The 137,263-nt window shown below is 47.4% G+C and overlaps 3 protein-coding genes across 4 annotated transcripts; 2 read left to right on the top strand and 1 right to left on the bottom strand.

Moving 5' to 3' along the window:
- Positions 1-5,094: 5,094 nt before the first annotated feature.
- On the bottom strand, positions 5,095-10,512 carry PLK2 (polo like kinase 2). The gene is made up of 14 exons (XM_081131651.1): positions 10,238-10,512; positions 9,927-10,034; positions 9,729-9,845; positions 9,474-9,603; positions 9,063-9,150; positions 8,509-8,604; positions 8,203-8,401; positions 7,968-8,115; positions 7,524-7,621; positions 7,076-7,205; positions 6,591-6,831; positions 6,344-6,473; positions 5,978-6,088; positions 5,095-5,849 (listed from the first exon to the last, which is right to left on the bottom strand). The coding sequence occupies exons 1-14, from the start codon at positions 10,484-10,486 to the stop codon at positions 5,658-5,660; spliced, it is 2,037 nt and encodes a 678-aa protein (XP_080987777.1). The 5' UTR covers positions 10,487-10,512; the 3' UTR covers positions 5,095-5,657.
- A 17,835-nt stretch (positions 10,513-28,347) lies between these two features.
- On the top strand, positions 28,348-33,178 carry GAPT (GRB2 binding adaptor protein, transmembrane). 2 transcript variants are annotated; one of them, XM_081132561.1, is made up of 4 exons: positions 28,348-28,416; positions 28,574-28,591; positions 30,776-30,840; positions 31,468-33,178. In XM_081132561.1, the coding sequence occupies exon 4, from the start codon at positions 31,479-31,481 to the stop codon at positions 32,328-32,330; it is 852 nt and encodes a 283-aa protein (XP_080988687.1). In that variant the 5' UTR covers positions 28,348-28,416; positions 28,574-28,591; positions 30,776-30,840; positions 31,468-31,478; the 3' UTR covers positions 32,331-33,178. The 2 variants fall into 2 exon arrangements, with proteins under 2 accessions (XP_080988687.1, XP_080988688.1); XM_081132562.1 differs by lacking the exons at positions 28,574-28,591; positions 30,776-30,840 and having other exon boundaries at positions 28,375-28,416; positions 31,471-33,178.
- Positions 33,179-51,626: 18,448 nt separating this feature from the next.
- Positions 51,627-119,245, top strand: RAB3C (RAB3C, member RAS oncogene family). The gene is made up of 5 exons (XM_081131924.1): positions 51,627-51,762; positions 62,862-63,089; positions 94,340-94,458; positions 108,695-108,819; positions 118,476-119,245. The coding sequence occupies exons 1-5, from the start codon at positions 51,739-51,741 to the stop codon at positions 118,664-118,666; spliced, it is 687 nt and encodes a 228-aa protein (XP_080988050.1). The 5' UTR covers positions 51,627-51,738; the 3' UTR covers positions 118,667-119,245.
- The last annotated feature ends 18,018 nt before the right edge of the window (positions 119,246-137,263 follow it).

Raw genomic sequence — 137,263 nt, forward strand, 5'->3', positions numbered from 1 at the left:
AAAGTTAACTTAGCTACCTGGCCAGTCAGTTGATTGGGGGCCATAGATTTCTCCTTCTAGGGGAATTGTTTTTACTGCATGAGGTTATGGATAAGATACCTGAGGGCTCTGGAACTGTGACGTCAAAGACGGTGTTCAAGTCCCTATTTACCTAAATAGTGTCCTGCTGTAAAGAACTGGGCTTTTGTCCCAACCTATCTGGGAGGTTCAAGATCTTTTAAGAGTAAATTTGGGTTATCAAGGACAATTACTACATATATTGGTAAACTATATTCCAAGGAACATTCCTTGTGATCTTAAAAGTTAATCCAAGAAAAACAGTGCACCAGGGCAAATAACTGTGGAAAAACCTCACACTTTCTTCCTTTCTTTGAGACTCACAGTCCAGATACAGCACATGGAGTTTCCTGATAAGTCTCGACTCAAAGAAATGCTTACTTTCATTTAACCCAGCATTTCCCCAAATAGTTTGCCAGTGAATATATTTTTTAGGGAATATTTTATAATATCAGAGAAATTTTATATACTTTAGAACACAGTTGGGGATTTTTCTGAATGTAGTTGAGAGGGGAACTGTAACAAGAAAAAGCCACAAAGGCAAACTCAGATGTGGGAAGTGCTCGTGGGACCGGCCTTCACTGGTCCGTCATAAGAAAGTAAACTGCTCTCACTCTGGGGCCTGCCAGACTTGGAGCAACTGCTAAGGAAAAGTGCTAAGAAAGGTTAGATAGTTAAACTGTCCTCTTTACTGAGTGACTGCAACATGATAGGGGATATAGGCAGCCACTGAGGCCCGTGTGAAACAGACAGGTAACAGGCACAGGGAAATATTAATAAAGACAATATTAAAATGGGGGGAATCTTACATTGTCATTTCTCTTCTTTGTTATTATTTTGAATGACAAGAAATGGCTTTTGTTCTAGGTCAAAAATGGTCAAATATTGGCAATGTAATATCCCTCGACGTAATAGATTCTAATATAATTTTTATTATTATCATTGCTTCAGAGCAGAGAACACTCAGAATCCAACAGTGTCTATTCATAATTAGTGAGCACTGGCCCAGGTCCATCGAGCTTGAGATCCGACTAAAATTCTAAGCTTTTCCTGCTACATCATATATTTTCATAATTTGTTTGCTTTTTGTTTTCACCACAAATGTTTATTTGGGGAACTGATTTTTTTGCCGTAAGTTTTGTATTTTAAACAAAAATATAGCTTGCATATTTTCTTTGAGGTTAACTAATTTTTTTACACACTAGGACTTTGAAAATGTGTCAGTTTACATTCTTATATTCAGATCAAACACTCATGTTTTCCTTGCTCTGAATGCATTTATAAAAGTCTACTTGCAATATTTTCTAATTTAGCTTTTGAATTACTGTATTAAAGTAAAAAATATTTCTGTACTGTCAAGTATATTGTTTTAACTTGAGCAGCATTAAGACAAATATTTGTGTGTCGGGGGAAAACCTAAGAGCAATATGTCAGAATGCACAAAAGTCTTAAGTTGTTCTATTTTTTCTAATAGTCTAGGTACAAAAGTTGTATTTGGAGAGAGATTTAACTGCTTCGACTCCAAGTATATTATTTAGATAAAACCGAAAAGCCTGGCGCTTTTCTTGGGCCAGTTGAGTCACTCGCCCGTCCCTGTGACTAATCCCCACGGAGAACATTCTTCAGGGTTTAATCCTTAATCTCTCCGCAGCAAAACCGTAGCCTGGCGGAGGGAACGGGGGCAGGGAGGCTGGTCTGCAGAGCTCTCGGGGTCAGGCCCACGTGGGGCAGGTGCCTCACCTCTGAGGATCCCGTCCCCTCCATCGCCGTGGCAGAGAAACGACAGGATCAGCCACACACGGTCCAGGCATCTCAGAGTCAGTAGCCGGGTCTGTCAACAACCCTGAAGAGGGAAGGAGGAGAGACCATGTAGCTGCTGATAAAGCTCATGTTTGAGCCAGCATTTCAAACCTTCTTCATCGTCTTCAAAACTTCCAAATTCACCTTTATCCTGAGTTTCATCATGAGTTAAGAGACGAATTCATCACCTGCCAGTCAGGTAGAAACCCCGAAGGAAAGACGTCATCCCGCTTTGGTGCAGCCCCTGGCGCCGAGGCTTTGCTAGGTCTTCACCCGCCTGTGCCGGGACCTACTGCTTCATTCCCCTCAGCTCCACCTGACCTTTGACATCGCAAACCAATCACCTTCAACACCTGAGAAAGCAGCTTTGGGTGAAACCCACACTTTCCCCCAAATCATCCACAACACACTTTACAGACATGAAACCAGCTTTTGTGATCAGAACTTGAAAACAGACAAGTTCCCCAAGGTCTCCCCGGCTCTGTGACAGAGGTTCCCGCTCAAGGGTCGGGGGGGCCGCGTGAGTGAAGCCTGGGGTCAGGGCCCTGGGCCTGTCCCTCCCGCAGGGGGCAGGGCGTCTTGGCTCCAGCTGACTGGCCTTAAGCAGAAATGCAAACCCAATTTTGCCTGATCCTGAAGTTTCCCAAAAGAAGTTGGAAGTGTTCGTTTCTCTCTGAAAGCTCCATGATGGTGATGATCCGACAACGTGTTCCAGGCGAGAGCCTACGCGCCGGCTCCAATCTGGGCTCTACACACTGCCTGGCCCCGGGTATAGATTTCACTTCCCTCTCATTTCATTACTATGCACTGAAACTAGAACACCTTTAAATGTCGGCTTTTATCTCAGCCTGTGCACTTCCAGGATCTGGGAAGACTGGTAAACATTCCTGAGGACCGAAGGTGTTCGTGAAGCACAGCTGTTACTCTGGCCCTGCTGTTCTGGACTCCAGGCTCCCTTGGTTTGGAAGAGTAGAATTTATTGGGGAATTTATACCCTCCTCCCCCCACTTCAGAGGCTTTTCAGCACTGCTGGGTTTATGTGTCTGTCCTCAGTACCAGGAGAAGGCTGCTGTGAGGGGGGTGACAGGACCTGTCCTTCCACGCTCTCGCCCACTCCTGCGATGTTACCCCAAACCTGGTTTTCCCCAAGTCTTGCTCTCCCAAGACACAGATATGTATATTCAACTGTTCTCTCTCCTCACGCAGGTCTGATTCAACATGTCCTAAACTCACAGTATTTCCCTGAATATCAGGCTCTTCCTTCTGTATTCCTAATTTATTTCTGTTCCTGGCCCCACAAAACAGGACCGCTCCAGACCCCCCCAGCCAGTCACCCCCAAGCCCCACCCTCTTCCTCAGGCTTCAAACAGGCGCAAACGCTCTCCAAGTCCACTTTCTGAGTCCCTCCCTCATCTACTGCCATTCTTTCATTCCCTCAGTGTCCGGCTGCCTCACGCCGGCCCTGGTACCAGCTCTAGGGACACTGGCATGAAGCAGACGGGCAAAGGAGACTCTGTGAGTCTAACTCTCCACGCTCGTCAGCAAGTCCCTTCTCTCCTGGAGCAAAGCACTGCCGCCCTTCACCTTCTTTCCCACTCCTCTTGCCCCCAGAATGAATTCTGCAAAACTGAAATAGATGCTCACTTTCTTCCTGAAGACCTCTCAGCGGCTGCACATAACCTGCAGTGCAGCCCACATGCCTTGGGCGGACATAGGGAAGGCATGACATCTGCTTCTTCCAGCCCTTACCTGCCGGAGCTACACGCCCACTTGTCCTGTGAACTCTCTCACCCGCGGGCATCGTGCATGTAATTCCCACTGCTTTTAACTCCCTTCCCTGCCTCATACTTCTACTTAACCCCACTCATCTTTCAAAACTCAATAAAAAAGAATTTCCTTCTCTGGAATCTATTCTCTGAGTCCACCCCATGCCTGGGGCTCTTTCCTCATGATTCCTGGTGTCAGGTTGGTTCCCAGAACACCCAGTGCATACCTTTATCATAACATCATAGCATTTATCAGACTAGTAAGTAAATACACTGTCTCCTCCACTCAACTGGGACTTCCTTGCGGCCAGGGAGAGGCTCGGGCTTACTCCAGGCCTCAGTGCCGGCCGGCCCAGCACACAGTAGACCCTCAATACACACAAGGATAGGTAAGTGCATGTTTTGAAACTATGAAGTAATCTGCAGTCTTACACAGTGCAACTCAAAATGAAAGAGCATTTTTTACCATTTGCAAACTCCTATTTTTTATTCTCTGCTCATAAGAATAGTCTACTTTTGTACATCCAGGGAGTAGTATAATTATCTCTTTTTTCTCAGCTATTACTCTAAGCCATTTAACAAAGACTGGCGCTGTACACACAGCCAGAGAATTCCAGCCAGCAATCTAGGACCTGCGGGATATCCAATACAAATTCTCCAGATGTGGTTTTTATTAAGAAAACATATCAGGTGCAGTTTGTAATAATTTTAGAGACACGTAGAATTGCAGCAACCATCTCTGCACCACACTGTACAGGATCCCAAGACGCCTAAGGCACCAGAGTGCTGCCTTTCTCAGCACAGGACCTTCCTCCCAGTAGGGTTGCCATCCAACAAAAAGCATCGGCATTTCACACAGGTCACCAAGTTCAGATACTAGGATGAGCAGCTTTCTGGCCTGTCCAAGAGCAGATTCCACTGAAAGAGGAAAATCTCGGATTTGCCTCTTGGATAATTTGATAGTTTGAAACCAGAGCTTGGTTCCCATACCATCCTCAGCCACTGCGCACCAGAAGGAAAACAAAACAACTCTGTGCGAAGTCCTTCCCCCACTGGGACGGGTGCTGGTCCTGCCGGCGGCAGGGGAGGTGTCCAGGCAGGTCTGAGCTGAGTAATACCTTGCTCTACGAGCATGTACAGCAGTGTTTTGCCCATATTAAGATAAACTTCCTGCACCTACTGACACTTAATAACAGAGGTCTGTTTATACGGTCACACAGCTCTCAGCTCCATGCTGGGTGAGTTTGGAGGACACCCTCCGAGAGAAGCTGGGTTTGGGTTTAGTTGGAGGCCTGCTCCTGTTGTAACAGAGCAGGGTCTTCATTACACCCTCATCGAGCGACATCGGCCCTGACCTCCCAGAAACTATTGAAGATCTAACTCTCTAGGATGCGAGTCCAGATCAAAGGCAGCTGTGCCCAGTGATGCGCCACGACAGACCGACAGACGGACAGACCACTGTACAAGGAAGTGTTGCTGATTTTCCATTTGCTTTATTGCCAACAGTTTAAAATGGTCAACATAAAAAAAAAGAACATTTGATAATAAATACTGCTCTTTGGGCTGTAATAAATAAAAAGTTTATTAACAAGGAATGCACTTTTCCAGCCACAAGTGTCTTCAAAAATTAACCAAAAAAATCACATATGGCCATAGTTCACAGTTAGGCAGCCACACGCTGCGGATTACAGCCGCTCATGATGCCGGAGCTTCCTCCCGGCTCCTCCCCTGCAGGAAGTAGGTTCACAGTTCCAAGTCCTCTGTCTGAAATGCTCTCAACAGAGAGAAGTCAAGAGTCAATGCACCTTTCTGTGAAATTGTCCAAAAAAAACCTTTTAAAACAGGTACGCCAAGGAAAACTGCACTCTGGCTCCCTCTCCGACTGTCCAGGTCAAGAACAGCATCCTCAGCCAGTCCAGCCGGCCGGAGGAACGGTCTTCGTGCCACCACATCCGTCTCTTCAAAGTGCCGGAGACCACTCTCCTGCGTCTTGCCCATCTCAGTGAAGAGGAGCCCCTGGGCCCCCAGAGCCCGCTAGTTACACCTCTGCAGGAGCATGTTCAGGGCGTACTCCATCCGATGCTTCAGCTCCAGCGAGCAGCCCGACATCAGCAGGGTGGTCAGTCTGAACGTGGTGGATATCCGGTCCTCGTTGATGTACGTGAGGAGGTATTCTTCATTCTGGCTGCAGATGATTATTTTCGTGTGGTCGTGGTAGAAGTTCACCTTTAAAAAGTAAACAAAGATATCAGATCTCTTTAAATATTAAGAATGAGAAAAGTTGAGTCATGGACTAAATTGGTGAGGTACAAATAATTTTAGGACCGAAACATGCACTTAAAAAGGGTGTTTACCTGGAAGGTGCCATCATTGAAGAGCATCATTAAGGCCTTATCAGATTTTAGCCACTGAAGGAGGTAGAGCCGAGGTCTTCGAATATCAGTAACACTAGGAAGATCTCCACCCTGGAAGAGATTGGCAGAGTTGGCGCCTACAGAGACTGTGCAATGTGCACTCAATTCCTCTCAGAGCAAATGCCTCTCAAAATGAAGCAAACATTGCATGGCCTGGAGATCCCTGGCCCCACCTCCGAAGCTTCTGATTCAGCAGACGGAGGGCAGGACATGCAACCTGCCCTCTAACAAGCTCCCAGGCCACGCAGATGCTCCTGGCCTGGGACTACACTCGGAAGATCTCTGCTCCAGAGCCCCAGTACTCACATCCATGAGGTTCTCCTCCATGTAATGGGAGAAGTACTTCAGCACCGTCACTTGACTAATGAACTGTTCGGGGGCATCTGTTGCTGTGAAGACAGAGCACTGGCCGAGCTCCGCATAGTAGTGGACGGTCCTAACGGACAGGAGCAAGAAGGAAAGAAAAGAACGGAAGCAGTTAAGTCACTGTTTCCAGGTGTCTTTAGAGCAGGACTAAAGCACTGGCAGGATGTCATTAACTGGAGACACTCACTTTTTGTCTGGAAGGAGGCTCATGTGGGCACCGTTGTTGAAGAGGACACCCACAGTGTGGTCTGAGAGCTGGTACCCAAAGCCGTATTTGTTCGAGTAATCGACCCACTTGGTGACCCACTGAAAGGAAGTGCTCAGCTGCTCTTTGGGAATGCAGTCGGCTTCCGGCATGTTCTCTAGACACCCTCGGAGGACTCTTGCCACTGTGTCAGCAACACTCCCCATGGTGCTGTCTTCAAGGCCTGAAAAATTAGAGAAAGTTGTGGAATAATTAACAAAACACCGTAAGCTTTTATAGATGCCAAGTTTTCCTGCACTAATTCTCCTAAGCACAGGGAACTCAAAATCCTTCCTAGACTTCTTCCAACTCCTCTGATTTTGCTCCTTCTGTTACATTAGTTACTTGACTGCAGAAGTGCTTGTCGCTTAGTGCTGAGTGCTGGCACTGACAGCCCCACTCCCTGAAACACTGTGACAAGCACTTACACTCACTGCTGCTGCTGCAGCTGCCAAGCGTCCCTCTGACGATCATCCGGATCACGTCGCCAACCTGCTGCCTGTTCTCCACCACGGCCGTGCCAGATCCAGCCACCGTGGCGGGCGGGGGCTGGAGCTCCTGGGAAGAGGAGAATCAGGCAACGAGTCAAGCATCTAAAATCCATTTAAGCCTGAGAAGTCTAGATTAAGAGGCGGCTGTGGCCATTGCTGGGAAAGCTTATCAACAGCACTGGACACCAGCCAGGTAAAAACTATTGTGTTAACTCGATTGCATGTATTGTTCAACTAAAAGACAGGAATCTTTTCTTTCAAAGGGTTGGAAGAAAATTAAGCAAATGTGACATGCTTGAACTGTGACAGTCACAGAGCAAGGGACAGTTAACAGAGAATGAAATGACACAAAGTGCTGGCATCTGCGGTGGTCCTTCCAGCATACCTCATCTGTCCTGTGCTTGCTGGGCTGCTGCGTTATTGTAGTCTTCTTCAAATCGTGCCTGAGCTTGTAAATGTCTTCATCTTCTTTAGACACTCTATCTGCAAATCCAGGAAAAGGATTACAAGCTTTATTCCATCCTGATCAGGTAGGCACAGAGTAGCACAGTTCCTCACTTTGCATTAATAACTAGCCGGGAGCTTCCAAGGCAAAACCAGCATTTTTATCATTGCCAGTAGCTGCAATTATGCAAGCAGCACACCTTAACGCATATGCCACAGAACGCTACCGATCCCATTTGTAGTGTGAACTTACTACACTGTGAAAAGTCCACAGCACACAAACATTCTGACTACACTACACGCACGCAAAAGCCTTTTTAAACTAAAACCTATCATACTTAAATGTAATACAAGATACAGAACAGTGAGAGGTCTTAAAACTTACTGTGTGTGTCAATGTATCTTGCTTTGTCTTTTTTGCCGCCAAAAAGAGCAGCAGCAGCTTTCTTAAAGAAATTCTTCGCTGGGCTCGACAGGTGGAAGTCTGGAACCGTGTGGCAGCAGCTGGAAGAAAGCCTGTCTGGGGTGAAGCCCTGGGGAGCACGAGAGAGACTGTCAGTAACCTGCCGGCTCACCAGGACCAACAGCATGCAATCCGGAGACTGAAGAAACACACCAACCTGCAAAAAAAATTCGTGTCGAATGATGTCATCCAAACTGGGCCGGTCCTCCGGGTTTTTGGACAACATGCTCGCGATCAAGTGCTTGGCGGGGGCCAGCAGAGACGAGGGCAGGGTATACCTCGCTTCTCTTATGCACCTGTACGTTTCTTTCAGATTCGTAGTTTCAAACGGGGGTCTTCCCAGTAACATTGTATACCTGCGTGGAGAAGGCACTTCTTTGGGAATGCTCATAAAGCAGCTCTTTCCAACCGTTAACATCAAAATCCCAGTCCGCGGTTTCACCATTTTGGTGCAGTTACTTACATTACACAGCCCAACGCCCAAATGTCGGATTCACAGCCGTGTCCTTGTTTGTTGAGGACTTCAGGGGAGAGATAATTCGGTGTACCACATATTGTTCTGCAAAGAAAAACGGAAGAGCTCATTAGGAACTGCTCTATTGTTTGAACTTCGCTCCCTGCATAAAACCTTGAAAGCACTGTGTTGAATTTCCACTTGGAAACATTTGACTTTTGGTTTTGGCACTTGAACAACTGGCACCTGACCAAGTGATTCTTGGTAACTTTTTAAATGCATGTAGAGTTTCCTCAGTCTCTGTGGCAAAGTGTTTTAACCAACTGAGACCAGGCATTTGATACACATCAGGCAACTGTAAGTCAGGTTTCTTTCACAATCAACATATAGACATAAGGCGCTCCAGCCTGGCCCGGCCCAGGGAGCACTTAGTGTTTCCTCCACATCCTTGTGCTTTATAGATTTAGCATCCACTGATCTCCTCTGAAACATTAACTGGAAAGTAAGGAGGGCCTATTCGGTCTGCACAACACCCCAGGAGGATGTGTCTTTCTGTCTCTTACCTCCTCCTGTGTTCCAAGGGCTCCAGCCTGGCTGCCAAACCGAAGTCCCCGACTTTCAGCTCCATGGCCTCGTTAATAAAAAAATTCCCTGGATGACAAACGACACAAGCCTGAATCCCTTGGAAAGGCCTCCCGGGCAAGGGCACAAGCGCACACACGTCGCCCCGGAGGCAAGCGGCCCGAGCGGAACCTTAAAGCCTGGAGCGCAGCGAGGCTGCCGGGCCGCCGGGAGCGTGGGGAGCGCGGGGCAGAGCGGGGAGCGCGGGGCAGAGCGCGGGGCAGAGCGCGGGGCAGAGCGCGGGGCAGAGCGGGGGGCGCGGGGCAGAGCGCGGGGCAGAGCGGGGGGCGCGGGGCAGAGCGCGGGGCAGAGCGCGGGGCAGAGCGCGGGGCAGAGCGCGGGGCGCGGCTCACCCAGCTTGAGGTCCCGGTGCAGGATCTCCTGCTCGTGCAGGTACTTCAGCCCCGACACGATCTGCCGCAGGTAGTAGCGCACCTCGGGCTCCGTCAGCACCTTGCGCGCCTTCAGGATGTGGGCCATGGACTAGGGAGAGGAGGGGCGGTCAGGCCGGGCGCGGCGGAGGAGCGAGGTCCGCGTCCCGGCCCCGCCGCGGCCCAGCCCCGGCCCCCCCCGCGCCCCCCGCCCCCCCCGCCCAGCCCCCCGCGCACCCGGCGGCTGCAGTACTCCAGCAGGATGTAGATGTTCTCCTGGTCCTCGAAGTCGCGGTAGAAGCGGACCACGTGCCGGTGGTGCAGCAGCCGGTGCAGCTCGATCTCCTTGTCGATCTGGGGGAAAGGGGACAGGGCTCAGCGCCGGCAGGCGCGCGCAGCCCCGCGCGGGGGGCGCCCCGCACCCGCGCCACGCACCTTCTCCCTCTGGTGCGGCTTCGACACCCGGCTGTGCGGGATGATCTTCGCGGCGTAGACCTTGTTGTTGGTCAGGTCGGTCATCTCGTAGCACTTGGCGAAGCCGCCCTGCGGAGACAAAGCCGAGGCGGGCTGAGCGGGCGGCGCGGCGCTGAGCGAGCGAAGGAGCGAGAACGGCCGGGGCCGGGCCGGGCCGCTGCCCGACGCCTCCCGACGGGGGCCGGGCCGCGGGAGCTGCGGGCGGCGGCGGGGGGCGGGCGGCGGCGGGGGGCGGGCAGGGCAGGGCAGGGCAGGGCAGGGCAGCGCCTCACCTTGCCCAGCACCCGGCCGCGGCAGTAGCGCCTCCCCGTCGTGGGGTCCACGACGACCCGCGACACCTCGGCGCCCGCGTGGTGGCGGTGCTGCTGCGGGGCGGCCGGCGGCTCCTGCGCGCGGGGCGGCGGCTCCTCGGGGGGCGGCGGGCGCCGGCGCCGCTGGTCCCCGGCGCCGGCCTTGCCCGGCTGCTCGCTGGCCTTGGCGCCCGCGGCCGGCGGGTAGGCGATGGTGCGGAGCAGCTCCATCCGCGGCGCGCGCTGCCGTCCACTCGTGCGAGGGCGAGCGCGAGCGCGGCGCTTTTATACGGCCCCGGGGGGCGGGGCTGCGCCGGAGACGTCACGACGGCGCCCCGCCCGCCGGCGGCGCGGGGCTGAGCGCGGCTCGGGGGTCGGGGCCGCGCGGGGGCAGCGGAGGGGGCAGCGCCCGCCCCCAGAGGGTCGTCCACTCTGGGTTCCAAGCGCAGCCCCGGGCCCGCGCCGTTCCCGCCCGCGCCCGAGGGCCCTCCCCGCGCCCTGCGGGTATCCAGGGGTGACGCGCCGCGAGCGCACCGCAAGGCCGCCCGGCGCCGCCTTTCACGCGGCCAACGCAGGGCAAGGGCGCCACCTCGCGGAACGTTGCCGAAGCGCAGCGAGCGCGCGGCGGCCGGACCCCGGGGCGCCCGGGAAGGTGAGCGGTGCGGGCGCCCCGCGCCAGGTGCGGGCCGCGGCGCACGTCAGGTGGACGTCCCCGCCACCTGTCCCTCCCGAGGGGACGCGCGCGTCCCTGGTGCCGGGACGTCACCGAGGCCGTCTCGGGCGCCCCACTCCCAGGTGTCACCGTTCACTCGCTGACCTAGGACATCGGGTTTCCTGCCCAGCGACAGGTGACAGTCACGGAGCCCTCGGCGAGGCGCCAGGGGCAGAGTTTGAGATGCCTGATTTCATCCCGCGTGGGGGTGCTGATGTCCCCGTTTTACAGACGGGACACGGGGTGACGGCTTAGGGAGCCCTCTGTCCGTGGGCTTCAGCAGCTCGCCAGGTGGGGCCCCCGGCTGCGCGCCGGCCTTTGCGCGGACAGTGACGGGAGGCGGTCAGCGGGGCTTGGACTGTGAGTTCCAGCGCTACTAGAACCCGGATTAATGACCCTGGGAGGTCCTTAGAGAAAGGCTCGCCTGCTGCCCACTGCCGAGGGCCGGTCTGCGTGGAGCGGGGACGCTTCCGAGGACGTTGTGCGTGGACGCTCCGCGCAGCGCAGAAAGGAGGCTCCACGGAGGGTCGGGGCCGGGACTGGACGGCCGGCGGCCCGGGCGCGTCCGTCTCGGAGGGAAGGGGGAGGGAGGGGAGGGGACCCCCGACGGGACCGCGCGGGCGGGAGGGGACCCCCGACGGGACCCTGCGGGCGGGAGGGGAGGGGACCCCCGACGGGACCCTGCGGGCTGGCGGGAGGGGAGGGGACCCCGACGGGACCGCGCGGGAGGGAGGGGGCGGGGCGCGGCCGAGGCCGAGGTCACGTGGCCCCGCCCTCCTCGCGTGCACCTGGGGGACCCTCGCTCCCCAGCCGGTGCTGGGCTCGCAGGTGTAGAAAATGCTGCCTTCATTTCCAGACCTAATTTTACACCGTGTCTTTGTTTTATTGGCTGGTAATGAATTTTTCATCTATAATCGGTTGTGGTCTTTTAAGGTTAAAGGACCGTGGAGAATAGATTGTATTATTTCAGTTCTTTATCACATACTAATGTATTTATTCTTCCCAAACGTACTTAAGAATTTGATAGGCAGCTGAACACTTCATATGAAATTCAGGTCTGCCGTCCAAAACACTTGGGCATTTAATTGATACCGAATGCGCGTTATGGGGTCTCCTGTGCAACTGTAGAAATTTGATTTTTTTTGTCGGTGGTTCCGTCATGTGGACAGAACCAAAACTGCGGTCCATAGAACAAAAAAGGAAATGGAGGCAAATGTTTAATTACAAAATATTTCTCTTTGGTGCGATAGATTTAATGCTAATACAGTTAAAATACAAATAGGATTTTTCACTGAAACTTGAAAAGCTGATTTGTAAACTTTATATGAAATTGTAAGTGATCAAAAACAGCGAGGTCACTTTAAAGGAGAATTACGGGGTGGCCTGCCTTTACCAGCCAGCACGACTGTAACGAAGCCGTAGCCGTTAGGGGAGCCTGGTCCTCTCTGGGGGTAGACTGACCAGTGGACTAGACCAGAGGGCCTGGAAATAGGTCCATATCCATGTAGAATGTTGAGAGGTGACGGGGGTGCCAGGGATTGGTGACGAAAGGAGGCACTCACCACTAAATGGGACCGGAAACAAATGGTTTTATTAGCAAAGTGAAATCCACGTCTCACATTGTATTCCTTTTCTAGGCCGCCATTGCAAATACCACAGACTGGGTGCCTTCAACAACAGAAATGTATTTTCTCACAGTTCTGCAGCTGAAGTCCAAGATCAAAGGGTAGGCAGGGCTGGCTCCTCCTGAGACCTCCCTCCCTGGCTGGCGGAGGGCCACCCCCTCCGTCCCTCACGTGGCCTTTTCTCTGTGCTCCAGCATCACTGGTGTCCCTGTGTATGTCCACCTTCCTGTTATAAGAACACTACTTAGATTGTATTAGGATGCACCCACATGACCTCATTTCACCTCAGTTACCTCTTTAAGGCGTTATATCCAAATACAGTCACATTCTGGGGTATTAGGAGTTAGGACTGTAATATATGAATTGCCAGGGGACACTGTTCAGCCCGTAACATAACACCACATACGAAAAACCTACTCAAGGCAGAGTAAGAATTTAAAGATCAAGAACAAAACAAAATATTAGTAGAAAATGTAGGCAACCAACTTTTTGAGCATAGGGTAGGGAAAGATTTTTTTAATTGAGATATGATTGACATATAACATTTACAGGTTTTAGGTATACAACAGAATGATTTGATATTTGTATATATTGTGAAATGGTCAACACAGTAAGTTTACATCACTATGCATAGTTATAAATGGTTTTTCTTGTGATGAGAACTTTTAAGATCTACTCTCTTAGTGACATTCAAATATGCAGAACGGCATTGTTAATACAGTCACCATGCTGTACATTACATTCCAGGACTAATTAATCTTATAATAGGAAGGTTGACCACCTTCACCCATTTTGCCCATCCTACCCCCACCTCTGGCAGCCGCCAGTCTGTCCTCTGGATTCCACACTAAAGTGGGAGCACACGGTATATATTTGCCTCTCTGTGTCTGACTTATTTCAGTTAGCATAATGCCTCAGGGCCCATCCATGTTCTCTCAAGTGGCAGGATTTCCTTCTTTTTTAAGGCTGAATAATGTTCCACAGTTTCTTTATTCGTTGATCCATCGAGGGCCTTAGGAGGATTTCATACCTTGGCTGTCATGCATAATGCTGCAGTGAACATGGGAGTGCAGATATCTCTTGGAGATTATTATTTTGTTTCCTTTGGCTATATACCCAGGAGAGGAATTGCTGGATCATATGGTTTTTCTATTTTTAATTTTTGGCGGGACCTCCATACTGGTTTCCACAGTGGCTGCACCAGTTCACGTTCCCACCAACAGTGTACAGGGTTCCCTTTTCTCCACACCCTTGCCAGCACTGTTGTTTATTGTCTTTTTGATGATTCCATTCTGACGGTTATGAGGTGATATTTTGTGGTTTTGATTTTCATTTCCCTGGTGACGGATGATGTTGAGAATCTTTTCATGTACCTGTTGGATGTCTGTGTATCTTCTTTGGAAAATGTTATTTAAGTCCTCTGCCCATTTTTAAATCAAACTGTCTTTTTATATTCAGCTGTATGAGTTTATGTATTTCGGATGCTGTCTATTTATCAGGTACATAGTTTGTAATGTTTTCTCCCGTTCTGTACATTGCCTTTTCATTCTGTCTATTTCCACTGCTGTGCAGAAGCTTTTTAATTCAATACAGTCCCACTTGTTTATTTTGTTTTTGTTGCCAAATCCAAAAAATTATTGCCAGAACTGACATCCAGGAGCTACCCCTGTGTTTTCTTCTATTACGTTTATGGTTTCAGGTCTTTTATTCAAGTCTTTAATCTATTTTGAGTTGATTTTTGTTCATGGCATAAAGATAGTGGCCCAGCTTCATTCTCTTCCATGTGGCTATCCAGTTGTCCCAACAGCATTTACCAAAAAGGCCATCCTTTATATGTATATCCAAGAATATACTATGGGGAAAGGATGGTCTCTTCAATAAAGGGAGAGGTTTCTTAGCATGCAAAAAGCATTAACTCTGTAACAAAAGATTGATAAATTTGGTTAAATTAAAGTTAAGAAATATGATTCATCAAAAGATACCATAAAGTTAAGAGAAAGGTTATAAATTGGTAGAGAGATCTGCATACAAATAACCAACAAAGAATTGGTACAAGGATGGATACATAAAGGGCTCTTACAAAGTGATAAGAAAAACAACCCAACAGAAAAATGAGTGAAAGACACAAGCAAGCATTTCATAGAAAAGAAGTTATTTCTAGCCAGTTAACAAGATGAGATTCTCAAAGTCATTAATCAGGAAAATACAAATTAGGACCATTTAAAATTATTTAACAGATTACAGAAATTAGGAAGCCTAAAAATATTAAGTGTTGGAGGAGATGTAGATCAACAATTCACTTATAATTACTGTGGTGGAGTGAAGTGGTCACTCTGTGCCCTACCACCCAGCAAGAGAATGCCTGCACCAAGCATGGGGACCCATAGAGACATAGTCCTGGCAACACCTTGGTAATAGCAAAGACCTACCAAACAAACAAAAAACAGACTAAAACCAAATGCCCATTGGATAGGAGAGTGATACATACCCACAATGGGGTATTATGTGAAAACCAGCAAATTACAGGTATCCACATCAGTATGAATAAATCTTAATGTTGAGTTTTTAAAAATGGCAAATTAAAGATCACTCTTTTTAAAATTCAAGAACTAAATCTAAATATGGTCATACATGCATATATATTGACTTATTTTTAAAAATAAGGAAATGTTAAAAACCCAAAATGTTAAAACTATTTTAAAAAACAAGGAAATGCTAAACACAAAATTTAGGGTAATGGTTACCGTGTATGAGGGAGGCAGAGATACAGGAGAGAAAGACGTGTGGGTTTGTGTAGCTATTAAGAGTGATGTAGTTCTTGGGTTCCATTTGGGGGCTCAAAAGGAACAACCAGGCAGAGATCAGTGTAACTATGTCATGAGCCAAGGAGCATGGTTAGTCCAATTATGAGCACCTTAAAATCAAGTTAAAAAAATTCTGATGAGCCCGGCTGGCGTGGCTCAGCGGTTGAGCCTCGACCTAGGATCCAGGAGCTTGCCCTTGGATTCTGGGTCAGGGCACAGGTCCCGGCTGCGGGCTCCATCCCCAGTGGGGGGCGAGCAGGAGGCAGCTGATCAATGACTCTCATCATTGATGTTTCTCTCTCTCTCTCTCTTCCTCTCTCTAAAATCAATAAAGACATATTAAGCACTGACTTTATAAAAAAAAAATTCCAATGAGCATAATGACGTGAGGGAAGTAAAGCAAAGAGAACAGCGTTATGTGAGTGTGTGGCCAGGATGCTGCAGGGCGTGGCTGGGCATGTTAAGTCCAAGTTAAAATATCCTGGGCACCTAAGGCTTCAATCTGGAACGTGCAAAGAGCCCAAACCTCGTTTTATACTCATCATAATATATTTAATTGATTGGGTGTAAGTTTAATATCTAACATAGTGAATATAAAATAAAAGGTTCATTTTAGTACTTAAATATTATGTCCCATGTCCTTTATGTTATGTTCGTTTCGGCATATTGGCATTTTGTAAATGAAGAAAACAGTGGCGAATTCTCCCACTAACCTTTGAAGAAGTATGTATTATACATTTATCAAATTATTTGACTAAAAATTTTATTTATTCACCTGTCTGTCTACCTGCCTACCTGCCGTCCTTGTACCTGTTTTCTGGACACAGTGATAACAGTGTTTGAGAGTGTGAGGGCTAAAAAAATAACTTTTCCTCCACCTTCTGAGCTCTTCTGTGTGAGCTAGTGATGGACCTGAAGAGGGGTCAGCAGGAGAGAACGCGCAGAGCGCTCCCGCGAATTCCCGCAGGGCTGCCCGAGCTCGGAGACCCAGGGGGCCCGAGCCCCTGAGGTCTGTGCTCATTGCGTTTCGGGCTCCAGAGGCAGAAGGTCAGCGTCCATGGAGGCGGAAAAGCCAGGGTTTGGCGAAGGAGCGTATCTGCTGCCGCCCTGAAGAGCGGGGCGCAGAGCGCTTTGAACGCAGGGCCCCCCGGTTCCTCCCTGCGCGTCGCGCGTTAGTTCAATCAAACTGTAGGAAACTGAGTGTCCCCCTTCCTGGGGCGGTCCTCTGTCTGAATTAGGCAGTTAGGGGGAGTTCAAAGGTTTTCTCCAGAGACTTTTGTTCCTTAACCAGCTTAAAATTAATGTTCCAAAAGTCATATTTTGGGCAACTGCTTCCCGTCAAGAGCACCCCGCCCCATTCACTGTCGCGCAAACCGCACTTACTGTCATTGCGGTGGACTTAGTGCTCCCTCTGCTGGTACAGAGCGGTAATGCCAGTCAGTGCAAGCGCTCCCTCTGCTGGCACAGAGCGATAATGCCAGCCAGTGCTGCCAAGTGTAAGAGCGCCCTCTGCTGGCACAGAGCGATAATGCCAGTCAGTGCTGTCAAGTCCAAGGTCCTGAGAAGTCACACCCACTTGGTCACTGTACTATGTGGCATCAGCATAAGACGTCATCTCACTTTTGAATCTATTTTAAAGGGCACAATTGTTTTCTAAAGTCAATTTATTTAAATATAAATAAAAACATTAAGAGAATATAGCACAAATAAAACAAGCTGAAGATGTTTTAGCTTTTCCTCATTCTTGGAAGTGAAAACATTTTATATTGACATGAAAAACCTGTGTTATTGACATCTTAAAATTTTTTTAGAGAGCATCCCTCTCTCCTCCCATTTTGGATTCTTGCAGTTTGCATATCCTCCATGCATGTACTTCTGAACTTCCTGTGCATTTAAGACCATTTCTTAGAATGTGTTCTTAGAATGTGTTCTTAGAATGTGTTTCTTCCTCATACTCTCCAGTCTGCTTGAGTTTAGATTCTTGGAGCGTTCGTCAAAAACTTCATAATGAAACCCATTCAATTGGGACTTTATGAGTGGACCAACATCAACCTGCAGCCCCTTGAAAACATTTTCTTGAGTGTGAAGAGCCTCTTTTGCCATTGTATTTTAATACTGTCATCTTCTGAGATCCAGTTTTACTAGTTTAAAAATTATTTGAAAAAACTGGTCCCTTATTGTTCATTAACCTTGAAATTTATTATACTGTGAAGTCTCTGGGCACTGCAAGTGGGAAATCAAAAACCAGCAAGAAAATTCTGACTAGATTAGTTTTAGCTACACTGCCCCCCCCCCAAGCTTGTTAGAGCTATTCCAAAACACTGCTCTTAATCCAGAAGAAAGAGTTAAAGTTATTCAACTTGCACAAGTAGAGAGTAAACAAAGGATATTTAGCGGCAATGATGAAGGGACTTCTTCCCCTGGGGAGGAATCTCAGTGTCATCAGAAGGGCGGCATCAGATAGACAGGCACGGAGCTGTTCCTTGTCAGACATCCTGACCTCTGGTGCCTTTCCCTCTCAGCGAGGCCCCTCCCACAGACTGAGCTCTGGAACAGCCATTTCGCACAGGGTCGCACCTGGGTTTGCTTTGTCCAGTAGAGATGGGCCTGATGTTTTCTTAATCCCTCTCAGAACTGAGCTGTTTCCTCAATAACTAAAGGCCTTATGGGAACTATTTACACTCTACTTATTAGCTACAAGATCTTTGAGAGTCAGACTCCCGATCTAGAAACTGGAAATAACAATACCTACCAAACGATATTGTGAGAATTAAATGAAGTAGTCTACACAACATTCTTGGAACATGCTTGGAATATATTATGTTCAGTTAATGTTGACTATGCAGAACTTCTATAGCAATGACTGTGGCAATTCAACACTTTTCCTTTGTAATCCAGGAAACCATCTGGAAAAAGCCTGGGTAATAAAACAAACTCCATTTTTAGTAACACTGTGGTGAAAGACTCCAAAATAGTTGTAAGGTATGTAAGAAATAACCATAGTTTTTCAGAATTTGAATTTAAAAACCAATCTTAAAAAACAACTGCATCACCTAAAAAATGCAAACCTAAATTTTAGAATATGTAGAAAAAGTGAAACAACACTAGCTATCAGGACTTACAGAATACAGCTAAAGTGTTGGCTCTGAGCTGGGACAATCTGCTTTCTACAAGAGGATCTTTCACAATATCCAAAGACATTTGGTGTCACAAGTGGGGAGGTGGGGCTACTGGCATCTAGTAGGTGGAGACCAGGGATGTTGCCAGACATCCTGGAATGTCAAGGAAGCCCTCCACAATGAAGGAACCATGAGCTAAATAGTGCTCAGAGGCAAAGTCATAGCTTTAAATATTTATGTCAATAAATGGAAGAATGAAATCTGTTTAAAAAGTAATAAAATAGTCATGGCCAGTGTGGCTCAGTTGGTTGAGTGCCAGTCACCTGTTCGGTCCCAGTTGCGGTGTGTACACAAGGCAACCAATCGATGTTTCTCATGTTGATATTTCTCTCTCTCTCTCCCTTCCTCTCTCTCTAAAATCAATAAAAACATTTTTTTAAATAAAGAAGTAATAAAACATAAATTGTTAGCTAGCCCAGACTCTATCCTTTCCATCAGAAAAGATGGTGACAGAGAGAGAGAAAATGTACTTAAAATAACCACAGAGGAAATTTAAAGAATTGGAGACTACTTAGTTCCATATAAATAACTTAAATCTATGATGAGATGGATACTTTTCTAAGAAAATACTTATTAAATCTGATGCCAGAAAAATTTTAAAAATTAATGAGACCAGTTTCCACAGAAGTAGAGAAAATTGTCAAAAACTGCTCTGTCAAAAGGCATCAGGCCTAGATGGTTTCACGGGGCAATTCTGTGAAACCATTTAAGTTCAATAATTCCAATACTATTTAAGCTGTTCCAGATCCTAGGATAAAATAGAAACTTAGAATTTATTTTTATGAAGCAACCATAACATCGACATCAAACCTGACAAAGATTAAACAAACAAGATTGTAGATAATCTCACTTTTGAATATTTATGGACATTTTAAAGTAAGACATTAGCAAACAAACCCCCAGTGTCTGCTTTCATAAATGAGGTCTCCTTGTAAAGCAGCCAGGCCCGTTTGCTCACACGTGGCTGGAGCTGCCTGTATCCTGCAGCCGCAGCTCTGAGCAGTCGTGACGGAGACCGTCATGGAAACGGTGCCGGCCCCAGCTGGGTGAGACTAGTCTCTGGAGCACTGTCTGTAGCAGCTAAAGACGAGGGAAAACCTAGAGGACAGTTCAGTGAATGCTGGTGCACCAGGGGATGGAGCTGGAGGCCATCGTAAAGCAAAGTGGAGAAGCCTCTGTGTGGATGTGCTGAGATCCCCACAGTAATGTGAGAAGCAAGAGGGCTGCGTGTGGTTAGGAAAGCAGGTTTCCTCGGAGTGAAAACAGAAGGGGAAATAATGCTTATTTTAGTCTTAAATATGCATAAAGCACAAAATTCCGGAAGGATTAATAGGAAACTAATAACAATTGTTTTTCCCCCCATTTACTTGTTCATACATTTATTTCTGCAGGTGGATTACTTACTTTTCTGATCATTTTTTTATAGATTTTAATGTTTGAACCAAAATACATATAAAATATTTTTTAATGGCAGGGTTCAGCCCCCCAGAGTCTCTGGCCCCACCTCCCGTCCCCGGTTGTCGTCCACTGTCTGGTCAGGTTTCTGAAGTGGACCTGGCTCTGTTATTTTTCAGTGGTGGTTTCTCTCCCAACAGGAATGAACGCTTCCTGAGGACAGGCACGTTGCTTCTTAGGTGCTATCTTCCCCATACCTACAACAGTACATGGCACACAGTAGGAGCTCCGTCGTGTCTTGGATAAACAAATTTATAAATAAAAGTATGGAGAAGACTGGACACGTCCTAGATATGATCTTAGAAGTCACGGGACGGCTCTGGGCCTCAGTGCCCTCTTCCTCGTAACGTGGGGATTACAATATTGTGTGAGGCTGGGATTACATAAACCAGGGCCTAGAATGTGCTTACCCTGTGCCTGACACATAGTAGGTCAGTAATGTCGGCTCCTGGTCAGTGTCCAGGGGCCAGAAGGGGTGAGACAGAGCCAGGAGGGGCAGGACAGCGGGCGCGGAGGGCGTAGCCCAGGCAGGGAGACTCTGTTTATGGAGGGACTTGAGCAAAACTGAACTGAGCGAACCAGAAGGAAGTGAGCAGATGAGCTCTGTGTGTTTGGCTTTTTGGTCACTTTTGACTTGGGGAAGTGGGAAGAGAAAGAAGCAGCACATAGTAGGTCATTACCACCAGCCCGGGAGTTGGTGAGGAGACAGCCCAGCTCCAGACCTGGCTGCTCCAGGCTCCTTCAGCTCTGCTGGGGACGCGCGCCCCGCCGACCGCCCCAACGCCTCGTTTCCCAAACAGTGCCCCACTCACCCTCCCACCCGGCCCCCACGTCCACACCTAACTCGGTTCTGGGGATGCAGCGCTGCAAACGGTGAGTCTGGCTCTGAGGGCTCGCGTGGTGCCTGCGACTAGGACCTCCAGCCTCTGGGGGAGGGGAAGCTGGGTGGAGAGGGAGGGATGGCTGTGGGCTCCTCCCTGTGGAGCGTCACGGCCGGTTGGCCATATGGAGCCGGTTGGCCATATGGAGCAGGTTTGTTCAACATAATTATGAAAATATTCAAACATAGAATTGTGGAAACAAGGGTACAGTGAACACCTCTGTATCCAACAGCAAAGTCAACAATTGTTTACACGTATTCCCTCTTTCTTGCATTTAAAAGTATGTTACCAACATAGCAGGCTGTCCTTAAATCCTGCAGCATGAGCTCTTAAAATGAGGAAAGCCTCACATATAGAGAGCGGTAATGCTTTTATCACAAATAAACAATATTACAAATAAACAATAATTCTTTCATATCTAACAGTTCATATTCACATTTTCTCACTTGTTCCCAAAATGCAGCATCATTTGTGATGACCAAGGTATGGAAACCGCCCAAGAGCTTGTTAAAGATGAGCGCAGAAACCGTGGTGCCACGTAAACCACGGACGTTCAGCCTCCCGGGCAGCACGAGCGAGCCTGGAGGGCATCAGGCTGATGGAAATAAGCCAGGCAGAGAAAGACACCCGCTGCATGGTGTTCTCACCAAAAAAAGGTGAACGTGTGGGGTGATGGAGTGTTAATTAACTCGATTCTGGGAATCCTTCCACAGCGCATACGTGTATCAAACCATCGGACTGTAATTTGTCAATTACATTTCTGTAAAGCTTAAAACACTTTAAAAATATTTTAAAATTGATTTCAGAGAGAGGAAGGGAGAGGGAGGGGGAGAGAGAGAAACACCAGTGATGAGAGTCACTGATCGGCTGCCTCCCGCACGCCCCCTGCTGGGGATGGAGCCTGAAACCCGGGCCTGTGCCCTGACCGGGACTTGAACTGTGACCTCCTGGTTCATAGGTCGACGCTCGGCCACTGAGCCATGCTGACCAGGCTTTTTAAAAACAGCGTTATCACCAGACGCTCTTGGTGCTGTGGCACTGTCCTGTGCGGCTGAGTTGTTGATTTGTGTGGACGGCTGGGTGGTTCTGAGTGTTTTGTCCGCCGAAGCCTATTGCAGCGCTTTCTGGCATGTACCTACCTCTGAGCAGATCGCCAGATCTTGTCAGCCCCGAGTATGGTGGTTTCTAATGATCAGTTGCATAAAGTTGTGTTTATAACAGACTGTGGTTGGTCAACGTGGACACAGGAATCGGGTGTGAGAAAAGACGTTGCCAAACCAAGTTTTCAGCAGGAGAGGGCAGTGTTCGCTAGGTTCTGGCTCTGGAGCATTTGCTCCCAGGGCACGGGGTCCTTTCCGGGTGTCAAAGGTAAACAAAGCGGCGCTAGGTCAGGTGTTAGGGACAATTACAGGCAGGCCTCGGAGGTGCTGTGGGTTTGGTTCTGGGCTCGGTAAAGCAGCGATTGCGATAAAGCAAGTCCTGATCTCTGTGCTGGTGCAGGGTCTGCCTTCAGTTTGTAAAAAATGCAAGTCTGTGAAGCCCAGTAAAATGAAGAGCAGTGAACCGAGCTGGGCTTATAATCATCAGCGAGCTGCTGCAACAGGGAGAGGTCCGTGGGGCCTGGACTGACTTTATTTATACAGAGGTGACTCTGTATTAAAGGGGAGAAGGGGGGTGAGTGGAGGCTCAGTAGAGCCAGAAAATAAAAAACTTACAAAAAGTGGGAGGGGGAGGCCGGTCCATGGGAAACCCGTGAGGCTGGTTACCTGCTCTGTCCTCGCACGGAGGCTCTGTCCTCAGGCGCTGGCCCAAGCGGACCAGGCCTTGCCTTTGCAGGATTGGGTTTCCTCAGGCAGGTACTGTAGGGGGGTCATCTGAGGGGTGCCGCGGCCCTGAGCTGTTGCAGACCTCGTTAGTGTTTGTCAGGACAAATGTACAATGTCGCTTATCCATCCTATGGTCTCGAACCGAGCGCTTCACTGCCCTGTGAACACTCTGCGCTCTGTCCGCCCCTCCCCCAGCCCCTGGCAGCCGCTGGCCGCTTCACTGGCTCCATGGCTTTGCCTTTTCCAGATGTCATGTAGTTGGAGTCCTATGGGGTGTAGCCTTTCAGGCTGGCGTTTTTCACTAAGTGATATTCGTTTAAGGTCCCTCCGTGTCTTTCCTGGCTTGATGGCTCGTTTCTTTTCAGCGATGAATATTCCACTGTCTGGGGCACCAGTTTGTCTTTTCATTCAGCTACGGAAGGACAGCTTGGCTGCTTCCACGTTTTGGCAATTCTGTTTGACAAAGCTGCTCTCAACATCCATGTGCAGGATTTTGTGTGGACATAAGTTTTTAACTGCTTTGGGTAAATACCAAGGGGTGTGATTCCTGGCTTACATGGTAAGGTTATGTTTAGTTTTATAAGAAAATGCCTAGATGAAGCCTAAGGAGAGGAGGTCTCAGTGAGCCCAGCCTTGATCTTTTCCAGACTTGGCTTATTTATCCTGACATCATGCCGTCAGAATACATGAAGGCCCCTTCCACCCCCAGAAAGGCTCTTGTTTGACCTACACTAAAGGCCGTACTTAGAACATACAGAGTGCACCCCGGCTCTGACCCCGTTTGGACTGGACGCCCCTGCCTGTGTGCAGCAGAGCCCCCAGCCGCCGATGGGGAGCCCTGTGGTCTCGAGGCTGTGGCAGCCCGGCCCCGCAGAGGTGCCCTGTGCTCTCAGGGCGGCTGGGCAGCCTGTGGTCCTGGGCGAGCTTCGCCCAGAGAGGGGGTCTTGCCCCTTCTGCACTGGCGGAGCCTGTGCTTGCTCTGAAGTTCCCCCAGACTTCAGAGACGCAACATAGGTGGTAAAACTGTAAAGAAAACAAGGAATGAACAAGAAAGCCTGGATGGTGGTCACTCCAGAGCTGAGGGAGGGTAATGTCGGGGGGGGGGGGATTAGGGCTCACAAAGTACTGACACATGGGGGCTTATTTTATCACTACTCTATAAACTCTGTGTGTGTGTAACTGTGGTCTACAGATACGTGTGTATAAATGTTCTCTGTACTCTTTGATGTGTACTTATGTTTAACACCCAAAACATCTGTCATTATAGCCCAGAATAACCCCCATTTCTTTCATCTATCCACCCCACAAACGTGTGGAACCCCTTCCACCAGACATGCCAGACCCTGCTAGAGACAGCGATGGATAGACATGGTCCCTGTTCTCATGAGCTTAACACTGTGGGGCAAGGGGATAAAAGAATAAAGAAATATATGTGAAAGTATTAGAGAGCACTGCCTGCCACAGTGAAAGTTAGATGGTGGTGTGGGAATGATGGGAACATCACTGTGGGGGTGGCAGTGACAGTGTGTGTAGGGGTGACAGTGAGTGACAGCATGTGTATGGGTGGCAATGACTGAGAGCATTTGTAGGGGTGACAGTGACTGACTGTGTGTAGAGGTGACTGACAGCATGTGTGGGGGACAGTGACTGACAGTGTATGTGCGGGTGACATACAGAGTGGGATGGTCAAAGAAAGCCCCCTGAGGAGGGGACACTTCAGAAGAGGCCGAGTGACAGATGACACAGGCACGGGAAGATCCAGAAGGATCACACCACATTAGAGGGAGCGGCCGATGTTCTCCCTAAAGGCGGGACAAACGTTGGGGGATCAAGGAGAAGGCCACGGAGTCCAGGGAGCAAGGGCAGAGGCTGGAGGGATGGCGACAAAGGGCAGGGCCCATCGGAAAAGCCTTAGTGCCTGGGGCTTGGGTTGGAGTTTAACTCTGACACAAGGGAGCCCCTCAAGGTCTTAAGCAGAGGCTAATGTGGCCGATGTCTATTTGGAACAGTCACTGTCAGCTGTGAGGATACAGTATCTTAGGAGGACCAGTAAGTTGTTCTGGACTAAAGATGTGAACTTGGAGCACTCTGCACATTGTTTCTTTTTCTTGCAACACTATCAAGTTCCCATTTTATACTGAAGAAAACTGAAGTAAAGAGTTGAGTGGTTTACTCAAGATAGAGACAGAGAGATGGGGCTTTAGTTCAGAAAGACCCACGAGGTCAACACGGGCTTGTTGGGACTTTTAAAATGACTGGTGTTCAAGTTATACCCTCAGAAATCTTTTGAAAATTTTTGTGGCCTGGAACCCAAGCATGGATACTTTTAAAGCTCCTCAGGGGACTCTTGCCCATGCCAGCTTCCAAACACCAGAAAGGATTGTAGTCAGCTTCATTCTCTGAGGCCTCGTCGGAATTTTCCACGAGATCTGGACCCTCCCTCTGATGGGTGGCCCCTGAGCCCCGTGCTGCCCCGGGGTTTGAAAGGGTGGCAGTGGTCCTGCTGCCGTGGAGAAAGGTGGCTGCCACCGAGTAGCTCTCATGTCCAGCCCGCACCTCTCAGTATTTACTGAAGAAGTTCGCAGACTCAAACAATGACTAACTTGGCGTCCATCATTAATCCTGGTTTAAAGGAGTCTCCTCAAATGAACAACAACAGCAACACCCTGTTGCAGTAGCTTCTGAGGTCTCTGACTTGTGATGTTCACAGTCTGAGATGCTCTGCTGCGGGAACCCTAAATTATCATCTTTCAGTTTCGTTCACGAAGAAGCAAAATGTTTTCATATTGAATAATTACTCCACTTTCTCGGTGCCCATCTTTTTAATTCTGAAGGAGAAGCAGGAAGAGAAGGGGAGGAGAGAGTGTAGTTAACTGACGGTGAAGCAAGCCTCCAGCCCCGTTATCTGATCTGCATCGCAATCAGGAAAGGCCATCGTGAAAGAGGTAGTTGCACTGAAGGGAAGTAGGTGCTAAACATGAAAACTGCTTTAAAACGCTCTCCCCGAATGTGACAACCACTGTCCTCAGTAGAATTTGAAGGACCCTCAGGGCTCACCCAATGCCTCGTTGTGGGTGAAGAAAGCAAGACAGAGAATCCGTGTCACCTGGACAAGATGCCAGAATTTTCTTTTGCTTTATACCTATGTGTTTCAGGTCAAACAGGTCTTTTCAGCAACACATCTCTTATGTAAGTTGAGGTCATAATCTTAGAAAGCAGAAACTCCCGCTTTGACTGGGGTGAAACTCAAGACTCAGTACCAACACCCCTCTTTCTTGCCACCAGCCTTACCAACCTCCAGGCTCAGGAAGCTCCAGATAAAGTTAAAATGTATCCAACTCAGAGTCTACCTAAAATTTAACAAAGGTCATCTGAATGAGCCAAAAGCATATTCTATCTAATTATCTCAACTCTTTGTCATTTTTAAAATAACTGTCTTACTATCCATCCCCAATTTCTTTTATTAATTAAGATACAGTTTACACACAGTGCACAAATCCTAAATGGGCAGCTTGAAGAATGTGATTACATGTAGCTACATCTTGTTGGATTTTTTTAAAAAAAATATACCTTTATTGATTTCAGAGAGAGGAAAGGAGAGGGAGAGAGAGAGAGAGAAACATCAATGATGAGAGAGTCATTGATCAAGCCCGCAACCCGGGCATGTGCACTGACTGGGAATCGAACCCCGATCGCCTGGATCCTAGGTCGACGCTCAACCGCTGAGCCACGCCCAGCTGGGCGCATGTAACTACATCTTGTAACCACCACAAAGATCAAGACATGGAACGTGTTGGTGTAGGTAGCTGGATATTGATAATGGGAGGGAGCAAAGGGAATCGGGCATTAGGAGGCCTAATGAACTGGGAGCTAAATCTAATACTGAGCCGCCTTACTTCCCTAGGGAGTTACAGCCTCACACCCCTGGGTCATCCTCCGCCCTTGGGACATAATGCCCGAACTGGGCAGGGAGGACTGTTATGGTCATTACCGGAGGGGGGGTGGGGAATAAAAACAGTAGGAGAAATTCCTCTGCTGGGCACATGTGCATGGAGCCAGGATGGTGACCACAGGGGCCTGTCGGGCTAGCTGGGGAAAGGATCGGGTGGGATACGGGGCCCAGGGAGGTCTAGGGGATGGGCTGGTTAGGGGGAGGGCCCAGCGCCAGCCTCGGTCAGCCCCTGTCGTTCTGTGGGCCCACTCTGAGTGGACGCCTCTCTGCTCCCACAGCCCCTGTGCATCCTGTCCTCTTGGCCCTTAGTTCTGGGTCTGAAACAGTCTGTGGACTCAGCTGCGTCCTCCCCGGGCTGCAGTGCTGCAGGGAGTTCGTTCATCTCCGCTGAGCCCAGCCTGGCACAGTGGCAGGGCCTGGTCTGTACTCAGCACTGTTCTCTGATGTCCAAGCGGCACTTCAGTAACTGAGTCTTCTTCCTCTAACTCGCCTTGCTCACCTCTGTAGCTGGAAAAGCACCAGCGCGTAGGAAAGGCAGAATTCCCATTTCTTTACCGTCTCTGCCTGGCTCAGCACTCCCGCGTCAGTCCTCCACGGTTGGTCTCAGATGCTGCTGAGCGAGGGCTCTATGTGGGAAACGTGTCTGTCTCCCTTGAGACCAGATGGCAGGTGTTGTGGTTCAGCTGCAGGTTCAGCCGCCAGGCCACGGCCACGGGGTGGTGATTCCTTCCCCCCAGTTTCCATTTCCTCCCCTGAAAGACAGGACAGGGAGCCAGGCCTCCATCAGGCTGCTGACGAGAGTTCCCGGGTGTAGGGGCGTTTAGGGGACTGATCTCAGACATGCTGGCTTCCATTGTTGTGTGGAAGAGTTTTTCTTTCAGACTTTGGGTTTGCTCTGTTGGCCGTGGGACTGCTCACAGCCTTTAACTTGCTGAACACTTAGGAATCTCCACCTTAGCAGTTCCTGGATTCACTTGAGGGGAAAAAAAGTCTCCTAAAAAATCCCCTAAGTAGTGCAACTCAGGATGTACTTTACAAAATTCTTATCATCAATGTAAGAGAATATTAACATTTTCTGAAGCAAAATTAGGACACTGGCTTGACAAGTATGGATGTACCTGAGGAATTGGTGACAAGTGTGGATGTACCTGGGGCATTGGTGACAGATACAGATGTACCTGGGTCATTGGTGACAGGTACAGATGTACCTGGGTCATTGGTGACAGGTACAGATGTACCTGGGTCATTGGTGACAAGTGTGGATGTACCTGGGGCATTGGTGACAGGTACGGATATATCTGGGGCATGGGGCATAGTATTCACAGTGAGAACTGTTCATCACTCAGGTGAGCAAACAAATAACTGAGACCTGTGCGTACTGCATTTTAAAATCTTTCTTTTTAAAAAACTGAAGAGTAAGTGACATGGCTTTGATTCTAAAGTGAGGGCTACAGATGTTGCCCAGGTGGAACCACCTAGGCTTCGTGCATTGTTTTCTGGTGGGGTGGAGAACTTCTCAATAGGCACGGAGGGCCAACTTCCTTGTTCAGACGCTGGGCATCTGATAAGAACTTCCCCCAGAGCCAGGAAACTTTGCAAGTGCCAACCAACCGAAAGGGGGAGGTAAGCACGGGGAGCTGACCAAAGTGAAAAGGGGAACAGGCTCCCACCAGAGTGGGTTTAAAACCTGCCCCAAGAGCAGCAGAACGCCTGGCGCGCTGCCCGAGGTAAGCAAAAGCCTGCCTGTGCTAATGAAAGATTAAAACAAGCTCATTTTTAATAATCAGTGACTTTTTTATCTTATCAAGCACCATATTTTGGTGGCCTTAGGTGGTGATGGGGAAAACCGTTTACAAACTGAGGGGTTTTACTGTTTCTTCGCAGGTGTGTCTGCTCACAAGGGTAAGATTTTGTTGCCTTGTTTCCAAACAGAAGGGCAGGATCCGACTGAAAACTCCAGAAGCTTATTAACAAGCCATGATTTTAAGACGAATGAATAATTGTTGGGTAACCTATTGAAACTATTTTCCAAAACAAACCCAAAAAGTCTTCTTCCAAATTGAGTAAAGAGAAGCTTATTTATGGGTGAAACTCTGTTTGAACGGTTTTGTTTAACATGTTTTTCATTCTATTAGGTCTTTGCTTTTGTATTGCAGGGTTTTTCCTATTATTTTGAAGAGAGGAAAGGGTTCTTTATTGTCTTGTCAAAAGTCTTTATCTAAGGGAACACTTCTCTGGCAAACAGTTTTAATATTTGGAATGAACTGGGATGTCTACTCTGCATAGAAGAGCATTTTCCTCTTGGATACTGAGAGAATAGTACATTCCTGCATCTGTGGGGACAGGAGTGGGCCTTCCCCGCGCCCACTGCCAGCCTGGCACCTTTTCCAAAGCTGATAAATTTTAGTCAGTGTTTGAAATTTAGTTCAAATATGCTAGCAAATAATTACTTAAATAAATATTTATACTATAAAACATAATAAATATGATCAGCTCTCGTCTGTTTCAGAAGGGAAATGCATCCCTCGTGGTTAAAGTCATTTGCCAGACCTTTGTCCTCAAACACGAGCCTTGTGCCTGGCGTGTAGAGGGGGAACCCCAAAAGTGCCAGAGAGTAAAACGTGTCTAGATCTGGGTTACCTGTCCCTATGGTTGTATCAGGTAAATTTTATAAATTAACTGCATCGCATATTCAGTTTGGTATTTCACCTGATGTATTCTAATTGTGAACAAATTGGACAAGTTATCTATCGGACATGAATACTGACCGAAAGTGGCACCCAACTTGGTGGGCTTCCTTTTTCCCTAATGCAGGTTGCTCATTCATCAACAGATATTTAATAAACTAGCTATTGTGTGTCTAGTACAGGTGCTGGTAATGTACAGGTGAATTAGATAAGAACCCCAAGCTAATCAACCTATTAAAATGTGCTTGACAACTGTTTACAGAAATTTGGGTAAGAATAATACTTTGGGGGCAAGTTTTACTTGAATCTTGATTCAGTATCTTCTAGTTAAACAACTAGTTAAAGAAGTTACTTAATCCGTTTAATCTTATCTTCTCTCATCTGTAAAATGGGGGTTACAATAGTCTCTACTTCGTGTGGCAGCTGTAGGGTTAAGTGGGATAATACTCCAGGTAAAGGTGTTTACAAGGTGACCCAAAATAAGCTCTTAACTAAATTGTATTGATAATGACCTTCAATAGATGATAATCATTTCACAAGCACAATTAACAATATTGGATGACTATATTGTTAACAATATTGCATATTTGAAAGTAGCTAAGAGAGTAGATCTTCAAATTCATCACAGGAAAAAAATTGTAACTGTGAGGTGATGAACGTTAACTAAACTTAATATATAGCAATCATTTCACAAACGTATACATATGTCAAATCATGTTGCACATCTTAAATGTGTACAATGTTATATGTCCATTATGTCAATAAAATGAACAAAAAACAACTACTGGATGTAACAATTTCTGTGTATAGGTGGGAAACACACAGTAATATTTTGTTGACAAAATAGAACATTCAGTCTCGTTGAACACATTCTGTTTCTCTCCTCTTTGATACTTTAAAACATTGAAGAAAACACTCTAAATCATTGTAATTGAGTGAAAGTGGTTGCTTGGAAGTTTTGAGAATGGTGCTAAGAAGGCTTTCAAATGGGTTTTGTTTTATGTCACAGAGCTCTTTTCTTCTTTGAAGCATAAACTATACCCTTTAGAAGACATATCTTGAGTTGTGTGTTTTTTAAATATTTTATATTGATTTTTAGAGAGAGAAAGGGAGAAGGGGGAGAGAGAGAAACATTGATGTGAGAGCAAAACCTCGATTTGATGCCTCCTTCATACCCCCAACCAGGGATCAAGCCTGCAAGCCGGGCATGCACCCTGACTGAGAAGCAAACCCTCAACCGTGCGGTGCAGGGAACGACATCCAGCCAATTGAGCCACACCAGCCAGGGCCATGTCTTGAGTTTTAAACTGTCGATTTAAGCAATTCGATGCTAAGATTTGGAGTAATTTGTTTATCTAATCATTCATTCAATAAATGTCTACTGCCTCTTCTGCGCTAGGTGTTTTGCTCCTCTCTAGGAATATAAAGATGAACAGAACTGACCTCTGCCCGCCGTTTAACCAGGTAGGAAGATGCACAATTTCCAGTGATTTAGGTTATGTTGTAACAGAGAATGCACTCTTGGATGTGGGCCTGCAGAGGAGGGAGTGACTAGGAAAAGGCGTGGTCCCCAGCACGCCCCATGTTGCACGGAGCAGGAAACGGTGTGGAAGTGGTTGAACACGATTATTCTTTCCTCCTATCGTGCTCAGAGCATCACCCTTCATGTGAAAATTATTGGCCTTATTGTCAAACCACGTTGAAATTTAAGTGATAAAACCCCTCAGACTTGGGCAGGGACAGGTCCTTTTTTTTTTAAAATATATTTTTATTGATTTCAGAGAGGAAGGGAGAGGGAGAGAGAGAGAAACATCAGTGATGAGAGAGTCATTGATCGAGCCTGCAACCCGGGCATGTGCCCTGACCAGGAATCAAACCGCGATCTCCTGGATCCTAGGTCGACGCTCAACCGCTGGGCCACGCCGGCCGGGGGGGACAGGTTCTTTTCAGTCTCTCTGTCCTCGCAGCAGCTCGTGGTGTGCTGGGCACTGAAACAGACTTAATGCTGGTGCTTCATGTATTGGTGGAAAATAGCAGGATTTTATTAGGCTAATGTAATAAATGTGCAATTAATACGTTTTTAATTCATAGCAGGTTCCTGGATGGCAGATCACCCCGCCTTCCTTTTATTGAGTTTTCTGTCCTGTGGTCTTCCCTTCATTTCTGCTTCACTTTATGACTCACTGAAAGCAGTAGACTGGATCAAGCTGCCCCCCGACACGGTGCTGCTACAGGTGAACGGTTATGAAGTAACAAACTTCAGCTACAATGAGAACCGTCTTCCCAAACTTCGCTTTCTCAGTCTCTCCTCTAACTGCATCAGGACTTTGCCAGGTCCAGTTCTTTCAGATCTGAAAGGGAAATGCCTAAAGGAGCTTCCAGAATCAAAACTGAACCGCACCCAACAGGCGATCACCTCGGTCTGCACCTGTGAGGTCCTCGGGAGCTACCCCGTCCCACCCAACAGCACGGCTTGTGCAGAGATGTTGAAGGGCTGTGGAAGCAGCTCCGTGGCCCTTCCCATAGGGGCCTCCCTTCTGTTGCTTCTGGTCATCTGTGGAATTGGGTGTGTCTGGCACTGGAAACAGAGGAACACGACACAGTTCACCCTCCCGAGGTTCCTGCAGAGGAGAAGCAGCAGGAGGAAAGACTATTCTAAAACGCTCTCCGTGGGCCCCGACGTTATCAGCTCAAAGTCCAAGGTCTCTGTTGAAACCCACGACCCTGGGTCTGCTGCCAGGGAGACTGCCCTGCATGACCACTATGAGAACCTGGAAGTGCGTGTACCCAAAGCCGAAGAAGCCGGGAAGGGTCTGTACGAGAACATGCAGCCGACAGCCCTGGAGGAGCACATCTACGGAAACGAGGTGCCCTGCGACTATTACAACTTCCACAAGCCCGGTGCTCCCGAGGCCCCTCAGGAGGAAGACATATATATTCTCCCGGATTCATAATAACTTTTAATTGCTGGGTTTAGTCGTTGGAGGATGTTCACTGGGACTTTTGGGACTGACGTTGGTATCGATCACGTCCTTCTGATGAAGCTCAGTGACGTCCTGTCTGAATCTTCGCCGCGTGGATCACTGTGGGTTACATCTCAGCGCCCACCCCCGCCTGCCCTAGACTAATTCTGCATTGTGTTGTATCGAGTCTCCCCTCTGATGTTACCTGTTACCTTTGTCTTTTATTTGTCTCTCCACCATCCTTTTCTGCTCAGGTTAATTGTCATGTCCCCTAATCGTCTTCCTGGCTCTGTTTCTACACACCCCACAGTTCCCCACGACGCTCCCAGCTTTCTCTTCAGAAAACACTTTCAATAGCAACATACTCCTGGACCTAAAACCTTCTTGTGTAAAAGACCTAATACTCATAATTCTAACTGCAGAATTCCTGATTTTCCACCACTGGTTTCCATTTACTTTTCCAGTGACCTCTGCTTCTCTGTTTGCATCAGAATGATCTCAAAACTGGCCTCCCTGGCCCCTCCTCCGGCTTCCCTCACGGGCCCCTCCCACCTGCCCCTGTCCTCACTCCTCCTGGAGGGCTCTGAGTCCCAGGCCATTTACCTTTTTCGTTTCTGATCTGTAGATTTTGCTGCCAGTTCCACTCTTTGATCATTTAAACATATGAATGTTTGTTATGGCATTTTAGTATTTAAATTTGTCATTTGAGAATGTCGTAAATTCTCGTAAATTCCCCGCTGAGTAGTAAGGAGGTGCCTCGTGCATTTAGCCCTGATGCCTGGATCATCACCTGAGCCACTCGTTACCGGTCAATTGACAAGAATTGAATTGTACATTTTGCTAAGTAGTTTTTGAATCTAATAAATGTATCCATCCAAGGAATGTGTATTGAGTACCTTCTATTTACTTCTTCCTGTGCTGGGCACTTGGAGGGGTGAACGAGTAACAGAAAAGGCATGTGTCCCGGTAGGAAAGAAAGACAATAAACGAGCAAACAATAAATGCTTGTGTAGTTATGAAGCTATGATGTCTCATCTCTAAACCCACCCTGAGGCGCTCGGGCCGGGACTCTGCCAAGCACATTGTTCCTTTGGCAGGTGACCCATATTGGGTTCTGTCAATAGGGGGCGCTAAGGAGAACTGGTGGGGACTTGTTCTTACATCCTGTTGTCCCAGGCAGGTGCTGTTCCTGTGTGACGTACCCAGTGTCATGGTGGTTTGCAGTTTCTGGTTCCTCCCAGCCCTCCCACAACCAGCTCATTGTACCTGTCAGAGATGCCAGCACCCGCCAGGCAGCACCCTGTCCCGGTGTCTGAGGGCCAGCTCTCCAGGGCCCTTCTCCAAGCTCCCGAGGGACAGGCCCCTCTAAGCTCTGGGTCCAGCCCTGCAGGCACCTCCCAGGCCCTCGGCACCGGCTGCTTCCTGCAGTCACTGTCTCTGGCACCTCAGTCTCCAGTTTCCTCTTTTTGGCTAATTTTCTATATTCAGTTCCTCTGTTAAAACAAACTGATGTGGTTTTTATCTCCCCAAGTGGTCCCAAAATGGTTCAAATAAAAATGTATAGTAGGTGCTTTAAAGAAAAAGAAGTTTTCTGTTTTTGAGAGCAGTGGAGGTGGGTAGGGAGCAAGGCTTGAGTTTTGATGAGGTCAACAGAGGCCTCTGAGGACACACGAGCTGAGGACGAAGTGAGAGCCATGTAAATGTGGTGATGGGCGGGGTGGGGCCAGCCTGCAAAGGGAATCCGAGGCATGGAAGATTGGGGGACAGCAGTGTGGCTGGAGAGTGGTGGTGGGGGAGCTGCGGTGACACCTGGTGGAGGTGAAGGGGAGGGACCAGGAGGAGACGCAGCTGCTTGCAGGGCTGGCTTAGGGCTCAGATGCCACTGCGGGTGCCAGTGGAACCTAGTGAAGTGTTTCTGCAGGGCAGGGACTTGATAATATTTAAAGAGATGCTGGGTTGAGAAATGACTGGAAAGGGGCAAGATGAAAATTCATGATGAAAATTTGTAAAGGTTAGAGATAGCTCCTTGTCGCCTTCTACATTGCTCTCACCTTCCAGGCTGGACCTGGAGCACGTGGCCATTTCCAAGGCTCAAATAAGAAGTCTTTTTCCAGAATAAACGATACCCATGGGTACTTAGCAACCAGTCGATCGCGCTGGAATAGCCTGGCAGAAATGTCGCCAGTGCCTGTCCTTGGGAGGGACTGGAGATGGGGCTGGAATGAGCAGGGGTTAGTGTGGGACAGGTGAGGGGAAGGCTGAGCATCCCCAGGAAGGTGCCCGGAGAGGTGGGCCCTGGGGAGGCAGCGCAAGTGTCCAGTCTGAGCAGTAATGGGAGGTTGTCATGCAACGTTTCCCGTGGTTTAAGCGGGAGCCTGTTCACTGTGGAGATCGATGGCAGTTTGGGGAGCTTTTGCATTACCTTTATGTTGAAGTCTAAGGCAGTTGGAAGTGAAATAGTTCAGGTGGCAGGCTGAGAGCAGGGTCAGGATGTCAGGGGCTCATCGTTGCTGGACGTTGGCTGTGGTCTCAGAGACCAGATCCAAGGCCCAGATGGACACCCGCACTTCTGTGAGTATATAGCAAGGCCACACCGGGCGTCTCCTCTCCCACCCCAACACCCGGCCTCATCCCGGGTGCGCGGGGCTGCGTTTGCTCGTGACGGTGCAAATCCAAACTGCTGTTCTCCATGGATGGAGACAGACTTTCTTACCTACATCTCACAAGGACGACTTTTACTCTTGAGACTTAAGAAGGCAGAGAAATTGTGTAATAAAGGTGCAGGTAGGAGATAGAAATTTGAAGGGGTGCAGGGAAGAAAAGGGGGGAGGAAACGGGACAGGACAAAGAATGGGGGGTATATGCAGAGGAAGAGAAACAACAATTTCTACAATTTCCACTGTTCCCTTTACCCCTCGCCCCCCAAAACTGCCAGTAAGGTAAGTAGTTGTAAAAGGGGAAGGAAAGTGGTGGCATTTGTGACCTGATTGAATGCAGGTAATAATTGGCTCCTAGTAAATACATCGATAACTGCGCAGGCCCTTGCCCTGAAAGTGTATTGATTGGTCACTAGCCCTCCTGCCAGTCCTCAAACCTGCCTGAATTTGGGGACGTTGCACCCTCTCAGCTGGGGTGGTCTTCTCCCAGATGCTCAGCTTGTGAGCTCATTTCACGTAGCTCTGCCTTCAAAGACACCTGCTCAGGGGTGTGGACCCAACCGGAGTCAGCCGCTCCCGAGGCTCTCCTACCCTTTCCCGGTTTAGTCACCACTATCCGTGTGTGTGTGTGTGTGTGTGTGTGTGTGTGTGACTGTGAGACTTAACACATTGTTTGCGGGTAGTTTTTATCACGTGCTCTACTACCAGTCAACATAAAATGTATAAATACGTTTCCCGCATACAAGATCTGTTCTCTACCCAGAGTGCAAGCCCACGAGGGAGAAGCGTCTTCTGTCTCACCCCCTGCTTGATCCCAGGACTTGCCTGTGGGGTACCCTCAATATGTTTGCTGATCTAATAAGGTTTCTTTCTTTAAGACTAACACTTTTGCTGAAATTGCTGAAATATTTTGTAAAATAACAATGGAAAGAGTTACACATATTATTTTGAACGTCACTGATATGCAAGGATATGTTAAGGTAGATTTTTACATAACTTTAGTGCCTTCCGTCTTCTTTGCCATCTTAACATAATCATGCCTTGTCCCTGTGACCCCAGTCACTGGGGCCAGGTGATGCCACGTTGGGTAGAATGAGCGAGGAGCCAGGCCCTGAGGCCAGTTGGGAGGTTGGACGTGGGCTCCACACAGGAGAGGGAAGAGACAGAAGTCAGGGAGGGAAAGGTGCCGGTTTCCCGTCTTCACCTGCTTGCTGCTCAAAGCACAGGGAGGAGCTGGTTCGCACAGTGCGGGAAGTGGCTCGTCCCAGATCCACGGCCGAGCCCTCGCTGATCTGATTGCTTACAGGTGTCCTCCCTCCACCTCCTCTCTGCTCCGCTCCTTCTCCCTGTGCAGCCTCAGGGTGCTCGTCCCCAATTCTTCCCCTGAGAGTTTCTCTAAGTGAGCTGCACATTCAGACATGAACTGTTTGGCCCAGGTGCTATTTTCACGCATCTGACCCCCACGGGCAGCCACCCTATGTCCTTCTGACATCTGAAGTTCAGCACTGGCCAGACTGACGGGGGCCAGGTCTGGGTGTCACTCAGGAGCGGGTGGGTCACAGTTGGAAAGCAGTGTCCTGCTGTTCCTCTGACAGGTTTGAGCTCTGAGGTGTCACACTTTGGGCAGCAGCAGGAGGGTCAGGGCCTGCTGGGCACGGGGCAGGGGACTTGTCTGGTAACTGCAGGTAAATGGCCCAGTAGAGCTATGTATTTAATTAACTTCAATGTTCATGTTTGACACTTATTTTAAAACCTTCTTGGGATAACTACATGGAGCTGGACCTAAAAATCAATGTTTATTAGACAGTATCATTAAAAATGCCCAGGCCAGGAATTTTAGAATTTGTCCACTTTGAGGGAAAGGACACCATGGATGTCCCTATAGGAGACAGGAAGGTTGTAAATAACCCCTGAATAAAAGCACCTTAGCGGGATAGACAAGAAGCTGTAGAACCCCAAGGTCACAAAATTTATAACAAGCGACTGTAAAGACCGAGTAGGGTCAGGTGGTTTCAGTCATGTGACCGATGTTTACCAGGGGCCTGTGACGTATCGAACACTGGGGTGGGTGGATGGAGGGTGTGGAAATAGACCTTGTCTCTCTGTTCAGGGGACTTGCGCAGACGTGTGGAGACCATGTTAGAGAAGAGCTTGGGATTAGGAAGGCTTCCCTGAGGACACTGACACCTAAACGGAGCCCCGGAGGACAATTAGGAGCCAGCCAGGTAAAGAGGCCTAGGGAACAATGCTCCAAAAAGAGGGCACAGAGTGTGGGGGCCCGAGTGCAGGGTTTGAACCTAAAGGAGATAAATACCACCTACGTGTAGGGTGCAGATGAAGCAAAGCAAGAGGCAGGGAGCCTGTGAGCAAAGGTCGATGCTGCAGGCATCTGCGACAGCTGGGGAATGTGGCCTTCACCCTAACAGCTGTGCCCACAATACCAGAATGTCATCTTGGGAGGCAGAATGGCATTTATTTTTTGAGAAACTGTAGGGTGTTGTAAGGCACGAATTTCTGAGCTGCGCCAGAATGTGGGAGAAATGTCCTGAGGTCCAGGATCTAGGCCTGGGTTTCAGGGAGCAGCGTCTGTGTTACTAGATAAGCAGAGCTCTGCGGTGTCTTACTGAGGCTTCCACAGCTTTGAATTTAAATTCAGGTCCTACAGTTTCGCATTTTGAGATTCTCCTGACAGAGATGGGAAGTAAGCAAAGGAGAGCGGCTTAGACAGAAGGAAGCACTGAGGATGGCGGTCGCCGGATGCATTCGAGGCTGAGAAGGCGTGACTGCTGTTGACCCATGCTGTTGCCACGGAAACCAGAGCTCCGAGGTCCTCCTGTGTTTTCCCTCTTTAAGGACAGATTCATTTTCGTGAACAGTTAAGGCTGCAGATTGTGGAAGCTGGGGATCCATTGCCTCCTGGATCTAAGTCCTTGTTGGTGAAGGAGACAATGGCTCTCGGGGCTGCAGTTCAGTCCCCAGAGGCCTGGAAGCTGTCACAGGCAAAGACTGACACTCAGTGAGACCCAGAGCTCAGCTGGTACCTGAGACCCACCTGCCCAGCTGCTCTGTGTACTAGATGGACATTAATGTGCTACTCAGAGCTTAGGAGGAACACAGTTAACGAGATTTTACCTATTAGCATAGGATTTTTAACATATCAAACCAGGAGATCTGAAACTCATCCAGCTAATGCAACACATGTCCTCTGGGCTGGCAGGAGGAGGCCTCGGGACCATGTTCAGTCTTGTTCCTGCAGAGGACTGAGAGGAATATTGGGAGGTACCTGAGCCAGGAGAAACCTGATGCGACATTTAAGGGAGAGTCTCCTTCTAAAACCAAAAGACGAAAAAGCAAAAGCAAAGCAAGAATTACTTTTTAATTTTCTAGGTCAACTGATTAAATCTTAGAGTAAACATTTGGAAGAAGACAGGAACACTGCATGGGGGAGAGAGAACCTAGAAGAAGGCGGGGTGAAGAGATGCATAGAGCCCAGCCGGGCATGGCTCAGCGGTTGAGCGTCGACCTAGGATCCAGGAGATCGGGGTTCGATTCCCGGTCAGGGCACATGCCCGGGTTGCGGGCTGCAGCCGATCAATGACTCTCTCATCATTGATGTTTCTATCTCTCTCCCTTCCTCTCTCTGAAATCAATAAAGATATATTAAAAAAAAAAAAAAAAGATGCACAGAAAAGGAGCCTTGCTGAAGTCGTAGAATCCCCTCCCTAGTCATCAAAGAGAGAAAGTCTTGTAAGACGTTGAAAACTCAGACATCCGCACAGGCGGGGCAGGGAGCACAGGGCTGTGAGTCAGGCTGCTGAAGGCTTGGGTTCTTGGGTGCTGAGCAAGGGAAACAGCTGCCTGAGTCATATTGCATTTTCAGACATTCTGCAGGAAAAACAGTAAAGAAAACTCGTACCTCGGCTCAACCAAAATGCGGTTGCTGTCTGCACCATTTCTAATGCATCCTGCTTGTCTGTAAAAAAGGGAAATGTGGCTTAATTTTGCCTTTTAGCAAAAAGTCCTTTCTAATGAGACATTTTATAGTACAAGGATGCGTAGTGTTAAAGGAAGCTGGAGAGGAAGTGGGACTCTACTCATCTAAGAACGATTTTCATTTCCTCTTTTCAGTAGCTGTGCTGTTTAACACAGCAGCCCCCACTCTGCCCACAGGTGCTGAAGGAGAAAGCAGTGAGGCTTAATTTAGAGGGCCTCTCCTTGGTTGCACTTAACAGAAAAATTAAAGCTGCAATAAAGATTGTATATTTCAAAACATGGGTTGAGATCTTACTCTTACCCCTTTTCAAAGCCCAGGTTATTTCCCAGGACGTTTATGAAGCTGTCTGCAGTGCTAGCTGTCCAGAATGGCCTATCCGTTTCCCAGTCTCCTTCCTTTATCTGTCCATCCACCCACCCGCTTATAACACGTGTGTATGTACATACATACGTGTAAATATACAGCCATCCACTTTTATTCAACAAGTATTTATTGAGGGCCTATTAGTTGTGAGACATTGTGACAAGGACTAAGGACTCAGTGGTGAATAAAAACATGCAATGCCTACAATCTAGATGAAATACCAAAAAAAATCACACAAATGCATGATTAGAAATATAAATAAGTGCTATGAAGGAAAGAAGCACAGTGATGTTAAAGCTTATAATAGAAGATCTGGAGCTTGACTGACCGGGTCAGGGCACACTGCTCACCCTGTTTACTGACGTACTCACTGCACAAGAAGATGTTACCTAGAACGAAAACAAGAATTAATGACCGTCTTTCTACAGGACAGGCCCATTATTAAGAACAGAGTCATTTGTGTTGTAGCTTGTTTGCTTAAAAGAAAGGGGGAAATCTCAAATTATTTTGAACGGTTTGTAAACTGCTATTAAAAATAATTAGAAACATAAAAATATTGGTTGAGAAAATTTCATAGAGGTTTCCTTCTACACAGGTCTGGGACACAAACTTAAATATTTCTAGACAGTGTAATAGATTGAAAAAAGTAAATGCTAAAACATAGCAGACCTGTATTTGTCTCCCAGTTGTAATGAATATTAGCCATGTGTTCCTGTAAAAGTTATTTATCCTCACTGAGCCAGAAAATCCACAACTGCGAGTGTAATAATAAAAACCCTACATGGTTATTGTGAAAATTGAATGAGATAATATGTGACAACCCCTCAGACATTATGGTTATTCGAGCCCGAGATGCACATAAACCATTAGTCTTTCTATCGCTTGTCTCCGTTGCATCCCCTGCGCATTGTCAGGCTTTTCTCCATAAGGATTACCCAGGATCTCCTCCCTCAAACACTGTGCCTCACTTATTTTAGAACAATTTCTTTTGAAATTTCCAACAATCTTGCACTATAACTGTCAATCAGAACTTCTGATCAGCATGATCACAGCTGAATTTATATATTTTCAAATTACAAAAATAAACAAACAAAAACCAGAACAGCCTGCACCCTTCATTCCACTGTTTTATTTATTTTGTGTGTGGGGGAGTCTATTTTTCTTTTTTTTTTCCAAATAATTTTTTATTTTTCAATTATAGTTGATGTACAATATTATATTAGTTTCAGGTGTACAGCCCAGTGATGAGACATTTATGTAATTTATGAAGTGATCACACTGATAAATCTTGTACCCATTTGACACTGTACGTAGTTATCTTGATATTACTGACCATTGTCCCCGCGCTGGACTTTACATCCTGTGACTGTTCTGTAACTACCAAAGTGTGTGTCTCAATCCCCTCTCCTTTTCACCCACCCCCCAAACACCCTCCCTGCCGGCAACCATTAGTCTCTGTTTTTGTGTTTTTGGTCTCTTTCTGTTCTGCTTGTTCATTTATCTTGTTTTTTGTTTATTTTTCAGATTTGACATTTAAGTGAAATCATCTGGCATTTGTCTTTCTCTGTCTGACTTATTTCACTCAGCACAATACCCTCTAGGTCCACCCATGTTGTTGCAAATGGCGAGATTTCATTCATTTTATGGCTGAGTCACATTCCACTAGATGCATGCACCATGTCTTTACCCATTCGTCTGTCGGCGGGCACTTAGATTGCTTCTGTATCTTGACTATTGTAAATAATGCTGCAATGAACAAAGAGATGATATATATGTATTTATTGGCATTTTATTGTTCATATTTTTTATCTTTTTTTCTTCTTCTTTTTAAAGAAGACCCTTTAACATTTCTCGTAATACTGGTTTGGCTTTGATAAACTCGTTTAGCCGTTTCTTGCCTGGGGAGCTTTTTATCTGTCCTTGGATTCTTTGCTGGGTATAGTTATACCCAGCAGGACACCCACCAGGGGGGAGTGGCACTGCCACTTGGTCACTGTGGGCGTGAGGTCCCTGCGCTCCGAGAGTCATGCTCAGCTGACACCTCCAAGAAGATGCTGGCAAGGCAAGTCCTTTCTAATCTTTAATTTGACCCCCTCGCCCCTATTTGTCTGTTTTCTGTGGTAACTATATGGGCTCATTTCATTATCACTTATTCCCATTTCTCTTTCTGGAATCTGATCTCAGTGACAGCTGCCACTTTCTCCTGCTCAGCCCTGCCCTGCTGTGGGGAAGAGGCCAGAAGCCAGAGCAAAGGAGAAGCAGGAGCACCTGGGACCTCAGACACCTGGGAGGAGACACTCATTCTGTGTCATCATCGCACAGGAGTTAATTCCTCCTGCACTTGCCCTGAGCTGTTGTCACAGTGCCTGGCACAGGATAAGTGTTCAATAAAAGATACCTGAATGCTTGAGCAATCCCATAGCAAAAAAACAAAAACAAGGACAAACAAAACAAAAAACCCAACACGGAATTTCCTGTCTTTTATAGTCCAGATTGCTTGCTGTGCCTCTCTCTTGCTGTTTTTTTCTACACAGACCTCCCTGCAACCAGAGGTCCTCTGCCTGGGCAGATTTTTTCTGGTGTAATCTTTACTAACCACGTGTGATCCTGTTCCATCTATTTCTGTATCTCCTAACCTCCAGATTGTCTAGGCTTAAATTATAGCCTAGAACACTGGGCAGAGAAAATAAACTGAATTAAAATATTTTTTATTTTTTAAAACACTTGTTTTATCCAAATAATACATGCACAGTAGTTTTTTAAAAAAATCAAATAGTATAGAAGACATTATAGTACAGAGACAGAAGTAATTGGCCCTAAATGTTACCAGCCCTCATTCATCTCTCTGCTTGCAACAACTTCTGCAGATTTTAGACCTTTTTATAAATACTATTGCATTTCTAATTAATATCCTAGGACCTCAATTTATTGACTCTTCATATGGTTGATGAAATGTCATCTCACTCGGATGTAATCTCTCCTCTGTCTCCATACACAGGCATGTTTTCTATTGATACCATTGCCATATTAAATAACATGCTTTAACCTTTGATTTCATCACCTATAAATAGTATCTCTTAACATTTTAAAGTTAAGTGCCTGCTATGAACTATTTGTGTCTCCCCAAATTCATATTGTAAAAGTGGAAACTTATAACTCACCCCACCATTCTTTTGACACTTTCTGTAAATGCTGACTGGTTCATTTGTAGCTTGTAGATACACAGCACGTTTTATAGGAATTCTGGGAACTAACTTCAGAAGAAGTAGGCTCTGACCTTCAGTCACCCCAGTGCCAGGAGATTTGCTGACCTTCAACCATAGAACCAAGATGACATAGAACCAGAATGACGAAGAACCAGGACGACGAAGAACCAGGTGGATGAAGAACCAGGTGGATGAAGAACCAGGATGATGAAGAACGAGGACGACGAAGAACCAGGGTGATGAAGAACCAGGACGATGAAGAACCAGGGCAATGAAGAACCAGGACAATGAAGAACCAGGACGATAAAGAACCAGGACAACGAAAAACCAGGATGACGAAGAACCAGGGTGATGAAGAACGAGGACGACGAAGAACCAGGGTGATGAAGAACCAGGGTGATGAAGAACCAGGGCGATGAAGAACCAGGGTGATGAAGAACCAGGGCGATGAAGAACCAGGGTGATGAAGAACCAGGACGATGAAGAACCAGGATGACACAGGCCAGATGATGCCTTGACCAGTTTTGAGGTCCTTACTGGAATGGACTGTGCTGGCTGCATGTAGAGGACGGTTTTCCTTTCCGTCTCCCTCCTTATGGAAACCTCAGACTGCACTGGGTTGTTAATGGACTTTGTGACAATGTCCCCCATCTCCTCAGGTGACCGACACCTGAATAAATTACTTTCCTTCTTACCATCATCCGGTTTTTGTGGCAACAGGCAGCCAAACTTGGGTTCTGGTTACACATCTCCGTGGCTCTGGTTCTGATGTGGTCCAGCCACTGAGGAGCTGGCAGGAGACAGAGGGGGAGGGGGTTATTACTTTACTGCTGTTTTCATCTTCAGCAGCACTTTCTTCTGGTTCCAGGAAATGCGCTTTTCCTGGGCCTTAGCTGCAGGCTGTAGCTTCTCTGGTTCCCTGTTGCTTCCATCCCAGGCTTCTCAGCTCTTGGTTTCTGCAGACACTCCCCACAGCTCTGCCAATAGTCCCTTTATTAAATTTTCTACAAATTGCCCAGGCTGCCTGCACCCCTTTTTCTGCTGGTACAGCAGTCACATTTGCGTCTTGGTAATGTGAACAGTAAGTGGAACCCTGTGACATGTCTAGCACCATCTTTAGTGAAGTAAGTCTTAGGTTCCTATAGAACACCCTGGCTTTGGAGACATGCTGCTAATTCTAGTGTGGAATCTACACCAAATGTGATTTTTAATAAGCTTCTCCTTTAAGTGGTCTTTGCTACTAAAAGGGGAAACTATTCTTTACATCAAGGTCATTAGCAAAGAGAATCAAGAAAATGCACCTTTGAGAAAGTCATGGCAATATAAAGAAAAGTGTTCTTTAATTGTGATTGTTTCAATCAGGGTTAAACATGTGCTTTATAAAGAGATAATATTCCTCTTTCCAGGAGCCCATATGTACTCAGACCAAGGAGGAGCCAAAGGACCAGACAGAAGAACAAGGTGTGTTTGACATATTTGTGGACAAAATATTGCCTATAAAATTTTTTTGGAGATGATAGGTAATATTTCTAGCTCAAGTTTCCTATAACTTTTGAGGCCAGGAGAGCAACTGAGAATTAAATGAGACAGCAGGGCTGCTGAGAAATGACTGAATCCCCTTTCTCCCCATTGGGTGGTCATGGAAGAATGAAAGGGGTCCTGGGAGTTCTTCTGTCCAGGAATTCTTACCTCCCTTACCTCTGGGGGTGGTATGCGTCCTGAGAAGGAATCAGCTCTGTGGGTGAGAGGGAGGAGTTCCCTGAACACATTTTTGTTATGAAAGGCTTAAATCTGTGTAAATAATTAATCTGGATTTCTCAAAAGGAAGATTAATCTGCAGAAGCGCAGTGACTGAGAGTTGGAGAGGGGTCCTGTGAGGTTGGCAGAGACCCTGCAGCCAGGAAGGTGGTGGGGGCTGTGTCAGGAGCAATGTGGCTGTAACAATGGCCACATTTCCCACACCTTCCAGTATCTGAGTGGCTTTGAAACATGACTTTGCAGCTTCTCTCATCAAGAAGTCGAGTTTATTTCTCCACTTTTGTTTTTGAGCTGAATTGTGACTTCTGGCTAAAGGAATTCTATGCCTGTTCCAGATGAAGGCCCCCAGAGGCCTGTGTTTTTCTCCTCCACTTAGAACCCTGAAAAGGTGCTGTGTACAGACTTGAGATAGCCCAGTAGGTGACACATGGCCTGGTGCCTCTCCCATCACCCAGCCAGTAGCCCAGCAGCCCCAAGAAGCAAAGCCCCTCTGCTGAGTTGCCACTGGCTGCGCAGGTGTGTGTGAGTCCAACCGAGACAGAGAGACCTGCTCAACAAACCCTGCCCCAACTCTTGCCCATAGAATCCTGAACTAACAGTGACTGTTGCTTAAATCACTAGCTTTTGAGGTTGCTGGTTGCACAGCAAAGCTAATTGATATACTATGTACTTGTGACCTTGGGATTTAGATCAGGATTTCTGAGGCTTGGCTTGCCTGCAAATGGGCCATGTTGACCTGAAAAAGAGCTATATCAGTGACCATTGAAGATGCCCAGCAGCTACCATTTTACTGTCCTGCCTGTCCCCAGGGTTCCTGTGTAATCAGAGGAGGAAGGGGGAGAAACTCTTGCCCCCATTCCTGTCAAGTCAGTTAATACTGAACTGTGTAACCATCTGAATATGTGGGGACTTGGGTCAAGTTTGATTTAATTAGCAAAATAATGAAACTTTGGTTCTGTAGGTAAATTGTCACATTTTACAACTAATAAAACAAAATATTTTACAAGCTCTTATTTGAAGAAGTATTTTAATTCACCTCTCCTTAGATCTTACACCTGTATCTCAACCAGCACAGGAGAGATTTCCATCAGACACATCTCTTTTGGAAAGAGATTTTTTACTTCTGATTTAACAAGTGGTGATTGCATGATTTTTGAGCAAAAGTTTGGCCAAGTTATAAGATAGCAAATGCATGTTCAAAATAGTGATAGTTGAATTGCATATTTACAAAGAAGTCTGGTCTTCACTCATGTGAATGGCGTGAGTCCCGGCTGTGTTAGTGTGATGTTGGCTGAATCCTACCAGTCTCTGAGGCTTGATTTTTTTTTACCTGCAAACACAGAAGAATTAAATTATCTCTCAGTTCCTTTGAAGGCCTCTGAGTCTGTCTCTCATTCTGCCTTTACAGCTGGGTGACCGTCTCATCCAGAAGCATCAGTTACTCTCCACAGGATTTCCTTGAACTGACTGCTCTCTTGTATGAGTCTTTGGAGCAGCACCAATGATGAGAGTGGGCAGGCAGGGGCAGGCTCTGCTCTGTGGTCTCTGCTCCTGATCTCTGGTTGTTCCTGTTTTATATCTGGTCTCCTGAGCTAGTTTGGATCCCCCTTGAGGTATGAAGACAGAAGTACTTTTTGACTCCATTTTAAATTACAATATGTAAACCTAAAAATAACTCAATAAAAATTATTGAGACACATAAAAATTGATTATATTAATAAATTATACTTCCAGAATAGTCTTTTTTCCCAGTATTTGTGAGATCCCAACAGCATCAGATGAACTGTGGGTCTTTAGGCAGGTCTTCTCACTTTTCTGGGACCCAATTTCTTATCCCCAAAGTGAGAGGATTGAACTGCTTTATCTGTGAAATCTCCTCTTCATGTGCAGATCTGTCATGTTTCACGTGCTATGGAAGCTAAAGACAGAAATGTTGGTCACGAACCTCATTCGTAGCTGGACTTGGCTCTGAGATGGGACTGAGGCCTGCAGGCTGGCTGTCACAGGTGCAGGCTGGGTGCCAACAGCATGGACTTCTGTCTCAGCCCCCTGCAGCCTCCCACCCCCACCTCCAAATCACACACACACACAATTCGCACACACTACACACACACACACACACACTCTGCACACTGCTGCGAGTCTCATAAGGGATTCTGTTTAGGGCCACCCTCTGTTCTGTTCTGGTCAGAAGTTCAGAGGTAGAAAGCTTATTATATAAACTATAGGTAGTTAAGTCAGGCCTTGATTATAAAATTGTTTTTAAACTTTGTGGCAGCTTTATAAGAGTAATGGTTTTTAAAAAAGATAATGATATCTATTTCTTTGGAAGTATACCACAGCTTAATAAAGACATAGGTCCCATAAACTTTACCCAAACATTCCAATCTAAAACCTGTAGCTGAACAGTCCCTGGTATGAATATGGGATACAACTTCTTTGTAAGAGATTATAAAACATTATTTTGAAGCAATATTACCTTTTATGAGAAAACCTATGGGTGGGAGTCTGGGCTTTGCAGTCACATAACCCTGAGCTTTAAATCCTGACCCAATGTCTTACTAGCAAGGTGTCTGTAAGCAAAATGCTTAACCTATTAGTTTTCTTCTTTGTAAAATCAGATTGATAACACTACCTTGCAATATAATTGAGGATTAGATGGAGTGATATATCCAAAATGCCTCCCACAAAATAGGCATGGAGGAAAGGGTAGCTATCATTAATAGAATCACATTTATGTTCTAGAAGGAAAACATTTTCTTTTTATTTAATTGGAGTGCATTTATTTATTTTTTACAACACCTTACATTACATTGATTATGTGTGGGTTGGAAACATCACATGCAGGAATGAGTTAAAATAGTTTCTCCTTTTATTACATCACAGGATATTTAATTTCTTCCAAAGGGAACATGTGACAATCAATAGCATCTCCTGATGTGAGAGCTGTACAAAGATGAAGTTGAAGCCGTTGCCAACACTGCGAGTCAGACCTGGCGGCTGGGGGGGAACCCCTGCTCGATGGGAAATGGTCTGGAGAGACCCAGGGTTAGACACTGGCCATATCCTGTCCCTAAGAGTCGGAGTGGGGCAGACATGAGGAAGTCAGTGAGTCGCCAGGGGCACCCTTGGCCCTTATATCAAGTCGCAGTGATTTATTTTTCAGTGTAAGTCCCAACAGAGAGATGGTAACAGTGATGGAAACAAAATCCCTATTTCTATTTTTGACTTCACCAACATAATTATCACTAATTAATACTAAATTAACTGTCTTTGTTCTTGGCTCTGTTTTTGCCAAATAAACTTCCCCATTCAACCCTCCATGATAGAATGTCACTGTGCAATAGAGCTGACACACATGGACTGATAACAGCAAAGTGAACAGTAGAAAAACTAGATAAATAAAAAATTCAAAGTGAATATTAATAACTATTAGTCTATAAAGAACAGTGATGTGGGACAGAGAAAGAAAACTGAAACTAAGGACGGAGAATGAAGAGCCTTCATCCCAGCTCTCCCCTGATGGTCTGTGTCACTCTGGGTAAGTCACCTCTCTGGACCCCAGGACCTTTGAGCATGCTCTACGTTCTAATTTGGGGAGTCTCGTTGCAGACCCTGTGTCATTCACTGGTGGCCCCTTTGTTTTCTATTAACTATATTTTGCCTTAAAACCTTTCTCCTATTAACTAACCCCAGATTCATCTGTAAGTGGAGAAGGCTTCCCTCTGCCCGTTTCTTCAACAAGAGCCAGAATAGTCTCACTGTTGGGCAATCCCTTGATTCTAAGGCTTTGATTGCTGTTGAGTTACAGGGATCCTTGGGAATGGGTTAATTTTTAAACAGGCATTTACATTTCAATAAAATTGTCAAGGTGGACAAAGCAGCAAGCTTTATCTTAGAGCCCCCGTGCCTGTGGTGGGGGCCACCGGCTGCCTTCCAATGCCTGTGCTTCACGTCTTTTGTAACAGAATTCCTGGTGTTCAGCTGGCACTTGTTCACCCACAGTAAGGACTACATTTTCCAGCCTGCTTTGCACCCAGGTATGATTATAAGGTTAACTTTTAGGCACTGTAGCCTAAGAGCACCCCTGTACTTAGAGGGCAGGGGGATCCCCTCCATCACTTTTTCCTTCTTGGAGTCTGGAAGGTGGATGTAAGAGCTGGGGCTCTAGCAGCCATCTGGTGACCCTGGGAATGAAACTCATACATGGAGGCCTGACTTCGTGCGTAGCTAAAGTTCTCTTGCTTTTACCTGAATCAGCTCCAGTCCTTCTTTGTTGTTTAGTTGATCCCTGGCTATGTTTTTTCTCTCTCCCTCAACCCATTTAAATACCCCAAAAGGCACAAGAAGCAAGACAGAACTAAGTTTCCCCAAACCTCTTGCAGCTCTAATAGAATTTTCATGGGTTCTTCCACAAATAAGAAAGATACCGGAAAACTGAGGAGGTATGTGTCATTTTAGTAAAAAGTAAAAAAGAGATGGACTTATCAAAGAATAGTGGAGCTGTGACAGTTCAACATTTGTAATATTTAATATGTCCTGTGGAAGCAGACTCTTGGAGTCCTGAGAGTTTCAGAAGGTGATGATAGTACCAGAATTACAGGAAATTCTGAAGAAAGACAACTCATAAGCACCTGTGCGATTTTTTTATTATTAAAAGCCAAACAATTCCATATATTTAACCGTCAGTATTATTTTTTTGGTATTTCTCCTGGAAAAAAATCTATAAAGAGGTGCACCTTTACATGTATCTTTAAAAAACTGCAGAAGTCTTATTTCTAATAAGCTGTTACCATGAAATTCTACACTGGGGTCCCTTTTACCTTTTGTTATTAGCTAATTCAACTCTGAGGGGAGCATTTTATTTATTTATTTATGCTTATTTTCAATACGTCTTTATTGATTTCAGAGAGAGGAAGGGAGAGGGAAGCATCAGTGATGAGTCATTGACCGGCTGCCCCCCGCTCGCCCCCTGCGGGGATTGATCCCCGAAACCCAGGCATGTGCCCTGACCGGGAATGGACCGGGGTCTCTCCTAGGTCGAGGCTCAACCTCTGAGCCACACCGGCCAGGTGAGGGGAGCATTTTAAAATGTATTTAATGGGTAGTTATAAAAACTATTTACCTAGGTAAATATCGCATCACATTCTCACCGACTGCGAGATTAGAAGACGCATCTTAGATTTCTCAAAACAAAACCCTAAAATTAATGGGACATAGTAGGTTCCCAGTGGCTGGTGGTCGCATTATTGAGTCAATCTGTGAAAACGTTAAAGTTTGCATTTTTGAAGACTTTTACATATAAATTCTTTTAAGGTAGTGTTTCTGGAACCATGGTAAAGGACCCCCTGCATCGGAAGTGTGGGGTGTTTGTTGAAAACGCTAGTGGGTCAGAATCCCTCCGCGTGCCCGAGAATATGAATTCACCTACCCCCCCCCTTCGAGATTCTCGGGCACACTCACACTCAGAGCCCCCTCCACCGCCTGCCTGGCGCAGCGGAGCTTCGGGCCGGCTCCAGGTACGGCTCCCAGGTCTCGGGCCAGTGCCAAGTCCGTTCCTTCTCCACCCGGCCTCCGACGTCAGCCCTTTGGACCTCCTGCCAAGGGCAGCGGCGCTGCTGGGCTGGTTACCGGGTGCTCGTTAGGGGCGAGAACTGCCCGGTGGCCCAGGAACACGGACAGTCACGCGAGTTAGTCACCTGGGGGAAGGTAAGCGAGTCACAGGGCAGGGCAGAGAACTGAAAACCGCTTGGCTCGTGGGGAGGCGCGGGCCGCACGTCGGGAAGGACGGGCCCCTCAGTGCGCCTCGGGGCCCCTCAGTGCTCCTCGGGGCCCCTTAGTGAGCCTCGACGTCCCTCAGTGCGCCTCGGGGTCCCTTAGTGCTCCTCGGGGCCCCTCAGTGCGCCTCGACGTCCCTCAGTGCGCCTCGGGGTCCCTTAGTGCTCCTCGGGGCCCCTCAGTGCGCCTCGACGTCCCTTAGTGCGCCTCGGGGCCCCTTAGTGCGCCTCGACGTCCCTTAGTGCTCCTCGGGGCCCCTCAGTGCGCCTCGGGGCCCCTCAGTGCTCCTCGGGGCCCCTCAGTGCGCCTCGACGTCCCTCAGTGCGCCTCGACGTCCCTCAGTGCGCCTCGGGGCCCCTCAGTGCGCCTCGGGGCCCCTCAGTGCTCCTCGGGGCCCCTTAGTGCGCCTCGACGTCCCCGCGCCGGCTCCGCTGGGGCGATGGGTGTGTCCCTTTATGGAACCTGCTTTGGGGAACCCGGCGGCCGTAGGCTCGGGCCGCGGCTGCGCCGGGGCCGCGGCCGGGCCGGGCTGGGAGGGGCCGCCGGGCGCTCGTCCCGGAGCCCTGTCTCCTCGCTGCCGCCCGCTGCGCGCCCCTCGCGAGGGACGAGCCTTCCAGACGGAGCCGCGGTGCCCACGGCCCCTTTCTCCCTCCGCCACCCCAGCCCCACCCTCTCCACTGTGCTGTGCGTTTATCTGCGCCTCCCGCGTGCGAGACCCGCGCCTCGGGTTGAAGGAGCGTTCCTGGGAATAGGAGCCTCGCCGGGCCTTGGAGCTGTACGGAAAGGTGGGCGAAGGGCGCCCCCGGGCGGCCTGCGGGGGAGCTCGCCTTGCGGACTGTGTGTGTCAGGGCGAGCGTGTGTGAGCGCGTGTGTGTGCGCGTGTCAGGGCGAGCGCGTGTGAGCGCGTGTGTGCGCGCGTGTGGTTCGTGCTGTCTGTGGGGGAGCGCCCGTGTCAGCGTACGGGTGTGCGAGGTGTGTCAGTGCGGGTGCAAGTGAGCGCTGTGTGCGTGTCTGCGCGCGCGTGCGCCTTCTTAACGCGAGTGTGCCGTAACCCACTTTGCTCGTGTGCGCGCTGTCCGTCGCTGCTCCCCGCGTTTTGGGGTGACACTGTGACACCAGCCCCCCTGCCTGCGGAACAAACTTTCCGGGTTCGGGGCCGCAGGTGTAGGGCGGGGAGTCGGAACGCCGCGCAGGTGGCGTTTGAATTGGTCATTAGCTCCGGGCAGCGCGTTTCCCAGCCGGGAAATCATGGTGTAGCTTCGGAAGGCGACAGGTGGAAACTAGAAATCTGCAGCCAAGGCCGAGCCGGGGTCCCGGTCGCCTGCACCCGGGCAGGGACGGGCGCCGAGGCTGGGAGCCTTCCCAGCAGCGGGGAAGCCGCGGCCGGGCGCCGCCGGCGGGGCGGCGGTCTGCCCGCGGGGTCGCCGGGAGTTGTAGTTCGCGGCTCGCGGGCTCGCAGGACGCGCCCGGGGTGCAGACTACAACTCCCAGGAGCGCGAGCGCCAGCCAGAGCGCGCATGCGCCCCAGGAGGGGACAGCGCCGGTGCTGATATCCGGCGGGTCAGCGAACCCGCGGGTGCGGAGCGGGGAGCGCGTGCCCGGCCGGCGCCGTCGTCCCCGAGCGCGAGGCCCGCGCGAGAACAATGAGACACGAAGCCCCGGTGCAGGTAGGTCTGTGCGGAGCGCGCGGCCCGGGAGGGCCCCCAGGGGTGCTGGCGCCCTCGGTCCCCGCGGCCGCCGCGAGGAGCCGGCTCCGACTTGGTCCGCGGAAGATGGTCCCGCGCGGTGGCCTGAGGACCCGCACTTGTCGTCCACCCGGCTCCGCAGGGACGGGGGCGCGCCCGGGAGCCGCCGCGCCGGGCGCTGGGTCGTGTGTCACCCAGGTCCCTGGGTCTGTGACCGCGGTGCGCGCGCACGGGCTTCGGGCGGCGGGTCCAGCTGTCCTGGGGTCGGGACAGACCCAGCGCCCGGCCACGAGCCGGAAGGGAAAGCGGTGGTCCAGTCCCCACTGCCCCGTCCTGGGTCAGAGCCCGGACAGCGTCCTCGCCCGGGGCGAACCGGAGGGCTTGGCGCACCCAGGAGCCCTTCACCTCTGACCCGGCCAGTCATCCCTGCCCTTCACCTCTGACCCAGCCAGATCATCCCTGCCCTTCACCTCTGACCCGGCCAGTCATCCCTGCCCTTCACCTCTGACCCGGCCAGTCATCCCTGCCCTTCACCTCTGACCCGGCCAGTTCATCCCTGCCCTTCACCTCTGACCTGCCCCGTCATCCCTGCCCTTCACCTCTGACCCGGCCAGTCATCCCTGCCCTTCACCTCTGACCCGGCCAGTCATCCCTGCCCTTCACCTCTGACCCGGCCAGTTCATCCCTGCCCTTCACCTCTGACCCGGCCAGTCATCCCTGCCCTTCACCTCTGACCCGGCCAGTCATCCCTGCCCTTCACCTCTGACCCGGCCAGTTCATCCCTGCCCTTCACCTCTGACCCGGCCAGTCATCCCTGCCCTTCACCTCTGACCCGGCCAGTCATCCCTGCCCTTCACCTCTGACCTGCCCCGTCATCCCTGCCCTTCACCTGTGACCCGGCCAGTCATCCCTGCCCTTCACCTGTGACCTGCCCCGTCATCCCTGCCCTTCACCTCTGACCCGGCCAGTCATCCCTGCCCTTCACCTCTGACCCGGCCAGTCATCCCTGCCCTTCACCTCTGACCCGGCCAGTCATCCCTGCCCTTCACCTCTGACCCGGCCAGTTCATCCCTGCCCTTCACCTCTGACCCGGCCAGTCATCCCTGCCCTTCACCTCTGACCCGGCCAGTTCATCCCTGCCCTTCACCTCTGACCCGGCCAGTCATCCCTGCCCTTCACCTCTCACCCAACCAGTTCATCCCTGCCCTTCACCTCTCACCCAACCAGTTCATCCCTGCCCTTCACCCGTGACCCAGCTAATTCATCCCTGCCCTGAGCTCCACTGAGCTGTGGGCCCATTGCTGTGCGTTTGGCCTCCCAGGACTTCGGTGCCTGGGCATTGTGATCAAATTCTGTTTTGAAGTCAAGACGAGCGAAGGCTAGGGGTCTGCCAGTGTTCCCTGAACAGCACACAGCCGTGCGCAGCAGAAAGGTGCCCATGCAAGGGGTGCGCAGGGCACGGGCTCACCCACCTCTGCTGCCAAATCCAGCAGTATAAATATTTAACCTTAATTCTTGCTTAAACGCTTTCCAGTGATTTTCCTCATGAATCAAGGACTTTAACCATATGCCTCTATTTACTTTTGATCTATTTTGCTGGTTATGTAAGTGCACACCAATTGGACGATTGATGAAAGCAAATCTGTAGAGTCTGTTTGATGAAGGGTTACACAGTGGGAGCCCTCACATTACCTTGTGGGTTATTGAAAATCTGATTTGTTCCTGAGAACAGGGGCCCCATTGTGTGTTTTCCGTGACTTGGCTTTTCATTATAAACCTGATGTGAAAACAGTCTGGACAGACAGTAAAGGTACAGGCTGCTGCAATAAAGATATATTGGCTCATGATAATTTCCATTACTGGAGATACTGCCAGCAGCCAACTGGCTAAATTAGTCGTATTTGATTACAACTAAACATTGACAGTAGGTTTTAAAAGTGGGTTGCTAGTATTAAGTCAACCCCATATATGCACTGAAGTGTTTCTATCAAAACAAATTACTAAAAAATTAACCTCACCTGGCCGACATGGCTCAGTGGTTGAGCATCGACCTAGGATCCAGGAGATCGAGGTTCAGTTCCCGGTCAGGGCACATACCCGGGTTGCGGGCTCGATCCCCAGTCAGGGGTGTGCGGGAGGCAGCCGATCAATGACTCTCTCATCATTGATGTTTCTATCTCTCTCTCCCTCTTCCTTCCTCTCTCCAAAATCAATAAAGCTGTATTAAAAAAAAATTAACCTCACTGCATCTTGATTTTTATTTTCATACAAGAGTTGCTTAGAATCTTCAGAGGGTCATTAAACTGCTACTAAAATGAAATCAACACCTTAGGAAATATTTTAAATTGTTTCATATCAACTACGTAGTAGGCACTTTAATGAAGAATTAATATAAAATAGGTAACAAAATTAATTTGCTCATGGATGGAGTTATTTTCATATTTATGGTGTACTTTATTCATTGGACTAGATTTTTGAGATTTAAAAATGTAAATGCCCAAAAGCTATCATGAATGACATGTACATTTTCAGAGATCAAGGACTATTTTCTGTAGTATACTTACTTGAAGCACATTCAGTCATTCAGTTTAACAAGTAAGCTGTTTTGGTGATGCAGTCTTGGTTATAATCAGCTTTTCAAACATAGAGTGATGGGAAGTATAAAACCTATAAACACGCTTTGTATTTCTCACCTGGCAGTTGATGTCTCAGCTTCGTACTTTCAAGCATCATCACATTCAGGGAGATTTGATTTATGAAAATGCAACAAGATAAACAGTCGACATTTCTTTTTTCTTCCATTTAAAGACTGAATGAAGTACATCATTATTTTAAATATATGCTCCCAAATTTTACTTAGGGACAGTGAGCAACAAGCAAAACCTCATCTTACAGTTGCATTATCCTACGAGATTCTTTTCCCCAATTAAAAATATTTAGTTCACTTGCTGATGTGAAACAACGAGCTGTTTAATTGTTGATTTCCTAATTTACTTGCTTATTTTCTTAAAGAAGCCTTTGAAAAATTAGATGATGTGTTTTAAAAAGCATTTGATGTGTCTCTAGGTCTTCCATTCAAGGTAGTTTTTTGTTTTCGTTTGTTGTTTTTTTATTCCTCACCTGAGGATATTTTTTCCATTACTTTTCACAGAGAGTGGGAGGGAGAGAGAGACAGACAGACACCAATGTGAGAGACACATCAATTGGTTGCCTCCCACACGTGCCCTGTCGAGGCCGGGAACCTAGCCTGCAGCCGAGGTGCGTGCCCTTGGCTGGAATCAAACCCGGGACCCTTCAGTCTGAGAGCCTGTGCTCTAACCACTGAGAAAGCCAGCCAGGGCTCAAGGTAGTTGTTTCTGATATAGGCATATTTTAAAAAATACTGCTCTCTGAGTTGATGCAAAGCAACAGATAATTGTATTTTTAGTGACTATTGAAATAATATGCAGTGATAACATTTGATATCTGTATTTCCTTTGTAACTACATAACCAGGAATAGCATTTGGTAAGTATTCCAAGTGATGGGTTAGAATTGCAATGCAGGAGATGATCATTTTGTGCCTTCTATTTCAGTGCGTCCATCCGGCCCGAGGCCGAATTAAATGGGCAAGAGCAGTGCTCATTACATGAGGGAAAGACTGACAGACAAGCTGTCATTTGATTCAGGAACCAGACTGAACAAATTCCAGTTCAGTTAGTGCTTTGTCTGTGCCAAGCACTGTGCCTTGGATTCAGATCTCCTCTGTGTGTGTGTAAAATATAAAACAGTCCTAGAGGGCACTGTTTCTTTTTTTTTTTTTAATGTATTTTTATTGATTTCAGAGAGAGGAAGGGAGAAGGAGAGAGGGAAACATCAGTGATAAGAGTCATGGATCGGCTGCCTCCTGCACGCCCCCCACTGGGGATCAAGGCTGCAGCCCAGGCATGTGCCCTGACGTGGCATCAAACCATCACCTCCTGGTTCCTGAGTCGATGCTCAACCACTGAGCCATGCTGGCTGGGCTACTGTTCCAACTACAGTGAAGATAACTGGAGCTTAGCCCTGGCCGGTGTGGCTCACTGGTAGAGCATCTGTCTGCTCACTGAAAGGTCTTGAGTTTGATTCTTGGTCAAGGGCAGGTACCTGGGTTGTCAGTTTGATCCTGGCTCCAGGGCGCCTGTAGGAGGCAATCGATTGATGTGTCTCTCTCACATTGATGTTTCTCCCTCTCTCTCTTCCCCCTTCCACTCTCTTTAAAAACCAATGGAAAAAATATCCTCACATGAGGATTAACAAAAAAGAAAACAAGCTTATTAAGAATAAAGAACTTTCCCAACAGGGCAGGTTCAAGATGCTGACAGATCCCTGTCTAGAAAGCCCATGTTCTTTCTTTTGTGATTTTGGGCTCCCCAAGAACTCACAGAAGATGTCATGCAGAGTGAGCGCACCATTGATGTAAATCGATCCATTCATTTGGTTCAGAAGAAAGAAAAATTGTCTCTATCTCCTTTTTATAAAACAAACTTATGTAAAGCAGACCAAACATTTCAGAAGGGCCAGTGTTTTAAAAATGGGCTTGCTTTCTGTTTCCTGGATTTGACTCTCTTGCAGAACCAACGTTGAATCCATTGTCTTATTAAATGCTTAGTCTTCAGTTTTGTTATCCACAAGCTTTTTGGGTCATTTCATAAGTGCTCAGCCTTCTGACTATTTGGGAAACTTCAAAGAAAAACATACACCTGATGCATGAAGCAGAGTGCCAAAAATTAAAAATAAAAAGAGCTTGTTTGGCTAAAAATGAGGAGGACTGAAGAAAGAATATAGATGTAGGCGGAAGATGACGTGAGGTGAAAACCATAATCGATATTAAATAGTCATGCTATATAGAAAAACGACTTAAAGGAAGTAACGTCTAAATGTCACTGTTTCATTTGACCAGGAAAAGTACATGGCTTTCTTGCATTTCATTACTGTTGAATGTCTGACAACGCCCATCCTCAGTGATGATCCCTTTATCTTCATATGGAAATTTAGCTCCCATTCGTCACAGAAACAGGGAAGACCACGGCTGGTCCTGGAGAGCACGAGTGTCTTTCCTCCAACATTTGAGTGAATTTCTGAAGTACCCACCTTTCTTCTATAAGGAACATGGAGGATAGAGGGGGCTCTAACCCGGAGCAAAAATAAACCTCTGGGGTGTAAAAATGATTTTCCATTTCCACATTTTCAGTCCAAGGAGTTGTGGTTTATTAAATGCATAGCCACAGTTTCTCTGCCATTTTAAGCTTATGTTAGAGCCAGACATTTCTTTCCTCGCCATGATAATCCAGGAAGGAACGAGACTTTTATGCCAAGGGATGGGTTTTCCTGCATCAGGGACACTGAGCTTACTGAGTATAAACAGTTGTACCACCTGAAAAATGTATGGGTTAAATATTTCCCCTTTTTCATTCATTAATTGGGTTCAGAGTTTCTGGAGGAACCATTTAGTGGGTCCCAGTTTATTACCAAGGGTACTGTGACCTGTGAAGATTACATCTTTTACATTTTTTTGGAATTACATAGATTTTCAGCATTTTTCATTTCTTCATTTATAGTTTTTCGAGATATTTATATACATTTGAAATACAAACATCTTAAGTGAACAATTTGATGAACCTTCATAAATGGATACACCTTTGTAATACACACCACTAAAGATATCAAACATTTCCTACCAACCCCAAAGTTCCATCGTTCATATTCTTTTTCCGCTTAATCCACTGACACAATAAAGTCTTAACTTTTTTCACTCAGTTGTAGTCTGGAGCTCGTGTAGTTGTGTGAAACGTGCGACATCAGCACCCTGCACAGCATCCGGGGTGGACTCGAGTCTGGCTTACTCTGCTCAGAGTAGCGTATGGAGGACCCCCTGAGGGTGCGTTTATCAGGAACTCACCCGTTTCGTCCATGCGCCTCATTCCGTTGTATCCACCTGCCATGCTCTTTGAGTCCGTTCTGCTGATGGACTTGAGGAAATTTCCACTGGAGGTTATTATGGTGAAGGCTATCAGCATGATCATATTGGCCTTTTATAATAATATGGTTTTTTTTCTCTTGGGTAAACGACTAGAAGTAGAATTGCTGGTGTAAAGGGCAAGTGCAGGTTTAACCGTATAAGGGACGGTGACACCTGTAGCCAGAGTGGCAGCCCCGCTTCACCTTCCCACCAGCAACCTGTGGGTGCCCGGTGGCTCCACAGCCTCAGTGGTGTCAGTGGCCTTTCTAACGTTGGCCCCTCTCACGGGCATTTGTGGTGTCTCCCTGTGGTTCGAACTCGCATTTTCTTGATGACAGGTGATGTTTCGCACATTTTCATCTGTTCCCTGGCCATCAGTATATCTTCCTTTGTGAAGTGTCTGTTTAGCCTCTTGTCCATGTTGGCGGCTGTCTTTTTATTATTTAGTTGCAGGAGTGCTTTATAATTTTGAAACTAGTTCTTTAAATATACTTAAAAATATTTTCTGCCAGTCTGTGGCTTGAATATTCATGCTTTTAGTATCTTTTGATGTGTTTACCACCCAAAGTCAAATCTTGGAGGGAATCTTTTTTTTTTTTTTTTAGATTTATCTTTATTGCTGAAAGTATTACAGATGCCCCCCCCTTTTTTCCCCATTGATCCCCTCCACCCCATTGGAAGGAATCTTTATAGCAAATCTCTGGAGGCATATTTTGAGGGCTATATGTTTAAAAATAATATTTAATATTTTTTAAATATTTAATGATGCCGATTTCTTGGGAAATACATATAATAATATTAAAATTTACTTTTTCCCCTGAGTGGGAATTTTTAGGGTATTTTACTAGGTATTTTTAAGAGAGATTTTCCCTTATATGATTAGTACTGGCTATGTCTGTTATGTTAATTCTGATTTTCTTGTCGGGAAGAGATACTCTTGCAGGAGACACTCTTCATCTTGTGGTTTCAGTGTGGACATAGCTCCTGTGGCTTTTGGGTGCTTTCTTGTGGAGTGAGGGGAAGTAAAGTATAATTGTGTGTTATTTTGAAAATGACTGATGGAGAAGGTTAGGCACCTTCCACAGAGCTGAGCTGAGCAGGACACGGTTCTGCTCCAAGGACACGGTCCCTGCTTCTCACTGGGGTGGACCTCCCTGCATCTGACAGGGAGCTCACAGCGAGTCCTACCACCAGCCCTCCACGGGCTCTGGCTCTCACCAGGGCAGAGGTGGCTTGTTTCCCAGGACTAGGCTTGTCTGGGCAGCTGGGCATCCAGTGTGTAGACCCTTTGCAAAGCTCATCTTCCAGAGGTTAAGGATTTGCCCCAACTCCTTAGTGACATATTGTAGAGGTCTCATGCATAGCTGAATATACTCAAAATGGTAAAAAGTTCATTTTTATTTGTCTTCAATCTGATTAACATTTTGATTGGGGTCTTAAATTATTATATTATATTCATATTGATCCAATGACACAAATATGGAATGGATAACTAATATTTTTGATGAATGGACAAAATGATCAGATCTGAACTAAATTGCAAATCAAACAAAAGAAAATGTAATAGGGTCGATATGAAGACTGACACTTCCATTAAAAATAAATTGCCCAAGTGTGGGCTGGGGATGGGGGAGACCTATATTTATGACAATTAATGTGAAAGAGTGCTGAATGTTTCAGGAGGCTTGACTAATAAGTCAGGTGTGATAGGATATAACAGCACATTTTACTCTGCACTGACCAGGGGAACATCTGGAATCTTGTTGCCAATGTGGGAGCCACACACTGGCTTCGACACCTGTAGAGAAGTCCATCAACCTAGCAGCTAGGATCACCCCAGCAGGACGAAATAAAGCTTAGGGGCTGTGATTGGTCCCTCAGACACCTGGGGTTCCCTCTGATGGGAGAGGAATCACCAGGCAGATTCTAGAACCCGTGGCAGAAGCTACAGGAGGAAAGTTCACCAAAATCTAATAAAGAAATTTATAGCCATTGCAGCTGTGTAGCAATGAAATGGGCTGCATCACAGCTTATAAACTTTCTGTCCCTCTGTTTCTCAGATGCCAGAGAAGGGACTCAGGATGAGTGGGACTTCCCTGGAGATACCTTTTTTTGGAAGTTAATTCAAGATTAATGCATTTTAAAGAGTCATCTTTTCTATATCTGTCATGAAATTCAGTTTGCTCTGTGGGAGGTTACTTTATGCCTATTCATGTGTCCAGATTTTAGCTATACTTTTCCATGAAAATGTTGAAAATGTCACATGGCTTAGTATTTAGAGGCGTCAGTGAACTCGCATCCCCGTGTCTGACGCTGCTGTTGCGTTGCTCCATCTCCGTTCTCAGCACCAGTCTCCGTCTCCACCCTCTCAGCCAGGATTTATTTCATTTCTCGAACGTTTAATAAAATGTATGCATCCCCAACGCACATCTCTTTGGCTCTCTGTGAACCTTATTGGGGATATAAATCAGGAAATGGTAAAAAAAATCTTCCAGAATAGTGGTTAGCAAACTTCTCTCATTAATCCTTCAGAGGCTCAGGGCTGCCACCCCCAGAGCTCCACTTCCCTTACCCCAGAGTCCTCTGTGCCTCCCACCATCTCTGCTTCCAGTACAACCAGGATTAGCAGCCTATGGGCTTGAACATAGTCAATTCCCATCCTGGAGAAAGCCCACTGTGATTTTCTCCATCTAAATCTCCAATTTGTATTCAAAAAGTCTACACAGTGAGGATGTCTTTGTTTCTGCAGGTTTTAGAATCAGTCTAATTTTGGAATAAGACTTGGTTAATATCAGCAGAGAATTCACTTTTTTTTTTGAGGCAACCTGGAGGTCCACGGGGCTTTGGTGCATCACCATCTCAGGGTGGTGGGTGCTGTATGTGGTCTGCTGTGAGGCTGAGTAGGGAGCAGCTCTGGGAGCCTGTAGTCTCTCTGATGTGACTGTGCCTCACTGAACACTGACAGTCCAGAGCCCAGGATCTCGGCTGGTTCGTATGAAAGGTGGTAACAAGATCTTAACAAAGGCCACTTGCAGGCCTGGCTGAGCTTAGCAGGGGTGACTGTTAATTGTTGAAAGGACAGTGCCTGCAGGAATGTGCCCAACAAAACAGCTGTCTGGCTTTCTGGGGTGTCAGAAGTCATCAGAGCAAGACATCATCGTTCACACTGAGGGTCAAGAGTTACAGCCCTGCCTTTGTCCTTGGCTGGGGCCTGTGTTGGGAGAGGTCTGTCCTGCTGGGTGGACTCCTGAACCAGAAAGGAAAGTGCTGGTGCTGCCCATTTGAGTGCCCAGGTTTCCCTCTGGCAAACGCTGTCACAGGTTGTGATTTCTGACGATGGCAGTGTGGTTACCTGGACTTAGAAATGCTGAGGCTCACCCGTAACACATTGTTTGCAGGTGGTTTTTATCGCGCGCTCTACCACCAGTCAACGTAAAACGTACAAATACATTTCCTGCATACAAAGGACGTGTGGAATGGACCGGAACTTTCACTGTTCTTAAATTTTTATAAACTGATTTTGCTCTTACTCTCATCACGTGTTGTGTTCTCCTGTCACACTGAGTATTTGTAGAAAGGGAATGCGTTGTCTCACCACCTCCCTTCTCCTGTCCCTGTTGTCTGCATGCTCACCTGGCACCAGCATCTTTGTGGCAGAAGAGGCTGGCACTGTCTTCTGTGTCTAGCTTTCCACCGTCTGCTGAGCTTCTCTCTGCCACCCCGGCAGGAATCATGACTGTCAGTCAGGTTTTATGGTAAATGAAAAAGGCCATGCAGTCCAACCCTGTCCTTAGGACTCTGCCTTCATGACCGTGCTCAGTGCCTGTCCTGCTCAGTGCAGTGACATGGGCCACCTGTGACAGGTGGGATGGAAGAACTGAATGCTTACTTTTTTCCCATTTTAATTAAGTATAAATAGGCCTATGGACCAGTGGCTGCCTTATTGGGCAGCACAGTATTTGCTGAAGAATTCATAGCATCAGACAAGGTGTTAGGTAAAAGTACCATGACTCACCCTTCTAAATGCCTCTTTTCTATATTTAGCCAAGTGGTACTTAGAAGTAATGCTGCATTATTTTTGGTAGATATTAGAATGATCATCAAAAAATGAGAGAAAAACCGACATCCACATAACGCACAACAGAGACCATTCTCCACACTGGGCTCGGAGCTGTACAGATCTGCTTTACACGAGCGCTGCTTTCACAAGTGTTCCAAGTGAGGCCATAATTTTTCCATTTCATGTGTGAGAGGGAAGTGAGGTGCGTCAATTTAAAGTAACAAAGTCAGGTGCCACAGCAGTAGGGTGGGGCCAAGGCTTGAATCTGGGGGGGGGGGGTCCCTCATTGATGCGCCACCCAGCAAGCATTCCCCTTGTTGGCTTTCACATGTGTAAGTCCCTGTCCTTGCTGTGAGACAGGGTGGAGGTCAGGAACATGGCCCTGGCCCCACACTGCACTGGTACAGGTCAGTGTGTGAAACTGAGCACATCACCTGATATTGCTGAGCCGAAGATTTCTCCTTTTAATATGGAAACACTGAAGGCACCCACCTCATGGGGCAGTTGGGAGGGTTAAATACATTAGTAGCTCCTGGCTCGCTGTTTGAACCAACTGTATTTGCTGACATCGTTATTTTGATTGGCCATTTGTGTTTGGATGTCTTTTTTTGTCACATTAACAGATGGAATAGAGACACACTCTGGGTATGCTTGCCCAGAAAATAGGAGCGACCCTCATGATTGAGACCCTCAGGATGAAGCACCCTGCCGGCCAGGCCCTGTGGTGTCTCCATCGATGGGACTGTGAAGTTTCCGAGCCCACCTGCCCAGCCGGTCCGCATGTCTTTGCTTTTCATGTCCCCCGTATAGATGTCCCTTGGTGCTTTGATCGGCTCTGAGTGCTGAGCGGTGACAGGCGCCAGCACAGCTGGGTCTGCTGCTCATCTCCCAGCAGCAAGCTGTTGCCATGGATACAGCTTCGGGAGCCGAGCACGCTGCGCTGTCTCGAGTGGCTGTCATCTGCTCGTGGCAGGGCCCACGATGAGCGTGCGCTGGCTTCCTGTCGACGGCAGGCTGATCCCTCCTCTTTGTTCCACCCCAGATGGCCGCTGCCCAGGACACACGGAGTGGCCAGAAGGACTCCTCCGACCAGAACTTCGACTACATGTTCAAGCTGCTCATCATCGGCAACAGCAGCGTGGGCAAGACCTCCTTCCTGTTCCGCTACGCGGATGACTCCTTCACGTCTGCATTTGTCAGCACAGTCGGCATCGACTTCAAAGTGAAGACTGTGCTCAGAAACGAGAAGAGAATCAAGCTTCAGATCTGGGTAAGTGGCTTCGGCCGCGGGTGCCACAGTCCAGGGCGTGCGACGGGCGTGTGTGGAGCGAGAGCCTCCTGCTTACGTCTCCGACCACAGCCGACGGCCAGCTCTTGCTGTGGAGCCTTCTGTTCCCGGGGCAGCGGCACAGAGCCTCCCTAAGGTTTGGAAACTGACTCTGCCTGTTGTCAAGTGATGCTTCTTAGGAGTCTCAGGACAAAGAGAAGGAGCTGCTGTTGGTTGGTGGGAGGAAAGTCAGCCAGAAGTTGGCCCTGCCCGTGACCCCTGTGACCTTGAGCACGTCTGTGGCTCCTTCTACACCACTTTCCTAACCCACAGAATAGCAAGGTGGGCCTCACCTTTGATGCCACAGGACGCAGCCTGTCCTGGCATTTTTACAGGGAAAAGTAAAGGATCAAGTGTAGAAAAAGCTTGAGTCTGTCCCTTCAACAAGCCCCAGATGTGACCTTGAACATGATCGATTTCCACTTCACAGACTGTTCTCAGCTCAGACAGTCATGTTTATCCTCACAAATAAAACAAGTGAAATAAAATGTTTATTTTAAACAGGGTTTTCCCCTAAGCACAAGGTCCTTCAGTCAGTTTTGAGACCCTGTGGCCTCCTGCCTCTCTCCACCCTGCAGAAGATCACAGATCCCCTAACTGAACTGCTGGGGGAAATTCAGAAAGCAAGTGAGAAACAGAAAACTGTAGGTGGGTAACAGGTTCGAGGTAATATGAGAGAGAAAGGGACACACACTGACTACGCGGGAGATAATTGTGTGCTGAGCATTCACACCCATGAGACAAAGTGTAGTTGCATCATCGAGCGTGTCCAGTTAGCTCAGGCCCCTTTTACTCTTGGTTTCACCTCTGCCACTGAAGTCGACTCAAGCTGTGAACAGGCTTTTCCCAAGAGGTGAGGCTTCCACCTTCTGAGATGGTTCCGATACCACCTGCTGCTGGTGCCAGGTGGGTCCAGGGCCCCGGGTAAGCCTCTCTCATCACCTGCGGAAAGTTGAGAGAGGGACAAGCCCCGGGGCAGAGAGCCCTTTATGAACATACTGATATGAACGGAGGCCTTTCCACGCCTCAGAGCTCCGAGGTGCACAGGCAGGTGTCCCCTCAGGCGCTTACACCAGATGGTTACCACTTCGCATATTCTAACTCGCGTCTTCCAAGTCGAGTTACAACTCATGAGAGAACTTGGAGAAGTGGCCCCGTACCCTTTGCTTTATCCCTAAGAAGTCTCCTTGAATGTGGTGCTTTGTTGTGAAGATGGAAATCTTACAGGACGTATTCTGGGATGTTGAGGAAAATGGTTGTGAAGGAGCTGACCATCCAGTGAGCTGAGGTGTGCAGGGGAGATATGGTGAGTAACGGGGCGGAGCGTCTTCGTGTAGGGACCCCGGCAGTAACTCCGGGGTCTCTGTGCGGTGCTGTGACCTATACTGAGAGTATTTAGTTGTGCGCAGTTCCTACTGTTGAACAACAACTTCAAGAAACCATTTGTTTGGGAATGTATGTGATGTTGACAGTTTGTCGTCTCATTGCATTTTAATTACCAAACAACTGCTTTTCCTAGTTTATTTTCATGAACTAGATTAATGTGTAAATAAGTTATGAAGATGTCCACAGTCAGCTTAGTCTCTTTCTACTCCTAACACTTGCGACACCAAATGTGTGGGTTTGGCAGACTGAGCAATTCTTTAGTTCTCTGTCGACACCAACTGGCTGTCCTGCAATTTAAATCAATTCTGATACCTGGATTAGCAGAGTCCACAGGTAAAGACCTTAGTTCCAAAAGGATACAACTTAAGAACCGCCAAGAGAAGAGGCGCACAGGACACAGTGTGGGGGTGATGTGGGTGTCACCCAGCAGGTTGCTGTGATCACCCACCAGGTGCTGTCCTCACTTCCTTCAGGGTTTTTAGGGACCTTCTGTTCCGTGGCCTCAGTGGATTAAAATCACTGTCCACTGCTGATTAACCTAATTTTCAGCACCTGTCCCTCCAGGTGGTCGGGGGGGTTGAGGCTGAAGTTCCAGCCCTTTGATCCTGTGGTTTGTTCTTCTGGCAAACAGTCTGCATCCTGAAACCATGTAGGGGCCCCCAGGAGTCACCCCCTCAGCGTGAACTCTGGGGTGAGGAAAGGGGCTGATTATGAGTCATCACCAGAGATAAAATTCCAGGGGTCTCAGGAGCCCTGTGCCAGGAGCCAGGAGGAAGAGCAAACATGCATCTCTTATTCTATGGCAATATCGCAGCCTATTACGTGTTTCAGAGGGAGAGATGCACCGTGGTTTCAGCAGTGAAAACCATCGCGATTAGTCCAATGCAGCGTGACTTTTACCAAGATGGGCTGCGGGCATCAAGGTGATTCTGGCTACTCTCCTGATTATAACTGCCCACCAGGAGATCTGCTTTCAGGAGAGGAAACCAGGTGTAGAGAGGTTAAGTCAGATCTACTTTTAGGAGAGGAAACCAGGTGTAGAGAGGTTAGTGATGCGACAGAGCAGAGTCTCAAGTCCAAGTCTGCTGGTGCTCCGCTGGTCTGGCTGCTGACCCAAGTCCACAGCAAGGCCAGGGCTGTGAGGCGGCAGTTGTGATAGGTGTCGGACCTGGTTGTCAGGTACCCACCAGACATGGGAGCTTAAACTCGAGGCCAGACTTCAGTAGGATTTTTGTGTCGGGGGTGAGAGCTGGGGGTAAACTCCCTGAGTTGTTGCTTTTTAAAATATATTTTTATTGCCCGGCCAGGCGTGGCTCAGTGGTTGAGCGTCGACCTAGGATCCAGGTGATCGGGGTTCGATTCCCGATCAGGGCACATGCCTGGGTTGTGGGCTCGATCAATGACTCTCTCATAATTGATGTTTCTATCTCTCTCTTTCCCTCTCCTTTCCTCTCTCTGAACTCAATACAGATATATTTAAAATAAAATAAAATATATTTTTATTGATTTCAGAGAGAGGAAGAGAGAGAGATAGAAACATCAGTGATGAGAGAGAGTCACTGATGGGCTGCCTCCTGCACGCCCCCGACTGGGGATGGAGCCCGCAACCCGGGCATGTGCCCTGACTGGGACTCAAAGAGTGATTGCCTGGATTCTACTGAGCCACACCAGCCAGGCGAAACTCCCTGTTTTACTCGATGGTCTGCTCAGTGTGTGTGCTGCGCGGGGTCTTCTGTCACACCCTGAGAAGTAGTTTAGCCTTGAGAACGGCCATGTAGAGTGGATCCCTCCCAGTGAAGGGATCAGAGATAATGCAGCTCTATTACTGAGAGCAGCTTCTATTTATTCTCAGTGCCGGAGTCACTGCTGTGGGAATCCTGAGCTTACAGCATCTGCAGGTGCAGAGCTGGTGATTCCTGATCTAGGCCTGTGTAGGTGGCCAGACTAGACAACTTCCTTTGCTAAAGAAAGCACTGGGCCCCTTTTCCATTGTTCATGTCCAGAAGTCGGTATTGACTCTGACTTAGGGAAGACCAGCTTAGAGAACACAGGTTCAAAGTGGACAGGGGCAGGTGGGCAGCAGGCTTACTGTATCCTTAAGAATGACATCAGGAGCGGTTTCTCACTTTTTCATCTCTCTCTCTCACCATCCCCCTTCCCCACTCCTGTCTTTCCTCTCCCTTCCCATCTTCATTTCTGAGCTCTGGCTGAGCTCATGGGAAACTCATCCTCAGGGTGGTTAGAGGCTGGGACTGCACTCACAGTGCCCCATGCTGTGCTCTGTCCAGGAACGGGGGCTGTTTCCTCCTCACGGAGGTACCGTCTGCCTGTCCAATGTGTGCTCCTCGCCCACTGGCTTCCACATTGCAACCGTCTACAGAGCTGTGTCACCCTGTGGTGCAGGAGGTGGACAGTGAGCCGAGGTGACACAACCCTGCATCCCTTGCCACCGCCTGGGGGAGAGGGTGTTTAAAAGAGAGGCTTTAGCATTACTCGGGTGTGGCAAGGCCACAGGTCCACAGACAATTCCCCAGGCAGGTTGTGCTGTGCTCATAGATCCCAAGAGAGGGCTTGGGGAGGGCATACTGGGAGGAGCAGATCCCCAGGGTCAGGAGCCCCTGTTGCAGTTTGTAGAAGGAATGGGAGGCAGGTGACAGGACTAGGACTGGCTGGTTTGCAGGTTTCCCAGGCTGTCCCTGGCTGCCTGGTGCCATCCCTGGGTGATCCGGTCAAGTGGATGTGGCTAGAGTGTGAGAGCCCAGTCAGAGAGGTGCTCAGGCAAGGGCTCTGGATGGATTGATTTGCATTTGCAAAGTGAGCCCAGTGGGTGTTCACTGTCCCTGGGAATCTGGTAACTCTGGGGAGGGGAGGGCAGTCCCGCCAAGGTCAGGGGCCCAGGTGTCAAAGCATCAGAAGGGCAGGTTCTTAGCGCCCCTGGGTGGCTTCTGTCATTGATTCCAGCATAACAGTCACCTGTGATTAGGCCATTGTCACCGCAGGTGCATTTCTGTGTCTCAGGATTCGGAGACCTGAAACGTTGGGTCAGGTCACAACCTTACAGATCCTGTGGCCCAGCTCCGCATTTGACCACGTGACTGATAATAGCATCGTTTATGGAACCGGCATTGACCCATAACGTAAGCACTGTAAGTTTAGGTACATTTCAGAATTTATTTTTGGTAACAGCCCCATGAGGGAGAATGGTGTTATAGCCCCATCAGCTGAGGAAACCAGAATCAACGAGATGAGGGGTTTGCCAGGGTCACAGAGAGGGTGTCAGGAGCTGGGTGTAACCAGGCACAGACCCCAAGGCCTGTACCTGACCACAGGCTCTCAGCCTGGCCTTCAGGGCATCTGGTCCGACATCCTACATCTTAATCCCAAGTGTTTTTCCACACTAAGTTACTGCCTGGTATCTTTTCATATCCCTTTTTATTTGTTCCAAGGAATTCTCTGTAGTTGTGGAATCAGTTTTTTGTTTGGAACTTGCTGTGTCTACTAGCCTGAGCAGGTCACCCGTTTTCTGCTTTGTGTTTGAAATACATGGACATGCACAGAGAGAGGGAAGGATGAGCTGACTTCCTCCGGGACCTTCGTCTGTGTGGGGAACATGCTGGTGCAGGGGGTCCATGTGGGGAGAGGCCAGTGACGTGGGGTGAATACCTGCAGACATACTCTCCTGCATCTCTGCATTGGGTGCACAGCAACGGGAGGGACACCCGGGCTTGCTGGATGGTCAAGGACATCCCCCTGCCCAATGACCAGCATTGTGTGAAACCCTGCAGCCAGCATGTCTGCTTGGTGAGCTCTGTAACCACTGAGCCAGCGATAGCAACCAAGGCCGTTCCTGTCCTCTGTGTGTTCGTCCCCACCACGCCTCTTCTAACTCAGCATCTTCTCCTGAGAGATGGGAAAGGTGAGATTCAGTCCCACTCCCCGAGGATGCTGATTCTGCCTGTGAACTGTCAGGTGCCCGACCCCTCTTCAGACAGCCAGGCACAGCCTCTCCCGCAGCCCACGTGTCTAAACCCTCCTTCCGGCACTGAGGCAACGTGAGGACGGTACAGAATTTGTTCTAGACATGGGTTTATCAGCTCTGTGGACAGACAGGTCACCCACAGGTCAGCATGTGCCCCCAAGTGGCAGGGTGGTCCCAGGGCACCAGAGGGGCTGTGGAGTCTGATGACTGGGGTCCCAGTGCTGACCCTGATCTCAACCTTGCTGAGACCTCAAGCTGTAACTTCTGAGTCTCTGTTGATTCATTAATGAAATGGGAGCAAATGACACCCACCCCTTAGCTGCTAAGTATTTGCTGTAATAAGTACTTATTCCTGGTTCAATACCAGGTACAAATTGTACCATCGTGTTAGCTTTCTTCTTTCCTAAACAGCACACCAACCTGCAGGCTTTTGTACTCATCATGAAATTTCATCGAGTGAAATGTTTGTTGGCCGCCTGCTATGTGCTGGGTCCTGTGCAGGGTGCTGGGGATGAGCAGTGAAGGGTGACAGGGTGGCCACAGGTCCCTGCTCTCCACTGGGACTTTGATGAGGGCAGAGAATCCATCCACTGTGACAAGTGCCCCGCAGGCGTGAGCCCAGGATGCACAAGAAAGACGCCCAACTCAGCCTCCAGGAGCCTCCGTAGCTGAGCCAGGAACTGACAAAGGAGAGGAGTTATTTGTTCATTCATGTATTTATTCATTCACTCAGTTGACATTTATTGAGTTTTTACTGTGCACCGGACACTGAACAATTTGAGATGGAAGGTAAAGTCACAGAAAATAGACTGTGACAGGGCTACGGAGAGAGAATCAGAGCATCCTGGGAATGAAACCACAATGGGCAGGAAGCCTGTGTGTCAGATGGCCCAGGAGGGTCTAGGTGAGGTGACAGCTGAGACTTGAGGTCAAGACGGAGCCGGGCATTCGAAGAGTAGGCGGAGCTCCAGGGGTCTGTCTCTCTGTGTCCCTGTCTGTCTCTTTATCTGTCTTTCTCTCTCTGTCTCTCGGTTTTTCTCTGTCACTGTTGTCTCTGTGTCTCTGTCTGTGTCCCTCTGTCTCAGTCTCTGTCTCTCTACTTCTCTGTCTCCCTCCTTTATAAAAACGAGAGTCTTTGTTTTCTGGTTGTTTCCCACCACAGCTTCATATAGAGGGTGCATTGCCTGCTGTTTATCAGATTCTGAATTTCCCCCCATCTCTCCCTCTGTCAGAGCAGGGGTGGATTTAGATGATTGAGGCCTGAAGCTTTTACAGCTTGATGATCTTCTTTAAGAAATATGATACAAAAATACTTTACTTTTGTAAAAGTAACAGAAAGCAGATGACTATGTGAACACATGGCTGGGCCCCTCAGAAGGAACCTAGAGCTTAGTCTTCATCTGCTTCATGGATATTCTCCTGTGCGTTTGTGGCATGTTCCCTGCGTGTCTGCAGGCACCAAAGCACATGGGGCTGGTGAGAAGCAGGGCGGCTGGAGCAGGAGAGGGGTGCACAGGGGTGTCTGACGGCTCACAGAAGGGGCTGGGCAGGAGGCTGGGCTCCTGAGGACACATCCTCACCTCTCGAAGCATCAGTCATGGATCATGGACATGGAGGGTGGACTCCCCTAAACAAAACTGAATTGATACTCAGTGGTCCCTGGTGTGGCAGGTACCAGATACGTGTTTATAGGTAGTGAGTCCTGTAATCCTCACAAAAACCTGAGACAGGTTCTTTTCTTACCTTCAATTTACAGATGAGGAAACTGAGGCATAGAGCAAGTGAGGACTCTCCCAGAGTTACACAGCTGATGAGTATTTGCAGGTCTGAGTGTGAGTCCACCTGGCTTGGGAGCCTTTTCTCTAAGTCATCCTGCCTGTTCTTTCTCTGTAGCTACCTCTTTCTACTAGATGGACCAGCACTGAGCATGTTTATTTTTAATGCTCACAATAGCCTTGAAATGTACTAACATGGCTTTTTTAAAATATATGAAGAAATCAAGACTCAGGTTAAATAACTTCCTTCTGGTCACAGAGCTTTCACTGCCCTTGGGGGAATGTTGAGCTTTATAATTCTTCAATTAAAAAATCCAGAAGTAGCTAACAATGAAGGGAGAAGATGTTTTTCCAGTAATGTATCACATCCCATCTAGATGGATACATCCCATCCAGATGGATACATCCCATCCAGATAGATGTATTCCATCCAGATAGATAATGTCGTGATCCCTCAGCCTGGGTCCCATGGGGACGTCTCACCTGACTGTGGCTCTCGCCTTCTGAAATGGGAAAACTACCTTTGGTAGCAGAGAACATAAATTCTAAGTGAAATTCCAAATAATTGTATGTTTAAATGGTCAAAACTTTAAACAAATCAAATATTTGAATGCAAGCCTTTTTAACATGTGTTGTACATTTACTTACTTTAGGGGGGAAAACTAAGAATATGAATGGCAAGCCCGTTTATCTTGACTTCCAGGATTACCCAGGGTCCCCATTTTACGCAGTCTCAGGTACAGTGTCACTCAGCCTCCATTCATGTTCCTAGTGATTTTCTTCCCATTCTAATTTTTTAAATTTCTGTTATATTGTTTGTGAGTGAAGTTTACTGTTGTTAGCTGAGTTAGAAGAAAAATGGCTCTGAGTGAGAGTGAGACTATCTTTTTATTAATGTGCAGGAACTTTCGTGTAGGGGTGGGGAAGTCAAGTTCACCACACAGGGGCCGCCCTTTGCTATGTATTGTTACTTCCAAAATTTATCAACTAAAATGTTAAATTGGCCCTAACACATTGGTGTGACTCTGACCTTAGGCCTGTTCTCAGCTTACTTGCACTAAGTTCCCCTAAGAGGACGACATTGTGATTAAATGGGCTCCAAAGCCAGGCTATGGAGTCCAGATCTTTCCTAAGACGTGTGTGTTGTGACCTTGGGTGAGTAAATTAACTTCTTTGTGATTCAGGTTTTCCATCTGTTAACTGGGAGTAATAATATTACTTTGCTTATATTTTTTTAATAAACATTAAATAAAATATTTATAAAGTGCTTAGTATAGTACCTGACACATAGTATGTGCTCAATAAATAAGTCATTTTGTTTCTTGCAACCTCCTGCATTTCAAAGGTACTGACCTCACCTGTCTAACTCTGTAGTTTCTGGAATTGCAGATAGACTTTTGGGGCATAAGTTGCCAGACATTTATATGGAGTTAATTTAGGTGTTCTGTCATAATAATGGAATACACACGAATACTAACAAGGAACCTGGGTTCCTCTCACCAGCTACTGGCACATTGTAATACGTGAGTGCGGTCAGCTGTGTTGAGGTGTTTGGAGTCATCTGTGCATTTAAACAGAACCCCGGCTGCCCCAGGAAGCAAGCCCATGCAGCTGTTTATTAAGTGCTGATAAAATCAACGCCCTGCACTGTAACAAACAGTTATAAGTCTCGGGATCCATGGAGAGCAGTTATTAAACCACTGGATGCAGTTTCCTCTGGATACTGCCTGGCGATGCTGCAGGTCTGGTCGGGGATGTGGCTGTGTCTGAATTGCCAGTGACTCACTTGTTTTTATGTGAATCTGTTCAGAGTGACGCTGAACTGGGCAGCTGCTCTCGGATTGTACAAACACGGCTCAGTCTGGCACTGATGAACCATGTAACTCTGCATGTTCATGTCTCAGGTCAGACTGAGGAAAAGCACAGCACTTCCCCAGCTGGATAATACAGGGTGTCCCCCAAAAACGTATGCACACTTTGAATGATTATAAAGTCAGTATTTATTAACATACAGTTTAGTTAAAAAATTTTAAAGAATCTATAGAAATGAATACTTTTTTTGTCAACGCCTGTGTTCAAACTGATGACTGTTCTGGTCCAGGCCCTGCTGATAATGGGAAGCAGTGGAATCGCAAACATCAGGAATCATTTTTTTTGTGTGTGTATTTGTGAGCCCTCAGTTCATCGACTGTTGCTGGTTTTGTACCATGAACTTTATCATTTTGTATCTGCATAAAAAGTCTAGTGGACAATTTTGTTTTGTTCAAAGCTTAGTTTGGCTTCACCCATTATTTCAAATCAGTTAAACCTGAAAAGGATTGAAAATTAAGTGAGCTATCAGCTGTGAAAGTGTGTACAGTTTGGGGCACCCTGTATTTATTGTCAGGGTTGGGAACGTCCTGTTTTCCCTCTCCCACCCTTGCTCTCAGGGCACTGCCCTTGCTGGTCCTGCACACAGCCACACCCGCAGCCTGGCCGAGAGGAGGGAGAGGGAGCAGGTGTGGGCACCGGGTCGCACTTGGCTCAACTACTGGTGGATAGTGGAAAGGCCTTCAAGAAGTTTACAATTTTGACACAATCTTAGAATATCTATTGAGCATCATGTACAAAAGTTTAGTGTGAATTAAAGATAAAAGTACAAAGGAGACATAAAATTTAAAAGAATTGAAGTGGGTGAAAGTGTCAGCAGGGTTTTGGGGAGAAGCACACCAGGTGCTGTAGGCGTTTAATGACTTCACACAGATGTGCAGGCTTAGGGCAGCAATCAGCACGGTGCGGACCCCGGGGAGTGGGGGGAACAGGACAGGGGAGCTGTCCCTGTGGAGGAGAGAGGGCTGGGGTTGGAGCCTCAGCCAGTCAGTGGCCCAGCAGGGAGGGGCCGTGGAAGAAATGCTGGACTTCTCTTCCTCCCATCTGACCTTTCCTGTGCCTCTCGCCAGCGTGATGAGGAAGGCAGCTTGGGGTTAATGTCTTCACAGCCTGATAATTTGACTGTTATGGTACATTTCACGACTTCTGTTTTGCTTCGACTCTCCACATGGCCCACCCTAACTGGCTCAGTAGGCACTTGCTGGATAATCCCATCCAGGGTTCAAGATATTGCTAATGTCTGCTTCATCAGGAAATAAATTTCACTCCAACTGGGGAAGTGTCCACATGGAAAAACACTAGTGGAGCCACGTCCTGCAGCTCCTACCCTCTGAGGGGCCTTCTGTTCTCTGAAAAGGGAACACAGGTGATCTGAGAAGTTGAGAGCGGAAGCCTCTGAGGTGTAGGGTGGTCTCAGGTTGCCCAGGAAGCCTGTGAGCCTCACGTCTCGGGATCCAGAGTCAGCCCTCTGCCCCGGAGCCTGATACCTGAGCTGTGACCCCAAATACCAGCCACCAACTCGCCCCAGCTGCTGACATGTGTCCTCAAGGAAGAGCAAGCAATGTGTGTTTCCATAAAACTGAATGTAGTCAATTTTAAGGAACATTTTAAATTAAAATGATATTACTTATTTTAATTAATTTCTTATTGTTTTGGTAATCTGGTCAATGTTAGATTTTTTTAAACCTTTCTTGGGGAAAAATGACAATTCTTTGTCAATACCCCTTTGTATTTATTTATTAGTAGTATTATTTTGATCTGGGAAGCCCGGTCATCCAGAAGCAGTGATGTGGGGATTTGTGTGGTGAAACCCTGCTGGCTGGACAGGCTGGAGGGAACAGCAGGTGACCAGGCCATTGCTGTGCTTCAGTCCAACTGCTGCAGCTTCGTCCCAAAGCCAGAAAGGTACAAGTGGTCGCTCTGTGCCGTGCAAAGCACCAGACTGCAGCTCAGAGCTGTAGGGTGCAGCTTCCTGTCTGTGGGTCTTACGGGACAGTGGCAGAGAAACAGATGTGGGGGTCCATGAGAGCAGAGGCTGTTTCTGCCCAGCTTGGTCCAGCGGGGACTCAGCCACCATCCCATTGTTGCATTTTGTCAGAGACTAAAGCAGGTGGGGAGAGGAACCGCTTTTTAGTGGAGAAAAGAGGCAGAGCCAGGTAGGCCTGATTGGAGGCTGCTGGCCAGGACATTGGAGGCGGGTCACTGGAGGGAGCATCCTTTGTGATGGGTGAGGTTGTGTGGATGGCCATCTCCTGTGGCCCCCCTGCATAGCACTAGCCAGGGACACGTCAAAATTCGAAAAAGTATGGTTTCTACTGACGTGAATTGCTTTCTCACCATTGCAAGACTGAAAAGTTGGGGCTGTCTGTACTTTTATGAAAAAGAGCTACATTAAAAAAAGTAGTGAGAAGAGCGATCTTGCTTATCTTTGCAAATCCCTTTGTCTTAATGAGGACAGCTGGATTTTCATATCTGCTTCCTGAGTCCGTTGTGTCACATGTCACGTAACCTCTGGAAAACTCCCCTGAATACAGAATGAGACTGAAAAGGGCAAATAACAGCTTAGTATTGTTTTTAAATAATTTTGGCCTCAGAGACCTTCTGAATGGTTTGGGGACCAGGGATAGCACTGCTCTCGGCCTCTAATAAGTTATTAATCATGTCAGCAGAAGATTAAGCACAGTTGACATGTCTAAAGGGCCCATCTTCATAGACAGGTACCATCTTATGTCCCACAGGCTGGCAGGTAAAAGGAAGGAGATCTGAGAGTAGGTGTGAGGCTCAGAGCAGAGCGCAGGTCGTTGCAGACACTGAGTGAACCAGAGGAAATTTCTGCTTCCCAGCAGTATGTGAATGAGTGGATGTATAAACGGAAGTGCAAACAAACACACACCACGTATACCTATTTATCATTAATAGCATGGCAGCAAGTGCAGAGGTCTGGAGAGTAGGTCCTGCCCAAATGTGGCTCGGTCCTGAGCAGGTGGCAGGTGACATGAGGAATCTTCCCCCAAACCCCTAAGTTCACAAACTGGGCCATGGACTGAAGAAGGAATTTGATTTCCTGGCAAAATTCTCCAAGGAGCATCGCTGGTGAAAACAAGCTCTGGTCTCTGAACTCCTAGTCTTTCAAAGTCTGTCACAAGCTAAATGCTCATTTGCATCAAGTTATGCTTGACTGATAGACAAAGTCTCAGTATCCTAAGGGTATTTGAATTTTGAAACAGTAGCCTATTAACCAAGGGAATGAAGGAGCTTTCAGAAGCAAGGTGCCTTCTGGGAGCTTCAGACATGGACCACGCCTGTGACCGGCTGGCCTGGCTCCCGAGGCACAGGATATGCTGCTATAACCTTTCATTTCATCTTAGCCACTAGGTCTGTCTTCCTCTTTTAAGAAAAAGTATGGTAGTTTTTTTCTTAAAATTTTGCAAAGCCATTAACCTCTGGGTCAAGTGAAAGCTCATAAATTTCATTTCTACTACTTAATTCTTCACAAATTCATAATCGATTGGAAGTGAGAGTGCAAATTGAGAGTGTTTGCCTCCTTTGCTTACATTGGCTTCTGCGAATGCTGTCATGAGATCTGTGGGTCTGGTTTTGAGAGTGAAATTCTAGATTGAGTTTTGTGATAACAGCTACCAAGGACTGAACAGCGATGGCAGAGGCTCCTCCCTTGGGCACTGATGGAAACCAAGCCCCCGAGACCTTCCTTCCTGGCCTGGCCAACAAGGGCGGCACTGCGTTTGCAGAGGGGCTCGTCTCTGGGAGAAACTCACCTTGAGAGGAACTGAAGAGGGCGGGGCCTGCAGAGCCGTCAGCAGCGTCCTCTCCAGAGGGGCCTCTAGTCTGTGATTTTAGCACAGAAACCATGGCCTCTCCAGAGAGGCCTTAGCGCGTGTCCCAGAGCAGGGCCTCGTCAGGTCGTTTGGACAATTATTTTAATGTGGACTTTGAACCTTATCTCAGGCCCCTGGGTCAGACTCTGAGCAGAACCAGGGATCCGGTGACTCACAGCCTCCAGGTGGGTCCAGGGTAGTAGAGTTTGGTGGCTGCTGTTCTAGGGACCGGTCCCCGGGGCCTGGGTAGCCTGCTGTCTGGCACAGGGTGTGTGTCCGTGCAGAGCTGGAGGGAGGTCTGCTTCTGTCATCTGGGATCTGGCGTAGAAGTGGGGAGGGACAGGTTTGGGCACTTTCCTCGGATCTCCTGACTTCTGAGTCAGAGAACAGCCTCCAGGGACCTGGAGTTTCTTCAGCGACAGACCTGTCCTTTAGTGGAGCTGGGAGCGGAGGTGCCTGTGCCCAAGTGTCGGAACACTGAAGCTCGGGGACTGCGTTCTCTGACCCCTCTGCCTCCCCCTCACCCTGCCCACAGCCCAAGGGCCCCACTTCCCAGGGGCTCCGGTTGCTCTCAACTGTTCCTCCCCCTCAGGGTCACCGAGGTCTGGGAGCTGCTTCCTTCATTCCTTCGACCCAGCGTGTCGTCTCCCAGGGTCAGGAGCCGTAATGGGGAAGTTCCAGGGCTCTCTCTGCCTCAAGCCGAGAGCGGTCTGCTTCCTGGGAACCAACATCTGACTAATTGTGTCTGGACGTGGCTGGTACAAGTTCCTGTCAGGACCAGGGTGTGTTCGCCCCTGACCCCCTCCCCGGCCCCCACCCATCCGAGAGCATCCTCTTCCTCTCTGATTGTGTCCTGGCTGTTACTTCCCTTCGTCACACAGAGGGAAATTCAACAGCCCCTCTGTAGTAGTTTAGGATGACAGCCCCTGACCACAGCCTGGCCAGCGGGCACTCGGGAGGGGTTCACTGGTGGTGGGCAAAGCCTGGGGCCTGGTGCGGAGAACAGCAGTAAGTAGTAGGAGGGGACACGTGTGATACTGTGTTAGCATGTCACTTAATTCTGGTCATCCGATGTATAGTTGCCTGTTGGGGAGTGGATTAAAATAAGGCACTGGAAGTCTCTGAGTAGAGGAAAAAAGATGTCAAATTAGGAAAGTTAGAGAGAACCACAGAGAATGTAGCATTATGTTAATTATTTCACTGCCTTGTAGCTCTAAGACCTGCAGACTTGGGACAGTGGAACTAATTGCTGTTTGGGGTCTTTCTCGTACTGTGAGACCAGTTCTTGGATGCAGGGAATACATGAAATCCAGGCACACTTGTCCATCTGCTCAGTTTCAAAAAAATCTTCCACCTGGTCTTCCTGGGATCCCATTTTCCTAGAAACTGAAACTTTCTGGGTTCCTTTATCTTCTGTGAGGTGGGTTCCTGTTTAGACCTCCCTGCCCCGCATCCCAGGCCTTTTAGAAACGGCCCCCCTGCCCAGGAGCTAGTGTGTGTGTGTTTGGATTCTGGATGCCTGTCCATCCCACCTGTCCTTTGATGCCCACCCTGTGTGGATGCCCACACCTGTCCTGATCCCCTCACGTTGCTCCTGCGCTCTGTTCCTTCGCCGACTTTTGTCTCAGCTCTTGACCTGCCTGCCCTCCTGCGCTTGGGTTTTCTGGTCTGACTCCCCATGTCCAGCCCGCTGCTCGGACTTGCATTCAGCAGGTGCTTCCTCAGGCGTAGTTCAAGTCTGCGAAGGGCACTTTGCCAGTTGTCCCTAATGAAAGAGGAAAGCAGTGTGCAGACCAGGGCGACAGGCGCACCCCACAGCTTGCTGACCAGGACGGGGCAACGCCAGACCCCAAAGACAGGGTGGCTGAGAATTTCAACCTTCGTATTCCTGGTCATGTCAAAGCCTCTTACATATGTTCTTTTTAATTCTTTGCCTCTGTAAAATTTTTGTATATTCAATACATTACTTTAAAATGGAAAAGGTTATCGGGCATGTGGCAATCAGTGGTGTGATTAGGGAAGAAACTTTTGATAGTAGATCAGGTTATTATTTTTTAATTGTGGAGAAAGTATTAGCATTGAATTTCCTTTATTCAAAGAAAAATTTTCCATATTTACAATGTAGCATGGATTTTAATGCTTCTATTCCAGTTCCCCACTTGACCTTTTCTTATACACAGATGTGTTAAACTTGGAAACCAAGAGGTTTAATACTCTTAACAGTCTTTGTGATTTTTAGGACTCAAAAAGGAAAGCAAAACAGATGCCTAACATCTGAGCTATGCTCTGTGTCTCTCACCTGCTCTGCCTCTTCCGTGCTCTTTCCTCTTGCCCTTTTCTCTCCTGCTCTCGCCGTCTCTAAACGACCAGCTGTTCGCTGCCCGGTGCCTTATAGTTCTGAACCACACCCACAAATCCTCCCAGAGTCTCCCTGTAAAAAACAGAACTGAGGAAAAATAGACATAGATTTAAATAACTCTTTAAATTTTGAATTAAGTTTTACTATTAATATATTTCTTTAGGAGATAAACATTCCAAAAAAATTTAAAAAGAAGAAAAAATTTTCAAAATAAAAGGAGGGAAGGTGAAAAAAGTAGGTGGAGTCACCCACTCAAGGCTTAGTCATAATTTCAACACAGAAGTAGGTATTTAAAAAATGTTTATTATTGATTAGTATTTTGAAAGTACATATGTGCAAATACAGGAAAGGAGAAAGAAAAGCACAGGAAAGTGTTGCTACCCAGAGCTAACTATAACCAGTTTGTTGTCTGCTTTCCAACTTTTTATATGTGTTTTCTATATTTTAAAAACAAAATACGTGGTATAGCACCACCTGTGCTTTCATTTATGTTATAAACTTTTTCTAAAACATTTAAATATACTTGGAAAGCCTGATTGTGAAGTAGCAACATAAGAATAATTTATTTAACCAACCCCTTGTTGCTATTTTTTCTTTTTTTCCAATTTTTCTTTTTGTCGTTAGAAATAATGTGAATTCACATCAATATCTCTTGACTGCGTTTACCCCTGTGTGTGGGTGGACGTGTCCTAGAAACTGGAGCTCGGTTGCTGTCCACGGTGCTGACTCAAGTCAGCCGGGCACAAGATGCCCATTCATTGGCCCCTGGGTACTTGGCAGGATCACTGTTTTCGTTGCTAATTTTAAATTTATTGCATTTTCTCTTTCATCTTTTGTAGTGTCTTTTTCAAATGTTTATTTGTCATTAACATTCTTTCTTATATAAGTTACTCTGTGCACTACATATTTACACTTATTGATGTGTGACACCTACCCCCCCCCCCAAATAAGCTTGATTTTCTTGCAAAAAAAGTTTTTTTCCAGTTGTTTGCCTTTAATTTTTGTCTCTGGCATGTTGGGGAATATTTTTTCCTTTCATTTTATGGAGTCATATCTATTGATTGCTTCCTTTAAAGTAAGTGTTTCAGAGGACACTCGATACTGTGTCAGAATCATCACCTGAGGACTAACCTGTCCTATTGTCCTGGTGGCATCGTGACCCACTTCACAACTCCAGTTGACATTTCGGGCATTAAGTGTAGCAGGAACTTTAGCAAAGACTAAGAACTGTAGCTACAGCATCAGAATAGACACAAAGTTCAGAATAGAGAAGAACAGGAGACAGAGTTGATGTGGCACCTGGGGCATCAGCTCTTTACAAGGGAGAAAACCTGAAGCTCTCCATGCAGTTGGCATCATCATTCCAAAGCGACCGTTTCCTATTCGGTGGCTGTGTCCTTGGCCTGCTTTCTGACTGTGGGCTGCAGTGGGCGGGTCTGTGCATCTCAGCGCCCGCCGCGAGCACCCACCTGCCTGTCGGCCTCCCGCCTGGCTTCCTCTGACAGGTCTGGGCTTGTGAGTACAGCCAGGTCTTGCAGGTTCACGAATCACCCCAAATCCACAACAGCCGTCACCCAAGGGAGGACCAGAGCCCTTGGAAGAATCCTGCAGCCCCTTGTCCTCCAGTTGGACAATTCTGGAAGGTGTTCTGTCTGCTTTCCAAGAGGTTACAGCAGTATTGAGACCCTGACTCACCGCAGGGACCTCGCTAGTATATCTGCATTGCCTTGTCTCCCCTGTTTCATTCTCCCCATTACCTCAGCCCTGTTTTCCCGGGCCACCTCCCAAGCAAACCACTTGTTCCTGAGTTCTCTCAGGCCCTGCTTCAATAATTTTTTCTTAAAAACATGCATGTTTATTTAATTTTTCTCAAAGACATACTTTATAATTGTAAAGATGTTTCCTTTTCCTTCCCTGGTGATTTATGACCTTTCCAACCTCTCTGTGTCTCAGATTCTGTCAACTCCGTGATTTTAAAGGTACCAGAGAAGTTCACTACATAAAGGGAATCTGCTGTACACAGAGGTATATGCAAAACCCCACTCACACTGTGCATTCTTTCTGCACAGACACACCCATTCCCATGTCCTGAAGTGTGCTGGCCTCCCTTCCCTCCCCTTCCTGCTAACAGTGAACACATGGGGGGCGGGGGGGGGGCCTTTCCTGACTCCTTCCTGGAGTCAGGCCTGTTCCTGGCTCTTGGAAAGAATTGAGCTTCCAGCTGCTGGTGGTCAGTTTGTCTGCCTGCCTAGGAGCTGCTCTGTACCACCCTATGTCCCTGCCAGGGAGGCGGATGTCAGGAGTCGCTGTGTGGATGTCATCACCTCCTAAATAGGATGAGCATCCCCCCAAACCCTGTGCATTTAAAGTAACGTCTAAGGTAGAGTAGAGAATGCAAGGTTTAGGCTATGAAATTACTTGACTGCATTATTTCTAGTTGGGTAAACATTTATCCAGAAATGCTAGGAAGGCTGGCAATCACCGTGGCAGAGAGAACAGCATTAAAATTCATGAGCCGACATACCGTGAAGAAGTAATTACAAGGAGTAATTACTGTGGTGCTCAGGGCTGTTATTTGGGGCTCCCTGTGTCAGGTGGTACATCAGGTGGTCTAAGAATCCTGGGATGGAGGCACAGGACACCTTTCAGGGACAGGTTAGAGAAGGCTCCTTACCTGTGGGGTGGCTGCCAGCTTATCGTTGGGGAGTGGACAGCCGTCCTTCTGCTATAACCTTGGAACCTGGGGCAGTCGTATAATTATACCGAGTAGTCAGTCACATGGCAGGAGGCTTCCGAAGGTAACTCTAGTGTTGTACTGTTTCTACTTTGCTCTGATGTTTTAAGAACAAGGGAACAAATGTTCCATCAGATCTTTCCTTATCCTGTCAGACCAAGTGTCCTGGAGGCATGTGAGTGGATGGACTGTCTCCCTCTTTCCAATCACCCCTGGAGCTGTCCGTCAGCACCTGCAGTCACCTGATGTGGTCAGAGCCGGCCTGCTGTCGGTTTTATCAGAGCAGGTCACTGTTGAGGAGATGACTTGACCCTCCACAGGGTGGACGTGTGGCTGATAGCTGCTGAGTTCACAAGTCATCGGATGGGGTCAGGGGCTCCTCGAACGCTTTCCTGGCTATCAGATGTCTCATGTGAGAATAGGAACAAGCCCTGTCAGTTACCCTGCAGGTGAGCCCAGGAAAACCTCACAGAGAGAAACAGGGATCTGTCTGGACAACACAGGTGATGGGATAGACCCTAACTGACCTTGACTCAGTATCTGCATGTAGGATTCCCGCAGCCCCAGGGGACTGGAAACACCGATTCCTCATCTCTACACACAGATTTCAAAGCAACCTCATATACTCTCTCATATGCAGTCTGAGTCTTAAGAATGTATAGACTTCCAGATGCCAATTTCTAAATTTCATTTGGAATTTAGAACACACTTTCCTACTTAAAACTTATGAAGAATGGTTAGTGGAGCTACAAAGCCTCTATAATTCATAAGGCATCAGACACAGTAATAAAGCAGTCTGGGGAGCTTTGGACCTGACTGTATACGAGAAGATTGGAAGCCTGTTTAGTTGTTCAGGGAGCTGTGTTGTCATAGAAATCAGGACCCTGGCAAAAAAAAGAAAGCTTGTGACTTTCCTTTTAACAATCATTGATACAAATAGAAAGTGGAAAAACCCTGAATTTCCCAAGGAGGGGCCTCCCCAGTGCCGGTGTGAGTGGAGCAAGAACTCATGGACCGACCTCCCGTTTGGAGCCCGCACAGGCAAACCTCTTATTAAAAATGATGCCCCCAATTGATGTATGTTTCCAACTTCTGTTTCTTTGACCACACATAACTGTGAGTGGGTGGGGACAACCTAACTATGCACTTAGAGGGGGGAAAAGCAGATTTTGGTAACAGCTTCACCCAGACAGGCCATTCCTGCCCTTGAATGCACCTGCATTCCCCTCCCGGGCGATCTCCCTGCCAGCCTTCTCGAAAGACCCGGTCCCATTTTCCTGGGCTTCAGTCCCTCCTCATGTCCATCAGTTTGGCCTCCATCCCTACGGGACAGTGAGATTGTTCACACTAGGCTGGAGCTTGTGTCCTGTTTCCAGCTCATCTCTCAGTTCTCTCAGCCCCCTGTCCTTGGATCTCTGCTGGGTCCTGTGGTATCCGCTCTCCTGGTTCCTCCCTCAGCTCTGACATTTCCTCCAGTTCTCCTGTATTAGTCGTGCATGGATGAGCCCCACTGGACAACTTCATTGCACAGACACTCAACCTCAGTTTAAGACAGGACTAAGTTTTCTAAGAACTGCTGAAAATCTCTCTGCTCCTCAGAATCCTCGATGTCGTAGTGACGACGAACGTTTAGTATCTGCTGCCTGCCACGTAGGCCCCGAGCAGGTACCACACCTGCGTTATACTGTAGACCTCTCATAGCACCTGTCAAGTCAGCATCTCTGTCCCCAGGAGGGACAGCTGACACTCAGAGAAGTCATGTAACCCCTCACAGTCACTGGCTCCTCAGCGTCAGAGCCAGGATTTGACTCCAGCGCACACATCTTAGCCTCTTAGCCACTAGGCTCCTGCCTGCCTCAGTTTACCACAAAGTGATTCGTGGGATCTCTGTTCTCTTATTCTACATGTCACTTCCTAGAAGATCAATAATTTGTGGAAAATAACAGTGTTGCTTTGTCAATTGAGACTCTGATACAGATGAAAATTGATGGCCGCCCTAATCGATTTCATAATCTGTATCCAGCCTCAATGACTTGGTAACATGATGGCCAATATAACTCGTATTCCACTTTTATAAAATAAACAGAACAATTCCTGAAGACAAGGTAGAAGGAGGAAAGGACTGTACTTTAGGGCCCTAAAAATAGCCACAGGTGTCCCAGGAGCAGACTAGCTGAACGTGCCTGAAAAGCATCTAATTGATGAGCGTGTCCTGTATCCTAAATCCACCAGAAGGACTTTTCCACATTGAGGTAACACTAGTCTTTCAGCTGCTAGGACTTTAACCAGCTGCTAGCGTACCCACCCCAGCCCCATACCTGGGAAATGTAAGGTTGAAGCTTGGAGGTGCCAGGCTCCCGCCCTGTGTGTGGTAATTAGCTTTTCAGACAGTCGGCCAAAGTGCCACATTTCCCTTTTGCAAATTTAGGCAAATTGCTCTCAGTAGAAAACATACATTAAAGTGTCTACCTGGCTTCCAAGTGGAAGCAGGTTTGAAAGGGATGATTTCCTACCTTTCAGGCATCACAGGTGACCTTCTACACATATCACTTTAAATTGCCCACTTCTGAATCACACCTTCACCCAGCCACCTCCACTCCCGACAGGTTTCCTGCCTCTCTGCACACACAGCTCATTAGCCTCACAGGGATTTACCTCAATCCTGCAGCTAGTTTTCACCCTCCAGGATGCTGCAAACACCAGAGGTGTTTCGGGGGGGGGGGGGCGGGCAGCAAGACCAGAAGTACAGTCAAGAAGTAACTATCTGGGTTTAACATGTTCTCGGTTGTAAAGAGCAGAGAGACACAGGATGCTAGTAAGTCCACAACACTGCTTCCTGTGGGCTTCTCTGAAAATTACCCATGAGTGGGAGCCCAGCTTCCTCCACCAGGGAGCGTGTGTGGAGCAGGAGCGGTTCCTATCGTCTTGGTGTGATGCTTTTTGAACTGGACTGAGGCCTCCTATTGTACCCTCTTAGGTACAGTGTGGTCAGTGACCAGACTTAACAACTGCGTTAAAGGAGCAACCAAAGTGAGTGTGAAAAGTGCAGATAACAAAACTCATAGTTAAAGGAGGCTGCTACGTCGAGGGAAAGTCTACGGGCCAGGAGTCCAGGCGGATGGAACATGCAGCCTTAGAGCTGCCGTGGGCAACCTGGTGAATGTCCTCTGTCGTCCATTGAGCTAGAAGTGGAGCTGAGTTTCCCACGTCCCTTTGAGGCCTGGTTTTCTGTGGCTCGGTGATGGTTGAAGCTCAACAGTTCATGTTTAGAACCAGTGTTAGGATGACAGCCAAAGCTCCCGTTAAGCAAATGGCCAAACAACAGAAATCGCCAGGGAAACGCGCTCCAGTGGACCAGGTGCACGGTCCTCGCACAGCCCTGTTCCTAGGCATTTCTGCATTGTTTGTAGAGGGGAAACTGAGGTACGGCACAGCTTACTATGTGCCCAAGGACACGCAGATTCCAGTGGTGATCCTCAGATACAGATCATGGTGGAGCCAGCTGTAGGCCTAGGGGCCCGTGCTCTCACCTCCCCCCCCATGAGCCTGCTGGCTTGCGGAAGGAAGAGTCGAGGGAAAGCGGAAGAGAGACCTGAGGAGAAAGGGGGCCTCAGGTGGGAACAGAGGGGACGGGAAATGGCCTGGGCAGCGTCTCTGTTCATTTTTATTGATATAACACATAAAATAAAATTGTTCGTATAAACCCTTACAAACAACCTTACTGGACCTTCTTATGTCCCGTAGGCTTGCTCATTTATTGACACTAAAGTTAAATATGCTGCAGGCAGGTGGGGTCGAGGGGGCTGGAGAACTCAATGAAAGACCAAACAAAGTAAAACCTTGTTTTAAAAAAGTCAAAAAAGTTCTTAGGACAGGACAGGGAAGAAGGCAACAGGATCTGCAGCTACTGTCCGATCGTTCAGGGCATTGGTCCCGCTGCCCCGTGGCCCGTCCTGAGCTCCGTCAGGGCAGGATGGGCTCACGTGTCTGCCTGGCTCTGCCTCCAGGAGCTGGTGGCAGGTTGTAGGTCACCAGAGCATGTCGCTGGAACAGAACAGAACAGTTTCCCCTTCCGGTCTAAAGGTGGATAATACATGGGTGACTTTTGCTTAAGGACTTAATCCTAAGCACTTACTAGGATTTTCATCTAGACGTGAAAGGCATAGGGAAACAGCCAGTTACCTGTAGAATTTAAGCAGAAACAATGGTGGTGCCCAAATCCTCTAGGTTGGCTCGCTCTGTATGTAATCACGTGGATAACTGTACACAATGCCAAAGACAGACACTCAAACAGCAATAGAATAGTCACCTCCAGTTTCCCCTAAATGTTTTCCTTTTTAGGTCCAATTAACAAAAATATCAACAGTTACTCCTATTATGACCTGTGAGTTCTCTCACCATCTCTGTCTCTCTTTTTGTTCTGTCTCTGATTCTCACCCCCCCCCCACTACCCCAACACACACAACGACAAATTTAATTCTTAGGGCACCTCTCCTATTCAACTAGGCAAGGGAAGAAAGACTCTTATCAATACTTTTCGTCTTGAAACAAATTTACAAGTATCAGGGCCGACTCTTACCCCATCCAGTGTGCAGCCCAGTGACACCGACAGTCAACTGGAGGGGGGTAGAAGCCTTAACACACCAATTTTTATGCCAGTCTAATAACCCTTAAAATAGAGTTAAAAACTTTTAGTTTTAAATCTCAAAGTGATCTCCGCCACTGAACTGTAGCTGGACAGTGTCCCTGTCGCTCACAGGCCCCGTGCCCTGTGGGCAGTAACGACGGCAGAGTCGTCTGTTCCTTCAGGGCTGCTGGGAGGAGGAACATACTCTGCCCTTCACGAGCTGAAGAACTTGTAGAAATGTGTGCGGTTTGTTTCCCCGCCCACTGGACACCAGAATAATGTACATTCACTCCCTAAGTCATATTTCCTGCAAAGTTTCAGAGGAGAGGGAGCCCTGCCAGAATTTATTCTAATCAAGTCTGTTTCCATGTCTGGTGCTGGAGCCTGGCAGGCAGCGGAGGGCGGTTTCTTATAAGCTGGTTTCTTCCTTGACACTGTTTCTTCTCAGCTGTGAATTAGCAAGGATCGCACTAAGATGAAGTTAAGTAATTCTGAACTAAAAAAACTCACAATGAGACTAATTGCAAGTAGATAAAACCCAGTAAACATTTCAGGAATAATATGCGTGCTGGGCAATCAACACTGTTCCCTGTGCCTAGGAAAGATTCATTACATGGATGTCAGGAAACTCTACCTAATAAATTCTGGCCTATAGGAAAGTGGCAGAAATTGAGATATAGGGCCCAGAATAAGAAGATCCAGTTCAGCCAGAAAAAGAAGGCGCAGGTCGCATGTACTGTAACGGGCGCATCAGTGATCCAAACAGCCTCTTAGGGCCAACCGTACGAGTTAACGTACCTTCTCCCGGGAGAGAAACTTCTTCAGAAAGGCTTTGCCCGAGTCTCTAGACTTGAAGGAGACCTTAAAATTGTGTAATTCAGTCACGTCACTGTACCAATAAGGGACCTGGAAAGGTGAAGGGAGCTTCCTGGAGTGTCCAGGTGAGTGAGGAAGACCGAGCCTGGTCCCCGACCGAACCTCTCACTGTCGGTGCCGAGCCCTCTCCTTCCTCAGACCGGAGCACGCATTGCGGTCAGGGCCCCGTCACTCCCTCCAAGCCAGGGTTTATCACAGTAAGTGGCGTTTTAATCCTTGCTCGTTTACTCTCTAATGACACATCCTGAAGCCAGTTTCTTTATAACAACACACTGTTGTTTAGAGAGGAACACGCCTGGCTTTAATGTAATTAGAAACTGCAGAGCCGTGCAGTCTGCTGGCTGCATGGGGCTCGGGTTGCAGGGACCTGTGGCCCGTTGCTCTCGCTGCCGGCTGTGTGCTCAGATAAGGCGGGACAGCAAGGGCTCCAGAGGGAAGGGCTCTGACAGAATAAACCACATGGTGTCTCTGTTTCCAGGGAAGGAGAACATTCTTCTTGACCCATGATGCAGAAGGTAATCTAGATAGCCGAGTATGATCAGAACCACAGAGTTCTCCAGAGCACCGAGCCTCTTGCAGGGAAGACACAGAACCACGTGGGCAAACGCTGTGTCATGTCACCTACACGTGGACCATAAATGATAACCTAGTGAAACAGGATAAGATGCTGGCTTCCGCAAGCCGGAGGTGCGGAGAGAGCTGGGTGCAGGGACAAGCTCACCCTGGTAGATGCGTAGGTTCCGGGATCTAGGGCACAGCACAGCCATTATACACAACAGTATTCATTATAAACACCAAGCTCACTAAGAAACTAGACAAAAACAAAGCAAACAAACAAAAATGGTGTCCAAGTGGACTGTGCCTAGTGTGCCTGCTGCTGAAATTCTGGTCCATCCCAGAACTGCAGTCGTAGGAAAGGACCTGCTGAGCGAATAAAATTATTTAACATCCCTCAGCTTCCCCCTGCCCAGTTAGAACAGCTCAGCCGGGGGCGGCCGTCCCGGGGGGTCGATGGAACTTGTCTCAGTGCAGGGGCTGCTGTGGGTTTACTGATCCTCAGGAAGCTGCCCTCAGCTCGCCCTGTACCCCACCCCTGCCACCTCTCCAGTCTTGGGTGCCCCTGCACAAGCGCAGGTGAGCATTTCCATCACCAGACATCCCTCCAACCAGCCAACCTTGGTAAGGAGTCTGGTTGGAGTCTTTGCTGCCTGTTTTAGGGCAACAGTAAAAGACCTGCTCAGGCACCTGCCATTCCGTAAGCAGAGGACGTGATCTGGGCCAGCATTTTGAGTTGCATTCGTGAGAAAACGGTCACCAGTGTTGACAGAAGCTCTGAGCTGCCTGAACTGAAGTGCGTGGACCCCAGGTTCTGACCAAGCTGAGCAAGGTCAGAATCCCACTGGGAAGGAATGAGCCAAAAACATTAACTAGAAAGAAAACCTTGGCATCTCTCTTTGCCTTTGTGCTCACTGTTCTCAGCAAACACGCTGCTGATGAGTGAAGATGCCTTTACACGGTGTGACTAGCTTTTATGAAGATCTTGAAGAAAGTTCATCTGGGTATTTAGATAATGTTTCCTGGAAAATGGCTCCAACTTTCATGAGCAGAAATACAGCTGTTGGGGTCTCACCACAGTGGGGTCAAAGGCCCCGTAAAGAGCTCTGCGGGCCTGTTCCCCTCCCCCAGGGACGATGGACCGCCGCGGTACCGGGAGAGCGAATAGGTCAAGGTTGATCCCTCTTCCTGGGGCTTATTTTATTAAGTTTCAGTCAGAAGTGGATGCCACTGTAAAATGAATACCCGGGCATTTCAGAGCTAAACACGGCAAGGAAACGTGATCAGTGAGATCTGCAGTGTGAAGGGGACAGTAGAGGGTAGTGGGCAGGGAGATCTCGTCGACTGAAGACCTACTTGAAGGTGGTTTATTAACAGTCTTTTCTGAAACGTGGGCCTGATTTCCCGGTGCCTGAACACCTGAGTGTGTGTAAATGAGTTCAAACTGACAGTTTGCCCAAGGTCAGCAGGGAAACGGGGTTTGTAAATTTTATTTTAATGGAAGATGAACTGCCGTAAGGGAAAACATTCTTATTTCATTCCAAAAATAAACATGCAACAAGAAAGCATAAAATATTTAAGCGTCCTGTTTAGTTTTCTATTTTTAAAAGACTGTGTTCAATGCTGCTCTGTTCCTGCCTATTCATGGAAATTAAAAAACATAATGCAGCTTGGGGAAAGGAACGTCGTCAGAAGAAGGGGTACATGCTGGTCAGCACCCTGCTGCTTCTGCTGTTGGAGGCCCGGCCCGAGTCTGTCATGACTCGAGTTTTCTGAAACAGCATCTCAGTCACTGAGGATGAGACTCCAGGAGGAAGACTGTATTGCTCTTGTCATTTGTAACAGCATTGCTCTGTCTTTCCATAACCACATGTGCATTTCTACACGTACATGCGTATGTAGGAAGATCTACTTTAAAACAATAAGACCTATCACCTCACTTTTCCTGAACAGAATTAATTTTACATGAATGGAATATATTGATGTATTTTAGCATAACATCCTTCATGAATTCACACATAGTGACTATGTTAGACTTCTTCATGAACTATCATTAATTTTCTATATTTCTTCTTCTGTTGAGTAGTGAGTGGCTGTGTGGGTAGCTGTGAAATTTCTATTGCTTTTGCCCTAATCATAAGGATTGCAAACTAGAGTCCTAGAGTCCTAGGGGTGCTGTAATGAAGCACCAGAAACTGGGTGGATTAAAGTTACAGACATTTATTGACTTGCAGTCTGGAAGCTGGAAACCCTACGTTAAGGTGGCGGCAGGCGCGGGGCAGGATTGGTTCCGTCCTCTGTCCCAGCTCCCGGTGGCGGCCAGCTGTCCTTGGTGCCCTTGGCTTGTGGCTGCACCGTTGGAGTCTCTGCCTTTGCCATGATGTGACCTCCGTGTGTCTGTGTGTGTTTTCTCTTCTTAAAGGGACTCTAGTCATAGGATCAGGGCCACCCTGATCCAGTATGAACTCAGCTGTCTCCATCTGCCAAGACCCTGTTTCTAAATCAGGTCACATTCACAGGTTCTGGGGGTTAGGGCCCAGCATAACGTTTTGGGGAAACACAATGGAACCCATAATAGTGACTCTGATCCAACAACCTCATCACTGAGCCAATGGTATGCTATCTATTGCTATTTTCAATTGTTATTCTGTTTCTTATTAATGATATTTTCACAGTTTTACCGAATCTTTCGTAGACATGTAGGGAACATAATATTCTGATTAATGAAATGCTTCTATTTGTAGAATTTTAAAATATACAAAAATATGTCTAGAATAAAGTGAATTTAACACATACCTATCACAGCCCTTAACTAGTAATAGACATTCACGAAATGTCTATTGAATGAATGAATAAACGAATCAGTCATCATATAGTCAAGATATTGAGCATAAGTTCATCTTTGATAATTCAAAATGATTCCTACAGGTAAAAAGCAGCAGAGTAGAGGTTAAGGGATCACTCTTGGCTTGAATGCTAAGTGACCAGGGGTTATTTCAGTTCATGTCTTGTGCATTTGGAAAGTCACTGGCTGAAGTATGTGTTAGTCTTATGTTGCAATCTTCTCAACCTCATCTGTCGCTTCCTCTTTGGGTTGTTACATAGTGTTTCCTTTAGCTTATTTAAGTTACTTTTGCTGATCAGTCAACAGTAATGTGCTTGGTTTGTTTTCTCCAACTATAAAATTACCTACTTTATCCTATGCCTGGGTTGTCTGCCTTCGATATATTTTTCTCCGTCTAGACATTCAGTAAGTGTGTTTTGATTGTGGTGATATTATTTGAATTATGTTCTTTTCCTAATGGTTACTTCCATTTTCCATTTAATCCAATACAGAGAAAAGTAACCACCAAAACAAACAAACAAAAAAACCCCCAACAAATTACAATATAGCCCAGACCCTACAAATGAAAGCTACTTCTTCAGCATTCAAACTGCATCTTATTTCTGCGTGAGCTCCGAAGGGTTTGGAAATGCAGTACATACAGTTAAAAAGTAAAATGTTTTATCAGAGAAAAAAATTCAAGGCAAAAACAAAGACAAAATGCCAAAATTCAAACTGAAAATGTTCCTAGCTACTACATATCAAGCTGCTCATGTTTCCCATCTCACAGCTCTTTTCTTGACAGATAGTCAAGTATTTGCTAATCAAACCTACCATTAAAGCCAAAAATTTCTTCTAAAAACCTGACTGAGAAATCAAAATATTTAAACCAACTGAAGTGATTTTATTTTTCTTAGAGGGAGACGAGAGCTAGCTTTCACCAGAGGAAGCTTTTTTCCCCCAGCATATTTTTACCCCTCATTTTCTGTGTAGAAAATCAGCAGGTGTCCAGGTTGGTAGCATCAGCTGGGCAGGAGGAAGGCAAACCAGGGTCTGAGTCATTCTGAGCAAATTAAGAAGAGGGACCACTCGGGCCAGTGACCTCGGCTGCTCACGCTTGCTCCTGTCAGCGGCAGCTGCCATTATAAAATGTTCTTTTCTTTCATTGTAACCTTCTGTCCTCATTAGTCAGTGTCCAGTGTGGTGAAGGCTTCTGACTTCTTTTCTTTCTGACACCAGAGAGAAAATGCTAACGAGCTTGTAACCCCGAAATTGTTTCACTGCCCAAAACCGACACAGCCCCCGGTGTCCCCCCTCAGCCTTTGGGGAGGACGTGTCCTCTGCGTTTGCCCCTCGCCTCCCCGCTCGGTGCTGCTTCTCCCCAAGAGCGTCCACGTGACTGCCACCTCCAGTCAGGTGGTGGTTTTGGGGTTAAGTCAGAATGAAGGTCCTGCCCCTGCTGTGCCCTAAGTGCTTCTAGAAGCTTCTATTTTATTTTTTTATTCAAAGCTTTTTTTGCCCCCCTCCCTGTTTCTAAATTGTGATACGTGACGGCTGTCCTGCCTGTGGCTTCCTGTAACGTTTCAACCATGACACAGCGGGACCTGATTTCTGCTGCCAGAGCCTAATTATACTCCTTGTGGAGTCGATGTGTTTATAGCACCGGGACTAGTTCTTTACTGTCAGAATAAAATCAACACCTTGTGAGAGGGAAGCCATCGCTGGGAGGGGTCAGGAGGAAAGGGTCCTAGTCCCAGCGCACTGTTCAGCAGCCACTAAAGACGCGCCTGACGGGCGGCTGGTCACCTTTGGGCCCCAGCTCCACGCTCCTGGCTGTTTCCTCCTGTTGAGGGATCAGGGCAAGTGGGTGTCGTGCGGAGAGGGCGGCAGGAGTGGGGTCCTTGCCTTGTAAGAATGCTGTTCAATTTATGCCCAAAATATATTTTACCAGGAGAAGAAGAAAACCATTTAAAGTTAGTTAACAATAGAAATAAAGAGGTAGATTTATAGGTAACAGGGACATCTGAACTCAAGTCAAACCTGAAAAGGTTTTATTTTTATTTTTTTTTTAATTTTTGGAAAGGTTTTAAAATAGACTGACTAGTTATAAGGGCTGAAATATACTTCAGAGTCTCTGATTATACCTTGTTTTCTAAACACGGCCCTTAGGAACTTGTCCTCTAACTCTCTTCTTTAGTTCACAGTTGGATATACAGTTAACAGAATTAAATTCAGTGCATATCCGAGACTATCCAAATAAGCTCAAGGCTGGTTTCTTTCTGCCTAATGATTTTGTGTATTTGTCCCAATTACATGCAGTTTATGATACCCATGTTTTCTCTAATATCTATACCTTCATATTTATAAAATACCAAGCAAAGTCCAAAAAAATATAGGGTGTCCCCCAAAAATGTGTACACAGTTTAACAGCTGATAACTCACTTAATTTTGAAAATGAACCGTATGTTAATAAACACTGACTTTATAATCATTCAAAGTGCGTGTACGTTTTTTGAGACACCGTATGTTTAGATAATGGCTGAGTGGCTTCTGTCATACAGGCCTGAAGCTCTGCCACGTTGCCTTCCTATTATTATGCTTGGGACTCAGCTGTTACAAAGTAATTAGCTATTTATGTGCCTGCTTACAAATAATTTTAAAAATTAAAATATTTAACATATTCCTTAACAATTTCTAACACCACTTAGTATAGTAAAGATATTAACCTTTGGTCTCTTTATTTCCCAGTTTATCATTTGATTATATATTATTTCCATTTTATTTGTAGCATTTTTTTTCTATAGTCAAGGAATTACCACATTTCCATGTGGAGAAATCTACACTTTCCTCTGTCTCTGCCAGAGAGGGTGTGTTCCAAAAGGTCTTCACCCCTGGTTTGGCTTCATTTTTGCTATTTGGGTACCATGCTGTGTTTTCATCCTACCTTTGGAACCTTAATTCCTAAATTATCTAACTGACACCTTCTCAGCTGACAGCCTTGTCCCTGCTCCAGTTGTCGTCATAGCTGGCTTTGTGAAGAGCCACCCCCTTAGCTACTCTTCAGCTCCACCTTCTCCCAAAATTGTTTGCAGATTTCTTCAGTCTTGTTCACTCACCCTTCTCTGAACTCACAGGCAGATAGACTGCATGACACCCATCAGGGAGGCTGTAAGCAGCCCTGAGACCCCGTTAGTCCACGGTGGGTGTAGGCATCCCAGCAGGAGGGTCCCTGGGGAGGAGCAAGGCACCCAACAGGCGCCCGTCCCCACCGTGAGACCAGGAAGTGCTGCCTTCATTCTGATGATAAAGGAACCTATTCGTGGGCCATCCAGAACGCTCTCTTTCCCTTCAAGGACTGTTGCGTCTTTGGGTAACTGGGGTGCACCCTGTGTACAAAGGAGGCACCCTTGGAAGAAAGGGAGAGGGAGGGTGCAGACTGAAGCTGGCGCAGGGTGACACTTCTGTGCAAACTGGGTTCAAAGCACCGAGTCCTGGGAGAGGAAAGTCAGCCCATCTCCAGGGTGAGGGGGAACCAAGGATGTCCCAGACCCTATGGAGCTGGTTGAGCTCAGGAATCGCTTTTTGAGCTACACAGCACAGTCTCCGTTACGGACACAGGCTATTTTGGTGACGCCCAGACTGAGCTGTCACAGGATACCTCCCTTGCAGGACCCTGTGTCTGTAAGGAGCTGTCTACCTCTCAAGGTGTCGCCTGGCCGCCCCAAACTCAGGAACAGCAGCCCGTGTTTGCTGTGCACAGACCACTCTGTGTGCCGACCCTCTGCACAGTCATGGCATGCAACCCTAACAAGCACCCTGGACTCGCAGGGGGTCGGGTCCCCACGATCCCAGGGACAAGCAGGGGCTCCAGGTCCATCTGACTCTGACACCCTCACCAAGAAGTGCGTTCAGCCTCCCTTTACAGCTGAGTGAACTGGGAGCAGACTGCTCGCTTTCATCGCAGAGACCTTTCCATGGACTTATTTTCCCCACAGTGACTTCTGCTTGGTAGACAGACAGTAAATACGCGAGTTCAGAGCTAACGTGCTCCTCTGGTTTAAGCTGCACAAAATGCCACAGATTTTTGATGTGCATAATCTCTCTTTTTATCTTATTTTCTATAGTGAGGTGCTGCTAATGGGAGTGAAACATGTAGAAGGTACTTTGAGCTGTATCTTTACCAAAAAAAGAAAAAATAAGAATTTTTATAATTTGCAGAGCTTCCCTATGAAAATGATTGCAAACAGCAAGACTGAAATAGCTAAGCATTTAGGTGCAACTTAAGCTCTGTTACGCTTGTTTTTGGAATCATTGATCTCTTTCCAGAAGATGTATTGCCTGATTTTTAAAGAGATTGATACTGTTATTTTCAGGACACAGCGGGCCAGGAGAGGTACAGGACCATCACCACAGCCTACTACCGAGGGGCCATGGGCTTCGTCCTCATGTACGACATCACCAACGAGGAGTCCTTCAGCGCCGTGCAGGACTGGTGAGTCCCGGCCGGCGCTGCCCTCAGTAACGATGCTTCTCTCACTTCTGCTCCTCCTCGGAGCTGTGACCCCGCCGCAAGGTGCCGTGTGTTTCTTACACTCCGATTCCACTTGTCCTTCATTGCAGCCGAACACCAGCAAAGCTCAGCATCGAGTTTAGGGTCGATCAGAAATGATGCTGGTGATTTTTCTACATGTTGTTCATTTAGTGCTTGGTGTCCCGTCCTCCTCAGCTTGGTGGGGACCAGTCCATCATTTCTGATTTTTCAAAACATGGTGAATGGCTGGGAGGTTTGCTGGTCTGACATGGGGATCTGCAAACAGAGCCACCGGCCTGGTCCGGCCTGTGAACCCAACCTGGCCCACCCCTTCCTTTGTGGGTGCAGCCTTGTTGGAGCACAGCCAGGCTCACGTGTTTCTGTCTGGGAGGGATTCACACGACCACAGCAGAGAAGCCGCCCCAGGCGCTGTGGGGTCACGGAACCTACACGTTTTCCTCAGGCTGTTTACAGTGAAAGTTTGCTGATCCCTTGTCTAGATTTGTGAAGTTGTTTCAGTTTTTCTTTAAATTCAAAGATTTCAAAGGACTGGGACTAAGGGAAAGATAAAACTAGAGCCGTTTCTGACTCATGGCTACGTCACACTGTCCAAAACCCCTCTGTGCACGGTGAGTGTGGTTTGCAAGGGGGCCTTAGAGCCACGCCTGTGGCTTCCTCACCTGCTTCACCAACTCCTGGGAGGTGACACTGGGCAGTGGTGGCTGTGCTCATAAATCAGCCAGCAGGCTGAGCAGGGCTGGTTCTCTATGGAAAGAGCCAGAGTTTAGCTGAGCTTCATGGGGTGTTAGGAGGGAAATGGAGCTCCTCCTGGGGGGGGTGGGCAGGACTGGACAGACACCTTGTTGTAACAGCTGCAGCCACAGCTCGTCTTAGGTAAGGAAACAGCAGCACAAGGGGAAATACGCCACGTTCTTTCACTTTTCTGTTTATGTGCAGTGTTACCAAATGATATTCCTACATGTGCATCAGCTCAGCAAGGTCAGAGGCTGTTCAAAGCTTTAATTTGCTCTAGATTGTTTCTTTAAATTTAAGTTGTTCATTTGAGAAAGTGCCTACATCTTTCCTATTTACACGCACACACTCACATGATGTAAACAACAATATCACTGACAGTAATAACGCAAAAGGGAAACACATAGCTATAAGCTGAAAAAGACAAGCTTGGGACATATATGGAAAAGTAATTATCTTCCACTGAGGGACTTAAGAGGAAACTTAAGTACCCTTCTTTTTAGTGGACTTTATAAATATTGTAAAAATTCCAGTTCCTCTCCAATTACTTCATAAACTGAAAACAATTCCAATTAAATACCAACAGGTGTGGTACCAAATGGACTGAAATAGTCCAGATATAGACACAAATCTATATGGGAACTTAGTTTATGATAAAAGTAACATTCGTTTGTTCAGTTAACAGTGTGGTGGTGTGTGGTTAATTCTCACTCAGGGCTCGGGCTCATGTATTGCCACGCAAAAGGCTCGTTTTTGTTCTCCGGAAGTGTTGAGACCCAGGGCTCCAGGGCAGGACGTGTTTGTGAAGCAGGTTCCACGCGCCAGGGTCCCAATGCTGTCTACACCGTACTCTTGCCCTGAGTAACTTTTTCAATGAAAGTTACACGACCCCCGAGGACACATGGAGGGTGCCGCGAGTTCATCAACTCCGAGTGGGCCAGAGGCTCGGGGCCAGTGCCTGAGTCCCGCATCAGAGGGGACACCACGCCCCCTCCCCCACACATACCTCCCCCTCAGTGGGAGCCTGACCCCCAGGATATGGAATTTGGGGTCCGATCTCTGAACGTCCAGCACCAGGACTCACGTCCCCTCACTGCACTGCATTTAAACCTGACTCGGCACCTTCGCTTCCTGACCTTAATCATGTTTCTGATCTAAGGGGGACCCAGCTGCTACGTTTGCTCAGGAGAAGGTCAGTGCTCTCGTGCTCCCACCGTATTTATTACACTCTGCTTTTCATGACACAGTGCAGAACTATAAATACAATGGTTGTTTTAAGGCAGGAAGTCGGGTGGGCAGATGGGTATTTTTTTAAAACCACCGTGCTACGGATAAAATTCTGGCCCCTTCTCCGCACCAGTTTCAAATAATTCACTTCTGTGACGTCAGGGAGCCACAATGAGGAAGAAATTTCACCTCAAATATTCTTACCTTCAAGCTTTCTCTTTTTTCTCCAGAAGTGTGTAGTGATCTTGAACTCCGGTGTCCTTGTGTTAAATGTGGAAGGACTTGAGGCTGATGGTGACACCGAGATGGGACGGGCATTCACTGAGCCTTTTCTGGGGTTTCCTCTTCTCAGCCACGGGTCCTCCCAGCTGCACATTCTGGCTCTGCCACAGCTCGGAGGGGGCGGTGATGGATCGGAGCACAGACACGTGACCCCGAGGTTCCTGCCCAAGCTGGGCATCGAGGAGTCTCTCCTGTCCCAGGATCTGAGTGACGACAGTTCTCACTGCTGCTCTGACCCGGGTATAAAACACTGTCCCTGTACAGATGACCTAGCCCAAACTCATGTTTGCACTTAGAAGATACATGGCTCCTGATTCACAGCTCCTTTCAAAAAACCAAAATAGAAACCAGAACACAGCCCGTTCCCTTCACTGTCTTCTCCACATATAAACCCAAGTCATAGAGATTTTCCTTTGGTGATCCCAGAAGTAGCACGTGGTGTGAAGACTGAGTGGGAAGCAGGTGTCAGAGGTTCACATGCAGACTGTCCAGAGGGGAAGGTGAGGGGCTAGAGGTCTCGTCCTGCCTGACTTTGTGCTTGGGGGCAGGAATCACTGTCCATAAGTGTTGACGCTGAAGCAGAGGCGGGAATCTGCGTTCCCCTGGCCGCCTGACCTCAGTGAGGCCGTGGGGGGAATGTGAGGATCAGTGCCAGACCTGGCTCTCGATAAAAGGCACTTTGTAAACATGTTTGCTATTTGTTCCATTTTGCCTGCTCTCTGAATAGACTTCATCTGTGCAGTTTCGTGCCACAGTATTTATTGCAAATACCAGCATTTTCTCACAGGGTTCCCTGGGTTTCCATCTATTTTAATAGACCTTTTCTTCTAAAGTAGTTGCCTGTCTCTGGGGAGACTTGTCTTGAGGGACAGCAGTTACACCTGTCACATCAACCCTCCGGGAGGGAGACTGATAAGAGCTCATTTTCACATCCGGGCGCTCAGCTTGGCTTCAGGGTGGGTTGTGGGTGGTGGTTGTTTAAAGCAAATCTGTGGGATGATGATGGTCCCATTTAGAAAACAGAGACTGGGCTTTGGAAATGAACCAGCACGCCTGGGGCTTGCTTGACCCTTGTTGGTGTCTACAGGTGTCATCCACGTGATCTCCATCCAGTCTGCTTTGTCCCCTCAGTGACTGTTTGGTTGGTTCCCCGGCACAGGCTCTTGTCCCACATTATAACTGCCCTGTCAGCGAGGGAATACGCGCTCAGCCGCTGCTCTGTGAAGTGAGGGAAAGGCCAGGTCCCCAGGTCCGCATTGGTGCAGTCCCCACCTGGCCTCTGATATTTCTACCCCGAGACACTGTTTGTCTAGTGTAGGGCCTTTATGCTGGTGGAAGGGCTGAGCCCCATTTGCTCCGTTACCACTGGGTGGACTTTGTCACGTATCGTTGCAGTTCAATTCGTTAAGGTAATTACCCTAATTATAGTTGTAAACCACACCCCCTGTACACCCACTTCCAAATAGATAAATAGACACTAAAGAACACTATTCAAAAGAGAAAATTCAAAAACTGCACATTTGTCAGGGGAGGGTTATATTTTGTCTCCCAACAAGCTAGGTCATGGCGTAGGGTGTGTGGTTCCATTAAATTTAGACAAAACCCATTCAGTAATGTCACATGTGTTTCACTTTCTGTGCCACCCATTTCCAAAGCAAGAGCAAGAACCATGAACTGCATGCAGCCCAACCAGTGCCACGGTGCCTGTGCCCACAGCATGCAGTCTTCACTCGCAGTTCTCATCAAAGTGTATTGTGTTCCTATGACCTAATTTTGGTTTATAAATACCAAAAAGGTTTTTAGAATGCTTTTCCTTCCCAAAGCTTACTGAAAGCAACAACCAGTGGGTGGCAGGTGAGGGAAGAGAGGCCTGAGTGGTTTTCTCTGTGGTTTCCAAACTTTTTTTGAACCAATACTCACAGCAACTAAAAGATGTTCAGCAGTCACCAAAATGTATGTTCACCCAGAGATAGCTGAGGCTAAGGGCTCAGTCCCTCACACGACTGGCCTCACTTCAGATACTAGTTATAAGCTTGGGCCACCCTCACTCCTGACCAGCTGGCTACAAGTTCAAGGTTTCCCATGACTACTCTTAGATCTGATTGTTCACCAGGATGACCTACGGAATTCAGGGAAGTGCTATACTTACAATTCTGGCTTTATTATAGCAAAGGGTACAAATCAGAACCAGCAAAAGGAAGAGATGCATATAGCACGATCTGGGAAGTTCCAGGTGGGAAGCTTCTGCCGTCCTCAGGGAGCCAGTGCCTTCCTGGCTCATTGATGTGGGACAGTGTGCAGAGTGTTGCTGACCAGGGAGTTCACCCAAGTTCTGATGCCCAGTTTTCATGGGACTTTACTACGTAGGTGTCACTGGTTGCATCATTGCCCACACGGTTGAACTCCTGAGAGGGTGGCCTAGTATTACAGGACTCAAAGTGCCAGCCATCTGATCACATAGTTGGTCTTCCTGGCATGGGAACCCTTCCTCCCATTCTGAGTCACCTCATTGGTATAAACTATCAAGTGATTAATCTCATTCGCATAAACTATCAGATGTGCTCTACGAGACCCACCATGAATAACAGACACTCCAGTCACTTGGGAAATATCAAGGGTTTAGAGGTTACCTGCCAGGAACTGGGGATAAAGACTGACCCGATTCTTTATTACACACTATTCATTTACTTATTCATAAATAATAAGCACATACTATTGTGCCAATCTTTCATGCACATTACAAAACACACAGAAAACTAGATGCTAAAAAAATGATGGATTGGATATAAATAGAGCTTCCAGTGTTGTATTGTATTGCATTCCTTATGGAAGACTGCTTTATAGACAATGTTCCTAAACAACCCCATTAGGAAACCCCAAAAGGCTGACGAAAGTGGTACTCTCCCACTACAGCGACACCCCTATAGTAACACCCATTAAAGCAACACCCACTACAGTGACACATCAGTGACAGTGACACTCCAGCTACAGTGACACACCAGCTACAGCAACACCAGCGGCTCCCCGGGCCCACCCACCATTCTTACTTCACCTCACTTCATCTCCCCCGCTTCCCACTTTTGCCCTTGTTGGCTTCCCAAATATTTAAATCAGTTTTATTGCCACTGAAGTGAAACATAGTGATAAGGCCAGTATGACAGGGTCATGTGGATACAGCCCTCATCAGAATGCAGATGTTAAGATGTCCACATACTCTTCTCTCTTCTTTTTATGAGCAAAAAGCGGAACCACCAATGTTCTTACCTCCTGTTCCATCCCAAACCCCATCTCTCAGCAAACACCTCCCTCCACCCGAATCCTCTGGATTGCACTGGACTTGACCCTAAACATGACATTTTTGATAGATCTGTTGCCTGGCTTTCAAGGAATTAAGTGTAGTTTAGCTGTGGCCCCGGCCCAGCACTTCCTAATTGCATATCAAACATTTAAGCAATGTGGAAAAAGTGGATGCTCTGCTAGAGTTGAAATTATTTTCTTATCTTTCTGTTCTTCATAAGCTGATAACTTTAAAAACGTATATTAATATGGTAATTTATGTAAATCTTTGTCTTCACAGTTTATATTCCCTAGGTGGATCCTTTCTAAATTGCTAAAGCACAGAATTTTACATCCTATGACCTTGTGATATGTTTTGAAAAGTACCAAAATTGACTTAATTTATGTAGCTAGATAGAACAGCTTATTTTAGGAAAAATTTCCGTAAGCCAGAGGGAAAAGCTGCCTTTAGAAAAAGTTCTCTTGATTTCAAACCAATGGAGACAGGGAACCAGGGAGGGGAAGAGAAAGGCTGGAAGAAGGGGTCTGCGTTCTTGGCTGGGTTGTTGGTTGAAGCTCCGTTCTGAGAGGGCGAGAGGCGGCCAGCTGTCCGAGGCTGGTGGTAGCTGTGAGGCTTCAGAAACCCTTACCTAACACCCTCGCCTCAGCGTGAGACTAATCCAGCACACAGATTGTGTAACCTGGGAAATTCCACAGTATCCTCTCAGCCTCATGTGCCTGTGCTTAAAATATGGAAAGAATTCCTGCTGACCAGGTGGTTGTGAGGAGCAGAGGAGAACATCTAGAGTACCCGGCATTCTGTAGATGCTGAAGGACCCGGTCCTATCCTTGGGCATAGGTCGGACAGTAGTTCTCCATCCAGGTGGCACATTAGCTTCACCTGATGTCTTTTAAGGCCCATCATCCTCTGCTCAACTCAGTCCCAAGGTCTGCCACTGGGACCCCAACATCAGGACTAAAAACATCCCCCCATTTGACCCTGATGAGATGTTGCTCTGAGACATGAGAGCTTTAACCACAGCAATGTTTAGTCACATGTGACTGGAACTGGACTCTCATGTACTAATAACAACATTCTGGGGAAACCCATAAACATATCTTATAGAGCTTCTTGACCTTTTGGGTATTTAGATTTTGCAGTCTGATTTTTTATCAACCACCCTCTACAACCAGTCTATTAAAACTGACAACTCTGTCCCCTGTATTTTACTCTGGACTGGATCTTGGTGTTACAGAGTTTGCCAGTTTTTTCAGAAATCCTGTGGTTCAGGTAGAGACACAGCATGTATATGTCTGGACCAGCAGGATTCAGGTCCCAAGTCCTGGTTCCAGCAGTGAGGACAGGAGCTGCCTCTGAGCCAGCTGCTTTCTGAGGCCAGAGCTCCCCCCAGGCTTCCTCCAGGGTGAGAAGCAGGCCCGAACCCCTGCATTGGATCAGGTGGTTCCCCTGGAAGGGGCAGAGATGCAGGGATAATATTTACCATCTGAGTGCTTCTGTAAAGGCTCCCAGGACCCCCGCTGTCTTATTGATGGAGGTGGGTGAGTGTATCGTCAAACAGTCACCTGTCACACGGCCCAGGGGCCATGCTGGTGTTTCCAGCTCAGTTCCAGGCAGCAGCAGTAGCAGCAGCAGCAGCACCTAGAACTCACTTGAAATGAGACAGTGGGTGTGAATTACATCTCATGGTTGTCTCGCTCTCTCTGAGGCAACTTCTGAATTTGTAGGACAGGAAGGTCAAACTTATAGGACTTTCAGATAAGATTCAATTAAACCAACAGGGTTGTTTATTTGTTTGTTTTCTGTTTTATGAGTCCAGGGGTTTTGCGTGGCAGTTGCTGTGAAAGGTGCCACAATGGACCATGTCCTGCTTCCCCATTCTCTGGGTCTCTCAGGAAAAATAGACGCCTAGGCCCTGGTCACCAGGCCAGTGTTGCAGAATAAGTCTTGGTCCCTGGGTTGCCTGAGTTGCTTGTGTGGCAGCCCCCAGTCCTTGCCTTCCCTGGTCCCTTTCATGTGTGGGGCTTGCGTGCCAGCCATCTGACTCCCTGCCCACCCTCCCAGGCCTGCTGTTTGGGAAGTGGATGGGGCGTAAGGATCACCCCAGACCATGGGCCATTACTCAGATGTATGGGATTCTTGCTGCCTCTCATGTCCCATCAGAATGAGGGGTCTGGTCCTTAGTGCAGATCTCTGGTCCTCCTTTGAAGTGCCCCTCAGACACCTCCACTCTGTGACACTGTGGGTAGTGTCCTCACTGAGGCAGCCACGGGAGGCGTTCCGTGAATGTTAGTCATCTGTCTCCTCCTGTCCTGGTCAGTCATGTGCTCCCTGGGGGCTCCCTGGCCCTGTCATAAGCACTTACCCATCTGCCTTATGTGACCCTTGTTTACTTGTTAATTTCTCTACCAGGCTATAGAGGTTCTGACAATTGAATAAGAATTGATTTAACCCTCTATTACCCAGGAGCTCTCCAAGAACCTTACAGTTAGTAGGCACTCGATGCTCAATAGGTGGATGAAGGAAGGTAAAAACAAATGGTCCCAGCCGACCGCTGCCTACAGCTTTTCCTTCTACAGGGTTTTCTCCCATCTAAGTAGCTCCTATTAGCTGATTGCTTCAGTATTTTCCAGGGACTAATTAATCAGATAAATCAATTCACAGAATGCATAAGTTGATGATTGATTTGCTGGGGTAGAGGGAGTATTTGTACTTTAGAAGGAGAGTTTTATATCCCCAAACTGATCTCTAGTTTCCAAAGGATTTATGATGAATATTAAATACAGTCTTTTTGTTCCTTGTTGAGGCTGAAGGAAAAAACAGGCAAACAAACAACTGAACAAAAACAGCCTCTCATTCCGGGCGGCACCACCGTCCTGTGGCATTGTGGGCAGCGCACTGCCCGGTCCTGCTCACCTTTGCAGGGAGCTCTGTGACCTGCAGGAATTAGTGAAAGTGGAGACGTCACAGAAAGCAGAGTATGTGAGCCGTGTTCAGCACTTACCTGGGAATCGGGAAGCGCCGACTTCCCGAGAGTCGGAGGGGCATCGCACACGTGCACACACGTAGCTGTCCTTATGATATTTCAGGAGAACTACATGTTGTAGCTCGAGCTTAAGAGTAAGGACTTTGATTTACAACTTCTCATTAGCAGCCCTACAGTACCCGTGTGGGTCTGTACCATCCTGCATGGTGATGAGCTCATCCATAGCGTGCGTGTTTGACAGCTGGAATGGAGAGCGGTGTTTGTCTCACGTCACCTCTGCAGCCACAGAGGGAATGCACACAACCGTCCTGAAATCAGGAACCTCACGTGTATCTTCCTGAGGTAGGAAGGTGTTTCACAAATATACTTACAGAGTCTCAGGAGATTCCAAAACTGTAACACTCTACAAATGTGAAGAGATTTATTATTTTAATAATTACTGTTGGTGTTTATTTCACTGATTCCTGTTTCTGAATCAGAAGAATGCTTGGTTGGTTCCTCGAGCATGATGGTTGATTTGCCAAAGAGGAGATACCAAAACTAGCAAGAAGACAGTGCGGACTGAACTGAAGCCGTAGACCTGAGCTGCTTCACTCTCCTGACAGCCTGAGTCCTCTCCACCCTTAGAGTGGATGTGCTGAGTGGACATAGCTCTCCTGGCTGCAGCACCCACCACAAGACCCTCCATGTGTTTCTGTCATTGTTTCTGACCAAATCTGCTTTTCATGAGATTGCCAGGCATCAATACACACGATAGTAGCTGGAGGATCCTAAGTGGAACTTATAGTGGGTTTGCCAGATGCAGCAAATGATAGTATAAACTGTTGAGTTAAATTTGAGTTTTAGATAAATACTGAACACATCTTTAGTATAAGCATTCCCAGGCTGTACATGGGACTTACTTAAAGTAAGAAATTATTTAATGTTTTTTGAAATGCAAGCCTAACTTGGCATCCTGTGTTTATCTGGTAACATATTCTTTAGAGATCCATAGACAGCCTGAGTGTCATATGAGATAAAACACTTACATTCTAACATCTTTCTACTAAACTTCCCCCTCACTGCTCCCTGCCACCTGTCTCTCCCATTTTTCTGGAGATCACAGCTGGCAACCAAAAGCATCTATTATTTAGTCAAAATATTTGTTGTTTGTGGCAAAAGCGTAAGAGCTTCCAAAGGCTGAGGTGGGAAATTTCCACACAGGAAACAGCATAACATGAGAATATTGGTGCCCATCCCATGGCATCTGACCCGCTACTTCTGTGTTATTTTGTGGGTGTATTTTATCATCATGTTGTTTAGGCATCCTTTCTGTTCATCCATAGAATCTTAAAATCTTTATCTTGGGAAAACATAAAGTAAAACCCTTGGTCCTGTCCAAACACACTCAGCCCCAACAGAGGGGACTTCAAGTTGTGGGTTGTTGATAGCTCCAAACAGGGTACTCAGCCTCTGATGTTGGCCTGCACCAGAAACCTTCCAAAAACAGAAGTTAAATCACATGGAAAATATCCTATACATTAAAATCACATTCCTTGAAAATAAATGTGGTTTAGAAAAGTAGAATGTGTGGACAATGAGCTGCTGCCACTCCTTAGTGATAATTATAATTTCTTTTTCTAGGCCATTTCTGTGTAATTTAATTATTTACTTCACAGAATAATATTATTAGAAAATTAAGATAGTGATTCGTAGCATGTCCTGCCTGGTGGGAGCAGGGTGTTGAACTGAGGGTCACACTTACCACATGGGTGACTCCTTGGCGAGGGCTGTGCCGTACAGCAGGCTCTTAGGTGTCCCCTCCTGCTAATGGATTATTAAATCACTTTCTCAGCCAGGGTGGAAGGGAAGCCACTGTCTATAACCCGGAGATGATATTGGCAGGGAAGCTGACTAATCAGTGGGACAGCTTGGAATTGAGCTCGTTCAGCTTACAGGACACAAAGATAAATATAGTCCTCAGGGCGCCATGCAAGGCAGAGCCTGGCTCAGGCCTCCCTGGACATGCCTACTTCTCTCCTCAGGTGTTTCCTATGTTGAGGCGTTTCCCAGTCAGGTGAGCAGCACCAGGTGACTGAAATGAAGCAGGCAGTTGGGGTTTGAGGTCCATCCGTTGATCCCCTGATCCTTGGCCCTCCCACAGCACCTTCTCCCAGCATCCCCAGGGCCCAATTTTTCTGCTTTGGCCATGATTTAATTGTTCTAAGTTGTAGTAATTTTAAAAAGCCCTCTAAAGGTTAAGAGAGATTGAATAAATATAAATGATAAATTATTGAAAACGTAATGGCAGGGCCAGTCTTACCTGGGGAGCGGTAGCAGGCTGGGGAACCCTCCCAGCTCTGAGGCCTGCTGAGCAGTTGAGACGTTGGAGGGAATGAGGGACTGGATGCCCCGAGAGATGAGCTTCCGAAACGAACAAGCCGTGCGGAGACCTGTGCCCTGCACGGGGCGAGGAAGAGCCACTCACATGGTCCCTGCAGCCTTGTCCCCGCGTGTGGCCCGGTTAGAGCCTCCGAGGCCACAGCTTTTCTTGTCCCCTGAGGTACATCTTGTCCACTGGGTTTTAGAAAATTGTGACCACCTAGAATCCATTCTCTGCGACAACAGGCTGAATCCACCGGAAGTTATTTATACCCAGAACAAGGGAGAAGGGATAGGAGCTGAAGTTATTTTATTCTGTGCCGAGTTCAGTCATCTGTGTGCAAAATATGAGAAATCCTTTTCCTCTCCTGCTACCTCATAATATAAAACAAAAACCAAAACACCCTCTATGTGTGTGTGTGTGTGTTTGTATTTATTTATTTAGAGAGAGGAAAAAATATAGAAAATATATAAGTATATAGAGAGGAGGATGTTATTTTTTATTTTTGTTGTTAGCTAAATGACAACAGATTTTTAATAAGTATGACCTGGTACTGGTAAGGTCTGGGTTAATTGCCGTTTGCTGAGTAACCATGGTGACCAGCGTACTGCTTCTGGTTCCATTAATCTTGTTGAGTTTAACAGAAAACCCCAAAGGTTCCTCTGCAGTGATTCAGACTAAGTCATCTGTTCGCATGCACATTATTTGGTGGCAGCCACTTTTTTAAAATGTGTGTCTCTAACCAACAAAGAAATAAGGCAGTCCCTGATGAGGAGATTAAAACCCATTCCCCAAATAAGGGAGATTTTTACAAAATACAGCAAATGACCAAAGCAGAAATACATAGAAATATCACATGAAAGGAGGACTTTTTCATAGTCCTAACAGCCACACCTTTCACTCCCATCACCTGTGTAAGGCCTCAATCTCAGGATGACTGAGACAAAACTGGAGATTCTGTAATGAAAAAAGTTCATTATTATTTAGATTATAGGGATCAAGCAGGATGAGTTGAGCTGGATTTGAGAGGAAGAACTGCCTAGTCTGGGACTGATAACTTGTCTATTTGTAAAGAGATGCTTGCAAGTTAGAACCCACACCTGCCCCAGATGAAGTGTGGGCACCTGTTACAGATGAAGGTGCTGAGGCTGAGGAATGGAGCGACGTCCACCCTCACTGTGTGCTAGAGCTTCTTAGGAGCTGGCTGAGAACATCTTCATAACATTTACAGGCAGTGAGGGGGCAGGAGCACGTGCATATGTGTGAAATCTGTCCCAGGAGCCCAAGACCAAAGGCCATATGATGAGTCTAACGGCAGCAGCAAACCCCCCAGGAACTTGGTGGAAGAGTTAAGTGTATGTATCAGGGGCGGTGGGGGGTTTGCTGAGGTCAGCAGAGCGCTGACTGAGAAAGCTCAGGAAGCCCATCATTTACATTTGCGCCCACCCCTTCCTCACACACCATGACCCTCCTGTGACTCCGGTCGGGCTGCGAGTCCAGCTGTGGGCCGAGACGGAGGGCTCTCTCTGCGGCCGTTCCAGGAACAAGCCAGGCCTTGGTTTACCAGATGCAGGAGCAGAGGAATAACTTAAAAATTTCCTGAGGAAATCCAGCTCAGTTCCTGTAAAAGACCCTATGTTAGCACTTGAGACTTAAGGTTTATCCATGTGTAGGATATGTTTACACCTTAATTCACTGTGAATTCATCATTTTTCATAGACTCCACACAAAAGAAGAGGTGGAAGTGAAGCATAGTTTTGAATGTCGGCCTCACGGCTCCTGGCTTATGGGAATATACTGAATCTCACTGTTGCTAAGGGAACACATTGTTAACTCAGGTACCAGAATCAGGACACTCATGTCCCAGATGCTTCTGATGAAATATGGTGCCTCTCTGAGGTGGAACCAAGGTTGTATTTCACCAGATGTTTTCATCTCATCTGAAAGCTTGTGCTTGGTTCAGGGGTTATCCTGAAATCAAGCCCCACCTGCCTCCCGGCAATTTCCTCTGTCAGAGGGAGAACCAGCAACACGTGACACTAAAGCTCTCCAGCTGGTTGGAGCTGTCTGCTTTGCTTCTCTTTGCACGTTGAGAACAGCTCATCGCTGTTTTCTGTTTAATGATCTGGAAGGATCTGAAACGTGCTGGGAAGCACATTCCCAAGCTTCTCCTCACACTTTACTGATCTTTTCATTAAACTTTATCATGCATTTAGCTTTTCAACATTTCTGTCTCTCTCCTGACCACTCAGTGAGAGGTATGTCTCTGCCACCTGAGAACATTGTCCTCAAACAAGAGCATGGCCAATACAAAGGGAGGGTGAGAGTCGGCCTCCTGTTGGCTTCCTGTCAGCTTCCTGGTGACACAAGTGCCCTAGGAAGCTGGAGAAACTCACTGTCCACTTCAGTAAGTAGTGCAGGTCCCTATGAGAGCCCAGGCTATAGCGTGTGCAGCTGGCTTTGTTTCCAGACCTGCCTCTTATAGTCAAGTGATCATGGACAAATTATTTAACCTCTCTCTGCCTCAATCACTTCACCTGTAAAATGGGGATGGTAATAGTATCTCCCTGAGTTATTCTAAGGACTAAATTAATGTAACATATATGAGTGATTGGAATAGTACCTGCAAGTATTAACTATTATAATTTTTATCTAAGTTAAAATCGAAAGTTGGTCCCATGTGTCATGTTCACACTGGACATTTATTCTGACCTCTAGTTGCCCTGTCTATAGTAAGTTAAACCCCCAGCCCCTTGTCCTGTAGTTGTGATATTAATCAACCTGGCATTCTTCTCTTAAAAATATAAGACCATGACTGTATTTGCTCTTATAATTTATTTAAAAAATCACTAGTACTTCCACGTTTTCTGGGCCCAATTGACAGCTTTTTCAGTCATTACTGTAACAAGGAAAACTATGTTTCTGTGTGATGGACTGTTGAGGGACCAACCATCCTTGATTTCCTGGAACCAAGGGGTTTCTCTGGACATGGGACTTTTCTCCTAAAACAGACCATCTGGGCAAGCTAGGATGAGGGGGAAGGAAGGGGCAGCAGTGGTATCATCTCGTCAAATATGGAAGAATTCTTAACACAGCACCATTGGAACTTTCATTTTTGACTCATAAAATCATGAGCACTTGATGGGTGGAATTTTACTGAACTGCTAATTAATTACAAATTGGAGCACCTTTTGCTGTGGTCACCATGGGCGGGACATATTTCCCCGCCTTCATTCTGTGCCGCTCCACTTTCCTCAGTTCACTCTTTTTGTGCCTCTTTTTTTCCTTTCAGGTCCACTCAGATCAAAACGTACTCTTGGGACAATGCCCAGGTGATCCTGGTTGGGAACAAATGTGACATGGAAGACGAGCGTGTCGTCTCCTCGGAGAGAGGCCAGCGTTTGGGAGAACAGCTTGGTAAGCAGCCGACTGAGGAGAGGGAGAGCTGCGTGACTGCAGGTGACGCGGCCCAGAGACCAGCTACCTGGTAGGAGGGGCTCGGCGAGCAGGTGGTCAGCCCCACGCCGAACCCACGCTCTCCTGTGGGGACTGGGTTTCCTCCCACACTCTGGCATCGGGAAGATCCAGGGACAATTACAGAAGCAAAATAGGCTGCCAGAGCCCCGACCCAGTTCAAGGCATGCGGACCCTTGTTCTGTGGGGCAGGGTGCGCTTGCCTGCTACTTACTTGGGTCTTCTCTCCACACGGAGTTTACGTTGAACAAGCGGTTTATCGTATTGTGTGGTTGGTGCTGTTCTCGCGTCTCGATCGGAGGAGGAAGTGCACAGAATAGGTCACACTGCAGATCCTGGGTCGGGGGCACTCCATGCAGGCCTGTTACTTCACAGGTCTCTTGAGACTGAATCTCCTCGTTTCTTTAGAATGAGCATCACAACCTGCGCCTCCTTTACCCAGTCCATACAGATAAGACAGACAGGACAAGAGGCAGGCATGAGAGCTTTAGAAGTGACAAAGCCATTTCAAATGCAAAACAGTGTATCTGAAGAGAAATGCTGGGCGTGAGGGTGGAGTTTCCAGGCACAGGAGGGAATCATTGACTTCATAACTTAAGGCATTTTTACTGAGCACCTACTGTACGCCCTGCATTGTGTTAAATATCACAGGGGATACAAAACATGTCTTCCACAGTCCCCAGGCTCAGGTTGCTTTCGCTGAAGTGGGGGGACTGGAGTTATACACAAGAAAGCAGAAATCACAGGAGAACAAGAACTGGATAATGAGGGGTGGCAACCTAGGAGCTGGGTGCCACGAGGGGAGCAACGGGAGGGAGGCAGAGCCGGGGAGAGGTTCCAGAAAGTGTGGGAGTGGAGAGGGGCAGGAGGCAGGTAAGAGCAATGCAGGTGGACACCTGGAGGGAAACATGTGAAATGAGCAGAACAGGCAGGAGAGATGAGCGAGGCGAGGAAACAGAGATCATGTGCATTAAATGGCAGGATAAGACTTGCACAGCCCCTGAAGGAGAGCAGAGTGTGTACAAGGAGTACAGAGAGGAGAGGGAGCCTTGTGAATCAGGGGCACAGCGCAGCGAGGCCATCGAGAGGCTGAGAGCAGGGAGCAGAAAAGTTGGAACCCAGTGTGATGACAGGGCGTAGAGCCTGGACTTGGGGAACATTCAGCCCTCGAGCAGAGGAGCTGGAATAATAATCCTTCCTCTCCCCTCCCCTCCCGTTCCCCCTCCCCTCCCTCCCCCCCTTCTGTGGACAGTAGAGGATACTGAAGTTCTTAGCAGGGAAGAGCTCTGGCTTTCCAACCTGATTGACCTGGATCCACCATACGAAACGCACTCCATCTGGCGACTGAGTACATCATACACAGTGAGAAAGAGAGTGAAACAAATGTTTACAAAACACACTTATTCTTACGAGATGAGGTTCAATGCGATATTCTCTACCCGGCTCTTTCTTCTTTAAATGATGGTCTTAACCCAGTAAGGGGCCTCAGGCTCTAATTTGGAAAACACTGTCTGGAGGGACAAGCCTGTCTCAGTGGTCATGGTGGGAATACACTGGCACAGTCCTGTCCGAGAGCTTAACCTTCTCCTCATGAGGTGAAGCTCGTAGGCTGAAGGCCGTCACGCTGCACCAGGAGTCCTCAGAGCTGCCCGTAGTCACACAGCTGTTGTCTGGCCTCTGGCTGCCCTGGAGCCTTTATCGTCTGGTTCATAGGGCCTCTCCCGATTCTATCAGTGTGACAAGAGTCTTCAAAAGTATCTAAAAAACTTGGCAGTCTTTTCTTAGTCTTCTTAGTGCCTTAGGAAGTTAGGGATGGAGAATAGTGAATCCCCCAAAAAGAGAAAGGAAACTTGGTGAGGGTGTCAGGAGGCTTCCTGAGACAGCATCTTCTCTCCCTGTGTTTTCCTGACTAGTCAGAGGGAGGCCACACTGCGGAAGAAACGTCTACACAGGTGTAAATATAAACCTGAAAATTGTTTGGGTCAAAGAATTTTAGATCAGTACAAAAGACCCAGGAAACCAGCTATGTATTTACCACTGTAACACATTACCTGGGCACTGAGCAGATGGGGTTATGGGGGAACAATGGGAAGGCACCCAGAGGTGAGTTTCCTTCCAACCCCACTGCCTGGCTCAGAACCTGACTCTTCCATGCAGGGCAGAGACAAGGAAAGTTGCTGAATTTGAGAGGCATAAATGTTTAAGTTTTCCCGGTGGTTCCTAATTGATTTTTTCTCTATTCAATAGAAGCCAGTCGTTGTCATGGCAACTGACACGCTCATTCTTAGAGGGTCATTTACCCCATTAATGTGGCTTGTTCTCCGCATAGGACGCATGCTTCCACAAATAGCCAGGAGAGAGCTCTCATAGGAAAAGGTACACCCTCAGCCTAAGTTAAGGCTTCAAAGGACTTTGCTGTATTTTTCTGAATGGCTGGTAAAACCATGATACCCAGATGATACCCTGTTGAGAGTATCATCACATACACAAGAGGTCAGGAGCTGTTTTTAAGTGTCATCACCATATCTTGGCAGGTGGCTCAAAATTACTGCTTGATGACTTCGTTATGATCAATTCTTAGTCAATTGTTATCCACATACAGCATTTGCTCATCCTGATAACGGTGCTCGATGGACCCGAGTTGTAACTGAGCTTTTGAAATTCTCCTATGGCAGCTGCTTTTGCCAATCTGATTTAATTCACCAAAAACATTTACTAGGTGTTTTCATTGTGTCAGGTACTGGGAATACAGTGACCAAAAACCCTGCCTTCCAGGAACAAACACTGTAGTGCCAGGGTCAGGCTATTCAGTGGTCCTCTTTACCCGAGGGAAATATGTGCCAAGACCCCCAGTAGATGCCTGAAACAGCAGATAGTACCAAACCCTGTATATACATGATTTTTCCTACACATACAACATAAGTATGGTAAAGTTTAGTTTATAAATTAGACACAGCAAGAGATTTAACAACAACTAATAATAACAGAGCAATTATAACAATATAGCGTGATAAATGTTATGTGAATGTGGTCTCTCTCTCTCTCTCAAGATATCTTATAGTACTGGACTCGCCCTTCTTGTTGTGATGACATGAGATAATAACCTGCCAAACCTACCCCTGAGTCTGGGTAAACATCCTTAACTGCACTTCCATAGAGGCTCAGTGGGGACCTTGCTGGACCCCCACACAGGCTCAGTGCTGTCTAACACACCTGATGCTGTTGGTTCTGATCCCTCTTCCAATTATGCATCTTCCACCCACAAGCTGGATGCCGTCTCCATCTCAGCCAAGCACTCATCAGACACCATGGCCATAACTTTTGCTGTTTGAGGTGTGACAGCAAAAGTAGCACAGATTTCATTTTCCTTTACAATTTCACAGATTTATTCTCACTGTAGATCTTAGCAGCTTTAGCATGCTAGAATTTTTTTGTTTGTTTCCTTATTAAGTCAAGAACGTTTACCTTTTAAAGGAAGCACTTTACAGCTTCTCTATCATATCCAAATTTCTGGCATCAGCACTCCTGCACTTTGGGGCCGTTATTATTAAGTAAATAACTGTTACTTGAGCACAACCTCAAGACCACTGCGATACCCTGAGAGAGGATGTGATGACTGAGGCAGCCACTCAGTGACTAAGGGGTGGGGAGTGTGCAAAGCCTGGAGACGGCAGAGAAAGGGATGAGTCACATCCCAGGTGGGACAGTCAGACGGTGAGAGATTTCATCACACTGCTGAGAACAAAGAGCAGTTTAAAAAACTTATGAATGTTCACTTCTGGAATTTTTCACTTAATATTTTCACACCCCAGTTGGCCACTGGTAATTGAAACCATGGAAAATGAAACAATATAGGCAGTGAGCATTTTTCCAGCCTTCCCTCTGATGGCCGCTTTGTTGCGTTGGGCTCTGCCAGGCACACCCTCCTGGCTGAACTGCGCTTGGTGCCCATTCTCCTCCCTCTCCAGCCGGAGCTTCTGTGTGCTGGGGGGGGGGGGGGGGGGGCGGGGGGGCGGGGCGCCTCCTCTCTCTACTCTGAAACTTTGGCTTTTCCTCCTTGGCCCACCACTCTCCTCTCTGCACTCACCTTGGGTGTTCTCATCTACTTCCGAGGTTTGAACTCTACCTACAGAACAATCATAGCCAAATCCTGTCCTAGCCCCGAGCTCTCACTCCAGTATCAGGCTCCTCTGTCCACCTGCCAGCTGTGCAGATTCAGGTGGTCCTCTGACCATCGGCAGCAAAATTAACTCAGTTTTTTTTCAAGTTTGTATTCATCAAACCAACTCATCAGAGTTTCTGAAGTTGAAGCCCGGAGTCTACATTTTTTACAAACAACCTTCTGATTTTTATACAACAATAAATATTTACAACACTGACTAAGATAGTGAGGATGGGAATGTTTGGAGATGGTAGGGAGTTGCCCCAGAGCTGAACTTCATCCTGTAGCTGGTATTATTTTTCTCGTGCATGCTTTTATTTTTATTTTTAATATTTTTATTGCCCGGCCAGGTATGACTCAGCGGTTGAACGTTGACCTAGGATCCAGGTGATCGGGGTTTGATTCCCGGTCAGGGCACATTCCTGGTTGCGGGCTTGATCAATGACTCTCTCATCATTGCTGTTTCTCTCTCTCCCTCTCCTTTCCTCTCTCTGAAATCAATATATATTTTAATAAAATTTTTAAATAAAAAAATATTTTTATTGATTTCAGAGAGAGGAAGGGGGAGGGAGAGAGAGAAACAGCAATGATGAGAAAGTCACTGATTGGCTGCCTCCTGCACGGCCCCCACTGTGGATAGAGCCCCCAGCCTGGACATGTGCCCTGACCGGGAATCGAACCACAGTCCCCTGGATCATAGGTTGGTGCTCAACCACTTAGCCATGCCTGTCGGGCTTGTACACACTTTTAATATTTACTATAGATGCATGTACCTCTAACAATATATAGCAATGCTTTAGATATTCATTTTATATCAAATTTACAACATAGTAGTAGTTTATATATGTATAACTTCATAAGTGAAGGTTTAAATGCAAAACGGTTAAATATTAAATGAGAAAAAAAATTAGGAGCAATCATTAAAGATATAAACTTTCCTAAAATAGAAATAATTTAAGTGGGAGTAAGAACAGAGAGAGGGCTTGGTGGAGGGGACGGATTGTAGATGGAAGATGCTTGAACCACTTTTACAGGCTCTGAACTGGCAGCAAGTTTAGACTCTGACGTTTCCCCCAAATCTAGTCAGAAACACAATGGCAGCAGAGAAACTAAAACTGCTCCTAGGAAGAAGTGATTGTTTTTTAGGGATTATCTGTAAGGATCTGGCATTGGAAGGTGTATAATCTGCATTAATGTTCCCTCCTAAAGCAAATAGACATGAGTCCCTGAGCCTCTCTGTTGAAACATGGTCGTGATGTCATGAGCGTCAAAGGCTGGACCCCAGGCCCACCCTCCACTCTCCCCCGCATCCAGCACAGGCCCTGGGAGGGTTTCTGACCGTTGAAAACTGTTCCTATGTGGTCAGCTCTCCCAGCTATAAAGTTTTCCTCTCTCCGTTTGCCATTTAATGGCTTTTGTGTTTTGCTGATTCACCTGAAAATATTTATTAAACACCTATAATGTTATTAGGGAATCATAAAATATGCATTGTCCCCCTCACGGACCTTAATCTGTGGTCTCTCAGAAACACAACAAAATGTCAGGAATATGTAAATTAAGCAGGGCTGGGAAACATCAAACCAGGTGGAAGCTGGCGGAGGAGTTTCCTGGCGCTCTGCAGGTTTCACTGCTTCTGTTAGGAAGGACACAACAGCGATATACTGAGGGAACCGTTTGTCTCTCAGATGAAGGTGGTACAGTTAGAAATATAATTACTTCCCAAAAGGTCTAATGAGTCAGGGAAAGCAGATCCATCCTGGCAAATGGAGGGAGTTAGGACTCTGTGGGACATTTCTGTCCACTGAGGACAAGAGCTTGGGCACATGGATGCACAGAAGTGAAGGGACGTGCTCTCCTCTCTCTCGAGACAAGATGCCCTTCTCTGTGTAGCTTCCCTTTTCCCAGTGTGAACAGAGATGTGTGTGCAGACACGTACAGGCACAAAAAGCACTGACCCTTTTTACCTGTTTTATGGCAGAGAAACGGGAGGGACAGAGACCCATCAGCTGGGTAGAGAATGCCCCCATGCCGTGGGCCAGCTAGACGAGCCAGAAATCTGAAATTTTTCCCCAACTTTACTGAGATATAACTGATTTTTAAAATGTTGGTTCAAAATAAAATGTTTAAAGCCTGGGGACCCACAGCAGGGTTGGGAAAGGGAAAGAATGAGGGACGGTGCCCCCACAGGACACTTACATGAGCAGAGCGGCAGGGACTCGTGCTGAGTCTTCACCTGACAGGAGGCACTTTTGGCTGGAATGGGCGATAGGGGCTGTGAGCACATGTCTGGAAGGGGTTTGCTAGGGGAGTCATAGGTGGGACGTGACTGACAGGCTGTGGGGCTTGGGTTCTGTTCAGCTGAGTCAGAGGAATCGTTTCACGGGCAGGTTCCAGGAGCAAGCAGGTGGCTTCTTTCCTCTGTGTTCTGAATCCAAGCCTTTCCCTCATAATGAGGACTCAGGGGGCAGGCCAGGGAGAAAATCCCGTCTACCTAGCCTAAGTTTTGTCAAGGTCTTGGAATGACCCTTGCATCATTTCAAAATCCTGACAAGGCAGAAGCCCCATCTGTCATTCCTGGCTAAGGACAAGCACTCCTACTAGAAAACTTGACCGTTTTTTAGCAATGTGAAACTTTGGCTGAGCTCCTGCTCTTCTCTGTCCCTTTGGTCTGTTTTCTGTGTCCCTTCATCAGGCAATGGAGCCTCCACAGGCCTATGGAGCCCTCCTCCCAGAGTCCGTCTGCAGGCTCAGGCCCAGCGTGCTGCCGGATTAGCGTCCTGCGGCTCAACAGCCCTGAGTTCTGGCCCCACATCACCCCTGGCAGCAGAACAGCCTTTCCTCGCTGCTCTGGTGCATCAACCAAAGGGAAGGTGGCGACAGGGGCTGCAGGTTGAATCTGGAGGTCGGAGGTCTTCTCCTGCAGCAGTTTGGGAATAAACACCTGAGGACAGGTCACAGGTTTTTGACAATTAGAGGTGGAGATGGACTTGTGCATATGGGCTTAGTAGCTGCTCTCTTTCTGTACAAGAAAGGGCAGTGAGGGTTTTCCCGGAGTTGTGATTATCACCCTTAATGCAGTGCAGTCTCAGGCAGAAGAGTCCCCTGTGAGCTGCTGTGACAGTTCAAGACTCTTCAGTCACCTGCCACCTCAGTAAGTGGCACCTTCAGCCTGAAGGTCCTGTTTGCCGCCCTGTGAGTATTGGTTTGAAAAGGCGCCAAACTGCCCTGAGACCTAGCACTCACCGGTGTTTCAGGGAACAAGAGAGCAGCGCCAGCGGGCCAAGCAGAGTGGGGCTCACATTGCTCACATTCCCCAGAATGTCCTCCCAGATGAGCAGCTGCTCTGCCACGTCCACTGAGACTAGAGCAAAACGATGGGTGGAAACACTGTCGGGAGGGCTGGTGTTGATCATGAGGAGACACTTTCTGACTGACAGAGTCCCCTGTCAATGAAATGGTTTCCCCAGTAGAGCATGAGGTTTCCTTTTGGAGAGACCTCTCATGGGAAACATACATTCTCATTCATTCAAGACAGTGATTCTTTTTTAAAACAAATAACCTTATTGAGATATAATTCACACACCATGCAGTTCACTCATTTAAAGTGTACAGTCTTACCCGGCCAGTGTGGCTTAATGGTTGAGTGTTGACCCATGAACCAAGAGGTCACCGGTTCGATTCCTGGTCAGGGCACCTACCTGGGTTGTGGGTTTGATCCCCAGTAAGGGGCGTGCAGGAGGTAGCCAAGCAATGTTTTTCTCTCATCGATGTTTCTTTCTATCCCTCTCCCTTCCTCTCTAAAATCAATTAAAAAATATTTAAAAAAACATAAAAAACGAAGTGTACAATTTCGTTCTTAGTATACTCACCTAGCTATGCAAGCTTTACCACAATAAATTTGTAGCATGTTTATCACCCCAGAAAGAAACCCCGTGTCCATTAGCATTCACTCCCCATTTTCCCCAATACCCTATTCCAGCTCTAGGTGACCACTAGTCTATTTTCTGTCTCTGTAGATTTGCCTGTTTGGGACATTTCATACCCACCACTGTTTCACAGGCCCTGGCTCTACTCAAGGTCCTTCCCCTCAAGTCCTGTCGTTGTTCACTTAGATGTTAATGACAGGATACATAGTAGCCAGTACAGTTCAAACTCAGAGGAGCCAACTGACTAAATACACAGTATTATCACCAAATTAGACACTTTGACTCATGAGAATTGGTTTTTCTCTACCCTTGAATACTATTTAAGAAAATAAATATCTCTGGGTTATCAAAGGGATTTTGATATGCATACAAAATGTCCTCTGCCCCGGGAGCTGGGATGAACTCATAGGATTTAATCTTACTGAGTCCATGTGGCTCTGAGATAGGGCCAGATGTACCCAGAGGATTTATAGGGTGTAAAATACAGACTGGATTAGGAAAGTATCTCTGTGTTCAGCCTTGTACGTCCTAAATCAATGTCCCCAAATGGACCAGAGCAATCCCTGGCTGGCCTGGTGGAGAGGTTGTCATAGCAACTGACTGGCAAGACCAGCCAGGGGAGTGTGAATGGAGTGATAGATTGTGTCCAGAGCAGCATACAAATCTCCCTCGGCCCAGGTGCAGTGACACAGCAGTAGAAGTGTGAAACTGTCCCTGCGTTTTCTTATACTTGTGATTCTGGAAGCTCATTTGAAATGTATCAAAGTGTCCTTCCCCAGATGTTGGTAAAAACAGTGCTGCTGATGGACGACAGGAGCTATGGAAAAATTACCACCAATAGATGCAAGGCTGTGCAAAAAGCCCTGGAGGGCTGCTAGGCTAACACCATGCAATCATTTCCTGCCCGAGGCCTGAGCAGCTTGAGGGAACTCCAGTGATGCGTTAGTGCCCCCTAGTGTCCGTTCAGATACTGGACCTTTACCAAAGCCACCCTCCACCCCACCCCTTCGTTGGCTACAGGGAAAGCTGGACCACGGTGGTGTCGATCCCCTTTGCAGCAGAATTTGCACAGGAAATCTAAGTTTCAATTTAAAGAAAAAAATTAATTATTTTGGTATAATCCAAAATGGGGGGGAAATGCCAAATAATATCAGTCTTAGAAAAGATTCCAGGAGGCTATGTGGTAGCCAGGGTTGGGGGAAAGGAAGGAAAGACAAATTCAGTGTTGAGGTTTCTTAATGTTGCCGTTACTAACTCTGGCCAAGGGATTATTTTAGCCTATTCAGCCATGCTGGTACCACGAATGAATTGATAGAGGGTAGAGAAACTAACACTTGAGCATCACTGAGTCCTAACGTTTGCTGAAGTGGCAGCTTGTGTCTGCCTCTGTCTCCCCGAACCAGACCCGCCATCCACCCCTGTTCCACCATCACCATTCAAACCACAACCCAGTCCCTTCAGAATCAGCAGAAAGCAAAATGATCAAGCTGTGCTTCCTGTGTCTCTTGTAGGGTTTGAGTTTTTTGAAACAAGTGCCAAGGACAACATTAACGTCAAGCAGACCTTTGAGCACCTCGTGGACATCATCTGCGACAAAATGTCCGAAGGTTTGGAGACCGATCAGGCTGCTGCCACAGCTGCGAAGCAGAGCACGAGGCTCATGGAAACCCCTCCCCCGCCGCAACCCAGCTGCGGCTGCTAACTTCTCACATGGGCAGCTCCAGGGCTTGTTCACCAACCAACAGCATTGATGAAAGGCCATCAGCCTGCATTTATCCTGCCTAAAGTCACTTGAGGGAAATCTTTGATGTCAATGGCTAGTCCATGCATTGAATTCTTGGGAGACTCCCTGTGTTGATATGTGGCAAACCCCTGATCTTAAATTCATGAGGACTCACGAACCACAAACATCTGGTATTTGCATGTGATGTGTTATTTGTCTTGTAGGGTCTTTATATTTCAGATTTCTTCTCAGAGTAAGCTACTGCTGGGACCTCAGACTATAATTTCACCACTGTTGACTTTTGTGCTGTGGGTTCGAGTTACACTTGTCGCTGGCGGGGATGATAACCAAGGAGTGTTTGTGGTGGGAGGGGCAGCAGGGAGATCTCAGGAGACCTTATCTGCTTTGCTCTTAATTGAAAATCAAGTGGACACAGTACTCATATTTTCTGAGTAACTTACCAGTTTTCTAGGCAGGTCACTGCACAGGGAATGTCTCTTTCGGTATTATTAATAACTGGGAAAACCACCATCTGTAAAGAAATAGAAATATCATGTTTAAGGCCCTTGCAAGTTTCCTCAAACACTGATATTTACCTTATTGGAACTAGGTTTAAACAATAATCTTAGTTTAGATGGTTAAATAAGGGTCACCCTGACCCAGGACTGCTCTTCCCACTCATGCTTCCTGACATTCTGGACATTGGAGGGTACTGACTGTCTGAGAGGATTCTGCTGAAGGTTATGCAATAGCTGTCTTGACCAATAAGGATGTGAGTAGCTGTAGAATTCCAATGCCTAAGCTCCCCCATCACTTTGCTAGCTAGCCCCCCATAACACGCACTAGCCGCCATAACACACACTAGCTCTCATAACACCCACTAGCCCGTTACATGCACTAGCCCTCATAACACGCACTAGCCCCCATAACACACACTAACCCCCATAACACCCACTAGCCCCTATTATACACACTGGCCCCCATAACACGTGCTAGCCCCCCATAACACACACTAGCCCCCATAACACACACTAGCCCCCATAACACACACTAGCCCCCGTAACACACACTAGCCCCCATAACATACACTGGCCCCCATAACACACTCTAGGCCCCATAACACATACTAGCCCCCATAAAACACACTAGCCCCCCATAACACACACTAACCCCCATAACATGCATAGCTCCTTAACACACTAGCCCCTCATAACTTGCACTAGCATCGTGACCTTCTGGAATCATCGCCAACCTGGAAAGCTCGCTAGAATCCCTCTTCCCATAGGGCACAGGCTCGCTCCCAGCCACTTCCTTTCTCACACATGCCCAAGTTTTATCTATTTAGAAGTTATGTAAACAGCATCTCAATGACTCCCAGTTTGGGAAAAAGACCATTTTCCTCCTAATCCTTTTCAGTCCAGTTGATCATGATTCTCAATCACATCCCCATCTGTAAGCCTTAAAACCTGCTTCAGTTACTCAGAGATTCCCGGAACTGAGAGCCAGGAGACACTGCAGGCTCCACCAGCAATGTGAGGGGAGGAAGGAAGCCAAACCTGTCAACATGGATTCTTCCCCAGACTTCCCGCCCTCCAGGTGTGAATAGCAAGCAGTCTCCGCAGCTACCCTAACTGCACTGGAGGGAACTGGTGTCACGTCACCGCCCAGCCTGTGGACAGCGAGACAGTAGGAAGGCGGCCAGCACCGTGTGGCAAATCAGGACAGCACGTGAGTGCTCGTATTAAAGATGCTTTTCCACTTTTCTAAAGTAGAGTCTTCCCAGAAAGTAAGGGTCGGTGCGAGTTTCTTAGGCAAGGCTGTTGACAGGGAAACATGCCTGCAGTCGGGGAGCAGGCCTGTGCTCTCAGTAAGTTAGAAGACGGAGGTGCAGGAAAGAGCGTCTGGGATGTTCTCAGCATGCTCACGCTATTTCCCCCACTTTGAGGCTAAGATACGCTAGTGGGTCGTACATTTTCACTTCAAGATCCACGAGGCAGGCCTAAGCTTATGAGGACAAGGAAATGCTAAATCTTTATTAGCTCGTCATGGGCAGCCAGCTTAAAAAATGCCAGGTTAAAAGTGAAGGGAAAGAGAAGGTGGGGACCAGAGCAGACATGTTTGCTGCCAAAGCCCGTTTGCACGATGCTGTAGTATTTTTATGCCCTGGACTAGATAGGGGCTGTGTTAAAAGTATAGCTGGTGAGGGAGCATCTACAAGGCACTAGGAGGTGAGGCCCGGAAGACATTCCTGTCCTCCCACAGCACCCCCATTCAAGGGCCTAAATACAGTGTTTCAGAAGGACCTGGACTAGTGTTATGTAAAATGGAAAACAAAATGAGAAAGGGTAGGGAAGTGGAAGGGGAGGGTTGGGTTTTGCTTTCTTGTAAACTTTTCCCTGAAGAACTGATCACCAGTGAAGTGAATTGGCCTGAGTACGAGAAGAATGGAGGCAGGAGCCCACAGACATGCTTCAAACGTGCCAAAGTCGGCTGCTTTGTGTCCATCACAGGATGATGATTAGACAACAGCCCTAGTGTCTTTGCCAAGGAACATTCAATAAACTCCATCTTCCAAACCTCCATGGGAATGGAGCCTTCCTAACTGATTGTCAGTTCCGTGTGAATTTCATCGAGTGAGACATTTCCAGGGAGGATTGTCACAGAGACACTGGTGTTTCTTCTGTAAAGCACATGGGAAGAGACAATATTCTCTGTTCCTGATCTCATCAAGAGACCCTGGTTTTAAAGTCAAATTTGGCAAAAAGGGAACCAGCCCGGGGTTAACTAAGTGAGCTTCTGTTTATTGGCATCAAGCTATATTACTTATAAATTATAACACTGTACTTCCAAGGGTTTTCAGCCTTTGGCCAATGTGTGCAGGCCCCCACACAAGCACAGATATGCACGCACACACATGCACACACATAGGACACCTCCTACGTTCTCCCCACCTGCCCACAGCTTTAATAACCACAGGTCGTTTTTACTAATGGCCTAACTAAACGTATAGTTAAAAGATCAAGACACTTTAAAATATATGCTTGTTAGTTTGTAAATGTTAGACATCCATTTTTATGTCTTTGATATAATTCAATTAGTGTTTCCACTGAATTTCTCTCCCTCTTGACCCCCATGCCCTCATTATTCCCTTCCTCCACAATTACTTTTAGAAACAAACCTTGATTGTTTTGAGTAAATGTTTCCAAGAGCTTTGGTTTGGGCACATTTCTTTTGTTTCTAAGGTAATTGAAAAACTGGACTGTAAGTTGTTTTATCACAAAGTCATCATGGAGGGGACGCGCATTCCAGCCTTCTGGGACGTGAACAGGGTGGAAGGTGCATGATGTTTCCTAAGCCCTAAAATGTTTGTAGGCATCACACCTACTGGCTCACAAGAATAATCACTTTGGAACAGTGAATTTGTTCCCTGCTGCTGCTCCCACCCAACAGCTTCTGTTGCTTTGGTGAAAGTACAGACCCTGAGTTCCTCCTCAGGTTCACTCAGCCACGTCCCTTCGCTGCCTAGTGACTGGGTGCTTAGACCTGCATCTGGAAGAGGAGGTGGGAAGATGCCTGTCACAGCAGAAAGCTGCAGCTCTGCAACCATGAAATGAAGCATGAATTCTACAGAATTATACCCAGGTTATACAAGGCATCTGTGTACTCAATAAACACCCATATATTTCAGCTCCCTGACTTTTACCAAGATTGATGACAAGTTTTATGTTTGGCACATTGGTTATTTTTCAGGAACCAATTCAGACGTCCAATTTTAATTATGTGTATGCTGAGAACAGACTTTCAGGTGTGCAATGTTTTTTTTAAAAGTAGACTACAGTCCACTCTTAACTTCCATGAAGGAATGTTAATGTTCCTGCAGGCATCGGTGGGACTATTAGAAATGTTTCCAGATTCTGCCAAGCTCTCTCAGGGCTGAGGTAGTAGCTGCATGTGGAAAACAGATAACATTGTAAAGTCATGACTAAAACACTTCTGGACCAAAAAGTGTTCGTTAATAATTTTCACATAGTATTGAAATGCTCAATAGGGTATCTTTGCTGTGGCAGGTTGGGAGGTGGCCTGTCTCTCTGTCTGAAGAATACTCTCTGTACATTAGAGTTTACGTGTGTGGTTCCTGGACTCTGTTCCCTGCATGCACCTCAGCGTGCTCTCCAGTCACCCCTGGAAGATGCAGCCTCCACAGCTCTGCGTAGCTTTGCCTGTTTGTGTACAGGATTTGCACTTCATGGTTCACCAGTAAAATGGGGAAGTCTTGCTGAGGAGATGACTCTCAAGGTCAGCTTTTTAGAGTCCTTTACATTTTAGGTGAATTTTTACCAAAGCCAGTTAAAGACAAGCCTGTCTTGTGTTCTGGAATGAAGTGAAACAAATTTGGTGAAAGATGAAGTTTATGAACAGGAAAAAAACATCGTTATTCCTACGATGTCCCTAAAGGGCTCTGGATTCCAGAAATATAGTCTCCCCTACGGGGCAAAACCAGGTCTGGGGAATTTAACTAAAATAGATCTACCTACTGTTATTGGTATCTCATAAATATATGTAGTTTTTTCTCGAAAACCTTCACAGAAATGCTTGACACTAGTCAACTAGTATTTCCCTTTGGTAGATTAAAATATTTACACTTGGGCTACAAACATAGTGTTGCCTCTCCCAACACAGACACACATGCACACACACATGCACACACAGATAGAGACATACACATGTGCACACACACACCTTTATATGAAGGGAAATATCTGTATATGGTGCTTCCTCAGTACCAGGAAGAAGGGAGCTTTTGCTCATTCCAACTGTAACTCACATTTGTTTAAAAAGGTCTGTGAAATAGATTCTTTGCACTGATTTGTGTGTCTGTGCACATAGTTGACTCCCATTAAAAAGAAGATAGAGTGAAAATACATTTTGCAAATGTTCTAGACAAAATAAATGATTTCAAAGCCTCTGTCAGAGCTCGAGTATTAAGACCAGAGCATCTATTTAGTGGACAAATCCAACTTTTCTATTTATAGTTCTCTTTCCTCCTTCCTGGATGTTTATCATTTTAGTGTTTTAAAGCACTATCCTCACAGAATGACAGGACTAAGAATAGGACATGACATCAGGTTTCTCCACTTACCTCCCATGAGCATCAATGTGGTGGAGTTTTAACCAGACCTTACTTGCTGAAATGAGGCTGGGCTTTAGCTGTGTATTTCATTTGCCCTTGTTCATACTTTCCTTCATTATGGACAATTGAGAGTTGGCTGTGACTTTATTTCTTAATGAAAATATTTCCACATTCGTATTTTTGATGGCCAGGGATTGCTTTGGCTCACGAATGCCGTTCTTACTGGCACATGTGGTATGTGAGCTGCACACGCCTAGCCATTCAGGGAGGTGAGCTTGACTTCCGTCCGTCCAGTGGTTTCATGTGTCTCATCAGGGTGAAATGTGGGGTTGTTTTTTGCATCAGTAGATTGGTTTTCCACACATTGCCTCATCGCCCCTAGGATGTGTGCTGAATGAAAATTTTCTGTACTTCCTATTAATATATTGTTAATGTCAGATGCGATGTGATGCCGTTGGACCGTCCAAATGTACAACTATTTAATGGTGTTTGTGGAACTGAAATGTCTTAAATGTTGCATGAAATATGTTATAAAAATATATTTTTTTTCTATTTTCAACACCTCAGAATTGAGGGTTCATGGGCCAATAAGTGCAATATTTAATGACTTACTCAGTGTATATAAACTAGTGAAAGTGAATTATAATGAATGTGTGAGGTGCTCTGGATGGTGTGTGACTTACTCAGACTATTTCCTGTAGCTGTATTTGTCTAGTGGTGTAATTTATACAGTCAGTCCCTTACTGGTGTCATGTGAAACTCCTCTGTGCCTACCTCAAAATACTTGGTTTCCTATAAGACCAAACATTTAGTACCTGCAAATATATGTAAATTTTGCCTTTTAGAATTGTGGATTTTGTTTTCAAGGTAGAATGGCTGTTAGTTTATTTTATGTAGGAATTTTCTTGTTAATTCAGATTCTCCTTTTGCCTCATCTAAGAGGCTAATTTAGATACCTAAGAAAATATATGCACATAAGGAAAAGTCATTTGTGTTCCTCTCAGAAATGTTGATCATGTGTCCTGTCTACTAAGAATTTTCACCCTTCTATTTGTATGTATATTTTATTGTAACTCAATCTTGTTTTTGGGTTTTTTTTGCAAATTTAACACTGCAACCCCAGGAATCCTAAAATATTTGTCTTTTTAGGTTGTAGCTAATATTATATTCATTTCAATTCTCAATTGTCCACACCAGTGATATAAGAGAAAGAAAAGTCAGACTCCTTACATCACTGTGGTTTGTCATTGTAAATTCTTACATCCACCCTCCAAACCTCCTCGTCAGTCCCAAGCTGGTGGCCTAGAACTTCACTGAGATGCAACATCAAGAAATGAGGCCTGGCTGCTGGATACCAAGAACTACAATTGTTTCTGTGTGTGAAGTTTAAAGTGGGCCAACTACTGTGAACTCCTCTTTGCCATCCCCATTTTTAAGGCAAAGCATTTATCTTAAAATTGTGTTTTGCCTTTTCATTTACTTAGCAAAGAAAATCACAATGTCCTTAGGAAGTTAAGACTTACTCATTCAGAAGGTGAGGATCAGTTTCCAGAAGGCATGGTTGGCTGTGTGTCGTGTGATGCCTTCTGTTCTCCCCACGGCAGTGCCTGAGATCACGTGAGAAGGTGCCAGTGGCTGTGGGCTCCCACCGGGGATGTGTGGCCATCTTACCCATGGTAACTTGAAACTTGTACTCAGCTCTCAGACCCACTGAAGAAGTCAGGTGATCAGTGATAACTCTACCAAACTAAAAAATAAAAATATAAGCAGGCAGCCAATGTTAGAGTCATAATTTAAGAGTGTGTTTTAATGTTTAGTCATCACACAGTTATTGAATACCATGTGCTCAGTGTGAAGCTTAATGACTGAGGAAAGGGGGAAATGCTAGGATATCATCTAAATGCTAAGCTATGGCAGGAAGGAGCACAGAAAGCAGGGGACCTACAAGAACTGCAAGAGAATGACTCCAGTGAAGAGGTCAGACATGATCCCAGATAGAATTATGAGGAGATTATGCCCAACAAATTAGAATGGTCACAGTATGTTCATTAAGAATGGAAAGATGACAGAGCTGGCAGCTATATCAGTGTTCTCTAGATCCAAACTGGCCCTCTGAAACCCATACAATAGCCCTAGTTTGCTTCTCTTTTTGTCCTCACAAGGAAGACAAGTTGGACCATCACATTTCTCTGTGCTGCGCAGCCCCAGGCATGGCCACAAAACACACATTGTTTTAAAGCCACATTAGAAAAGTTGATTTAGACTGTTCCCATGCACCAACCACAGGCATCATTTCATCCAGTGTCACCCCGGCAGACGTGCACCCACAGGTGCTCCTGTAGGTCCATGTTTCCTGTAAAGTGCGTTGGATGTGTACAGGTAAAGATCTCCCTCTACAACGAGCACCTTGGGCTCCTTGGGGACACACTGGAGCTCTTCTTGGGCAAATATTAGTAACAGCTTCATGCTTTCCTATAGTGATCGTGATGTTTAGTTGAAAACTGCTGCACAGCAAATATTGTAACTCTTCACGTGTTCACAGGAGCTCTTGTCTGGGTTTAAAGCTATAAAGTGCATTCACATTGTGAAGTTTTACTTCTCTTTATTGAAATTAATTGTGTAAAAATTGTATGTGCTCTATTAGGTATTTGTATGTGAATTCTGTATAGAAAGTAGTTTCTGTTCTTTGGATTTATCTTCTTTTAATTTTTGGAGATTCCAATAAATATCTAAGACTATATTACTGAATTTCTCAGCCTTAGTTTGATAATTTTTATATCTCCCTTCAATTTGTATTATTTTTTTCATCCTAGATGCCTATTTCCATTTCTCATTACCTTCCTCTTCTAGGCACAATGCTGAAAAACTAGAGAGAGAGAATGAATACATTTTTATTTAGGGCTATGGGTTTTCAGCATCTGAATTTGGACTTAGGCATAAGACTAATACCTGTAATTTTTTACGTTAGGCAACTTTTTCTTCTTCTTTTGACTTGAAGGAGGTCAAGCATCCCTGAAGTCATCACTTTGTTAGATACCATCATCTCCCTGAAGATTTTTCATTAGCACTTATGAAAATAATTCATAATGTAAGAGCCATGAAAAAGGGCACAAATCCATTTCTAAAAATCTTTTTGGCTCAATTTCTTGCATCATCTTTGTGGCTCTATAATTGTGTACACCTCTCCCCTTGTTTCCAGTAACCTTTTTCAATGTAGGAAAGTTATTTTTTCATTAAGTAATAGGGTAGTTTACTACTTTATGAAGGAGGCAATAGGAATGCACAGCCTTAGGATTTTGGAGTGTCTAAGTCAGAGGTGTAATGGAGATTTGATTATAAAGTAAATAAGTAAATATACTGATTTTAATTGGTTTGTTAAATAAATACATAATAGACACCAGCACATACGAGGGACTTAATGTGCAAAAAGAGACTTAAAATGGGAAGCAGTACCTTGAGAAATACAAACTATATCTAACGCTATACAAATAGAAAGCAACGAGAGAGGCGTACACCACTAATCTTATGTTGAGTATTACATTAACTTCAACTATAATATATCTGGTCCATCTTGACATTCCAAATTCAAGCCCATTTAATTGTCATTGTGTCTGAGCAAATACAAAAACAGAAGCCAATTGTAAAATTCAGGCCGTAATCCAGATATAAATATCTAAGCATTTTTAAAATGCATATTCTTGGATATCACTCCAAATTCAACTGAAGAATTTCTGGGGATAGGCCCTGGACATCTGCATTTCAAGTAAATTTTGTTTACATAAAACAAAAAAGAACAGGTAAAACCCTTAAGATAGTCGACCTATTTTGCACACCTGTGTGTTCCTTTCTCTTATTTTCTATCTTTTCTTTGTTTCTCCTAAGCTCTAAAGGTCCCTACAAGACTTGCAACCAGGGGAGCAGTGGGCAGTGCCAGCTCGTCCTGGGCTAATCCCCTGAACCTGTCTCCAAGGGACCTCTTTGAGCTTCCCTCTTGTATATTAAGCCCTTCGTTTCACTGTGTGGACCAAAACGGGCCATATGCTAACCTGACAAGATTAAGCATTTTCAATTGGGGTTTTAAATTGGAATTGCTTTCTGAGATCCTGAGCAAAAACCTTTGCTGTATAAATGAGACCTGAATTCATTCAGCTCTGAAGATAAGGGGCATGTCCTCCCTCCATGTCTGGGCTTTTTATCCTTGAGAAGGTTTTGATTCCCACCAGGTCCCTTAAGTTTTGTCATTTATAGGCAGTCATTGTTTTACTCTAATACATTTATAAATAAATTACATCTTTTTAAAAAATCCATGAAAAGTACTCTGATTTACTCTAAATTACAAGTTTCTAAACAGGTCATGAAACTAAATAAAAATGTATAAAATGCTAAGAAATAACTGAATTCATAAAAATGCTGGCAAATCAAAATTAAGAAGAAATTGAGTATGGGACTAAGTACACTAGTAATTACTATTATGGCTTTTAAAAACATTGCTAATTTAAAAATCTTTCTATTTTCCACATATAAGGAAAACTAAAAGGAGACAGACAACAGACAGGCCTAGTTAGGATGATGATGGCTCTTGTCAGGGAAGGTTCTCGTCTAGGGCATGACGGTCTGCCACAAACTGCTTTTAATTAAAACATTTTCATTTCGGACTCTCCTTTGAGGTCACTTTAGGTCTCTGAGTTACCGAGCCTGTCACGCAGTCATTGACTGAGCTTGTCAGGTTAGTATTGGGCCCCTTTTGGTTCATATATTTCCCTTTTGGTCATAAATTCAATCCATTGAGATTTTGCTTCCCAGTATATGTTGACAGTTTGGCTCAAATAAACTCACAAAAATTCTTCACAGGCTTGAATGTTTTCTTACATTAACAGTTTCAATAGAATAAAGATTCTTCTAATAACAGCGCTGTCTATACCCAGAGTGTGCCGGGAACATGAGGAGAGGCACCAGTGGGTAGTAGGCTCTCGTTCCTGCAGCAGCTCCCGTACAGGCTTGGTGCCAATCTGTCAGGTGTCAGCTGGGTAGGGCGTCTCCTTGGCCTCTGCTAGTTGGATTAGATGCCTCTGACTCTGTTTCCAACTCCTCCAGATTTTAAGGAGGCCCCTATTTTGTGCCTGCCTCTTGTGATACTGGCTGCCTCTCTCCATACTGGCTGCCTCTCAAGGTACTGGCTGCCTTTTGAAATGGTTCCAGCCTCTCCCTGCCTCTTGTGATACTGGCCACCTCTTGAGATAATAGCTGCCTCTCAAAACTGATACCTCTCAGGATAGTGAATGCCTTTCCCTTGAGTGCATGCCTCTCAAGGTACTGGCTGCCTCTCCAGATAATGGCTGCCTCTCCAGTAGTGCCTGGTTGGGAGGCTGTCTGTTGGCTAGTAGCTGCCACTTGCCATAGTAGCTGCCTCTTGTGATAGTGTCCAGCAGTATGACCCTTGACCTCTGACCCATGCCCTCATGTCTACTGTGTATTGTGATAGGATCATTTTATTGAGTTTGACTTAATGAAATGATATATTTTTTCTGATATAAGTTAGATTAGAATTTCAGAGGAACAGCCTGAGGGTAATAGTTGAGGTTAGGGTTGAAATTGAGGTCAGGAGTTTGAGAATGTGACGGGTTAAGGGTTCAGATTGGTTTCAGAGGTCAAAGAGCAAAGGGTAAAGTTCAAGAGTCCAGCGTCAGATGTTAAGGTTCAAAGTGTCGTAGGTGAAGGGTCATAGGCCACAGGAGAGAGAAAAATGTAAGAGGGGGTCAAAGGTCAGAGGTCAGATGTCAAAAGTGAGGGGTGAAAGGTTAGGGTGAGGGCGAGGGTGAGGGTTAGGGTTGTTAGGGTGAGGGTGAGTGTTCTGGCCACCATGGCTAGAAGAATATACCTAAGGAACTAACAGTAAAGGTAGAACAATATCCGTATTGTACAGGACAAGGCCCAACAAGCTAGCCCAATAATTACCGCTCCCCCTGAGTTCCTATAGAAAAAACAAACCAGTCACGCTCCCGCCAAGCATAACCCCATTACTCATTGTAAAACATTGTGTTTAAATCGTCCCTTTTGTGTTGCTAAAGGTCCCCCTTTGTTTTGTGTAACAAAAGCTGACAACCTAACAAATTCTTGGAAACCCCTTTACCGCAGTGCCTTTGTAGTTACTGAGTATAAAATGAGGGAAGAACTAAGGGTCAGGGCTGCAGTTTGGCTCTTACATGGGTGAGACGCTGCAACTATAGCTGCTGGCCAGCTAATAAAGGCTCCAAAAATTCAAACACAAACCCTGGTGATGGTCTGTCGCAGGTCCACCAGAACAGTGAGGGTTAGGGTTAGGGTTAGGGTTAGGGTGAGGATGAGGGCTGGGGTTAGGGGTTAGGGGTTAGGGGTTAAGGTTAGGGGTTAGGGTTAGGGTTAGGGTTAGGGTCAGGGCTAGGCTTAGGGTTAGGGTTAGGTTTGTGGCTAGGGTTAGGGTTAGAGTTAAGGTTATGGCTAGATTCAAGGTTAGTTTTAGGGTGAGGGTTAGGGTTAGGGCTAGGGTTAGGGTGTGGGTTAAGGTTAGGGATAGGGTTAGGGTTTTGCTTAGGGTTAGGGTCAGGTCTAGGTGTAAGTTTAGGTTTAGGAATACTATTTAGGCTAGGATCAGGGTTAGTGTTACTGTGAAAGTTTAGTTTAGGTTTTGTTTTATGGTTCGGTGTTGGGGTCTTTTAGAAGCTGATGCTTGCTGTAATAGCTCCCTATTTGGGTTTGTTTCTATTCATTGGTTGGCTTGCTAGGAAAAGCTGTCCTTTTGGAGGGTCTCTAATGCAGGCCAATGCCAGACCCTGTTTGTGAGTGGCTTTGAGCACCCTGTTTGGAGCTATCAACTACCCACAGCTTGAGGTCCCCTCTATCAGGGCTGAGTGTGTTTGGACAGGACCAAGATGCACACCAAAGTCTGATTTTGCAAGGCATCCCTGAGGCTGGGCTTGGAGTGTGGAACGAGGAATCGGATCTGCCAGTGGGTCTGCACTTTGGCCCTTATGAAGGCCAGATCACAGAAGATGAAGATGCAGCCAATAGCGGATACTCCTGGCTGGTGAGAAGTCTTCACCTCTTCCCCTGTCCTCTGGCTTCCTACATCCCTCCTGTGGCTTGGTGGGAGCCCACCTTCTACATGCTAGATCATGGGTAGGCATAATATGGTTAGCTCTGTGTACTGAGTGGAGTTTGTTTGAACAGGGAGCTCCTGTTTAAGGATCAGATGGTGATTGGGAGCAAGATGGTACAGACACAAAGGAGTGGCTCCTCCCTGTGAGACTCCTGCTCTGAGTGGACAAATGGACTCAGACATGTAGATGATGAGTCAGAAAAATATCGTGTGGTCACCATCGACAGTTGAATCCCCATGCAGGCTGAAGGAACCCTAACCCTAACCCTAACAACCTTAACCCTAGCCCTAGCCCTAAACCTAGCCCTAAACCTAGCCCTAGCCCTAGCTATAAACCTAGCCCTCGCCCTCGCCCTTGCCCTCGCCTACTTCAAAGAATGGATGAATGAATTTGTTAGTCTTTTGCCAATATTTCCCAATCCTTAAGGTTTAAGAGTGACTGTCCTTATTTTACAATTAGTCTTTATAGGGCCACAGGTGTGGCTCCAAAATATCCAAGCCCACCAAATCTTTTTACCTCCCCAAACCTCCTCAGTTCCACAGAATGCACATAGATAATTGGTTTTATGAAATCTAGTCCTTGTACCTTTGAAATGCAAATACCTGGTAAAAAACTCTTATCTAGATAATCTTTTAAAATACTAAAACAAAATACAAGTTTCTGGGAGGTGAGCCTTTTTGAAAGGGGGGAAAAAAAAAGGAGAACCTTAGCCGTCTATGTAAATCAATTTAACTTATTTCAACTATTCTTTTTTAAATTTCAATCTGTTGATGTAATGTCTTATAATTTGTGGGAGGTGTGCTTTTTGAAACTAAGAGTATGTTTGAAATGTGTTCATAAAACTCAATCTAAAGAGTAGTAATTGGTTACTTTAGAGGGTCACTAAAAGTCAAAAGTTGTAAAGAGTTAAGAATTTTAATTAATTGGAAAGAAATTCTATGCTTTCGATAATAGAATGTATAAGGTATGAAAACATATTTTGGAGGGAAAAATAAAGTGAGTTGTCCTAAAGCTGGTTGTTTCAGAATGGGTAAAAAGGTCTGAACTTAATAACAAACTCAAAGAAAATAAAAAAGACTTACAAGGGAAAATAGACAAATTTATAATCGTAATAGATTTAACACACCTCTCATTCAGGGGCAGAGCCTACGTCTTTCAGAACCAATAGACGCCCACTAAAAATACAATAAGGATGTAAGAAACTTCAATAACATGTGCTGCAAATGGAGTTCAACATTCCCAGATAATCCACTCTACCCAACAGCTTTTCCTGAGCTCCTGAGCCAGGGTGCTATTGCCAAGCTGCCCAAGAGACGGCAGCATTCAACATGCAGGTGATGCCCTCTACCCAGCAGCTTTTCCTGAGCACGTGAGCCCAGGTGTTATTCCCAAGGTGCCCAGGAGAGGGCAGCAGAGAAACACGCTTGGAACATCTCTAAAGTGACCGTGAGCAGGGCGCAGAGGGAGCATAAAAAAGGTGCTACACCCTCTGCGCCCCAAGGATCATGATCCCGGGCACTGAATCTGACCGGGGCCTTCTGGGTGCAGACACGCAGGCAATGCTGTTGGCCGAAGGGCTCCCCGACTCTATCCCCACTTCACGGACAGAGGCTGAGGCCATGAAGGCAGCCAGTCCGCAGCCAGCTCCGTCAGGAACCTCGGTGTCCAGCCTCTGGGCCCCAAAGATGCGCCATCAGGCAGGGTGCCAAGCAGCATCACTTGGGCTAAGACGTCAGTGGGTTAAGAAGTCATGTTGGCGTGATATTGTTGGGGGCAGAGATGTGGATCATACTCTGTTAACCGTGATTGTGAAATGGGGAGGGTACCTAATAGGAACAGGACCCTCAATGTTTAATGATGATTCTCCTTACTGACTATAGGGGATTTTCCTACAGACCCCGGGAAACTGCCGGATGTGCTACAGCGCAGCCCACATCAAGCCCACTGAATAAACCTCATTTCAGCCACAGGACATGTCCCAGTGGCTGCCAGGGCAAGAGGGTTTAAAGGCCACTTCCACGGCGAGGAGACGTTAACTAGGCTGCGATGACAGAGGGGTTGGCGCGTCATTGGCAGCCCCGCAGGGTAGCGCAGTTGGTTAGAGGGACCTCCCGACTAGGACAAGGTTGTGGGTTCGATCCCCGTCAGGGCACATAGAAGAATCAAGCGATGGGTGTGCGTTGTGGAATACGATGCACTGGCTGGGACCCCAGGACATGGCCTGTGGCCCGTGAAGTCCCCCAAGTGACCACAACGCCAACCACATCCTCCCCCACAGCCAGCACTGATGGCTCAGGGTGCTGAGGGCGCAGAGGGCCCTGAGGCCAACCCCCCCTCCCCAGGGAAGAGGGCCTGCAGCCACAGACCTGACAGCTTCACCACCCCGAAGCCCCGTCCTCTGCTCAGACTGGGCGAGTGCCGTGGAGAAAATGAAATGAGGACTGAGGTGAACGAGGAAATTGCCAGATGGAAAACTCCTCCCGCCTTGAGATGGGAATGACTCTGGGAGAGAAAGGAAAGCACCATCGGGAAGCTGCGGCTCGAAGGCACCCTTGGCCGACCTGGAGACGGAGGAAAGCGTCCTGATGAGCAGACAGAAGCACATTCACCGCGGGAAGAACACCATGGCCCACGGCCGCAGCATTAGAGGTCCCGAGGCCCCTTTCAGACACGGCAGGGGCCGGAGCGCCCACAGGGCTTCTCTGCAGAGCCCCCAGGGAGCCCAGGAAATCTCCCGCTTTCATCAGGATGTAGCTCTGTAACCTGCGCTGCAGGGCGTCCAGAGGGCAAGACGCGGGACCCAGCTGCCACCCGGGCACGGCCGGGCGGGGACGCGGCCATGCAGACCCGCCGGTGGAAGCAGACTCGCTCCCGCAGCTCCCGCCTCGCTGCCCCAGGGGCGTCTGAGGGGCCTGGGGGTCTCAGCAGGGGCGTCTGAGGGGCCTGGGGGTCTCAGCAGGGGCGCCTGAGGGGCCCGGGGGGCTCAGCAGGGGCGTCTGAGGGGCCTGGGGGGCTCAGCCGGGGCGTCTGAGGGGCCCGGGGGGCTCAGCAGGGGCGTCTGAGGGGCCCTGGGGGGCTCAGCAGGGGCGTCTGAGGGGCCCGGGGGGCTCAGCAGGGGCGTCTGAGGGGCCCTGGGGGGCTCAGCAGGGGCGTCTGAGGGGCCTGGGGGTCGCAGTGGGGCGTCTGAGGGTCCTGGGGTGTTGCGGCTGGGGTGTGTGAGCGGCCTGGGGCGGCGGGTCAGGGGTGTGTGAGGGGCCTGGGGGTGTGATTATGGGGTTCGAAGGGGCCCGAGGAGAAGGTTGGGGTCTGGGGGCCCTGAGGGTCGAGGCTGGAGGCGCGCTGACAGCTAGGAGGGGCTGTGCCGGCGACAATGGAGGGAATTCCACCTGGACATTCTGGAAAAATCTGCTCATAACCAGGCGCAGTCTCCAAGGGGCAGAGACTTCTCAGCCTGAGGAGACTTGGACAAGATCTGGGTTTTTCTGGTCAAGGACATTTAGAATGTTCGGGGTGACAGGATTTGGGACCTCTGAGGGTGAGGAGATTTGGGGTCTCTCATTAAGGGGTTTCAGGCTTCCTGACATTGAGTTCCCAGGATGGGGGTATTTAGGGTTTGAGTTGTGGGAAATTCGGTCTTTCTGGGCTGTATTTACAGTGCCCCCGGCTGAGGGGAATGGGGTTTTCAGGGTGTCTGGGGATGTGAGCATTGGGGGGTTTAGTGTTTATCTGGGTGAGGAGACTTGGGGTCCTTCAGTGCTGAGAGGACTTGGAGCATCTCAGGAGGAGATGCATCTAGGGTCTTGGGCTGGAATTCGAAGGCCTCGGGCTAAGGGTTTCGTACAGCAAGGTGCCCATTTTCCAGTCAGTGTCCCGGCTTTCCTGCTGCGCTGCCCACTCTGGCCGAGCGCCCTCTCTGAGCCCCCGCGCTTCCAGCCCTCAGGAGGAGTGAGGGCGGGCGGGGCTAGGTTCCCGCCTTATAGAGGCGTCAGGCGCAAGACACCAATCAGTGCTGCGATCACAAGGCCCTGCGGGCCAATGGGTGGTCAGAAGACGCTGAAAGGGCGGGGCATAGCATGGAGCCTGTCTGTCAGTCACGGTCAGGATCTTGGGCTCGCGTCTGGCGGGCGGGTCTTCGCATCCTGTGGAAGGACCCGCCCCACCGCGCGGTGATTGGCTGCTCTGGGGCCTGCGAGTGCCTGTCAAGAAGCCTTCCGCGCGGCTGGCGGTTTCTCTGGCTAGTTTCCCGCGCGTGGGTGAGGCGCCGGCGCCGCAGGAGCTGGGAGAGCCGAGCTTCCGCAGGTCCTGAGGGCGGACCGGGCCTTCCTGCCGCCAGACTGTGCTCAGGCCGCGGACTTTCTCCTGGGCCCGTGGGCGCCCTTCCTCGTCAGCCCCCTTTCAGGATGAACAGTACCCAGGTCGTGTGTGGTGAGGCTGCGCTGCACCCGGGGGACTGTCAGCACATCCTCCCCAGACAAGTCGTGGACGGAACAGTGCGTGGGGCTCAAATAGTCAAACAGCAGGTGAAATAATAAATACAGTAGGAGAGTCACTGGGAGAACTTTAAATCTCGAAGTGGCATCGTGAGTAATAGTTATGTTTAACTAAGGCAGGTCCAAAAAGGCTTCAGAAATAAAGCGTCAGACCGACGTGTTTCAGAGGGAAGAGGGAGGAGGGAAGAGTCACCAATGAACTTGCAGGAGTTCATGCGGGTGAGGGACCGACCATAGTGTTCACGCCTGTGAGGGACGGACGACAGTGTCCATGCGGGTGAGGGACGGACGACAGTGTCCATGCCTGTGAGGGACGGACGACAGTGTCCATGCGGGTGAGGGACGGACGACAGTGTCCATGCGGGTGAGGGACGGATGACAGTGTCCATGCCCGTGAGGGACGGACGACAGTGTCCATGCCCGTGAGGGACGGGCGACAGTGTCCATGCCTGTGAGGGGCGGACGACAGTGTCCATGCCCGTGAGGGGCGGACGACAGTGTTCACGCGCGTGAGGGACGGACGACAGTGTCCATGCCTGTGAGGGGCGGACGACAGTGTTCCCGCGCGTGAGGGGCGGACAGTAGTGAGGGGAAGGCCAGGGGAGGGGCAGGGAGCCGGCTCGAGGGGTAAATGGGGAAAAGGGGCATCCCTAATACTTTCAACAATAAAGATAAATTAAAAAAATAAGAAAACAGATAAAACCAAAGCTTGAGGGACTCAGTCACATTTCGCCCACAGGGGTTGTCACCCCAATGGGGTCTCTGGAGCCACTGTGGACTGGCTCCCATCTGCGGAGAGACATAAATTCCCAGACAAGAGTTAGAGGCGTCCCTGCTAGTCTCTGGGCTGTCCGGGGCAGTGGTCCTGTCCAGTTTTGAACCCAGTGACAAATGCAACAATGTTCCTGGAGCAGAGGCCAGCGAGAGTGTAGGTTAAGCAGACCACTTGGGCAGGTGAGGCCTATGAAATTGCAACAACACATGGGTGATAGGATTATATGGCGAGTGTGGGTGTGAGGGTCATGACTGCCAGCCGAATTCTTGGGGATCGATGGGGTGGGTCAGCGTGTGCTGCTTGTGGAGGAGGCGTTCAGAGGCTGGGAAGCCTGATGGACATCCTCGCTCAGTTTACGTGCCTCGGTTTCTCTCACAGGCTGTCTAAAACAACCTTGAGGACCCGGAATGGTGGGTGAGCAAACCTTATGTGCACTCCCCAGATGGGTCAAAGTCTAGTTACAATTGTATTCTAGAGTCCCTCTGAGGCCCCTGTACTTCACGAGGGAGACCCTCTGACACCGCCACGATGACCCTCAGTCACCTGAGAGTCTGCTGGCACAGACTGGAGGGAAGATGCGCCTCGTGCCTTTGGTGCCAGTTCATCATCGCCAGGTGTTCATAGTTATTTTAGTTTTATGCTTGCAGTTAGTCATTCTCTTTATAGCTAGACTTACTGCCTCACCCTCCTGATCCTGGATAAGAAGGGAGAGTAAAGCAGCCCTTTCTCAGACTTGGTGGCCAGAGGACAGACTGTTTGAGCACTGAGAGTCTTATGGTTCATAGCCTTTTCCTGAGGCAGTATTTTTCACTGACAAAGGTTAATTTTCACATTAACCTGTTGTCTTTTGCATCTGAGATGGCACACCTAACACATGTCTTTGCAAAACAAAGTAATTTCCAGGCCCTCAATGCAACAGGGCAGAGATCAGGAATCTTCTCATTGTTATTGATATCTTGTTAACTATCGTGTACCCACCTATGTAAAAGAAGTACTTGTCTATCATTGTACTTTTTATCCAATCGTGGAGGTTTTCCTGCTTTG

Source organism: Miniopterus schreibersii, assembly GCF_964146895.1.
Source record: "Miniopterus schreibersii genome assembly, chromosome: 3".
NCBI lineage: Eukaryota > Metazoa > Chordata > Mammalia > Chiroptera > Miniopteridae > Miniopterus > Miniopterus schreibersii.

Bases quoted from the DNA above. Each gene is read 5' to 3' on its own strand.
- RAB3C (XM_081131924.1), top strand. From the start codon at position 51,739: ATGAGACACGAAGCCCCGGTGCAG. The intron at 51,763-62,861 runs GTAGGTCTGTGC...GTTCCACCCCAG, and splicing joins GACACGAAGCCCCGGTGCAG to ATGGCCGCTGCCCAGGACAC. The intron at 108,820-118,475 runs GTAAGCAGCCGA...TGTCTCTTGTAG, and splicing joins GCGTTTGGGAGAACAGCTTG to GGTTTGAGTTTTTTGAAACA.
- GAPT (XM_081132561.1), top strand. From the start codon at position 31,479: ATGGCAGATCACCCCGCCTTCCTTTTATTGAGTTTTCTGTCCTGTGGT.
- PLK2 (XM_081131651.1), bottom strand. From the start codon at position 10,486: ATGGAGCTGCTCCGCACCATCGCCTACCCGCCGGCCGCGGGCGCCAAG. The intron at 9,604-9,728 runs GTGCGCGGGGGG...TCCTCTCCCTAG, and splicing joins TGGAGTACTGCAGCCGCCGG to TCCATGGCCCACATCCTGAA. The intron at 8,116-8,202 runs GTTGGTGTGTTT...CGTGCTCCCCAG, and splicing joins GACACGAATTTTTTTTGCAG to GGCTTCACCCCAGACAGGCT.